We start from the raw sequence: 144,179 nt of genomic DNA on the forward strand, positions 1-144,179 counted from the left end.
CTCTCTCTTTTTTAATGTTTGGGAAATTCTAGTTGGGTCTGGAGTACTTTAATATTTGTAATAATTCGTGGTATTTTTGACCATAGTGCTTGAAAAAATGAGCTTGTCAGCATATTTATTCTTATCCCTTTGGGGGAAGAGGGCTAGAGATGCGCAGAAGGGCCATCAGAAGCCCAGCTGCCCATTTACCCCCTCACGGCACTTGCTCCTGAGCCAAGGCTGCGGTTCAGGTAATTAGAGTCAGAATCCTGATGGAGGGACTTTGTTCAAAGTTCAGTCACAGTCTGGGTTGGAGAACTCTGCATGCCCACTTCCCTTGTTAATAGCTTTGCTGACCTTCTCCAAAGAAAAAGTCATTAGAATGTTGAGTTATGATCTGTTTCTTGTAAAATTGTGCCTGTCCCCCATTTATAGCCCTGTATTTCAACCAGTTCTAATTACTTCCTAGAATATACTTCTTCCAATCCTTGGAGAATATTTCAAGCCCTTATCCAAGCAATCAAGCATACTTCTTGGTTTGCAAGCTGAGTGTGACCCAATGCATGCAAGTCCCAATGAAAGACCCCTCCCCCTCCTTCCCAGCAGCTCTACAATCCTTATGTCCAGGGCTCTCCAGGGCTCCGAAGAGCCAGTATCATTTGGTTTCCTCACCTTGGAAGATAAGATGATCCTTCATGGAGGATAGTGTGTTTGGAAGCTAATGAGGAAAAGCAAAAAATTCTTGCTTTTTTTTTTTTTGGCAAGAATTTTCTACATCTCCCCAGGGAGGGTCTTTCCTTCCCTCTCATTGCTGAACATCATTTGAAGTCACTGGCCATTCTCTTCTTCCACCTCTGGAAAGTAGGCTGGGTCAGTTTAGAATCCACTGTGGGGTCCTGGGTAATGGAGTCCTTGTATGGTTTTGCTTTATCTCTATGAAATTTCCACAAGGTTAGAAAAAAAAGAGAGAGAGAGAGAGTGAGTGTGAGAGAGAGAGAGACCCCATTGGCTTATGAAGTCAAGAGCTCCTTGGTGCATCTCAAACTTGGCTAAGTCCAGTGGAAGTTTTCCCTTACCCACCTTTTTAAATATATTAGTTAACTTCTATCTTTTCAGACAATTTAAGCAACTCAAAGATTTTGGAGGTCTCTGTTCATTTTATGCTTTGAATGGGAGTAAAATCAGCAGCAGTGCTGAGAGGAAACATTTTTATAGACTTTCTAAATCTCCCCACTGCTGAGAAGAATTTAAAAAAAAAGAAAGAAGCATTTCTCTTGTCTCTTTATTTCTAATCACTTTTTTCTTCTAACGGGACTGAAGCACCATGAGAAATGGCTCTCTTTTACGGCAAGGACTCATTTGCCCATAACGAACACTGAGTACAAAAGCAAATTAAAAAAAAAAAAAAAGAACCAACCCTATGCTTAGAGAGACCATTAGGAACGATTTGACATTTATTGAACAACAGATGGCGATTAAAAGCATAAAAGCTAGATTGCCTTGCTAGAAACAAAGGGTAGTTCTACTGAGGAAGTCTAACGTTTCAATTAAAATACCTCTCAATGTCAATTAAATCATATGAAGATAAGTCTGAAAATGGTTTCTAGCTGCACTATAATCAATAGTGCAGTTAAAATCCTCATCAAGAAGCACCCAAGTTTTTAGTTTGACAGTTTGCTAAAAGATTAGCCAAAGCTTCAGGAAACCATTTCCTTCAGTGTAGGGTTCAAAAGGTAAACATTTAACCAGGAGTGCTTCCTACGTATTAAACAGATTTATTTCAACCATGAGAAAGAAGCCTTTGCTTTGTTTCAAATCTCAACCACTTTTCAGTATGGATTAGGCGTTAGTGAGGGGTGGAAAAATAACCCCATTATTTCCACAGCAAGGATCTCACTTTAATGATGTTCATATTCATTTGGGAAACAGCAAGTTGGAGTGGAGAGAGAAGTGGCCTGGTAACGAGACAGACCTTGGTTTGAAACCTGGCTCAGTCACCTTACGGGGGTATCTTCAGTGATCAGAATTTCTTTTCTCATTTGTAAATTTCTCATTTCTCATTTATAATATTGTCACTGCCATATGACCTTTCCTGGATTGCCTGATGCAGTCTAAGTTCTCAGAGAATGGGGGCATCTACCCTTAGCTCTCTTTTGGAAGAAACTTATGATAGAGAATCTATTCTAGCAGCTCTTACCAAAACTGGGTTTGGCAAGGCAGCGGTTTTGCTAACATTACAAGTCAAAAGGTCAGTGCATGCTAGTGTTAGCGTAGGCAGTTAGGTTTAAGCAGGATATCTGGGGGCGAGCATTGTGGAAGTCATGGCTGGCTACTGGGAAGATCCGAGGCTGGTCCTGGCAGCGTTCCAGAAGAGGCTGGATCTAACCAGACTGACCCAAGATGGTGGATGCTATTATAGGAAACCTCTGACCAAATTAGGAAGAAAAGGCTTGGAAACCCTGCTTTCTGCCCCAAGTAATAAATATTTCACCCTCTAGTTAACAGCCATTAAGAAAAGATAGAAATACAACCCCCAGGGCACACAGTGTGTGCTCCTACACTCTCTCTTTCTCTCACTCAATCCTTCTTATATCTCAAGCATGTAATTTAGTTTTCAGTAAACTTTCTTGCTTGTGTGACTCAGCTGCTGTGCTGCATGTCTGTTATTAAATTCATTCTCGTGACAAGACCAAGAACCTTCAGCAACTTCTTCTGGTCTCGCTGAGTTGAGGCACCAGGACCAGGGGACTTCACAGTTCAACCAGCAACACAATGGGTTGAATTGTTTTCCCCTAAAATCTATATGTTGAAATCTATATGTTGCAGTACCTCAGAAGGTGACTCTTTGGAGATAGGGTTGTTGTAGATGTAATTAGTCAATTAAGATGAGGTCATACTGTCTTAGGGGGAACCTTCATCCTATGTGACTAGTGTTTTTATTTATTTATTTATTTTTAAGATTTTATTTATTTGTCAGAGAGAGAGAGAGAGAGGGAGAGAGAGAGCGAGCACAGGCAGACAGAATGGCAGGCAGAGGCAGAGGGAGAAGCAGACTCCCTGCCAAGCAAGGAGCCCAATGTGGGACTCGATCCCAGGACACTGGAATCATGACCTGAGCCGAAGGCAGCTGCTTAACCAACTGGACCACTCAGGCATCCCCTATGTGACTAGTGTCTTTAAAGAAAAGGAAAATAGGGAGGCAGTCACCCACACAGAGAGAATGACATGTGAACGTGAAGGCAGAAGTTAGGGTGATTCTACAAGTCAAGGAATGTCAAAGATTTCCAGCAGACCTCTAGAAGCTAGAAGAGAGGCTTGGAACAGATTCTCCCTCACAGCCTCCAAGGAACCAACCCCGTTCACATGCCTTGATTTCAGACTTATAGCTTCCAAAACCGTGAGGCAATAATTTCTGTTATTGAAACCACCAGTTTGGGGTGCCTTGTTATAACCGCCCTAGCAAACTGATACACTATGTCAAATACACTTGGTAAACACTGGTAGAGGATCCTGCTTTTGATGTTTCATAAAACAGTTTACTGAAATCAGGTCTCTGAGAAGTCCTGCTACTGGGAATTGTCTCCACTTTACTTAATCCAGTGTTTTCCAAACACGTGGCCATGGAAGACATTCCCATGGCATACATTTTTATTCACATGCTACTTACATATTTTGGCACCACTTTGACAAACAATATTCTGGAATGCTTTGCCTTGAACCCCATCTCGCAACTTACATCACCCCGTTCTTTCACTTCAGCCCCAGAGCTGGCACTCCAGGTCTTGCTACCTCACCAGCCACAACCAGTCACTTATGCAGGGGCTCAGCACCACTCCAGAATGATGCCGGCTTGTCATCAGAGTCCCTAAGCAACTCTCCCCCCTTTGCTCCACTTCTGCTCTCCACCTGTGAAGTGTTTTTTTTTTTTAATATTTTATTTATTTATTTGACAGAAAGAGAGAGATCACAAGTAGGCAGAGAGGCAGGCAGAGAGAGAAGGGGAAGCAGGCTCCCCGCTGAGCAGAGAGCCCGATGCGGGGCTCAATCCCAGGACCCTGAGATCATGACCTGAGCCAAAGGCAGCTGCTTAACCCACTGAGCCTCCCAGGTGCCCCTAGGTGTTGTTTGAGGAAGTGGTGGAATGGAGTTAAATGATGGATTTGGATCCTTGAAATGTAATACATTTCAAGCTGAGTCTCCACTGCTGCTCAGTAATCCTTATTTTCTTGTATTGTTTCTCTCGTGCTTGCATGCCTCCGTTTATGCATGCCCTCATTCATCACCTACCGAGTGTCCCACCAGGAAGCCAATGCTTGTACCAGTCACTGGGTAGGTACGCGAGTAGGGGCAGGCATTGATGAATTGCTTCCCTCAAATGTGGATGGTCTAGCAGAGGAGGTAAACGAACGCTAGAAGAGGAAAAGTATTTAGGTAACTACCATCATCTGAAGCAGCAAAGGGAATACAGAACCAACAATCGCTTGCCAGTCAGGGGTGGAAGAGTGTATTTCAGGCAGAAGGAATAGCCAGAGGATTCAGAAAACTTCAAGTCCTGGACAGCTGTTCGGTTACTCGTTGGGGGAGAAGAGGATGTGAAGCTAGGAAGGAGACAGGGCTAAGAATGTTTCCTGCTAAGGCATTTGCAGTTGATTTCATAGGGAAGGACAAGCCATTGATTTGATACGTGTAGCAATCAGATTTTCATTTAAGTAAGATCACTATGGGATTATACATGGTTTTCATTTTCTTCTTTGTCCTTTTTGGTATTTTCAGGATTCTTTGCTTCAGTTTTTGTGTTGCATGAATGTATTTTCATCAAAAGGATTAAAAAACTCAGACATATACAGACAGAATCCTGGCTTTTCTTACCACTTTCCCCACCAACTTACATTAATTTTTAAAAAAGTTTGGTTTATTCTTTCAGTCCCTTGTTTACCTTGCTATGCATTTGTGTGTATATGTGTGCGTACACACATATGTATGTGTGTATACACATATACATGTGTGTTCATATACATGCGTGTGACTCAAATTTGTTGGTTACAAGTTAGATACAACCATGCAATGCCTCTGTCTAATGACTTGTGTTTGCATACTGCAACTTTTTCCACACATGGGTTATTTCAGTCTTTATGATGATTTCATAGTATTCCATAGAATAGATGCAATTTAATAGATGTTAACCACTCCTTCATTGAAGGGAATTGCTGTAAGAAGCAGTACTTCAAGGGTATTTTGTCCATGAATTTCTGTGCACAGATGCAGGTGTTTTCTTAAGACTCTTACAAGTACAATTGTTGGGTCAAAGAGTATATAGCATTTAAAATTGTGAAAAATACTGTCAAATGACTTGCAAAATTCACTCTTTTACTTTTTTTCACTGAATGAAATTACCAGTATTTTATATTTCTTCCCATTTCTGAGACCAAAATTTCATTTAAAAATACCTGTCTTCCTTATTACTAATGAAGCTGAGGATCTTTTCTTATGTACATTTTCTATTTGTATTTCTTAGTCTGTAAATTGACAGTGTTAATCCTTTGCCCACTTAAAAAATTGGGACTCTCATTTTTATCTTATTAATTTGTGGAGTCTTTTTATGTGATGTGGATGTTAAGCCTTGGTCATTTTAATATATGATATTTAAAATTTCTTCCAATTTGGGACTTACCTTTTATCTTTGTTTATTTTCACTTTTATTATAAGGAAATTTAAAATTTATAGGAAATAAGATCTGACAACTTATTCTTCTATGACTTCTAGGTATTGTGTCTTACTTAGGAAAGATTTTTCTATACTAGACTAATTTTTAAATTATGTTTTTCTTTTGTTGCTTTTATGGTTTGCAGACTATAGTATTTTTGCACATGATATGATATTGGGATGTAAGTTTTTTGTTTTTTGTTTATTCCAAAGTCTAACCAATGTCCCAATGCCATGTATAGAATAATAAATTACTATTATAATCAGAAATAAAATATTTTAAATATGGATATTAATTTGGTGCCATTACACAGGTTTGATTAGAAGGCAGTAAGGAGATGAAAAGAAAAAGGACTTAGTTGTCAAAATATAGCTTGGACCCCCCTAAGGTTTGTTACTAGAAGGAAAATTTCCAGGTAAGGAAGTCTGGTAGCTTAAAGTGGGAAAGTGGCTTTGGTAGTAATAGAGGTGACTGAGAGAACAGGACACAAAATTGAGAGATCTTCAGGAAGAGAATAAGTAGGGATTTGTAACTGACTGACTGAAGTAGAGGAGAGGGATCCTATGTGATTCTCAGGTTTCCAATCTGTGTGACCTTGATACTAAGAAATGTCCTGGACAGGAGAATAGACTGAACACAATAAAACATGCTTCACCATCTAAATTAATAAAAATGCTGGGTAAAACATTTAAAAATTAAAAGTTAAAATGCACACTAAAAGCTACGAGGCCGTCCAATGTTAAAAATAAAAAGGGAACTCAGAGTGTGAGTAGGAAGTAAAGCCATGTTGCTCAGAGGCCTGGAGCCAACAGATGCTTGAGGGGCTATGCGGTGAACAGTATCTTGAGGATAAAGTTTAAGTCCACAGACCCCGAGTGGGGCTCGGAGGTCCCAGAAATTGAATGCCCTGTGTGAGACTTTGGTCTGGAAAAGTGCTTCAGTTCCTTATAAGGAAAAATAATAATCACTCCACAGGGGGCCACAGCCTGAGATACACTGCTGCCTCAGGCCAAGGGTGGAAGCCATCTTACTAGGTCAATGCCAAGATAGCTCCCAAAGACACAGAGCCTTGTGTGAAGCAGGATCTCTGAGACCACAAGCTCAAACACGGGTTTGGGACTTGTCAAGCTCACGGTGCCTGAGCAGAGAAACTGTAAAATTAGCCAACAGGGAGGCTAAGAAGGGAGAAAAATAGGGACAGACAGAAGCAGATAGATGGATGAGTTCCACACCTCAGCGCCCAGTAGAACAGATGCAGAACATCCAGGATAATGAGAAATCCTAAAAGTCATGGAGGGGAAGAGTAAAAAGGTAAACCACAATCTCCAATAATAAGATGGGCAGCATACTTCTTAGCAGTGATAGCTGTCATAAGGCAGTGGGATAGATTTTTGAAGTCCTAAAGGCAAATAATTGGGGATTTAAAAATTTATAATGAGGGGCGCCTGGGTGGCTCAGTGGGTTAAGCCGCTGCCTTTGGCTCAGGTCATGATCTCAGGGTCCTGGGATCGAGTCCCGCATCGGGCTCTCTGCTCATCAGGGAGCCTGCTTCCTCCTCTCTCTCTCTGCCTGCCTCTCCGCCTACTTGTGATCTCTCTCTGTCAAATAAATAAATAAAATCTTAAAAAAAATTTATAATGAGTAGGATATCTTGTGCTTTGTATTTTTTTGGGTCAGGCACTTGTTTTAATCTATTTAAAAAATTAAATAGAGGAGTGAACGCAAGAACAAAGCATTTTACACCTGTTAGCACTTAGAAAGGTTACTGTCCCCAGTAACATGGGACAGGTCACACTCACCAAAAATGATTGCTAAATGAGAGACTTTAGTTTGAAGAAAAATGTATTCAGAAGGAAGAAGCAGAATGCAAGTGGCAAAGGAAACAAATAAATTATGGTTGTAAATCTAAATGAGAATTGACATTACAATCAATGAGAATAATAACAACATTGTTCATTACATGTGCTAAAAACAAAATGATCCCTAAAAATCAAACAAACAGAGCACAACAGCAAGGGAATGATTCTGAAGAGAGTTAAATGATACAGGTCCTAGTTTAGTTTAGAAGAATGACAGCTATGTGTATGAACCTTAACCTTTAATAGAAAAACTTAAATTTACCTCTACATGTATAACTTTGTGTATATTATAATTATATGTATTAATGATATATATTTAGGAAAAATTTAGGTGTAGTGAATAAAGCAACATAGTTTAAAATGCTAAATGAGTAAAGGAAAATCAAAGAAATGAAGAAAGTGTGATTAATTCACAGAAACTAGGACAAGAACATACATGAAGGAAAGCAAAAGCACAGCAAATAGAGAACATGGGAGGAATCTGTGAGCAGAGAGACCCCAGAGAATAACTTAGGCTGGGCACTTGATTCATTCCTGAGGGGACAGCCACACCAGTGGGAGAAAGCTAATCCTACAAAGTACATGACGTTGAGACAGGTGAATTTCTTCAAGGAAAGCAAATGAGAATTTGGTCACTATTTCACACCACACACAAATTCCAGAGAAAAATGCGAAAAATGAAACTCTAGGACATCAAGGAGCAACAACAACGACAAAAAAGAAAGAGAGAAAGAAAGAAAGACAGACAGACAGACTCTAGGAAATGAGAAGAAACCACTGGGAAAACACGTTAAAAAAATAATTGAAAAAATGTGAACTCAAGATAAAAAGTTACTTTTTTAAAAGTTAAAAAAAAAAAAAACGTTTTCTATTAAGGAAAAGCTAGATAAATTTGACTCCACAGGGCAAAATGCTGTATAAATGAAGTCTAAAAAACAACCTTTGGACTAAGAGGGGCTATTTTCTGTGTACATGAGAAAGGACCAGTGTCTAGAATAAATTTAAAAATCCCTATAAATGAATAAGAAAAAGACAAACAGAATGTAGAAAAAAATGTCAAGGGATAGAAAAAGCAAGTCACAGTAGGGATATGGATGAATAATAAATACACAACATTCGAAAAGTTTTCCATTTTACTAGTTATTTGTAAAATGCAAATTAAGATTGGGAACAACATGTCTACCTTCTGCGTGGACAAAGTAAAGTCTGACACCCTCACAAATTGGTAAGCCTGTGGAAAAAAGTACCCAGTAAACCAACTGGAAGAAAAATATACCCAATGTTCAAACTGGTGCATTATTTTTCCTTTCTGTTTGTTTTGTTCACTGTGTACCAGTCCTGGCACAGGACACAGGCAATGGGCAGAGCGCATGACATGATTTTTTTGAATGAACGAATGAATCCACCCAAACAAATCAGGTATCCTCTCTCCCTCTGTTTATGGATTGAATGTTTGCGTGTCTCCCAAATTCAGAGGTTAGAACTTTATCCCTCAAATGTAATGCTTTCAGCAGGCAGGGCCATTGGGACTCATTAGGATTTGATGAGGTCATGAGAGTGGGGTCCTCCTGAGTGGAATTAGGGCCCTTCTAGGAAGAGACCTCAGAGAGTTTGCTTCCCCTCTCTGCTCTCCTCCACCTTGTGAGGATACAACAAGCAGCTGAGGGTCTACAACGTGGATGAAGGCTCTCACCAGAACACAGCCATGTTGCCACCATGATCTCAGGCTTGTTTCCTCCAGAGCTGAGAGAAAATTAATGTCTGTTGTTTGTAAGCCACCATAGTCTACCATATTCTGTTATAGAAGACTGAACAGAATAAGACACCTTCCTTGATACCTCATTTCATTTTGTTTATATCTTTTTATGGCCCTTCCATTATTTTGCCTCTGTTAGAGTCATTTGTTAATGTGTCTACTCGTCTTATTTTATTCTCTGTTTTCATCCTTCCGATGGCAAAATTTTTGAAGGCCGGCACTATTTTATTTGTGACTTTTCTATAACTCACAGCATACTACCTTGAGTGTAATGGGTACTCAATAAATATGTGTTAGGTTTAATTCAGTAAAGGTAAAAATCATGTCATCTTCTCTAGAAAAACGTGCTGGCTAGGAGAACCATAGTTTAACAGTGAATCTCCCAGAGCTTTCAAGCATCAAGTGAAAGGGCTTTGTAGCCTATGCATGAAAAAGATATTTTTAAACCCACTGCACATTTTAAGTTTTTCCTTTGGAAAGGAAAAAAAAATTATTAGATTTCTTTCTTTATTTTAGGAAGGTCATGCTTGGAGGAAGAAACGAGAGTTATGGCAACAATCCAAGTATCCTTAAGATGCTTAGGATTGCCTCAAAATTGGACTTACCTTTCCTTACACCACTAATGCTCTCCAGGCATTTTGATTACTAAAGACAATAGGATCATCAAGTGATTTTGGAGCTCCTGGAGAGTTACTTTTGGTTTAATTAGATCCCACCATATGAACTGGTTTTGGATTCACCCTGTGGGGGAGGAGGAGGTGTTCTCTTTGCTTGTCTCTTCCCCACACCTCCTCCTGCTTGTCTTCCCAAACCACACCTCCTTTCTACTGGCATCCCTCCTTCTTGTCGCTTGTCACCCTTTGCAGGCTGTTCGATCACAGCTTAGTTTCTTTTGTTAAATATGTCCCTCTTTATTCTGTACTTGTCTTGGCTTTTCCTTGTCTGCACCCACTGGTCTTTCTCAGGGATGAGGAAGGAGAGCATTTGGTATGGGTACAGACAAACATTCTGTCAGCCACCCTCGAAACAACTATCACTATTCCATGAGTGTTCTCTGGCAGTTTAGGACAAGGGGAATATTTAGCAACCCAGGATGCCTGGGCATCACTGGGCAGAAATAATTGCTAATTAGTATCCTACTAGCTTGGGAGCATTAATTGGCTTTGGGGGATCTGCTTTCTAGACCCGAAGTGTATTTTGTTCATTTTAGCTTGCTGCATAGGATGAGGGAGGAATAACAATTACTGAAATAGTTTCATTTCAGTAATTCAACCTAATGAAGACTTGTCATTTGAATGATTATTCAGTAGTTGGTCCTTGTTTTTCTGCCAAGGTTTCAGAAAAACAAGCTCAGATATTTCTCAAGCCTGAGAAAACACATCCTTTCCTTTAAAATAACTTGGAGAAGTTTATTTTATTCATGGATATAAGAAAGCTCACAAGAGAATGGCCATCCTATATGATTGTGTAAGTAGAGAGAAAGGGCAAGAAGGTGTCTTTTGAAACACAGCATTTTCATTTCAGAACACATCAAGCAATAATATAAAATAAAGTGCTTCAAACTGATATCTTTAATTTTCTCCTGGAAAGAAAATTTGTCAGCTATTTTATGATTTATTGGGGGCTAAAGGCATATGTGAGGACATTTTATGATTAATTAAATAAAATTACTTAAGCATAATACTCATAATGATATTATCTTTGAATTAAAATTCATTTGACTAAGATTGATGACATTTTCAATCAGCAGATTAATTAAACTCTTTTGTTAATTACACATAAGTCAATATGTTTGGATTGTATATCAATCAATATGCTGAAGCAACATCCACTTCCTTTGCTCTAGAAAACTGCTTTGCTGATCTTTTTCTAGCGGCCTCATTTTAGAACTTAGAGCCCTCTCATTTTCTTTATAGCAGAGATCTCAATATTTAGTAAATTTTGATGTGAAAATAATTATTACAACAAATTTTTTGCCTTTTTTTTTTGTGAAGTCTTTTTTTGGGTTTTTGATGATGGCTACAAGGACTATTCTTGTAACTGAATTTCTTGGACTGCCCTGTGCCTGTCCGATCCTGAACTCTCTAATCTGCTCCTCTGCTTCCTGCTTGCAACCCGGGTGCTGCCTCACAGGAGATGTTTTGTGTGGAGGCTTCTAGAGGACCATTAGCTATTTTGGTACCTTCCTCTTTCTTGGACAATTTAAATCCCTCACCTTCCTCAGGGTCCCCTTACTAGAGCTTTAATTCCTGAGAAGTTCCTATGTGTTTTCATAGATAGAGGCAGTGGGGGGTGGGTGGGTGGGTGCAGGGGAATGACGAGTGCCAAGCCATATGACTGGACACCAAGCCATAGAAAGATCATTTTCTTACTGTTTTAATGAGCTTGTGGACCAGTGATGAGCTCACCTACCGGTAACTTCTGGTTTTGAGTGCTTGTATGCAGTGTAATAAAACTAAATTCTGTGGATGGACAATCAACCCAGAACCCCTCCTCCTCTTACAGCTTCTGAACATTTATTTTCTGTATTTTTTATTCACTGGGCCAAATTCTTGTCTCAGTCTGGCGAGAGTTTACGTGCTGCAAATAGCTACCCTTGAATGACTGGGAGTTTTCTAGGCTCTCAGAGAATCCAATTTGGGGCTGTCATTTAGCTCCTGTCAAAGCCTAGCTGAGACAACTGATCTTTGAGAAATAGAGTTAATAGAAGTACGGTCTCCTCTGTGTGGTAAACTGTATCCTTGATTACCAGAACACTCTAAATGAGGTGCTCATTAGTTTAGCCTTACCCAGTGGAAACTCTTTCATGAATCATGTTTTAGTGCTAGGTCTTTATCTTTTTTTTTTTTTTTTTAAAGCATTTAATACCTGAAAGAGTGAAGAATATTTCTATAGCTTCTGTAAAAACTGCTTAAAAATACTGCCCATTATGTTGTTCAATGTTCCTTGCGCAAGAACTCATGTGATGAATTCCTTTGAAAATTTACTATCAGAAAATTTTGTCTCTATTGAAGAAGTGAAAGTTTTGCTTTTTTTTTTTTTTTCAGAAAACGAACACCATATCCTTTGTTGTTTCTCTTTATGCATTGGCCGTCAGGAAGCTCGGAATGAAAGTAAATGCCGTATCATTAGAAGAGAGAGTAAGAAATACAGGGCAGCTTCCAGGAGGAGCATAGGAGGGAATCTGTCTTTGTCCTCCTGAATCTGTTCATTTACTGGTACAATGGACATTTACTAAAGGAGCGTTGTTTTCGGTACCAGGCCAAAGACTGGGGAGCAGAACATGGCTCTTGCCCTGGAAGGGATTATGATCTGAGAGGGAAACAAGGTAAATATACCGATGAGTCTGTTGATGGGCTGTGTGCGGTAGATAAGGGAGCACCTAGTTCTGCCTGGAGACAGGGAAGGTCTCCTTGATGAATTACGAAGAAAATATTTCCTGGGAATATCAGGTCAGGGGAGGGCAGGGAAGGGTCAGGGCAGAGCACAAAGACCCAAAGGGAGAAGCAGCAAAGCCGCCACAGCTGTGTGTGAGGGGAGCGTTGTGAAATGTTGCTGGAGAGATGGGTAAGACCCACACGCCAGAGACCTCAGGGCCTTGCCAAGAAATCTGTAGTTTGTCCTTGGGGGGAATATAGATTGTGAGAGTATCTGAAGCCACATGATGAGATTTGCGTTTGAGAAAGCCTCCTGGCACCTGGCAGGGGACGGTTTGGGAAGGGGGCCGGATAAGAAGCCCTGGGCCCAGGCAGGAGGAGGTTGGACAAGCACAGGAGCTACTGGGGGCCCCTGGCTGAGGCTGGGGCGAGGCGGGCACGGGGAGAAGCGGCGACGGGGACCACGAGCCAGGTTTCTTCTGGCTTCGGAACCTCTGGATCCCGGGGATAGGAGGGACTGTGGGAAGACAAAGAGCCGCAGCGGCGCGGGCCTGCTGATGGCCGATTGGTCCTGGCTGGGTGTGGAGCTGCGGTGCCCGAGAGGAGGGAGAGGAAGCAGCTCTCAAGGAGCTGCGTGGAAGGCTCTGCCCCTCACGAGGCAATCCGAACCGCTGATGGAGCTCGGGCGAGAGCGGTTGCCACATTGGAGACAGGTGGAGGCCTCCAACCCACCATCCCTTAAGCAGTGTGAGTCTAGGAGAGGGCGGAGCGCGGGGGGCCCGGCGGGAACACAGGTGTCCTCCTGGGAGCCGCGAGGGGCACGGCGGCCAGGAAGGGAGGAACCCGGGGAGCCACAGCGTGGGCCGGCGCCCCCCACGTCCCTGTGGTCAGTGTCCACGCTTCGTGCACCCGCACCCAGTAAGTCAGATGCTCAGCTCAAGCTCCTCCTCCCCGCATCATCTTCTCTGTTCTGCCCTTGAAGCAGAGACCTACCCGTTTCCTAAGCCAGATCCGCGGCGTCCCCGTTGAGTCCTTAAGCCCCCAAGTCTTACAGGGAACATTCTGCTTCTCATTAAGCCCTTCCCTTGTCTCGGTCCCTGAGTCACTGCTTCGTTTAAGCCTCTGCCACTACCGGCACGGGTTGTGTCCATGGTTCCCAGAGGGGCTTGCCTCCCTCTGGTCTTGCACTCAAATTCAAATTTGCTCTCCTCACTTGCATGCTAAAAATAATAAAGTGGACTCCTGTTTCCTGCCTGACCAAGTCCAAAGCCTAGTTAGGTACAAGAGAGAAGATATTTAAACAATGCGATGTGAGGCAGGCCTTCTGCGTCATTCTTGTGCATACGCACAGTGCCAAGTGCAAAGAAGTCTCCCTCCTTGAGCCTTGTGCCATTTCTCCCTGTTGACCTTTCCTTAGCCCTGGATGAAAAGGACAGTCCACCCCTCCAGGGTCAGGAGCAGAAAACAGTGCTGTGTTTTGTGGAGTTGTGGAATCTACTGCTACCCTTCCATCTTTGGCTGATTTCCTGATCCTGAACTGCAGTATATTTTCTCTTATCACTACTTTTTTGCCCAGGCTATTTCTTTTGCCCAGAACGACTTTCCCTTCCTCATTTCGATAGGTGTATCCAGGAAAGAACCTAACTGTAGTGAATTCTGTACAATAAGGGATGTTTTGTTCGGGTTATAGTTAACCTGGAGGTGGTTTTCTTTCGCTACCCGGTCCCATCTGAGCTAGGATTTATCAAATTGCTACAGTGCAGTTCAAAGAGACAGAAAGAACGATCAGAACAAAGAACAAAAAGTCACCTCTGGGTAACTATTAGAGGCAGCCACTATTTGTAGAGAGTGCACTTTAGAGGAAACCAAATCTCCTCAGAAATAAGCTTGATGACTTAAAGATAAATTTTGAGCAATTGTTGACTGAGAAGCCAAAAGTTCTTCCGTCATTTAAAAGAAAGCCCCAACACAGTGAGGCATCCTTTGCGGAGCACAGGGGTTTCAGATAGAGAATTTTGTAAAGCACTGAAGAGGATCAGCAAATAACATAGCTCCGGGGCAAAGAAAAAAGAGCGTTTGCTCAGTATCCAGGGAGAAGCATTTCTCTTAGCAATATTTGGCTAAAAGTTTCACCAGGTCTAAGGTGAGGAGGAATGAGTAGTTTACTCTGTGTTTTCATGCCTAAATTAACTGTTGAATAATCCACATATAATCAACACCAAAGCAAGCATTGATTTAGGCACTCTCAATTGGGGAAATGAAAATTATAAACCTGAAACTCTTGGTTAAAATTTCCAGCCATCAAGTAAAGTAAAGCAAGTATCAGCCATCAAGAAAATCCTGTATGTCAAATGATTTGTAGTATGAAAGTACTTCCCCGTTGAGCTAGGGATATTTACGTTCTGTGACCACAGCTAGGGAGCTAGCAAAGAGCACAGTCAAGAGAACAGACAGGAGGGGTAGGGCAGTATTGAAATTTAAGTTTACACAGGCTTTGTCTGCTATTAAGTTTATTGGAAAAGAGCTAGAAGCTTCTGGACAGATTCTGTAACTATAAATTTTTCCCTGAGATGGTCATTTAATGTTAAGTACAGAACTGCTGCTTAATATTCATAGAGTGCAACCTTCTACTGCTGCCCATGCAAAATATTCTATTATTTCCTTAATTCGTATTTGTTTTGTAGGAAATGGAATTTGTGTACTTAATTTGTAAAGAGCTGCAACAACCTTTTGTTAATCTATGTAAAAATTGTTCTTGCATTAGTTGGAAAATCCTTTTATCTCCGAGCCTATTATTTTTCTTTGTAGGTTGCAAGTACACACATGCCTTCTGCAGGGTCAGAACCAAACAGAATGTGATTGTTGGTTTCTGTAACACACAGACTTTAATTTAATGAGCATTTACTATGTGCCAGGTGTTGCATTGAGTCTTATGCCCATTATCCCCTCATCTAGCTGTTTCAGTCACAGTCCAGTCAAGGAAGGAGGGCCATTGTGAGTGTTATGGGATGAGGGGCTCGTTCAGGGGTGAGCTGGGGCCAGCTCATGAACTTCTGAGAAAGCACTTGTGCTCTTTTCTTCACAACTCTGTGTCCAGTGACTTAATGTTAGTAGCATGTTTATTACACAACTGTGCAATGTCTGGGAAAGGGAGTTGAAGGGCTAGAGGTGTCCATTTACCAGTGTCCTGAAGCACTGGCTCAGATAGACAGTTCAGAGCTCACAGTGAGATCTGGGAACCTAAGTGTATCTGGCCGCCAAAGGTGGATTGCAAGGGGAGGTTCTTGGAGAGGACCGTGGGAAGCTACAGCCTCTGTGTGGTAGCTGCCTCTGTGGGTTTGCAGCCAAGCATCTGGGAGTGGGCTTGTGGCTGGTTTTGGTGAGCACAACCAGCTGTAGAAGTGACAAGCTAGGCGTGGAGCAGAGGGAAGTCAGTACCTTCTGGGATCCACCATCCATACTGCTGTATTGTCCTTACCATGTCTGACTGCTGGTAAAGGTCTCCTGCCCTTTCCCTCCCCTCTGCTTCACTTGCATCTCCCAAATTTGGGGCAAGTTTCTCTTTTGGCCAATCCCAACCTTGAACCATACAGGAGATCCCTGTCTAGGAAACACAGTTCCCAGCTCCACCAAGTTAACACAATCCAATATACTTCCCCAACAGTGCAGTGAAACAGATATTATGAGCTCCATTGTCCAGAAAAGAAAACCAGGGTCTGGTGAAGTTATATAAATATGTCACTAGGTCTGTTAGATTCCAAAGCTTGTCTCCTTAATTACTATAGTACACCGGGAGTATTTTTGTTTTCATTTGGTCCTTTTGGCTGTTATTAAAATAATGGCCCAAATAAAAGAATTCCTTTCCAAAGGTGCTATAGGTAAACATTTGTGGTGGATGAACCCATTTGACAAGTACTATCTATGTTCTCGTACGCAGGATGACCAGATCAGATGAGTGTTTACAAAACTGTATCTTAGCAAGGTTTACTCCAGCCTGGTATGGTAGACCTGGCCCTCGCTTCTGGGGATACAAAGATGCTACGATGGTAGGATAGGATTTCTGCCATCAAGGAACACATAATCTATTTAACAAAAATAAACATAGCAGTAATTTTGGTTCCAGACCATTTTATGTTCTTTTCCAGATTCATTCCACCCCACCTGCCCCCTTGACCTTGGATGGTTGCTCAGTGAACAGCCTGGCCAACACTGCCATAGTCTGAATCCTATCGCCACCATCTGGGCTTCAGCTTGGGCTCCATTTTGTCCACTGAAGCAGGGGCCTCAGGGCTTCTTGGCTGAGATCTGACCTGACCAAACTCATAATGCCTTTGACTTCCTCAGCACTTCTGGGCTTACAGAAAGCTATGCATTATTGGCTATGGATTGTGCTTCTCCAGCAGTTTCCTGAAGGGACTGGCGGTCATAACTCAGAAGTGAGTGGTGAGTTGACCCTTGGTGGGGTGACCTTTGAGGAACGGTAAACAGGAGTTGGAGGATCTGGCAGATGTATCCTCCTTTCCTGTCCACGCAGACTATTCCAGACATGGTTCCACACAGCTGACTATAAGGGGTGCAGAGTCATGTGCTAGAACAGCTGACTGTTCTATCCAGGAAGGTGTGGCCAGTTCAGTAATCCACCATTTTGTCTATGCTTTCCTCTTTCCCTTCCCCCTCAGTGTTACTTTCCTGGAATTGTACCACTTTCAAAGCCTGGGCCTCTCATCTTTGTCTCAGATTGATCTCTGGGGGGCCTAGGCAAAGATAATTACTTAAAGGTAAACAAATGCTGAAGATACTATAATAATGGCATGTATAAAATTCTATTGGAGAGGGTTGCTAAAAATAGGTATAATTCTTTACTTCTGTTTTGATGTTTATCCTGTGTTTCACTATTCAAAGCCTAAGCCTTTCATACCTAACACGTTAATTTACAAAAATAATTCCTAGGTGTTCACATGCCATGATGTGATAATAGATCCTGATCCTCAGGTAACATGTTTGCATTTGAAGAGAGATCTCATTAAGTCAAAAGCAGTCTGTGGACAGCATATTGCACAATGGGGAAGACATGGAGGAGGAGAGAGGCTCTCAGATTACGTCCTATTGGTGGCTGTCCACTTCATGCCAACATGATCGTCTTTACAAGTAAACTTACGAGTAAATCCTATGAGTAAACACGAAAATCTTAGGAGTAAACATAAGCAAACTTATGAGTGGAGGCATGACTTTATGTTCTAACAGTTGTTAAAACTCCTTGAATTATCTGTATTGGCAAGTAAACAATTATACAATTAATTCAATGGAGCTAATGGGTGACTGATTTCCTTCCTTCCTTCCTTCCTTCCTGTCTGCCTGCCTGGCTTGCTTGCTTGCTTCCTTCCTTCTTTGTTTTTTTCTTTTTTGGGAGAGAGAGAATCTTAAACAGGCTCCATGCCCAGCATGGAGCCAAATGCAAGATTTGATCTCCTAACACTGAGATCATGACCTGAGCCTAAATAAGGAGTCAGGTGCTTAACTGGCTGAGCCAGCCAGGCACTCTGGGTGCCTTCTTTAAAAAAAGATATACAACTATTATTATTATTATTATTATTATGACCATGAAAAAAACCCCACTTCATAAGATCTGTAGTCCAATTATATTAATCCCACTACAAAGGCACACTGAGATTCTATCGAAATTTTAGAAAATGAAGAAAATGGCAAAATAATAGACACTTTACATTAATGATTAACATATTAGGACAGTTTAAAAAGCATATTTCTGGACTTAGAGTCTATGAAATGTGTCTATGCACATGCATATGCTTATGTTTTTCAATGTGATTGTGTGGCGACTGCAGAATGGAGAAATTAGCTTCCTTTATTAAAAGAGAAGTCTCCCAAATTGACTTAGGGGACTAAATCCCAAACTGCAAATAATTGAAAATAAAGGTTAAAAATGAATACGCTGATACAGCAGTCTCCTAGAACAGAGTGCATCATCACTGTACAATTATAACTGGGTTTTCCAAGTGGCAGGTTAAAAGAGAAACTCTGTTATGACATTCTAGCCACAAGGATTTTTACAGAACCTTCTGGTAAAAATTAGGGCCAACGTAAAATGGTATATTTACTCTAAAGCATCTGAGAATCTTCACAGTAATTAGAAAAGGGGATTTTTTTTTTCCTATCAAGATTTCATCTTTTCTTTTCTTGCTTAGAGACAGAATCATCTCGATGGAAAATTAGAAGTCACAGAGCAATGTTCAATTTCACTAAATTATGGCACAATTCTGGTGCTGTGTGTTATGAGGAGCCTTTAATGCCATTGCTGCAGGACAATCAGAGATTTTTCCAGTTCTTGGTACTTGAATTGCAAAGGAGAATATTAATAAGATAAAATCCTAGGATGGAAAAATCTTTCAACTCTGAAATTCTATGCCTGGAAGAATCATAAGATAGCATTTTCTCATAAAGTACCTTTGCTTTAGAAGATCCACAATCCTGATTATTATTCAAACCTAATTTCAGTTCAGAAAACTTAAGTAAAAGACAATCTTCAAGTTCTGAGGATTATAAAAGATGACAGGACGTGTGTACTTTTGATCAAAAATGTACCGGGGGCAAAAGCTGCCCAGCAAAAGACAGCTCAGAGAGGCTGTCAGTCAGAATAACAGGGAGGCAAGTCAGAGCAAATCACCGTGTCAGACTCCCGGGCAATAAAACCATTACTCCTTAAATGCTGGGCAGTTAGGAAATGTTGCTGTACCGTGAAAATGACATTATGACATTCTCGGTTTGTTATTTCTCTTTAGTTTTCATTTAACATTTATGTACTTGAAAAGGCAACCAAATTACACATTGTCCTTGTTAGGGTTTGAAACATAGCATAATGTTCATCTCATTTTTCAACAAATATTTATCGAGTGCCTGCTATTTACCAGGCACTATACTAGGTCCTGGGGCTATAAAAATGATTGGATCTTGTTTCCTGGTGTGTAGTAGTGTAGAGTCCAGTGGGATATGAGAGTTGGAGATCATCTAATTTTATAGATAAGAGCTCTTGGTCCCCAAGAGAGGGACCTATTAAAAGCCACCAGGCTTGTTGGAAATGGCTGAAATGATTCATGGCCTCTAATTGTCACAACAGAGCTATTTAGAATTCTTTTTTTTAAAAAAAGATTTTATTTATTTATTTGACAGATAGAGATCACAAGTAGGCAGAGAGGCAGGCAGAGAGAGAGTGGGGGAAGCAGGCTCCTGCTGAGCAGAGAGCCCAATGCAGGGCTCAATCCCAGGACACTGAGATCACGACCTGAGCCAAAGGCAGAGGCTTAACCCACTGAGCCACCCAGATTCCCCTAGAATTCTTTATTCATTTATTTACTAATTAGCACCTATTCATTGAGTACCTACTCTGAGCCATTTATGTCTTTCCCCTCCTGGAGGTTACAACTTTATCAGTGAAGGTGAATATCAAAATGGTGAAGAAGGTACACATTCCTTAAGCTCTAACTTGGATGTATAAATAATGTCGCTTAATATTTTAGTAAGTAAATTTACACAGTATTTCAATCATCCCCCACTACTGATAGCAGAATGTTTAACATGATGAATCTCAGGTGAATCCTGTTCATCCTTTTTCTTTTCACTCTTTCCTTCTTCCCGTGCTTGATACTAAGTTGTCCTTGGAACTTATGGATTGTTGTGGGGCCCCATCTGGTTCTGGGTCACCAGTTACGAATGCTGGCAAGAGATGTCTCATTATCCCCATCCTTGACCCTCTTCATCAATCCCATTGACAGCTACTGAGATAGCCCCAGCAATGCCTCTGGTCTACACTGCCTGGATTCCAGTGGTGAAGTCTCTTGTTTGGAGTTCCAAGCCTTTCTGGGTCACCACTCAGACTCTCTGTCTTCTCTGCAGCAAAAACTTCTACAAAGTTGTTTTTAATATATTCTTAGACTGGAAGACTCATTCATATCTTGCCTTCTTCTGAATTTGTTGCTTAAGTCATAAATATTATGCCTCTAAGTTCTTTAGGGCTTTGTCTTTTGATAGTCAAATGCTAGGAATTTTAGATTCTAAACTTAATTCCTTTAAGCCACTGTCATAGAGATGATTCTTGAAAGCTACCTTGATACTCAAAAAATAATTGACACTTTTTTCTTTCAGCAGCCTAATTTGAGGACAATGGTAAGAATAGGGTAGTATGCTGGTTACTTATTGCTCAAAACAGAAATACTTTTACTATGTCTCCTTGTTTCTGTGGGTCTGCTATCGAGACAGGGCATGGTGAGGACAAGTTCTCTCTCTTCCCATGTCTGGGGCCTCAGCTGGAAATCATCAACACTGGGGGCTGAGATCAGCATAAAGCTGTTGGCTGGGGGCCTAGCTGGTACAGTCAGCTGGAAGACCCTCACATGGCCACACCGTGTGCTGTGGGCTTTAGTACAACATGGTGGCTGGGCTCCAGCGGCAAGTGGAGCGAGAGAAAGAAAGAGAGAGAGAGGCAGGCAGAAGCCATATTGCCTTTTATGACAAGCTTATCAATCACAGTGTCCTTTCATTGGTTGAGGAAGTTACAGAGGTTCACCTGCCTTCAAGGAGAGGGAACCCTGACCCCACCCCTGGATAGGGAGGCTTGTCCATGCTGCACTGTGAGCATGTGAACTGGGACATATATTAGTATGGTCATCTAAGGAAAATGTAATCTACCCCAAGGTGGTTAGCAGGAAGTATGGGGAAGGAAACACACACATACACACACACACACGCATAATACCTCATAATATTATTTTGTCGCATTTGGTCTATAGGCGATGGTCATCATCCAAGTGTGGCCCAAAAGAAGTAAAACGTGTACTGATGGAGAATCAAACTGTGAGTGATTGATTTTTTTTTTAAAGACTCTCTCTTCTAAAGAGTATTTGTGCGCAGCTATTTGTGTCCCACTGAGAAGCGAGCTTTGCCCTGCACATTTTCAAACCCGGTTGTGGTTATCACTCCTGTCCCTCCTCCTGTTTGTTGCCCTTTCTCTACTTTCTCCAGGAACTGAGTTTGTTTATGTTGGATATTTTCACTCCCATCCCCAATTCCTGCCCATTTCCCCTCTTTCCTTGTGCAGATCATCATCTAACGGTTCAGGCTTTTGCAGGGGAATTAATTGGGTTATCATGTCCTTAACTAATAATAGCTTTTTTTTCTCCATGAATTTTAACAGCTGCCTAATTGAAGTATCCAAATGGAATAACTAATAATGAGAAACTTAGGCTTTTATAGCCTGACTGCAGGGCTCGAGGCTGAGACCCGGGTAGAGTGGGTAGAAGCAGCTCAATAGCTCCTAATCATGCCATGCCGATGCCCATCTGTGTGGCCTGCACCCAGGGCTGACCTGCTTTCAGGACGTTTAATTAGCAGGATGAGAAGAATTGCTTCCTTGCCATGCTTGGGCGAAGATGTTGATCTAGCAGAACAGTGGAGCCTAGCTACTCTCCTCTTTATTAGTATATACATTTTAAATGAAGTAATTTTATTATTTTGCACTGGTTATAAAAGGAATTCATGCCTACTTTCAAAAATCTACACATTTCTGAAATATACAGGGAGAAAAGAAAAATTGCATGAAAACGTATCATCCAGATTTAACTGTTGTTAACATTTTAGCAAAGGTTCTTCCATATGTTTTCATATGCATAGGTACGTAGAACTATATGTATATATGACTTTCTTTGCATATTAAGCTATACATCCCTTTCTGTATCCTGTTTTGTTGTGTTTTCATTCAATAATGGTTATTTTCCCATGTCAATTAATATAGATCTGCATCATCATTTTTATTGGCTGAACAATATCCCTCTGTGAGACGTACCATAATTTATTTAACTAATTCTACTGAACAACATTTATGCCTATTGCATTTTTTTGATATTATAATCAATGCTCTGAAGAACTTTCTTGTACATCCATTTTTATGTGCTTATTAAAAAATCTCCTTGGGATAAATTCCTATACAGGGAAATTGCTAGAAAGTCTTTTTCATTGCTAAAAAAATTTTTTTTTAAAAGAAATAATAGGAAGCCATAGGGAAAAGAAATCTGAATGAGCAGCCTAATTCCAGAGAATTTGTGCAACAAATATACATATTGTTTATATTATTGTCTATATATTGTCTATATTGTATCAGGATACTGACCTAGAATCTCAGAATGCAAAGATTAAAAAAAAATCTTCAAGGAAATCTAACTTAGTGTGGGAGATAGACCCTTATACAAGTAATTACAGCAATAAGATCAAATTCCTGGAAGAGGCATGACCAAAGTACCATGGGATGGGTAAAAAAAAGGAGCTATTAAATCTGAGCAAGAGAAGTGGAAGAAGAGGGGTGCCTGGGTGGCTCAGTCATTGGATGTCTGCCTTTGGCTTGGGTCATGATCCCAGGGTCCTACAATCAAGCCCCGCATCGGGCTCTCTGCTCAGCAGGGAGCCTGCTTCCCCCTCTCCCTCTGCCTGCCTCTCTGCCTACTTGTGATCTCTCTCTGTCAAATAAATAAATAAAATCTTAAAAAAAAAAAAAAGAAGAAGAAGAAGTAGAAGAAGAATTAGCAGAGTAAGCAATACCTGAGCTGGGCCTGTGGTTGGGAAGGGGTTGGAGAGATGAATCCATTCGTTTGTGTGGGGTGCCATAACAAGTACTAGAGAAAAAGTGCCTTAAAAAACAGAAATTTGTCATTTTGTAGTTTTAGAGACTGGTGGTTCAAGGTCAAGCTACTGGCAGGGCTGGTTCCTTCTGAGGGTCATGATGGAAGATTCTGTCCCCGGGCTCTCTTTTTGGCTCTGGATGGCTATCTTCTTCCTATGTCTTCATGTCATCTTCCCTCTGTAAGGGTCTGTGATAAAATTTCCTCTTCTTATGAGGATAACAGTCATATGAGATTAGTGCCCATCTTAATGAGCTCATTTTAATTTATTTACCTCTTTAAAGGGGTTGTGTTCAACTTCTAGATTTTGGGGGTGACATAATTCAGCCCATAATAGTGAAAGAATGAAGAATACCTGTATAGAGGCCCAGAGTCAGGCAAGGTGCTGTGGCTGGTGGATACTGAGGAAACTATAAGCTGGGGGAGAAGGTCCCGGGATTGGGAATGAAAAAAGCAAAAAATGGTGGAAGATGTGTCTGTGCTGGGAGTCAGGCTTGTAAATAGTCCTGAGAAATGTGGGCTTTATTCTGCATGGGGTGGGAAATCATAGGTAATTTTAAGGAGGAGTGACATGATCAGGTTTGTCCTTTGTTTTGATGTTGCTGTCAGAATACCAAGTATTGGTATGGACGTGGAACATTTGGAACTCTTGTGCACAGCTGGTGGGGATATAAAATGGAACAACTATTTTGGAAGATAATTTGACAATTTTTTTCTTTCCTTTTTTTTTTTTTTTTAATTTGACAGTTTCTTAAAAAGTTACCCATATATCTATCTATGACCCAGTATTCCTCTCCTAGGTACCAATCCAAAAGAAAGGAAAGCATTTCTAGACAATGATTTTTTTTCAAGATTTTATTTATTTATTAGAGAGAGAACAACCACAAGCAGGGAGAGGGACAGAGGGGCAGAGAGAAGCAGACTCCCCACTGGGCAGGGAGCCTGATGTGGTGCTTGATCCAAGGACTCTGGGATCATGACCTGAGCTGAAGACAGACGTTTAACTGACTGAAACACCCAGGTGCCCCTCTAGACAATGATTTATACATGGATGTTAATAGCAGTTTTATTCATAATGGCCCCAAACTGGAAATAATCCAAATGTCTATCAATAAGTGAATGGCTAAGGAAATTGTGGTATATCCATTCGACATAATACCACTTGATAATAAAAAGGAAAGAATCATTGATATAACAATGTGGGAAAATATAAAAATAATTATGCCAAGGGAGAGAATCAAGCTCACTGACCCCCAAACAGAATATATACTGTGTAATTTCATTTATATAAAATTCTAGAAAACACAAACTAATCTGGGGTTAAGGGTTGGGGGCACATGGAGCAGGGGTAGGAAGAAGAGATTACAAGACACATGAAGAAACTTCTGGGGGTGATGTAATTGCTCATTATCCTGATTGCAGTGATAGTTTCTTGGGTGTATACAGATGTCAAAACTCATTAAATTATATATTTTAAGTACAGGCTGTTTGTATGTCCATTATACCTTAGTGAAAGACCAAGAAAACAAAAAGGAAACAAAACCAGTATCAACAAGAAAGGAAGTGTGTAGGGTATATATAAAAAGAAAAAAATTGAAACATAACCTTGAGGAAGGGAGACCAGTTAGGAGACTACTGCAGACCTGCAAGAGATTACGGGAGTCTGAATGAGGCTGGGTAAGGGTGCCCACTTGACTTTGTTCTGCTTCTGTTCTGGGACATGTGCTTTTAGGAACTGAAACTTCTGTGGGCTGCAGAAGGGCACTTTGTCCCTATATGTGAAAGACACCAGCCTTCATCTTACTCTCTACTACATTTAGGCATAATTTTAGGCATTTGTAATAGTGGTGAATAAGACAGACAAATAACCTGTTGTGCTCAAAGGGCTACTATTCTAGTAGGAGATATATATATATATATATATATATATATATATATATAGTCAGGTGATATTAACTGGTATGAAGAAAAAGCAGAGTAAGGGACCAATTAATGGATAGTCATCTTTTTTTAAGGATTTATTTATTTATTTGAGAGAAAGAGAGAAAGTCGGGGGTGGAGAGAGAGAAAGAGAATCTTCAAGCAGATTCCATGCTGAGCATGGAGCCTGAATTGGGGCTGGATCTCATGACCCATGAGATCATGACCTGAGCCAAAACCAAGAGTTGGGTGCTTAACCCCCTGAGCTACCCAGGCACCCCAGGTATGGGGACTATTTTAGTAAGATGTTTTAAGAAGGCCCCTCTAGAGAAGTGATATTTGAGCTCAGGTCTGGATGAAAGTGGTGAAAGGAGGTTGGTTGAGATCAGAGACAAATAACCTAGGCTGGGAGTCTGGCCAGTGCAAAGGTCCTGAGGAAACAATGGAAATGTCTTGTCAAGGAGAAGGCTGGAAAGAGTACAAAGCACAATAGCTGAACCTTAAGTTCCTGACTTGCCAAAAGCATGTGCACAAACAAGCTCCCTGGACATTTTCTCTTACAACAATGCTCATGCTAGAATGTTGAAAGTGTTAAGTATTGTTTGAAATACTGTTAGGTTAGCTGTAGCTTAGTCTCTCTTTCTTAGGCCCTGTCCACTCTCTTTTTGCAAGGTTGGGGTCAGTTATGGCATTTGTTTTAATGGGATTTAATCTACATTTCCTTAGGGTTCTAAGCTGTGAAAAAAGTCTCATGAAGGTGTCTTTATTTATTATGTATTTTATTGCCCAATGCTGGGTCAAATCCTACATTAGAACACATCTGAGTAGGACAGAGAAGTAGATAATCACTAGTGGTTGAAAAATTTAGATCATTGATACATCCCTATAAAACCTGCTTTAAAGATATGGTTTTAAAAGTGAGCCACAATTTTGGCCACCTGTTATGAGGTGACCGTGTCTACCTTAGTTCATTCTCTCAGCAATCCTGTTATTAACGCCATTTTGCAGCTCTAGAAAGTAAGGCTCGGAGCACTAAGTAGCTTGTCCAAGGTCACACAGCTAGTAAATGCCAGAGTTAGGATTTCCAGTCACGTCTGCTGCCTCCTGTTTGGAACTCCTGTCGCTGTACCATGTCAGTCTTTAGTGCTATGCCTCAACATACATAAAGCCATGCTGTCATGGTCTGAATAGAGAGGCAGTCCTTTTAAAAAAGCAAACAACTTCCTCGAGAAAGAAGCCTCAAAGCTTTATCTCTGACTGTCAGACCTACCTATCTGTCTGAATGTTTTAGAGGAGACTACACCCAGCTCAGGCATTCCTCCCCTTCCCACAAGAATTCCCCAAAGGGACTGGCAGCAGAAGAAGGCAGGGGGAAGGGGCTGGGTCTGCTGGGTATGATTGAACACCGTGCCAGTATCAAAGACCTGATAAAAATCTGGGGCCTCTGGGCACTCGATTTTTAAAGTAATCCTGTCAGTTCCCTAATAATAGTAATAAATTAACCAAACAGCGGATTCAGTGGTATTTTATGTCCTGAGGGTATTGCTTTCACACTTCAACTTGATAGCATGATTTATCAAGAGATAAATTACAGCTGGGAACGAATGGATTTACTGATGTCAGAGAGACGACAAGTATATTCCGAAGATGTTACCAGTGATAGGCATACACCTGACAAGCATACTTGAAAATCCCCAAACAAAAAGCTGCTCTTCAAAGGCTGAATAACTTTAATCTTCACTTTAGATGTAGGTTATTACAAGGACAGAAGGATTTTGATGGTATAATTACCCCCTTCCCAAATCATTATGACCTGAAAGTACTAATTACTTTGCTCTTTGGAGATGGGTTATATAACTACCTCCAACCTTTTCTGAAGCCCATCTGGAAGATAAGTAAATAAATGAATGTGGGGTTATGCTACTGTAAACCAATGTCTGACTACCGCCCCTCCCCCATCCTCCACTGCCAATCGGCCATTATGGTGTGTCATTCTCATAGGAGTGCCCCTGACTAAGATAGAGTTTTACTGTTGGATTCGCTTACTGGGCAAGACATCCTCATCTTTGGATGTAAGAGAAGGTGGAATTACTTCCAAGAGTTTGCTCAGAAGAAGAACCAAAAAGCAGAGCTGAGAAAGCCCAGGTGAAGGGTAGGGATGGCTTGAGCTCTCAGCTTTTGATGAGAGCTCCCTACAGATGTGTGAAGATGGCCCCTTCCATTCAGAGGCAGACCCAAAAGTGTGAGCTGAGAAAGCGTTCTGTCTTGTAAATCCATAGTTGCTTTTGGGGCTGTCTCTAGTATGTCATTTTAAGAAAAGGCATATTGGAAGACTTCTTGGTGAGGCTCAGTGTAATGAATGTGTATAGTCTTTTTTGAGTGTTTTATGAGAAGAATAAAAATGGACTTATTTTGGTGGGTGGAAATAATGAAGAGTGGGGTCAGATGTGTGCTGTTAGTCCTTAACAATAACTTGAAGGAAAAATAATTCTAAGCTTGGGGTATTTACCGTATAAAGGAACCACGTTAAGGGTATGTTAAGCTTTGGATATTTAAAACATGACTTTAAAACAAATTCCCAAGTCTGGGCAGTGTACAATTAACAAACCCACATAACGTTTTGCCCATCAAATCAAAACAAAAAATTATTAGAAAAAATAGATGTAGAAATAAGATTTAACCTCAGAAACAAGCAAGCACATAAGCTCATTAATGAACAGCCCACTCAAGAAACAAATGGGATTTAAAATGCTCCCGGCCTTTGGATGGTTTAAAGCTAGCCATAACTAGACAACTATGTACACAGATTAAAAGAGAATGGTGCAATGCAGTTTCTTGTTAAATCCCTTTAAAGTTTTCCAATAGCCCGAAGCATCTGTCAAAATCCCAGGCAGGCACTACAAAGAACTATTTTAAACCTCCAAATTCAGGGCACCTGAAGAAGTAAAGGTGCATGCCATTTTCACTCTCGGGGACAAACAGCTTTGCCATATATAAATTGTGAGAACGGTTATAAACATGTAACTCTTTCACATCACATAGTCTTTGTGGATCTCTCTAGACTTGGGTAAGTTTTTTTTTTTTATTATTGTAAAAGTATTTAAGCTGCTTCATATATCTTTTCCCACCTCCTGGCCAAATTCTGATTAGGTTTTTATGGGGGGCAGGGACCAAGTGTGAGGCAGAACTCCTGGACTCTGGGAAGACATCTGGTTTTCAGGCATACTCTCTAAGATGGAAAACCACCATCTTGGACATCCAACTTCCAGAAAGATTCTCCAATAAAGCCCTAAGCAACCTGAGAAGTCATCTTTAATATGCATTCTTTGTACCGTCTTTGAGAGTATGCATACGGGCAGACATGAGAAGCAGAGCAGAACTGGACAGAAGCCTGAATCTTTCTGAAATCCAAAATCTAACGTGAAAGTCAGAGTCATGGGTGCAGAGGTGAATTTTGATAGGTGTCCAAAGCAACTATTGGCTTAGATGCTCTCCTGATCATCCACACTTCCAGTGAACAGCCTGTGCAGTGCTAATATTGGGAAGTAGGTCAACCCAAACTAACTGTATTCAAATTAAGGTTGATCAAGAATCCAGATATGGCCATGTGCCAGCTTCCTGTACTACCCATTTCTCAACACCACATTCTATCAGAAGTAGGAAGTTGGGGCAAAGGGTAAACTCCTCCATTTCTTCTGTTATCACTCTTCCTTTAAGGCCCAATTTAGTCTCTTTTAAAAAAAGAGACACTACTGGTAATATTTATATTGTCCTACCCAGAAACATACTACCCCAGCTTTTCACCTTTTTTTTTGGACCAAATGGCTCAACTATTTTTTTTTTGTTGTTGTTTTATTTTGTTTTAAACAGTGGTTTCAGTTTTTTCTACCTTCAGTTTGTTGAAGCAAAAGTTGCTATGAGTCACAAATTTGGCCTGCTTTATATTAACACTTAAATATATTGCATTAAAAATTATACTGTAGGAATAAATGGAAAGAAATGGCACTATTTTAAGTGAAGTGTAACATGTAGATAGAAAACCATGCACATGAATGAATCTTTACAAATTACACATTGAATATGCCCATTCATGCGAACAAACCACTTGGGGGAAGAAATAAAAAAAGAAGTAAAAAATTACCAGACCCCAGAAGCTCCCCTGTGCTCCCTTCCACTTCCTATCCTGACCAGGTTAACCGTTGTTTTGATTTCTGTCATCACTAGTTTGATTGTTCAATTTTTTATGAAAAAATATACTTCAAATAAGTGGATTCCTACAGTATAGACTCTTTTTAGTCTTCTTTCATTCAACACTGAGGCTGTGGAAATCAGTGTTGTTGGTCGTAATAGTTCATTCCTTTTCATTGCTCCAGCATTTCACTGGGTGAACATGCCAGTTCATTTATCCTTCCTCTTGTGAATGAACATTTGGGTTGTTCACAGTTTTTGCCTATTATGAATAACGTTGTTATGTACAGTCTTAAAAATATTTTTTGGTGAACATATGTACCATCTCTGTTGGTTATGTACTTGGGAGCAGAATGGATGGGCCAAAGAGTATGCGTATGTTCAATTTGCACAAATACAAAACAGTTGTCCAACATTTCCATTTAATCATGGCAGTTAACACTCTGGCCTGAGCGTTCGGGTGGCTCTGCATTGTCATCATGACTTGACATTTTAGGCATTCTGGTGGCTGTGCAAATGGCACCATTTCTGAGAATATACCCTGTAAAATATAATAGTTAAGGTAGAAATAAAATGACATGTGTTTTTATGTTTTGAAGATTAAATAATGTCCTGAGACAAGTAAGTGGATGACCTCACTGGGGAACGCTGGTGACAGCTAACTTATGTATGAACAATGTTTGCAGGATAGCTGCTTTTAATTATTCATTAAAAGACGTGCAGAGTTGCTATAAAATGTAGGAGTACAGAATTAAAAAAAATAAAACACTTTTTGCTGGATTTTGTGTTTCGTGGGCATTTTCAAGAATTGTAATCAATACCTGATTGCAGGCAATGTGACCATGGGTTAATCTACATCAGCACCAAAAAGTGCAGCAAAAGGAAGTCTGTTCATATGCTAAAGACGCTGAAGCATTTTTCCCTGAAGTAATCTAGATTCTGCTGGCGTTTATTAATATACCTTACATTATTTTCATAAACTCAAAGTTGTTGAAGGAAGTCTACTTTTTTTTTATTGCATTAGAGCTGTTAAAGTTCATAACTCTAAAATCACATTCATATTCACAAAATATCTGGTGTTGTGCTAACCATGGAGCAACATCTGACCCCAACCATTGTTAGGAATGCATTTGGTGGCAATAACAAATTAATTGGCCAGAGGTCGATCAAACAAGCTCTCCTCCCTCCCTTCCTTCCTTCCTTCCATCCTTCCTTTGTATAGAAAGGGAGTGCATGTGCACAGGCAGGAAGGGAGGAGGGGCAGACGTAGAGGAAAGGGAGAGAGGGAATCCTAAGCAGGCTCCGTGCCCAGTGTAGGGCTTGATCTCATGACCCCTGAGATCATGACTGGACCCCAAACCCAGAGTCTGATGCTTAACCGACTGAGCCATCCAGGCACCTGACAAAGTGTTTATTTCCCTCACATAACGAGAGAGATATATTTGCTGGTATTAAGACTTATTTACCAGCTGGTTGTGGTTATTTATTGTTCCAGCTGCTCAGCAGTATCTTTAAGCATCCAGCTTTCTGTCATTCTGTTGCGTCAGCCTTAATGCACCAACTTTCACACAAATGCTTGTCGCTTCATGGTTTAAGATGGCTGCTATTCTTTAGGCATTACACCTACATATTTAAGGAGTAAAAACAGTGATTCCAACTTTATCTTTCTCATTTGTCTAGAAAGGTGCAGAGCCTACAGAAGACTTCTGCTTATACCTCTGTATTAGTTATCTATTGCTGTGGAGCAGATAACCTCCAAAACAGGGGCAAAACAACAAAACCAACAACAACAACAAGGCTACTGCAGGAGAAATATCAGATGAAAACAAAACCCAAATAAATATTATTTTACACTTTCTATGGATCAGAAATGCCCTGGAGGCTTAGCGAGATAGATCTGGCTCAGGGTCTCTCATGAAGTTCTAGTCATGATGCTGGTAGGGGTTACAATCATATGAAGGTGTACCTGGGCTTGAGGATCCACTTCTGAGATGGTTCAGTGCCCAGATGGCAGTTGGTCGGATGCCTCAGTTACCCACCACATGGATATCTCCATAGTATCCATGTTGTTTCCTCTCAACATGGCAGCTGGATTCCCCCTAGAACAAGCGGTTCAAGAGAGAGCAAGGCAGAAGTCAAATTTTACAAACTAGATTTGCAAGACTAACACTGTCCCTTTCACCTTTGGAAGAAAAGAGTACCAAAAAATTTGTGGATGTATTTTAAAGCCATCACTGCCTTGTTGGTTGAAACAGATTCACTTGTTTAGTGTAATTACCGTGGAAATAAATTAATCATCAGAGGCTATGCCCATTCTTCCCTTGAAAGAACAGGAGCTCCACTGGCAGGAAGAAAGGGGAGAGAAATATTGAGAATGTGACAAGTTCATGAATTTGTATGTAATAGAATTTTTGAGAACTTGACCAAATAATTCTAGATTTTATCTGAAGGAAAGAACAGCTTAGAATAGATACAGTTTGAAAAATAAGATTTAAAGGTGAGAAGGGAATGACCAGACCTATGAGACTTCAAAATAATAAACCAATAATAGGCATAGGCATAAAAACCAGTGTTTTCATAAATAGGTGCTTCATAAATAGATGCTAATTTATAGGAAATTAATATTCACAGGGTGAATTATTTCATAACTGGCACTGGAAAATATGTGTTTGAGAAAGATTCAATTACATTCTTGCTATACAACAGAGTAAATTCTAGATGAATTAGAAAGTGAAACATGAAAAATGAAAATGCTTCAAAACACTAGAAGAAACTTTAGGTAAATATTTACCTTATCCCAGATAGGGAAGGACTATCTAAGTTTATAAGCAATAGATTAAATAGCAAAGGAAGAGATTGATTTTAATATTTAAAATTACAAACTCTGTGTCAAAAACATCATAAAAATTTAAATACAAACAAGGAAATTATGTATTATTGATATTTTGATGGGATATATTTATGAACAAGAAAAATACCTTAGCTTTGCTCGAGGTCTATGGCCCTTTTCTATCAAGCAAATATTTCAGATTAAAAATAAAACAGTGGGAAAATATTAATATATAATGAGTTAATATAACTGATAATAAAACCTCTATCTTCTCAATAAAATGGGCAAAAACATAAACCTACAATTCACAGAACAAACAGAGCAAATGGATAATAAACAGGAATAAATGGCCAATGTCATTAGTAATCATAATGCTGCAAATTAAAACAAAAACAAAATTTGATGTTTTATCTATTGGATCAACAGCTAGGTCTAGCCAAAATGTGGTAAAAAGAGATTGTTAAACACTGCTTGTCTATGCAAAGCAATTTGGTAATCTTCATAAAGCCTTCAACATGATTGTACTTTTTTATCTGATAATTTTACTTGGAAGAATTCAGTTTAGTGGGTAGCTCAGTCGTTTAAGTGTCTGACTCTTGGTTTTGGCTCAGGTCATGATCTCAGGGTCCTGAGATCGAGCCCTTCATTGGGCTGTACATTCAGTGTGGAGTCTGCTTGACATTCTTTCTTCCCCTTCCTCTGCTTCTCCCAGTCATGCTCCTTCTCTCTCTAAAATAGATAAATCTTAAAAAAAAAAAAAAAGAATCCAGCCTAAGGAAATAATAGAAATGAATTTAAAAATATATGTATGAAGGGGTATATCTCAAATCATTTATAATGGAAACCAGAAAGAACCCTAAATGTCCTACGATAGGCTCATAGCTAAACAAATCATGGAATGTCCATATGATGGACATTTGGTGGTTGTTAAAATAGCTTAGTGAATTTTGATGACTTAGAAAAATGTTCATGAGATAATTTTAATTATAAAAGCAATACACAGTACCTAAAATACATGTGATAGTGTATGAGTTATGGAATATGTATTATATAAGAGGAAAAAGTTTAAAAGAAAATAGAACAAAATATTTGCAATAGTTCCTGAAAACTATTTGGGGTGAGATTTGTAAGATTATGAAAAATTTGTGTCTTATTTAGACTAATGAACTTCTGGAGTCTTCTAGAGTACATTGCTTTGTGATCTGAAAAAAGTACTCAGTAAACTCTAAATGGACTCTTTTAACCTTATTTTCTAACCTGTCTTACTGCTCTTAGTGAGTTTTAGAGTGAATGTGTGTGTTTCTCCGTGTGTGTGTGTGTGTGAGAGAGAGAGAGATACAGAGAGAGAGATACAGAGAGAAAGAGAAGGTGAGAAAATTTGTGTACTATAATTCTAGGGAACTTCTGTATAAAAAAAAATCTAAGACTCATTTTGTCAGGAAGTGGTAGATTAAACCCTACAATAGTGCATTAACTCTTTCAGGTCACTAAGGGACCAATTAGTGCATTATGCTAAGGGGTACTAAATTGTATCCCACTAGCCTGGAGGAGACCAGGCATGTCCCGCAGCTCTAACTCATATCACCACTGGGAAGTGATTCAAGTCTGGGAAGAAGCTGGTTCATTGAATATTAATTGAATGGGTGAATAAATGAAGGAAACGCAAAGAAGAAGCTAACAAGCTAACATTTATTGATTATTTTCTATGTGCCAAGGGCTTCCCACTCATTGTTTCATTTAATTCTCATGGCAGCCGTACGAGGCCTACGTTATTATTGTCATTGCCATTTTGTAGGGGAGGAAACTGAATGTATACCATGGACAAACAAACCCTTACTTGCCCATCCTGTAGGAAGATGCTGTCACTGACCTGAGATAGTCACTTACGGGCTGTGGTCAAGTGTATGAAATCCCTCTTGGCCCACCAGCGCCTTCTTTCTGGTTGACTGATTGATGACATTCTGCAGTTTAAGACATCACTCCCCTGTGATGACTGTGGCTTTTCTGAGGCTCCCATAGTCAGTAGTATCTGAGGGGAGAGTAGGTAGGGGAGAGGTCTGGGGAACGGACAGCTCTTTGGGCTCTTAGTCATTCGCTCTGGAATGGGGCTGTATTTCGTATTACTTTCCAAAGACTATTTTTAATTAAAAAAGAAAATAGTAAAATGGAGCAGAGGAGAGCGAAAGATTGCAGGGGGACCTACGGAAGACAAAAAGAAGGGCCCCAAAACATGGAAGAAAGGATCTGGAGTTATGTCTACTAACCATCAGCGTCACAGGTGTGCTTAGAAGCCATTTCTCCTTTAGTTTCTTAAATGTGAAAGGCAGGCATTTGCAAGATAGTTGTATGGGCTGCCAGTGCAGGCATAGGCTGTTTCGGTACCTTGGAACAAAGGAAATTGGTTCATAAAAAGAATGTATTCCTCACTCCTTTCATTACCAAGAAGCTGTAACTCAATAGGTTGGCCAGCACAGGCTTGGCAATGGTACTTGAAACTGACACAAGAAAACACAGTACCAGAGTTGAATCCATTTCTTCCAGGGATCTTGGGCTAGGGGAAGAGTTACTTGCTTTGAATATTTCATGTTTCTATTTAGAAGAATTTTTCCATCTGAGAAGGAGTGCTTTCCTCCTCAGGTGGTGACATACAGTTTTACATTTTAGACATTAAAGTTTTGAGTGCAAAGTTCCATATCCCTGTAATTTCACCTTTAAAGAAGAGATTTTGAGAAATAAGATGAAACTTCTAAAAGAAACCCTTTTATTCTTTGTTTGCTTCTTAGTTTGGGCACATTTATATTTAGCCTTCCAAAGAATGAAGGGGGGCAAAGCGTTTCTTTCTAGAAAGAAAATTCAAACTGGTGACATCTCTAAATAGATTTATACCTAAATTATACACTGTATGTCTACAAGCAACATTATAAAAAATCACCCACATGGCCTTTTGTACTGTGATCCATTGTATGATACCAAAACTCCTGGAGGAGGGAGAAAATAATGATTAGGCTTAAGCAAAGTGAAAAGATATTTTCTCAGCTGGAAGCTGTTAATACTTGAGCTGATAGAGACTTGGAGAATAACTCCTCTGTTGTGTGTTTAAAAAATAAATATACAAGCACTAGAATAATTCACAGGATGAGAAATCACAGGAGGGAGATAACAGCTGAGCATATCTGAGACTGATCGTTTTTCTGCTTAGGGGGATGTTGCTCTTTTGCCCTAAGTCTTAGACTGTCAGTTCTTCTGGATGTTGTCTCTGTCCTCTGGGCCTTGCTGTCTTCAAGTTAATACTATATTGCCAACTCAGCCAAAGGCTTTATGTTTTCATAGAAGACAGACAATTATTGGAAGCATAGGTAGAGAATTTAGGATGCTAAACCTCCTCCACACTTTAAATATAATTTTTTTTCTCATTGCAAAGCAATTTATGTTCATGATTTTAAAAAAACCTTAAATGCAGAGAAGCAAAAATAAGAGTCTATATGATAATCCTACTCATTAGAGAGAAGCACACACAGTCACAGAATATATCTAGTTTTCTGTCTTATTTTCAATCTGAGTATATTTTGAAAATATTTTGCAAAAAGTTTTCTTCATGTCATACCTACAATTTTTTTTTTTATCTTCTTGGTCTACTCTTCTACCCATTTCCATGAGTAATAACTAAAAGCCTACACTTTGAAGTCCAGAACCAACAATAGAATTCTGAGTCTGCTCCTGACAGCTGGGTGATGCAAGTCTCAATTTCCTCCTGTAGTAAATGAAGATAATGTTATCCAGCTTGCAGTGTGGTGGTGGTGTGGGGATAATGGGACAGAAAGTAAATATTCAGTACATTGCAGCTATTCCAATTTTTCTTTCTCTCCTTTTGTACTTTTGTCATATTGGGGCCTTACACTGTCTTTTGCTGGGCTCTGCGGCACCCATGGTCACTGCCATACTAATTTCATCTACAGCCATTCCAAAGGCCTTATTTAGTCTTTGGTGTCCTGTTTCCCAAGCCACAGCCTCTTTGAGGCTGGAGGGCAGCAATTTCGCCCAGTTACCTGTGCCATGACTGGTTTTCATTCAACCTTGAGACCGGATGTTGACTTTCACAACCATTAATGAAAATCCACTCCCTCACTGTCTCATGTTGCATAGTTTAAGTGTGATGTACTTTTCCTGATGGAATGGACACCTAGAACCTTTGGATGTCCTCTGAGTCACCTTGGCTATATAGTGTTTATCCTAATTTTCTCCTTCCTCTGTCTACTGACAAATGTCTTTTCTGTTTGACTAGAAGTAACCGCAGTCACTAACAGTGACCACACCTGTTATATATTTGTTCTTCTTCTTCCCATTCTTCTGGCCATTCCCCAATCTCCCTGATATGCTCCTTTCTGTCAGCCAGACTGATGGCCCAAGTCTTTATGACTTCTGTGCATAAACTTCAATCTCTTCTGCTACCTTGACCATTATTAGTATATATTATTATAGTTATTTATAAATCTGCTGAAAGATAAATTTTTGAGTTGCTTCCCATAATATTACTAAAATTGCATGTCATTCAAAAATACATATTTCTTTAAATTTTTCCTTGACAGATGAAGGAGTATGGTTTTCCATCAAGGTATGATTGCCTGCATAAAAAAAAAAAAAAGTACTGAAAATGTTCAGGTCTTAGTGTTGATTATGCTTTCTTCTGTAGAGTATGAATATATTAAGATTGGTGATGCTTCGGACAGGTCAGAACAACCTGGCAGTAGAATGGTTTGATTCCTAAGTTGTACTACATATAGCCATTTCTTCAAGTAAGATAAAGAATTCAGCCAATAATAATCAAGGTCTCACTTGCCTGAGAGAGGGATCTAAGGACTAGGAGAAGGAGGTCTCTACCTCTGTCATAACACCCTTTCAGGAGGGAGGAGTATGGGCAGGAAGAGGGAAGCAGCATAAGAAGTTTGAGACTCCATGAAGAACAGTGCTGCACTGGGACATTCTTCCCTTGTTTCCAGCTGGAATCTGGACTTTCTCGGGGACAAGCAAGATGGCGGTGTCTGCCTAGAAACTATTAACTCGTGAACCAAGGGCTACCATAGACAGGCACGTCTGTTGTCCAGCATCTTCACATTCAGGAAATGCTGAGTCTGAGACATGTGTTTTCTTGGGTTCAGCTGTGGGGCAATCTGTGAGGAATGGGAGTCAGGTGCGCTTCCTGTTTCTCTTCCTTAAAGGCTTACTGTGCCCAGTAAGTAGAGCGACTTCCTTATGCAAGTGCTCAGTGAAATGGAATGTTCCACTTTGTGAGTGGGCCTGGGGAGATTTTTTTTAAATTTATTATGGAACCTTTCAAACATATGCAGCTTTAGAAAGAACTGTATAGCAAAACCACATGTCTCCACACAACTTTGACACTTTTCAACATTTCCCCAGTTTTGTTTCATCTTTTGTCCTACCACTTACCTTTCTCATCCTTCTAGTAACTACAGTATTCTAAAACAAATCTCAGAGTAGAAATTCTCTAAATGCTTCACTAGATCTCTAAAAGATAAGAAGAAAAAAAAAATAACATAATCACAGTACCATTCATACCTAACAAAATTAGGAGTAATTCCTTAATGTCATCTAACATGGATTCCATCTTTAAATTTTCCCGATTGTCTACAAAGTCCATTGATTTGTTCAAATCAGACTCTAATCAAGGCCCACACACTGCATTTAATTGTTAGTTCTTGTAAAACTCTAATTACAATAGTTCTTCCTTCCCTATATCCTATTTTCATGCCATTTCACTTTTGAAGAAACTGGATCCATTTTTTCTTTGGAATCAGGGCAGAATTTGGATGAGCTATTTCTTCAGGCCTTAAGATTTGGGGGCTAACTGAGAGGCCCTGTGGAACAATCCAGGAGGGTGTCTGCAGGCATGGGGCCTGCATATCATTCAACATCGTGGGGCCTAGATGACTGAGTGACTGATGGGACAAGAGGGAGCCACTCTGGCCACAGGATATAGAAGGTTGAGAACCATCTTCTCATGCAGAGAAGCTCAAATGACAGGGAGCAGAACAGCTGCTTGCCAGTGACCTCATTGATCATCCTTCTCTTCTTTTAAGAACCTCATCTTGACCCAGAGAGCACAGGGATCTGTGAGGTTCGGCTTCACACATTTTTCTCTATACAGACTATATTCTCCCCCAGCTGCTTTGGTTGGCTGGATTCTGTTAGTAATGTCTGCTTTTTCCATGTGAGTGATTCTGGGCAGCACAATGGGAATGGTTATTCACACACCTACTGTGTGCTCTGCAGTATAGAGGTATAAGATGCCATTTGAAAAGTATCTCCTTTCAATCTCAAATTCAAACAGACTAACTGTCTTCGGTTTACGAAAGCTGCTTAGTTGACTCTTTGGGCTTTGAAGCCACATGGTACTGATGGGAACTGGAAAAGAAAAATGGATTCTTTCTTGACATGACCTCTGGGTTAATCTCGGCTATTCTGCTATCTTTGGGGCTCTCAATGGGGAGGAACGTGGTGACAGTATATCAGAGCCCTGGATTCCTCCATGGTTCATGCCCACGTGGGCTTACCAGTATTTCTTAAACATACTTTATGGTTCTCCAGTAGAGCATGCTGCTCTCTCTTTTAGAGATGTGCTCCTTTTCCACCTCCACTGAAACTTCCCTGAGGTTCAGTTAAGACAGAAACTCCATGAGGCCTTTCTTGAGCTCTCCAGCCAGATATGTGCTCCTCTCCTCTGAGCTTTCAAAGTGCTAGCATTGAGTGGATCTGTTGTAACTTGAACTTGTGCAGAGACCAGAGATCAGGACTCTCCTGCCTCTTCTTTCTTTTAAGGCCCTCTGATGGCTATGGCCAGGTGTCTGACCAAAGAAAAGGGGGCACATCTCTAACTAGCCAACAAATAAGCTGTACCAATCAGTAATGATAAGAGCTTGGAAAGTGCCTTGTCAGGGAGTGGAAACTTCAGTTCAGCTCAGTAACCAGTTTTGTTTATCTCTGTGTTTGCTACATTGAATAGTAATAGCTAATATTTACATAATGCTTATGATGGATCAGGTTCTGTTCTAAGCATTTATTAGTTATTATTCACTTAATCCTCAGAACAATGCTATGAGGTTGATACTATTACTGCTTCCATTTTATTTTCAGAAAAACAGAGACATTGTGAGGTTAAGCAAGTTCATCAATGTTCCATGAGCTTTGTAAGTGACAGAGCTGCAGTAAGAACCAAGGCAGTGTGGTTCAAAGGGAAATAAGACATAGTCCTTTGGTCTTCAAGTGTTCAGTTTGAGGGTTCTAACAAAGCAGGGGATATGATTCCCTTCCAGTCCTAGAATCCCATTGCCAACAACAGGGTGGACTGTTGGGTGACAACTGAGACCAGTGTTGAGAGTAGTTGTCCCAGAATGCATGGGGAAGAAAGGCAGCTGTAGGCAAGAGTTGAGTGGAGCTCCCTGCGAGACCATAAAGCCGCATGCAGAGGGCGTTATTGCGTATTGTCCTTCAGAAGTGATGGGGGTGGGGGGTGTGGGGTGGGAGGTGCGTGGGTGGCTCAGTGGGTTAAATCCTCTGCCTTCGGCTCGGGTCCTGGTCCCAGAGTCCTGGAATCGAGTCCTGAAGCGGGCTCTTTGCTCGGCGGGGGAGCCTGCTTGCTCTTCTTTCTGCCTGCTTCTCTGCCTGTATGTATGTATGTATGTATGTATGTATGTATAAATAAATAAATAAGTGACTGCGAAAATTCTCTATAGATGAAGACTGGTGTTTCTCTGAGGAATTCACCTTTTGCTCTCATTCATTACCATCAGAGAATCTAATTGCAGGATGCCATTTTGTGCTGTGGACTGACTGGCTATTGAGAACTGTTCTGAAGAGACCTTAATATTTAAATAACCATTCGAGTATTTGGAATTTCCTTCCAAAGCAACAGATCGTACGGCAGCAGTGAAACTCTGCTGAACCGAAGCCACGTGGAACTGTAGCCAAATGTTAGGATGGCATAGCGATCTCCACAGAATTTCTCTGGAGGTTTGGGAATGTTCAGAGTAACCCTCCATCTTAAATACTGTGTTTTTTAGCCAAATGGGTTTTCTGAGAAAGAAGAGGTTTTAAGGGCTTCTCTGGAGATAAATGAGCATATAATCATCTGCTCTAGAGGGAAATGGTTCCAAATCTTGGCATAAATCTCAGAAGTTGTTGCCTTAGAAACAACTAATGTTGTGTAACTCTCTTCCCTGGACAACCATTTAAGGTCTCTATAATTTGCTCGCTTCTACCCGTGGTTTTTAAACCTTTAACCCCAGATGAGAAATCTTAATCTCTTTCTTCAGTACAGATGATAGCAAACAACCTTTCTCATTTCCCCAGACATGAAACACTTGGTGAGGACTGATCTTCTTGAGAGGGATTCTGTTAAGATAGTGGAGAAAAGATCCACTGTGGCAGGACCGTTGCATATTTGACAACATCTGTTCTGGTTTGCTGAGGACTGAGAAATTTCCTGGGATGTAGGATTTTTGGTGTTTTGAAAGATTTTGTTTTATTGATTTGAGTGAGAGAGAGCACAAGCAGGGGGAGGGGCAGAGGGAGATGGGAAACAGACTCTATGCTGAGCAGGGAGCCTGATGCAGGGGCTCAATCCCAAGACTCTGGGATTAGGACCTGAGTCAAAGCGAAGGCAGATGCATAACAAACTGAGCCACCCAGGTGTCCCAGGATTTTTGGTGTTAAAGCCGGAATAGCTGTTCACCATAGTAGGGCCATAGGCAGTGCTCCAAGGAAGGACACCCAGCTCCGTGGCTTCTGGGCTCTGGATGGCTCCAAGTTCCTCCCCTAACATCACCAGTGGAGGGCAGTTCAGAGCATGGTCCCTACTGAATTGTCTGGTGATTGCGCTTTCAAAGATTCTCTCACAGCAGTTACATTAGAGAAACTGCTGGAAATATTACACACAGCCAGATTCAGTTCAGCTCATTCAATTTTACTCAATTTATCAAGCCTATGTGGAGTTTCTATAAATACTGTACTAGAGGCAGGGGGATACAAAGATGAATAAGGCTCAGCTCTGCTCCCTTGGGGCTCTTGGTCTAATGGGAGAGGTGAAGGTGTAAGCAAAGAGGCACCTTTCAATGTGATGGGTGCTGCAACAGAAGTGGCAGACAAGACATGGGGAGGGAGATTGTTAGAGTAGTCCACTAGAGGAGGAGGTCGAGAAAGCCTTCCCTGAGAAGATAATATTTCTGTAGAGAATTGGAGGATGAGTAGGCATTTGCTAGCTGGACAATAGGGAAGAGCATTTTAGGCAGAAACAAGAACATAGAGCCAAAGCACAGAGAAAAAAAATAATCAGTCAGGTAGAACTTTGTGGTATATTTAGGGAACAGCAGGTATGTCTGGAACACAGCATTCGAGAGAGAAGTGATGGTAGGAGAGAAGCCTGGAGGCAAGCAGGAAGAGACAGACCATGAGTGGTGTTGTAGGCAATTATAGTAATCACTGCTGGCCACCTGCCCATCTCCTTTTCCCACTTTTCTGGGACTTTTTTCAGGTGATCCATCCTCCCCCACATAGTCATTGGCTTCTTTGAACTAATCACAGTGATCTCATTTCTCTTGTGAGTGCTTTAACATTTGAACTGAGACAAAAGTCTGGCCAAAGAGATGTGAGATGTATGTCTATTGAGAGCCCTATAGAAAGAGAAGCCCTATTCCCCTACCAGAAGTTGTCATGCCTGCATGTTTGGCAGCCATCTTGTGAGCATGGGGATAGCGGGCTTGAAGACAAGCTGAATTGCTGAGGATGTTAGGTCAAAAAGATATGAAGTGCCTGGGGCCTTGGAGTCACCTTCTCAGAATATTTAGGTATATTAGATAAGTTTTACTTGTTGTTCTAACCATTTTGAATTGAGATTTCTGTTATTGGTGGCTGAAAGCACTTAATGATATGATAAAACATGCTAAAAACTTGAGACTTTCGGTGACAGGAAAAATGGTGTAATGTTATGGGTTTTGTTTTAGGACATTGGCTATTTGTCAGTAGCCATAATTCCTGCCTTTAAATCTAGATGCAGAAACACATTCATGCAACTAGCATTTTTTGAAATGTATGCCAAGTACCATTCTAGATGCTGTAGATACAGTGTCAAATAAGGTACATTATTTACTCTTAGGGGATTTGCAACCCCGAGGTGGAGACAGGGAAGTGAATCAACCTCGCAGGGTAATATGGCCAGTGCTATGGTAAAGTTACACTCAGGGAATTATAGTAGTGCTGTAGGGCTCCTAAATCAGTCCGGTCAGTCATTGAGTACTTATCAAGGAGGTGAGACTTATACTGAACCAACTGAAGACTCCTGAAGCAGGAACAAGTCATCCAGATAACTCCACTTGGGCCCAGATATACATACCCACATCTTCCCCCTTCTGTTTCTACTGTGGTCCTTCTGACTTCAGCCCATTTCTGGATATTACTCTTTGGCTTGCCCTCAATTACTCTTCTAGATTTAGTTTCTTGCTCCTGTCTCTTGAATTGGCCAGTTGATCTAGTCTAACTTGGCTTTTTGTTGGTTACATGGTTCGAGGCTCATGAGTGTTTTTCTGTGAAGTCTTGACTTCACAGATTTTGGCTTTTGCCTGTTGCTTCTGGATGTTTTCTTGCTGAAGGAGATACCTAGCTTATTTTGAGCTTGTCAGATTTTTCCGTACCCTTACTCCTCATATAGTGTCCACATGTGGGCCAAGGTATTAGCTGCCAGGACCCATGGGTTCAATGGACATATATTAATGACTGTGAGCCTCATCATGTAGTCATTTTGAGACTGATATAGAGGGTCAGATTGGTTTAGAAAACTTTAGAGTAGGTAAAAATTTGGTAAGAAATAATTTCCATTTTCCTTTTGGTATCATTTTTTTTGGGGGGGGTAGGGGTGGGTCTGAAGACTTTTCAAATATATGGAGAAGCTATATATGCACAATGGTATAATTTCCCATGTACCATGAGTATTTGTATTCTGAATGATGTTGTGTAGTGTGGGAAGAGTATTAACAATCCCTTTAACATTTGTGAAAGGCCTTTCTCTGGAGGGTGAAAACCAAAGAAGGTTTTCTGGCTTCTGCAACCTTCCTAGGAATTGATGAAGTGCATCACCCCCAGAGGGGTAGGAAAATTTGGAAAGGTAGAATGGTCTTCCTAATGGTTTCCTGTAGGTTCAAAACAGCTTAGTGTTTGCTCTCTAAGGTCACTGAGATTGAAAATCAGTAGGTAGAAAGGGTTTAAGTAAAAAGCAGAGATAGGAAGTGATATATATTCCTTTTTTAAAAATTAGAGATGCTATCTAGTTTCTTTCAAATATTATATGTATTTTTAAGGAGAACTCCATGGAACTTAGAAAAACAATATAGCTCAGTATAAAGCAATCAATCAACAAAGAAAGATACAAAGAAGAAAAAAAGTCACTCTAAATCCCACTATACAGACATAACTATTGTTATTTCATCTTTAAAAACATCATCATTGTAAACATCATCCCCAGCGTCTCCTTGGAATGAGAGCTCCCCTATTCAGAATGCATAGGTTTAAGGTTTTCTATTATTTCCATTTCCTGATTTCATTAAGGACAGAAAAGGTTTATCTTCCCCAACATTTTTAGTATTGTTTTTGGTTGCCTATGGGTTTTGCAAAGATAGAGGCAAAAAAGGACCCTTATTATGTCTTCTTTGACCAAAGTACACTTTTCTTCCAACTAGAAGAAATTCAAATGACTTTAAAATATCTTAAGTGAGAGGTGGAAGTGTGTGGCTTCAGAGTTTTGTGTTACTGATCTCCATGGTATATATTAATCAGTTCACCCCCAGAACTCCCATTTTGGGGAGCCATTTATTCATCATCAGATATTATTGAGTATTTCACAGTTGCAAGGAACCACACAAATCCTAGTAAAAGACACAACAATATGACACACTTTTTTACTTCCTAAGACATAATTTAGTGATAAAGAGAAGTCATTCTTTCATTCTTTCATTTTACTAATCAATTCTGGGGCACCTGGCATCTGGTACTGTGTCAGATGCTAGAGACATAAAGACAATAGATAAAGATGTAGTTTCTGCCCCCAGAGAAGTTCAGAGTCCAGTGGGGAAAGTAAACACATCGACAAATAGTAATCACATCGTATGACATGTGCCTCTGATATGCAAGTAAACAACAATAACAAGATATAGCACCTGTCAAGTAGTTGATGAGAAGTAAATTAGTTCATGATCATGACTTAGGAAGGAAAGAGTGATCCCATCACGAGGTCTTCAGGGATCAGAAATATTGGAGCTCGTTCTTAATGGATTTGCAGCGTTTTAATTGGCAGGGATGTCTGAGGATAGTACCCACAGAGCAGGCAAGGCCATGAGCAAAGCAGAGCACAGAGATGGGCAAGAGAGGAGAGAAGCAGGGCAATGCGAGTCCTGCAGAGATTGGAGCCGAGTGTTCTTTTCTGGTAGTTGGAAGTATACAGCTTGCAAGGTACGTTAGGGTGAGGTGGGTGATACTGAGGTCTGGGTTTTATTCTCTGCATGGTGGGAGGTGACTACACGTTGCAAAGAGGGGAGTGATGTGATCAAAGCAAGGTTTTGGTGGATTGGATGTTATCCCCAAGCAGGAGGGATTAAAAGAAGAAACCCAAAGGAGCTAAAATGTGTACGGCACCTGTTAATATGCCAAGCTCTGTGAACTTACTGCACTTCAATACTTAGGACGATGCCCACAAGGAGTCACTTTATTTCCATTTTAAGTCTATGGAAATGGGCTAAAATGGTTTATGAAACTTGACCATAGTTCCAAATATAACACGTGAAATAGTCTAGATTAGTTTCTCTGACAATCTGACTTCTAGACATGAAACATGGTTTGATCTCCTTCCTCCATGCCATGATGGGGGACTGGCATCACAGAGCTCCTAATAATTACTCTGTTTATATTGATGCGCCATGATACTAAAGTGATGCAAATGCACATTTTCAGGGTACAATCTTCACTCAGCCTTCTCAATTTGGAAAGAGTTCAGTCAACTTGGAAAAGGGTCTAAACCTTCCTTTAACCCTAAATTGCTCTATTACATCCTGGGCAAGAATAGCTAGAACAAAGACACTCACAACAGATATTCCTTGGGTAAGCTTTTATATTTTATTTCTTTTTTTTTTTTTAAGATTTTATTTTTATTCATTTGACAGAGAGAGGGATCACAAGTAGGCAGAGAGGCAGGCAGAGAGAGAGAGAGAGGGAAGCAGGCTCCCTGCTGAGCAGAGAGCCCGATGCAGGACTCGATCCCAGGACCCTGAGATCATGACCCGAGCCGAAGGCAGCGGCTTAACCCACTGAGCCACCCAGGCGCCCTTATATTTTATTTCTTTCTATCCAAATAGAGTCTCAAGCCCTTCAGGGAAGGAAAAAAGAGAGGGCAAGTCATGATTGGGGTAATGAGAATTTCCCTGCTCCAACTTGCTCAGATCATTTTAGCCGCCCACTCTACCCAAACCTCCATGCTGGCAGGTACCAGTAGAGAACAAAAAAGAGCATTTTTGGAGTTGTCTAGAACAGTGGGGCTTTTCCTTGGCCCACCTGCTGGTGTGTACCTTGTGGGCGTGTGCTCCCTGCTATACTGATGGAGCTGTTAGAATTAACCAAAAGATTTCTCATCTTACTCTCCTGTAGTGCCAGGCAAGATTTCCTAATCTTTTTTTTTTCCAATTTATTTATTTTCAGAAAAACAGTATTCATTATTTTTTCACCACACCCAGTGCTCCATGCAAGCTGTGCCCTCTATAATACCCACCACCTGGTACCCCAACCTCCCCCCCCCCCCGCCACTGCAACCTAATCTTTTTTTTTTAAAGCAGAAAAATAGTCTGGAGATATGAATATTCATTTAAATGACTTAGAAATACTTTCAAACAGATTCAGAGAAAAAAAAACAGGAGAAAGACAAATTGTTTAAAAAAAAAACACAAAACAACTAGCTTAAAAGTCTTGCAAGTGGATTTTGGAGAGAACTTTGATTTGAGTTCTTCTAAGTTTTACCTAGGAAAGAGAGAAGGAAAAGCCCTAGAAGCTATTCAGATTGGTAAATTGTGACGCTGGTCACGAATCCTGGAGCAGGACCATGATTTCCTTCTTGGACACAACCGCTCTATCACCCTTTCAGAGGTCTCTGGTCTACCAAAGACTGACGGGAGTCAGCAGTGTCCTCAGGAGGCTCTCCTGTTTCTTTGTGTTTCATCTTAGTACAAAAGAAAAAATCTCAGCAACAAGGTGCATCAGGTGGCATCAAAGACTTCCTTTTTCTAGCTGGTTCTTCAGTGTGTCTGGGCTTGACAGCATGTAACTTTGCTATGGAAGAACAATCAGCTGAGATCATTGCACGAAATATTGTTGATGGTGATTTAGACTCAATGTGAATGACAGCTGGTGGCTTTTGGTTTCCTCAATAAGAGACAGCTGTGTGACCAAACCCTGAAACAGCTGTAGGGGTTGATGGTTGGTGCAGAACTTCACATCTTCAGACAGCACCCAGGATGTTGAGTTTTATCTTGAATGCCACACTGTGGGGGTGACAGAAACCAATTTGAGCAGATTCAGAAGAGAGTAGTGAAGATCAGGAAGTATCTGGGATGGGGATCCTGAGGATGGGGAAGCAACTAAGGATGCTTCGTCTAGAAAAAAAGAGCCAGATATGGCATGCAACTTTGGGATTAGACTGGTTGTATACTGCTCCAGGCAGACAGAGACAAATGGGTGCCAGAAGTGAGTTTTATGAAACAAATAACTTTTTTTTAAAGATTTTATTTTATTTATTTGACAGACAGAGATCAAAGTAGGCAGAGAGAGAGAGAGAGAGAGAGAGGAGGAAGCAGGCTCCCCGAGGAGCAGAGAGCCCAATGCGGGGCTGGATCCCAGGACCCTGGAATCATGACCTGAGCCAAAGGCAGAGGCTATAACCCACTGAGCCACCCAGGTGCCCCAAGAAATAACTTTTCTAACAATGATAAAATGAGCTTCTGTGAGGGGTCATGGGCTCCTTAAGATCAGAAATGTGCAAGAATGTGCGTCTGATGACCTTCCAAATTAAGGAATCTGTGGTTTGATGGTTTCCAAGGGTCTCACAGGTAAACCATAAGTACGCACACAACTGTCAGCTTATAGTTGATGAGTCTTTTTCCTTTCCTTGTAGTCTCTTTTCTACCCATTTTCTACCCAGTCTCCTAGTCTACACTGGCTTCTGTCTCCACCACCCCATAGGGATTGCAGTTGTCAAGTTAGCAGTGCCTCTCAATCATCAAAGCCCATTGCCTCTGTCCTTATCTTATTTCAATTTTTGGAAGCATTTTGCACAATATCAACTCCTACTTTCTGGAAACAGATCTTCCCTTGGCTTTCATGACCTCATACTCACCCAGTGGCTTCTTCCTACCTCACTGACTTTCGTCTCACTCCCTTGCTGGTTCTTCCTCCTCTGCTCAACTTCTAAATGCTGGAATGCTCCAGAGCTCCCTTTGGGACTCCCTTCTCTTTTCTGTGTTACTCTTTGTAGTGGTTTAAAAACGTTTACCCATTCTTCGACTTTCTCTTGATGCAGTAGTGGAGCCTCTGTCTCCTCCCCTTGAATCTGGGTTGAACTACTGACTCATTTGTTATGTAGCAGAAGAGACCATTCCTAACACCAGAGGCTAGATCAGAAAAGGCCCAGAAGCTTCCCCTTGGTTCTTCTGGAACATTGCTCTTTGAAATCCTGAGCTGCCAGGACTGAGGAGGTCACACCGTGGGAAAGCCTAGGCCTCTAGAGAGTCCATGTGTAGTACTCTAGGTCCAAACCCAGCTAGGGATGCATTGGACAGCAGAGACAATCCTTCTCTGTGGTGCTCTGTCCAAATTCTTGACCCACAGAACTCGAGAATAAAAATGGCTCCTTTATGCCACTAATTTTGGTGTGGCTTGTTATACAGCAGGGTAACTGATAGACTCCCCAAGGGGCCTCATCCTGTAGCATGTCTTGAAATATTACCTATAAATGCTCATGACTTAGAAATCCACTTTCTAGCCCTAATCTCTTCCCAGAACTCCAGACTCTTTAATCTATTTATTTAAGTGTCTTCTTGATCCCTCCACTTGGGTATTCAGCAAGGATTATTTCAAACTCAATATGACTAAGACAGAAAGCTTAATATTAGCCCTTGACTCTCAAATTTGCTTCTTCCTTCTCCTTCACCTCTGCATATGTCTAGTTTTTCAAGCTAAGACTCCTTTGGTCTTGCTTCCTCCTTTTGCCCTCAAGATGGCATCCAATTCAAGAGCAAGCGCTATTCATTTTTTCTCCAAGTGTCCCTGAGATCTGTCCCCTTCCTTCTACCTCACCTACCTCTGGCCTAATCCAAATTACCATCTTCTCATCTACTGCAATATCCCCATGATTATTTCCCTGTGCCCATTCTTGTCTTCTTAAAAATCCATTTTTAATACAGAAGTCTGTATTAGTTATCTATTACTGTGTAACAAATTACCCCAAAACTTAGTGACTTAGAACAAGTTTTTGTGGGTTAGAAATCTGGGCACAGTGTAGCTGGATCCTCTGGCAATTGGTATCAAGCTCAACTGGAAAATATCTGCCTCTCAGTGCCTTCATTTTGTTGTGACAAAATCCAGTTCCTGGGAGTTGTTACACTGAGGGGTTCACTCTCTCTTGGACTGTTGGCTGGAAGCATCCCTTACTTCCTTGCCACCTGGGCCTTTCCATAGAGTATTTCTAAACATGGAGGCTGGCTTTTTCAGGGAAAGGGAGGAGGCAAAAGAGGGAGAACTAGCTAGTCTCAGGGTTTTGAAACCTAATCATGGAAGTGACATCCCATCACTTTTGCTATGGTCCATTAGTTAGAAACAATAAGTCACTAAGTCCAGCCCAATTCAAGGTAGAAGGATTTATACAGAGCATGGAAACCAGGAAGTGGGGATTGTTGGGAGTAATGTCAGAATCTGCTTACTACATTGCCCCAGAGTGATCTTTTAAAATCATAAATCACATCATGATAGTGTCCCCCTTCTTAAAATTCTCTAGTGGTGATATATGCCATTAGACATTTGTCTAAACTCACAGAATGTGCAATATCAAGAGCAAACTCTAACATAAACAATGGACTTTGAGTGACAATGATGTGTCAACGTAGGTTTATCAGTTGTAACAAGGCCCCCTCTGGTGGGGAGGTTAATCACAGGGGAGGCTGGGTGTTCTTGGGGGCAGAGGGCAATGCAAGACATTTCTGTATCTGTATCTTCCTCTTAATTTTTCTGTGAACCAAAACTGCTCTGAAAAATAAATATATATTTTTTCAATTTATTTATTTTCAGAAAAACATTATTCATTATTTTTTCACCACACCCAGTGCTCCATGCAAGCCGTGCCCTCTATAATACCCACCACCTGGTACCCCCAACCTCCCACCCCCCTGCCACTTCAAACCCCTCAGATTGTTTTTCAGAGTCCATATATATTTTTAAAACTATCCCCAAGTGGCTTTTATCGTACTTCAGAATGAATTCCCAATTTCTTATTGCTTTATGGAGCCCTACATGTCCACCCCCTACCTACTTCTCTCACTTCCTATTTTACTATAATTTCTCTCAACCACTTCACTCTAGCTGCCCTGTTTTTTCTTTCTGTTACTTCAATTCCCCAAGTATGCTCCTCCTTGGGGCCTTTGTATGAGGTGTTCTTTCCTTTGGACCACCTTCCCAGTGGTCTGTGTCAGGAAGGTTGGATCTTTTCATGCAGATATCAGCTTCGCTGTTACCTGCTCAGGGAGGCCTCCCTGACCACTCAGAGGATCTCTCATCTCTACCATGTCAGCTTCTTTGCACTCTTCTTACCACCATTTACTATTACTCTTGCTTCTGTATTTATTAATTTGTCTGTCTCTTTCTTCCCTTTCCTCCTGCAGGTAGAATGTAGGCCTCATGAGAGCAGGGAGTGTTTCTGTCTTAGATGTTGTTGCTTCCCCCAATTTCAGATCTGACTCTTGGGTCCTGGCTGACCCCTGGGCTGGGAGTGCCACCTGGCAACATTTGATTTTGCTGGCTGGGTCCATGGGTACCATCTATCATCCCCTCATATGGGTGGCCCAAATAACATCTCTGCTATTGTTAGATTTTTTTTTTAAGATTTTTATTTATTTGAGAAAGAGAGGGTGAGAGAGAGAGAAAGCATGAGCAGGGAGAGGGAGAAGAGGAAGCAGACTCTCCTGCTGAGCAGGCAGCCTGACAAATGGACCCGATCCCAGAACCCTGGGATCATGACCTGAGCCGAAGGCAGATGCTTAATGACTGAGCTATTCAGGGGCCCCAATATATTTAGCTTTTATATTTTTTTGTTTAGCTATTATATTAGCTTTTATATTTGTATTTATTACCTTGGCAGGGATTCACCTTGGAACAAATTCCTTGTCTGAAGTCCAGATACCCCATGGAACTTGCTTTAGCAGTTCAACTAATGAAGAGGTTGGTTTTAATATACTGACCAGTTCCAGCCATGGTTCATTCACACCACACCTTTAACTATACCAATCTCTGTTAATAGAATTACCAGAGATTTTCTAATACACAATTCCCATGACCAAATTTATGAAACTAGCTAACAGTTACTAGGGTACTTTAAAGGTGGCAGATACTGTGTCAAATATTTCCTGTGTTTCAACTCATTTAATCAATCAACATTCCCATTCTATAGATGAGGAAAATGAGGCCCAGAGGGGTTAAGGAAGTTGTCCAGGATCGCACAGATAATAAGTGTCGAAGCTGGAATTTAACCTCACAGTCTGAATTTAGAGTCCTTGCTCTTAACTGATGCATGTTCTTGCCACTCATGATAGATAAACTTCAAAATCCCTCCATCATCATTTCACATGGGAAGGGTCTGGTTACCAGAACCATGCAATCCCTGCTAGGTATTTTCGTCAAAATAAGGCAGAATTGCAAGTCTCTTGGTTTGTTTACTATCTTCACTGACTGTTCTTCTACATTTCAGTGACTCTGTTTAACTCCCTAGGAGAAAGAGAGAAATGTCAAAATGCAAGGTCAGATGCTGTCCAGAGTGATCACTGAAGCCATCATGTTACCCAGGGCCCAGACTGCCTCTGCACAGTCTGGGAGAGTCAGGAGTCTTTCTGAGACCTGCCCTGGCCAGTAGTCATGCAGGGGCTCTCAGAAATTTGGTTTGTTTGTGACAGGAAGAGAAGAGCTGTTAGCTTGGTTATAACCTGAAAACTACTCTCTTGTTCTAAAGATGATCTTGGCTTGGCCATACTCCCTGTGTTCCATCAGCAAACACTCCCTTTGGCAGTCCCCAGGTAGGCTTTACCATGGAGCAGCTTCACGTCTTGCACGTGACCCTTGTGGCTGCACTACCCACCTTGCTCCCCAGCAAGGTTCCCTCCACACACTTTTGGAGATTTAGCTAGTCATTTTCCAGCAAAGAAATCTCTCCTGCACTGATGATAATGATCAAACAGCAGACAACAGGGACAGCACCTGTTGCCAAGTATTGAGGTGGAAAAAAACATCATCCGACTTCCTAGTCCTTCCCTTCTGAGAAGGAACAGCTATGTCTGGAAAGACAGGAAGAAGAAAAGTGGCCCAACAAAAATGATTTATTGAGAGATATTCAGGGTCCCTCTGGGAGGACTGTCACTGGTGTTGTCTCCTCGGGGAGCCAGCCTGCCTGCCGGCTGCACACACAGAACCTGAGCATGGAGCCCGTTTTCTTTGGTGCAATGCTCTCTCTGGGTAGGAAGAATGCTATTTTTTGTTTAAGCTGAACACTCACCTGAACAAATAGCAGATGTTGATGAATATTAATTTGTGCTTGGATTAATGCTTCAAAGTGTCAATTTAATTTCTGTTTTACTATTCAGCCTCTGATTGTAATGAGCTACTTCAGGATGTGGGGAGCATACACCTGGCTTGGGGGCAGGGCTGGAGGTCTCCAAGGAGTGCAGTCGGGTTCTGGGCTTTTATCTCTCTGCAGTGGGACAATGCCAGAGGGGTCCAGGTGGCCCTCAAAAGTCACTCAACTGCTCACTGGCCCAGTGGAGAGCTGGGAACTCCTCACAGAGAGACAGACGGGCGGACAGACACACACCCCCCAAACACCCATTTGACTTCCAGGGGAGGCTCAGAGCTGAGTGCATGCTCTACCTGGGCTCCGGGCTAAGTGTACAGGCACTAGGTGAAACCTTTATGGAGTCTTTTGACCCTACCTCAGGCCTGTGGCTGGATTTTCCTTTTCCTGAGACATTGTATTCTAACTGGCATCCTTATGGTTCCATATGGTGAGGGGAACAGGGCCTGCTTTGGGAAGCAGGCAAAGCAGCGTGGAAATCCCAGCCCTGGGTCTCACTGGCTCAGGTACACTTCTGAACTTTTCTGAGCCTCAGTTTTACCACTTAAATTGGAGCCATTGAGAGTCAGAATGAGGACTTGGTGTGTTCTGTGCTTAGCAAGGGCCTGGCGTCAAGTTCCCGTCATCCCGCTGTCCTTCAGATGGATAAACCCATTCTCAAGTAACATAAACATTGAACTTCTTCCTTCCTGAGTTTTCAAGATTATCTCTGTTATAAATGTTTTTCTATGTTGCTTGATTTCCCAATTTTCTCTTTACCTCATTAGTAATTTGGTATGAACTTGGTATGTAAACTTGACACATGTTTGTATTTTGAGTTTCCTACTGGAACAATGTGAATGCTATGATTCTTATCAAGGATACAGATGGCACCATATTCCACATTTGTCATGTTTCTCGTTCATCTGTATTGCTGTTTCTCTGTCCATTGAGCAAATACAATGGATTTTTTTCCCCCTTATAAGAAATTGCCTAGTGCAGCCCCAGCCTCTGGCCTGCAGGGGACTTGCCTTTACCATTTCACCTTCTTCCTCCTACCTTGGCTGCTGTCATGTCACAGACACACAGGTTGTTGGCATATTATTAATTGTAGTTGAGAGAATCCTGAATAGTAACAATGTGCAGAATTGTGAGGCCAAGTTGTCCTGTTGTTGAAAAAATTGATGGCAGGTTTGGGAACACGGTGTGGAGTTCCTCCTCCCCACTGATATTTTTCTGAACTTAGATGTTGTGTTAGTTTTCCAGTTTCCTGCCTTAACAAAGTACCCAAACTGGATAGCTTAAAGTAACAGATGTATTGTTTCATGGTTCTAGAAACTGGAAGTCCCAAATCAAGAAGCTGGCAAGGCCATGCTCCTTTGGAAGCATGTAGGAGAGAAAGCTCCCTGACCTCTTCCGGCTTCTGCTGGTGGCCATCCACCCTCGGTGTTCTACAGTTTGTGGCAGCATAATTGCAATCTCTGCATGTCTTCACCTGGCCTTCTCGCTGCGTCTCCCCGTTGTCCTCTCTGTGTGTGTCTGTGTCCAAACTTCCCCATTTTATAAGGACACCAGTCATATTGGATTAGGTCCCAACTTAATGAGCTCATCTTAAATTGGTTAAATCTATAAAGACCCTATTTCCAAATAAGGTCACATTCTGAGGTCCTGGGGTTAGGACTTCAACATATATATAATATGTGTATATATATATATATTTTTTTTTCCTTTTTCTGGAGGGTAGGGGGAGGAACATAATTCAACCTGTAACATACATAAATTACTTCCTTTTTTGTCTTTCTTGGGGCTCTTGTCAACACTTTAGGCTTTATGTCAGTTTCAAGCCAAATAAGCAATACTTCTCACAATCTGGCCTTTATACATTTGTTCATTTGAAATAAAAATATTTCTTTAACACTTATAACATGCTTGGTCCAGAACTCTTGTATCTATCATCTCGTTGAATTTTCAAGCATCCTACAAAGGGGAAAACAAAAACTCAAATAAATTAAGACTTGCCTTTCTCCTTCCAGTGGATGTCAGAGCTCCATGTTTGCATCGGGTCAGAACTATATTGACCAGCAACAATCTTCACTCTCCTTTCAACTATATCTGTCCTGGCTGCCAGAAATCCTGTCTCTCCTTGATCACTTCTCTCCCTCAACAATCTCTGGTCACCTCCATCTTAGTCTGGCTATTATGGTGGCCTTGGCTCCTGTCTCACGGTCAGATCATCCATCCTGGCCCCTACTGGCTGCTTTCTCCCTTGCCCTTCTGTTCTCTTCCTTTCCAAGGACTTTTCTCTTCCCTGCCTCTCTCCATTCTGTCTCACTCTCTTTGTTCTCTTAATTCTTTAAACATGCCAGCATCCTGACTCCTGGTGCCATCCATTCATCGACACCTAAATTTAGCGGGCAGTCTCTATCCTTGACGTTTATATATTCTGGACATCACCGAGGTTCCTTACCACTTGACACTCCTATTTTTTTTTTTTTTTAAAGCAACATTCTTAGCTTCTGATGTATTTTAAACAGCCTGAAGACACCACTTCATACTGGCACACAGCCCAGTTCTTTCCCTGTGCTGCTTCTTCCAAACATGACATGGGTCCCCTGGGGCATATTAGGTGTTCTTTCTCAAGCACCGAGAGATGGCCTCCTGCTAATGTTATTGTTCGGTGCTTTTTCAACACAACGTACGGAGTCTAGGTGTCAGACTGCTCTTCGAATGAGCTTAGTGTTCTCCCTGGGAGAGTTACCTGAAATCATTTTAAAGATTATCCAAAAGATAGGTCTGCCTGTTAGAATGGCTATCCTAAACTACCCAGGAAGATGAAAGCCCAGCCTTTAAAAAAAAGACACCTCCAGAAGAGGAGATTTAGTTATTCCCTTGAAACCATTTTAAAAACTCCCAACTATGGAGCTCTGTATTTTCTTCTGTATTGTACATGCTCATGTCCTGAGTGATCTTGTCTTCTTTATAATTTTTGGTACTATTTATACACGGGAATGTCAAATCTAATTCTCTCATCTTGGTACCAGCCCCAAGCTCCAGATCTGTATTTTTAGCTCTCTGGTATCCACCTGAGTTTCCTGCAGGCATCCCACCTTTACTGTCCTCCATCCCAGCTAAGTCCTCTAGTTCCCTTCTAGTCTGTATTTGATGAGGCTGGTGTTCATCCTCTATCGCTCAGGCTATGCACTATCCTTCCTGATTTTGGGTCCAATCAGTTAAGGACAACCCTGCCGTTCCAGCTCAGAGGTATCTATACATTCGTCTTCTGCTGATCCTTGTTCTCAACCTTGCTCACCAAACTTGAGCCCTTAGGTGGTCTTTCTCTCCAGTCTCTCTCTGTTCCAATCCCAAGAGACATCTTTGGAGAAAGTTAACTTGACCACAGGGCTGTCTTGTTTTTGAACTTGCTGCTGGCTTCACAATGCCTAGGATACATATCTAAACTCCATAGGATGTTTTTGTGGGTCCTCACAAATCTGACTGGGACTGTCTTCTTACTCCTCAGACTCTGTCCTTCTAATCTCTCCCCACCCCAAGAATACCAAACTTCTGCCTCATGGGGCCTCTCATCCCCTCTCATTACCTTATACTCCTGCAGGTGGTGCTTCCTCTGCTGGGGATAGCCTTTCTTCCTTTTTTTTACCTGACAAATGCCTTCTCACCTTAGAGGCCAATAGCAATTCCCCTAGGGAGAGGGCTCTCTCTGCTTACATCATGACATTTTGTTCATAGGTGTGTAGTACCACTCTAAGCTCTGTAACAATTTGTATGTTCTCATCTGTCTCCTCTATTGGACTGTAAGCCCCCCAGCAGACAGTACAGTGCCTGGCATTCCATGAGATAACACAGATGTTTCTGAATGACTCAACCCTGTGTCTCTTTTTATCTCTTTCCCTTCCCTCTTCTTTTCTTTTCTTTTTTCCCTCCATAGAGATGGATCTGGTTGATTATCAAAACTCTCAATGTACAAGCTATAAATAAATATGTAAATAAAGAAACAATCTGGCATCAAAAACAAGAAAAGAAGGCAACAGGATAAAACCAAGGATAGGGTGAGCGCATCATCTGCCAGGGCTGGCGGCAGGACTAGTCCCGAGCTCTCCAACAGCCTCAACCAACAGTGCAAGATCGCTTTAGTCAATTATTCATATCTGTAATAGGAAAATATTGCTCTGGGGGAAAACAGTAACCCTAAGTCTTTAGACCTAAGAGCAATTTCTCCGAAAGGTACCATGTAAGCAGACAGGACCACCGTCCTCTCCCTCTGATAAAAACAGCCAGCACGTGGAGAGATAATTCCTGGCTGAGCTACAGGAGGGAAGTGTGATCTTTGCCCAGTGTCTACATTCATGAGTTTTCATTAGAAACTATGAATATGTTTCCTCTTAGTCTGTGTCTGATGAGCAGGAACAAGAAATTGTTGGGAGGGGAGGGTCCAGCCCTGTGACTTCAAGTCCTGACACTTCATTCACTAACTCACTAACTCACTCATTCATTCATTCTTGCATTCATCAGGCAATAATTCTTAATTGAATGTCTGTTTTATAGAAGGCTTTCTGGAGGATTTTCCCTGCAGCTCCTCCCGTGCAATCTCTCCCATCCTGAGTTTGGCTAGAAGGCATATTACCATCTATCAGCTCTTTCAATCAGAGGCCAAAGGATGCATCTGCCTAAATTGCTTCATACAGGATTCAGCACTCGAGCTGGAGGCTTTTCAGTGGCAGCTAATGGTTGTCATAGGGAGGAACAAAAAGGGCTCTTGGACATGCTTCTTTTTAAGCGTCCAGGGAACATTTTCTGGCTCTGGAAAGATTGCTTTCACAGAGCAATTTTAGCCATTATCAACTGAGAATAAAACCTACTTTACGAAATTAAATTAGCCAGTCTTCCCTCCCAGATTCATTTTTCCTCCTTTAGCGTGGTGAAACCCATCTCTATTTAGCAGGCCAAGTAACCTCTCCTACCTCGTCGTTCAAATCATTTAGTAAAATAAAAAGGCTTTAAAAAAGGAGGTTGCAAATATAAACACGAGCGCAATTAAGATCTCAACTCCATTACATTAATATAACTACTTTGCATGGAGTTCATTATGATGCACATCAGGGTTTTAATGTTTTCTCCAGTTTAGTGCCATCCTTAGTTAGAAGGAAACATCGTGCTATAGAAAACAATTGCCTCTTGGGCCGGAAAATAGTTTGCATAGGATTCCATTGTGATTAATTAAGCTCACACACGATAAAGTAGAAAGAACCAAACAGTTGTTCTTCAAATTGACAGCATATTTGGTGAACAAAAAAGATTTATAACACTAAATTTAAATTTTCCTGATGTAATAATATATTATGGAAATTACTCATCTTGTTTTCTCTGTTTTTGGTGGAAACATGGTGAGCCCTTCTTCCCCCCCACCCCCATGCAAAGAAGAGAGGCACAAATAAGAGTGGAGGGAAGAAAAGGAAAGGACATAATGAGCAAGCACAGATATGACAGTATGGGCATAAGCCTTTATTTTCTTTTCATTCTCCTCCAGTCATTTCCCACAAACATTTTATCCAAGGATTCTTCTTTGGAGTCAGCTCTGAAAGCCCCACTGCTCTCTCCCAGGGGATGAGAGCCCTCCTTCCTGGATGTCATTCTCCAAATTGAAAAGCAGCTCTCTCCCTGCTCTCTTTGGTTCATCTGCTGGCCTCACCCAGGCTCTGTTCCACTCAGCAGGTCCTTCAGGCAACCAGTACTCCCAGCCCTTAGCATCCGAGGCACGCCACATGGGTGGCGTAGAGATCGGCCCCTCACATGTCTGCAAAGAGAAACAAGAGCTCTGCTTTGAAAAATGTTGTTTCCTCTCAGTCTGTTTCGTCTCTGCTTTGTTTGTTCTGTCTGCTCTTTGTATCTGTGTCTCTGTGTGTCCCTCCCTCTTGTTTGCCTGTCCCTTTCCTTTCCCTGACCCTCCTCTCATCCTGGCCCCTCCTCTGCCAGCTCTCTCTCTCTCTCCTCCACACCCTCTTTCCTGTTCAATTCTGAGTCTCCAGGTTGCAGTCAAGATCCTTGAGGCCAAATAAGGAGTGATGGCTCCCGTCTCTGGAGAGTGTCTTCTATTAAGTGGTAAGACTAGGGAACTACAATCAATGACTAAAGGCCGCTCCCCAGGGTCGGTCCGGCCTACTCAGGCAGCATGCTCAAATACTTTTCCTTCTTGAGAAATTTGGCTGGGCCTCCAGCACTGATTCCTTGTCAGTTGGAAGGATGCGTCCAAGGCTGCAGCAGGATCAGTGTGATGCTTAAAAAGTCACCTCCCAGGGTGCCTGGGTGGCTCAGTGGGTTGAGCCACCACTGCCTTTGGCTCGGGTCATGATCTCGGGGTCCTGGGATCGAGTCCCGCATCGGGCTCTTTGCTCGGTGAGGAGCCTGCTTCCTCCTCTCTCTCTCTCTGCCTGCCTCTCTGCCTGCTTGTAATCTCTCTCTGTCAAATAAATAAATAAAATCTTAAAAAAAAAAAAAAAGTCACCTCCCAGGGGCGCCTGGGTGGCTCAGTGGTTTAAGCCTCTGCCTTCAGCTCGGGTCATGATCTCAGGGTTCTGGGATCGAGCCCCGCATCGGGCTCTCTGCTCCTCGGGGAGCCTGCTTCCCCCTCTCTCTCTGCCTGCCTCTCTGCTTACTTGTGATCTCTGTCTATCAAATAAATAAATAAAAATCTTTAAAAAAAAAAAAAGTCACCTCCCTTGGCACCGTCCTTTGTCTGTGCTGTTGTCGTGGGCCACCCCAGAGAGCTGAGCTGGTGGGAGAATAAGATGAGCCCAAGCCGGACGGGGAACCGAGGTAAACTCGCCCACAGCTTCAGGAAGGCCGGAAGAAATAATCCCCCTTAAACATCTTCTGCCTTTAGGAAGAAAACTGACTTCTCACAGGAGACTGGCAGCTTTTGGGTAAAGAGCCCAGTGGGCTAATACACCCATAATCATCCTCATTTGCTCAAGATGTGCAGGCTTGAGAAGCAGAATTACCAAATCATTCTATAAAGCCGCAGAGATGAAACGCGATAGAAACGTTATTGATTTGGCAAGCTTGCCGCCTCCTTGCTGAGCTCGTGATGAGTATCTGGAACGAGTCTAACGAACATCCATGGGGCTGCGGCTGCCCCCTGGTTCCTGACTCTCCCTCTTTCTGCAGCCTCGCAGGCCTTGTATTACAGACTTTTCAAGACGTCTAATATGATGGATTTTTTTTTTTTAATATGAAATAAAACCCAAACCCAGATTTCAGCCTGCTCTATCTAAGGAGTTAAAAACACTTTTAAGGTCAAACTATTGGCCTTCCTCCTTTGCTTTTCATTGTTTTTCAGTCCTTGATGCCATTTGTAAAATTTGTAAAAAGAAGAACCGGAATGCCTCAGGTCAGTCCTCCTAAAAAATGTATTTATTAACTATCACGTGCCAAGTACTAATGACGAGCCTGGATTTCAGGGTGAGGAGAACATTCTTCTTGACCTTAAAGAGCTTACAGTCCTCACGGACGCAGATTTTTTTTTTCAATAAATGCCACATGTCTTTCCCACTAATTACAAATACCCCAATCTCACCTTTGTGCTGATAGAAGGACTTTCTCAGAAGGGTGAGGAAACACACCGTAAAATCCTTTCTTAGCTTACATCTTTCAGTTTCTTCCCACTTCCTCTGGGTCTCGTTGGTGGAGCGGTAGCACGTCTGTGCTCTCGTAAGACTGCATATATTTTTATCTTCAAACTTGCATATATTTTTATCTTCAAACTGGGAGCAGGGGATGTTTGTTGAATGAATGAGAGCCTGGATTACTTTTCAATTATTTTGATTGGTCTATCTTCCACTTGGGGTTCTCTGAGCTCTTCCAAGAAGGGATAGCTGTGTCTCTCTCATCTCTGTGTCCCCACGTTATATGTGCTCTCAGAAAGTCTTTATGTTCAGTATCATGTCCTTTGTTTTTGGTAAGAAGGGAACATTTTTCTTCTTGCCTTCATTCCAGAAGCTCTGGGCATAGGGTTGTTATCAGGTCCCGTGAAGTGTGGGTCTCAGCAGATGTGAGTTTGGAAGGTGGGGGTTGGGAGCCCTAACCCATCCAGGATCAAACATGGCAGCGTGTTTCTGGCCTCCGTCCTCTGCTCTGAAGCTTCTCGGCAGAGGGGGATCCTTAGCAGCGACGGAGCAAGCATTTTATTCCTTCCCCTGCCAGCTGTGAGGTTGAGGGTGTTGGCAGGCGTCTGGGCTCCCCGAAAACTTCAGAGCATGCCCCTTTCCTGGTTGCCAAGATCCTTATTGGTCCTCTGTAGCTACTTGTTCTTGGCTCCGTTGAGTTTCTCCCGGGCTCTCCTCCCTTTCTTCTGCTCTGAATCTCCCTACATGGCTATTCTTCTCTCTCCAGGCCTCTCAATTTTTCTCCCTCTTCTCTTCTTGCCTGGCTTAGACATGGTAGCCAGATTTTGGAAGACTGGCTTTTTGAGCGACTTGGAAATTTTCAGGATACTACTGCTATGAACGGCCCCTGCATTTTACCTTCTGATAGTGCCCTGGGGCATCGCACCTTACCTGCATCTCTAGTCCATGGGATGCAGTAGCCTATACCCCTTGACTGTGTGTTACGTCCATGGAGAAAGCTGCAATTTCCCCAGGATAAGCTGCTTTCCAGAATGGTTCCAGTGTCCTGAGTTATGGGCGGAGATAGTACATGGATCTAAGATAAGCATCTCTTCCATCTCACCTAGAGGATGTGCAGTTAGCCCTCTCTCTCTCCAGGCACATGGGGGAAGAGGTTTGTGGGTACCGTCTGCATCTGTCTGCTAAGGAGCCAGAAAGTTCCCAGAAGTTCAAGCTGGCTCTGGGAAAGAAGATGAGGGATGTTGCAAAGAGCCTTCCTGAGATAAGGAACTAGTGAGAATGCTAGCTTCATTTAAAAAATCATTTCAGAATGGATACATCTTTTTTTAAAATAAGGTGGGAGGGGAGTGCGTGGATGGCTGCAGTCAGTTAAGGTTTGACTCTTCGTTTCAGCTCACATCATGATCTCAGAGTCATGAGATGGAGCCCTGACTTGGGCTCCAGGTTAAGCAACAGAGACTGCTTCAGACTCTCTCCCTCTGCCTCTGCCCCTCTTTTCTCTCTGTAAAATAAATAAATGAATCTTCAAAAATATTCTAGAATGGGTCAAGTATAAGGAGATGCATCTGACACTGGACCTTCACATTAAACCTTCCACCTTCAGCCATTTAACACAAGAGGACAATCTCAAGGACGAAGACAGCGAACACTAAGTTTCTATGGTCTGGCAACCCAACACTTTTCTCATTGTTGAGGTCATTCCTTAGACTTTGGGAGGCCGTCCTCGGACATGGTTCCTTCCGAAGCACTCCCCTAGCACACCATGCCACCCGCCAGCACCCAGCACCCGGTAGAGCCTCTGTGAGACCATAGGGACACTGCATATGGGGCTTCACACAGACAGACCAGGCACTGGGCAAGTCCCTGCTGAGTGAGCGGAGAAGGCAGCCCCTTTATTTTTTTTTATTGTTATTTTTAAGATTTTATTTATTTGACAGAAAGTGCAAGCGAGCGCACGTGTTGGGGCTTGGGCAGGAGATGGGGGAGCAGAAGACGGAGAAGCAGGCTTCCTGTCAAGCGGGTAACCCAATGCAGGGCTCCATCCCAGGACCCTAGGATTATGACCTGAGCCGAAGGCAGACCCTTAATCGACTAAGGGCCACTGAGGCACCCCTAGGCAGCCCCTTCAAAGGGTAGTCTGCTCTAGGAGAAGCCCTGCCTTCTTCACTTGTCTCCCAGGTAACTGGTACTCAGGACCTGACTAATCGGTGTTGATTTTGGGATTTAACATTCCCCTCAAACCACCCCCCGCCCCCCGCCCAACATTCTTAAGCACACTCCATGAATGAGCACAGTACCTTCTCTTCTTGGAGTCAAGAGGACTGCCTCTCCTAGCCCCGGGCAATTCTTCATCGAGTGTGCAGTTCCTTCTTATTCCAGACAAACAACCTTAGAAGAGGTGGCATTATATAATGTCTGACTGGAATTAGAGAGCAATTAATCTGGGGAAAACTGGGGTAAAGGTTGCTGTATTAGCACAGGGCATGGGGGGAACTAAATATTTGAAAAGCACACAGTAAGCACCACAGAAGTGTTCACTAAGGAAATGAAACAGTAACCGCTCCCACTATTATTACCAGACACTAAGACGCCATGCGGGCCAGCCAGGACATTACTTCTTAAACTACCGAAGTTCTGATTGTTTAAAGGAAAAAAAAAGGTATATATATATATATATATATATGCTTTATATTTTAGAAGCCCCCAAAATAAAACATGGAAGCACTCTCGGCTCGAGGTTTATTCTATTTAACACCTTTCAATAGGGCGACATCTGGATGTTATCATGGCTTGGCAAGACAAGATGCCGAAATTACGAATTCTGAAAATGCTGTGCATTAGGCCCTCTTGTCTTTGCCTGTAATTGCCTTAAAGATATAAAAGAGCTTGATTGTAATAACTCCCCTAGTGTAACTAGTCTTTGTGTCTATTCTGCAAGAGAAGATGGCAGGAAGTGGGATCACTCTAAGGGTGTGAGTGAGGAGAGAGGGGTGCTAATTCTTAAATACGTGTGCCCTGCATCTCAAGTAAGTACCCAACTACCGTGTGGAAAGATTACCAGTAATCAAATATATACATGTGTGTGTGTGTGTGTGTGTGTGTGTGTGTGTATATCCATGTCCCCTAACCTATTAACTGGAATAATTGTTGCACCGAGATAAGAAGCCCCTAAGTATTCCAGGCTAGGTGGCCCTAGGTCCTGCAGCACTTATTATTTATTTCCTAAAGTCCTGTTCCCCGGTGATAGGGATGGAAATTTGGTAGACCGTGTCTCCCCTTGTCAAGCAAGGGAAATGGTTGTTTCATTTTTAATCTGGGTCCTTGGCCCGGACAGATAAATCTGAAGGGGGCCGTTAAGGGTGTGATGAATTGGGCTCCTGGGGATGTCTGTGAGAAAGGGGGAGAGATATGGCAGTCCCGGGCATGGCTTTTTGTCGGGTGGCCGTAGGCATTCTGAAGTGAAGCAGAGCCAGCCATTTCTGAGAAGACTTAAACAAGGAGAAAAGTTTGTTTGCAGCATGCCTCGAATTCTTTCAGTGGACCATTGTCTGTCATTTCAGAGAGTGTGTTGAAGACCAGTGGGCTGAACTGGAGGGATGGGGGGCAACAGTACAGTTGGGACTGGGTTTGTTTCATCTGGGGGTACCCTGGAACTTAGTGGGCAGTGAATGGGTGCTTCTGGTTTGTAGTCTGACAGCTCTAGCTGGAGGTGAGCTGCGGCAAGCTGGGGGTGTGTGTGGGGGGTGTCTCAGTGACCCCTGGGTGTCACGTGGTCAAATGTCATGTCCGTGGGGCACAGAAGCAGCCAAGTTATCTTGACTGGGTTCCTCTGATCCATGGAGACAAACTGTGTGGTTATAGTTCCCAATTAGACTTTTGTTTTGGGCCCAGAGATAATTTAAATTTAATGTTACACATGATGAGAAGTCATGCAGATTTTTAGCAGGAGTTGATATGATTTGATTTATATTTAGAACAGAAATAGCGAACCAGTTAGGATTCAGCCAGGAGACTAAAAGCACAATAGCAATTTGAGCAGGGAAAATTTAATACTGCATACAAATTAGTAGCTAGTTAAAGGGTATTACCTACTAAGAAGTATAAAGAGAACTCTCAAGGATACAGGAATAAGATGTAGGGACCAATCATTTCTCACAAGGCTGAGAGAGCAGGCAAGCAAAGAACGAACTTGGAAGAGCCATCCCTGTCTACTGCCAAAGCTATGATTCATCTAGTGTGGTCCAGGAGAAGGCAGTTAGGTTCACTCAGGTGATGCAGGCTGGGCTGGCTAGCAGCAGCCACCTGTTGCCGTGCAGGCGGAACCCACAGGAGGGTTTGCGTCACTGGATCTCCCACACATCACTTGCAAGGGAGCGGTGGGTAGGCAGGGAGGAATCTACACACAAAGATTTTAGGAAGAAAAACACTGGAACTAAGAAGATGAGCCCTTTCCTCTTGCAGTCTCCTCCCAAGCCCCCCTCCCCCCCCCACACACACTCATCAGGCCTGACTCTGCGCCCCCCCGCAAAAGAGAAATGGCTACCTGGGTTCAGCTCCAGTATCTCAGAGAAGAGCAGGGAAGAGTGTGTTTGGCACTTAGAGGCAATAAATCCATAGATGTACAGGTAATGATGGGCTTGAAGAGTGGAGAGTGTGGAGGCCAGAGTGGGTGGGACAGGGGGAAAGAAGGATGAAATGGACAGACTGATGCCCTGACCTTGATCCTGAAGCAGAACTTGAGACAGTGGGATGGCAGGGAGGAGGATGAGAATTGGTACTGCTGAGGCTAAAGAGGTAGGTCTCTGTGGCTGACGAGGAGCAGTTTGCAAGAGGGAAGTCTCATGGGTATCCCCAGGTTTGATGGCCTCCATAGTTGGGAAAAAGAACAGGTTTAAGTTTGAGTGGTAGAGAATGAATTCTGTTTTGGATGCGACAGTTTATGGCACCCGTAGGATATCTGACAAGCTTCAGAATATCCTGGAAAAAGCCCCGTGGATTCACATGTGTATTGGAAGTAAGGATTTCCACAATTGGTACAAAATTCACAGGCAAAGGAAAGGAATGAAAAAACAAATTTCCACCTTAAGAAGAGTTTCAATAAAAATTCTCTTTCAGAAATCAGCTTTCCTCAAGTTCATGAACGTCTTACAAAATTTCAGACAAAGCTTGGAGCTGCATTACCTTTTCTTCAAAACATCCTGAAACTTTCTTTTAGACTAAGGGTCAGAATTCAAGTTGTGTGTGTGTGTGTGTGTGTGTGTGTTTCGATATGTTTTTGTTGTTCTTTTGCAGAGAAAGAATTCTTTTATATGTATATAATTTCCAAATGAGCAAAGTGTCTATGTTAAAGTGTCTAGGAAATATTAGTATTTTACTATCATAGCCATTTATTGCAGGTTAAAAATTGGTTAGACAAACATGCATACATTCAAAGGAAAGAGGTGAGGTTGATGGGCTGGGACGACACACGTATGAAATGCCCCCGGTCCAGCATTCATTTCTTTTCCTACATATCACGGCGCTTAGCTATGTTCTCAATCGAGTTGCTTTCTGTACACAAGTTCTGCTTCCTTTTCTGTGCTAAGTTCCTAGAGGAACAGGAAAGATACCATTTGTCATTTATTCTTCACATTTTAATAATAGGTTCTCGATAAAGACTTCTTTTTTGTTTGTTAGTGAATGTTTATTAAGCATCATGCTGAGCCAACACAGGCTTAGGTGATCCTTGAAATCAACATGAAAAACACACAGTCCATTTCTTGAGGAGTTCGTGTTTTAAATGGAGAAAACCAGAGAAAGAGCCCTTTTGATAAAATACGGATAGGTGTTTAAAGAGATGATCCTTTTTCTTAGGCACACCCTTCAATTTGGAGTGAGTCTCTGGACTAAGATGTGGAAGTACCATCTATTCTTTACACCAATGTTCTGGGAGCCAACTAGGTATCAGAAGCCATGCAGGCTACTCGGAACTCCAGCGGTGTTTGTGTGCAAACATCAAATGAATGTTCATGTATTATATGGGATTATATTGGAGGGAACATCAGAATAGTCTAAAGCTTTATAAGCTTGACAAGAATGTTGGGAAGATTAACAAGTTAATATTTCAAAAGATGCTTTGAAGATAGAAAGTGCCAACGTAAGTGCTAATTATTATTATTAGCTCTACGACCTTTTCCCTTTTCCCTTTACTGTTAGATCTATCATAAAACTTCTTAACCTCAAGGGGAATTATTTTTCTTTAGATGAGCATTTTTTATCAAGTCAAATATTAATACATGCATTTTTGGAAATACCATTTCTTCCATTATTCTTTTTATCCTCCCTAGAGGACAGAGATTGTGTCATTTGTGCATTTTGCAAGGCTTCTGGTAATGCAAAATATATTTTGTCACTCTATCAGTATCTTGGCAATGCCTGGCAAAATCTGTAAGAGGGACAAAATGTATGTTTGGAATCCTACAAACAGTGACGATAAACCAGTGAGGTTAAAAAAAAGAAAAACCCAATCAGAACTTAGGTATCTAAAGAGATTTGCATTTTAAAGTGGTCACCAGGGGAGACTGTAGAGTCTACTCGACCAGAGATGCTGACATTACTCCAAATATTTTGGTTCTCCTCATTTGGAATTGCTTTCAGAAGCACTTTAACAAACCATATTAAGAGCTAGTGTCATTACCTCATATTGCCTCTTCTATATGAAAAGAGCATGAGAGACCAAGAGTAGGAAACCTGTTCAAAGGGACTTCTCTGTATTGCTGTGTGGAAGGCCCAGATAGTTAATGAGTTAGAAACCCACTGCAATAATAGGAAACAAACCATCCTAATGCTATACACACCACAGAGCTTGAGAAAATTTCAAACACAAACATTGAAACGTTTTAGAGCATGTTATTAGGTTGTTCCGGGGAAAAAAATCAGAACTATGCTTAAAATATATTCACTGAAGAATGAAAGGCAAACAAAATGACAACACCCACACACTCACACACTCACACCCATTTACCCCTCTCCTTTCTTTTCCGGTAGCTTGATCAGGTAAGCGGGAGGAAAAACGAAACAAAACAAAACAAAACAAAACAACCCTAAGCCCCCCTCCCCCACTCAAGCGCAGAGACGCACACGCGCACATGCACGTTTCGGTCTTCCTTTCTTCCACCCCTGGAAATGATAGCCAGAAATTGTTGGTTACTTTCCACCTTTTCCTCATCAACCTGGTTTGTTGCCAGTAAAGAGGGAGAAAGAGAAACAGATAATGGGCAGCTGGGACATGGACTTGGCTGAATCGTCACGGGCTTTTATTCCTTTCCCGTCTGATGCATCTGTTCAAGGCTTGTACTGGTTGGCACTGGCTTCTGTCACAAGGCACCACAGCCTGGGCGGCTTACACAGCAGAAACGCATCCTCTCTCAGTTTTGGAGGCTGGAAGTCCATGATCAGGGTGTCAGCAGGGTTAATCCCTATTGAGGGCTGCAAAGAAGAACCTGTTCCAGGCCTCTCTCCCAGCTTCTGGAGGTTTTCTGGCAATCTTCGGCATTCCTCAGCTTGTAGGTGCACCACCCGGCTCTCCACTGTCCTGTGCACTCAGTGTTCTTCCTGCACGCATGTCTGTCTTCACAACTTCCCCTTTTATAATTTACTGGTCACGTTGGATTGGAATCCATGCTAATAACCTAATGTTAACTTGATTACCTCTATTTCTAAACTCTTGTTTAGAAACCTCGCATTCTGAGGCTAAGACTTAAACATATAAATTTGAGGGGGCACAGTTCAACCTGTAGCAAGTCGAGAGGGGGAGTGTAATGGGAATGTGGGGAAGTAGTAGCCCTAATGGTGTGAGTTTTTGCACTGGGGCACATATGGACAAGAAGTCATTCCTCTCATTTTCGTAAATTGCCGTACGCATAAGGACCTAGGCTAAGAATCTTTATCACATGCTTCACAGATAGACTTCCATGGCACTTTACCTATACCTACATATAACACTCACAATTTTTTGCTTTGTACTATAGTTCCTTATATACACAATTTATTTCTCCTATGAAATGGTGAACTCCTTGAAAGCAGTATCTAATTCATATTTTCTTATATTCTTTGACCTAGCATAGTGCTTTGTACATAACAGATATCCAATAAATTGCCATTGAATCTATGAATGACCATCTAGATTTTATAGTTATAGAGTTCTTAAATTATACATGCTCATTGTCAAGTACCGTATCAGTCAGGACAGGTTAGGTTGTACTTCTGGAGCAAGCAAGTGATTCAACACAACAAAGTTCATTTCTTGCTCAGGAAAAATCTTCTGCAGTTCCAGGCCTTTCTCCAAGGTGGTCATGTTCAATGTGGAAGCGAAGTGCTCCCAGCCTGTTGGCCTGAACTAGTTTTATGACCCTTAGTCCAACTGCAGGGGAGCTAAGAAACATTATCTTCCGTGTGCCAGGAAGGGGAGGAGGATGCGGTAGTAATTTCTACCTTACCCACTTCCCTCCCCCTAAAAAGTGTATCATATATTAGCATTATGTTTTATACAGTATTTTTTGAGCCCTTACTACGTACCAAGGAATGAACTAAATGCTGGTGGTCCAACAGAAAAAGACAGACTAAAGGTTATTTTCCAATGTGGGGCAAGAATAACAAGGGAGGGACCAAATAAATAAATGAGATATTTTCATATAGTGACAAATAGTATAAAGAAAACAGAACAAGAAAAAATGATGGAAACTAATTTCCCTAAGATTCCAGCACCAGTATGTTCAAAGAATGTTCAGCTTATTTTATCTGAAAATAAGTTAGTATTTATTTTCTCATATAATTCAAAATGTTATATAGTTAACTATATTATATTAACTGAAACCCAATTGAAGAGAATTTTTAAATTGTTGGAATTTGGAACCCTCAAACACACCTTTTGGGTATTAAAATCAAGTATTGAGAAAATTAAGTCATGTAGAATATTTATAAAAAGAAAGAATACTTTTTAAAAAAAATGAAAACATACAAAGTTTCAATTATCTTCCATATAATAGGCCACCTGAAACTTAGTGGATTAAAACAATAGCAATCATATATTGACTCATGATTCTTTAATTTGGTCAGAACTCAAGGGAGAAAGCTCATCTGTGCTCCATGTCTTCTGGGCTCGAATGGCCAAGATATCTTCTTCATTCTCTGTTAATGACTTTGTTGGATGACTGTAATTGCTGAGTTTGCTCAGATAGCTCTATCCCTTTGTGGCCTCTCCACGTGGCCAACCTGAGCTTCCTCATGGTATGATAGCTGGCCTTCAAGATGGAGCATTCCAAAAGTATAAGTCCAATATATAAGTGTTTATCAAGCTGTTCCTTGCAATGTACTTGTTAAGGTCCCATTGACCAAACTTGTCCCATGGTCAAACCCAGAGTCAGGCAGGGAGGCTACTATATATAGGCATGATTTGCTGGCAGCTAACAAATTATTTGTCTATCACTGCCAACTCACTAGACTCTAATAATTCTCATTCTGCCTATATATTCTTCCTATATAGTCTGTCTCCGAGACTCCTTAAGTCTCATTCCATGATAGAATCAGGTTCAGGTTTGAAGTCTAGAACCTAAACCTCATCTAAATCAGGTCCAGGGAGAATAAAGACTCACAGGTGCAGCTGCTTCAATCCAAGTACCTGTATAATGAACAGATAAATTCTTTTTCCCTCTTATACCCATCATTGCTATGGTGAAGAAAAGACAGAAAAACTGTAATAAAAACACCCATTCAGGGGTGCCTGGGTGGCTCAGATGGTTAAGCTTCTGCCTTTGGCTCAGGTCATGATCTCAGGGTCCTGGGATTGAGCCCCTAATCAGGCTCCCTGCTCAGTGGGGTGTCTGTTTCTCCCTCTCCCTCTGCCTCTCTCCCCATCCTCCTGCTCTCTCTCTCTCAATAAATAAAATCTTAAAAAACAAACAAACAAACAAATACCCATTCACAAAAGGGGAAGAGGGAGAAATAGAACAGTCACTAGCCTTGACTAAATCTGAAATCTAGTTGGGTCCATGTTGTCAGTCTCTTGGCTGGGGCCTAGGTCTGATATCTGGGGGTGAATTTCTAGGGCCCATGATTGCAGCTTAGCCATTTTTTCGGTCTTCATCCTGCTCATAGAAGCTTAAAACCACAGGGGTTTCTTTACATTTTGAAATTCAAATTTCATTTTGAAATGTTTCTGTCTCAGGTCAGTCTGGCAATGCTTAATACAATATAATTCTCTTAAGGACTTTGTGGGTTGCTTATAAATCTTGTTACGGGTTCACTTTATTAGACATTAGCTTTATTGTATTCATAATGTTCTTTAAGATTAACCCCTCTCTAATTTTGTCTGCAAGTCACACTGCCATGGGACAATGCCCTTAATATTTTTAGAAGGCCTTTTTTTACTCTCCTCGCTGAAAGTCTACGAGTTCTGCGGATTATTAGAAACCCTTTTGTCTAGCTGAGAGTTTAGGAAGCAGTGCCCTAAATCCTTCTGAGTTCTCATAAACAACACTCTTGATTTGATCTTTACTCTGAGACCCTGTTTTACTGATGGTGCCTCGGATGTGATATGTTTCCTGAGGCAATTTCTTACTTTGAGAGTATTTTTCCAAGATACACTGGGGATGAGAATTAGTTTTACTTTTGAACCCCCACGTCCTTTATATTTCTTACAAATACTAATGAAAGCCATCACTCATTAGCTCTTCTTACCCCTCCTGTAACTCATCTCAAACAACTACAGAATGCCAGGTGCTACTTTCCATATTCTGCATGGGGCCCTAGCCGGATCCACAAGTTAATTAGGTATCCTTTTTATTTTCCATGTTACTGTAGGTGACAGTTTTTCTAATGGATCTGCTCATACATAACTCATGGTTTCTTTTCTCTGGCTTCCAAAAGCAATTTTCCCACTGCCCTTCTCACTACCACTAAGCACGGTCTCGAGGTTTGTCAGCTCTCTGTCCACGCCACAATTCCAGACGCTGGCATGTTTCAGTTTTTCCGTAGCCACTTTCCCCTTCTGGGTACTCATATCTAATTTTCGAGTTACCTCAAGCAACTGTTTTGCTAATTGTTCCACCAGTACATAACTCAGGTCCCCTTTTCTCCAGCTTCCAATAGCTATTCCCTCACTACCTTTCCGTGTTCTCTATTAACACAGAAATACAAAAATCTCTTACAAGTTACCTCCTTAGGGCAATAAGTACACATTTAATTTGATCCCCTGTATCTTCTGAGGTGACCGTTATAGCCCCGAATAGCCATAATTGCAGTTATTAAAACTTCTCGACTGCCAAAGGGTCAGTTTTCTTAGACTTAGAAAAATGTGCAATCGACCATTTCCTTCCTCCCTCCCTTCCTCCCTCCCTTCCCCCCTTGCTTCCTTCCTTCCTTCCCTCCTTCTTTGTTTTCTTCATTCAATATTTAGTAAGTACTTCCTATGAGCCTTAGGGTAGGGAAATCAATAAAACACTTTGTTTGCTTGCATTATATTCTAGTAAGGAACTTATTTTTCAGCCTAAAATTCATATGAACCAGAAATCCCCTTCTGGTTATTGGATAACCCAAGTGAAAATTTCAAAGTGAAAGAAGGTGGTCTTTGATCCACTTCTCTTTTTCTGTTGGTTAACTCCTCTGTACCTCAAGAAATCCTGTCCCTGGGGCCCACTGTCCTTGGTGTTTTTCCTAAGAAGCCTTGTGCTCTGCTTGGTTCCCCCAAGAAAGGGCCTTGGGACCCATCCATAGTTTTCAACTGCCTTTCTTTATGCTAATACATGGATCTGGGACCTTTCTTCTGACTCCAGTTTTCCGAACTCAAGTTTCAGGAATGTGATCTTGAGTCATCATTGCTTTCTCTAATAAAGAGTAACATTTAGGTAGAGATTATCTGGAGATGTCATACCCCGATTCAAAAAATGTCTAAAATTACGCTCCAGGCTTGTGGTGGAGATATGGAGGGATGCGTTAGCTTTTCAGGTTTCCTTAAGTTGCTATGGCAACTCCACATGGCTTTTGTACCTCCTGAGAGTCTCCATGTGAGCCAGACCGTGTGCTAGAGAAGGCATGCTTTCAGGTGTGGTTAGAATCAATTAAATTTATATGTTTTTCCCTCCGAAACAGAGAGGTTTGTGATGTAGGTCTGGCTTCAAAGCTTTACCCTGGAAAACACCTTATGGGCCCTCGAGTTGTTGAAAGAATCTGATCAGTCCACTGATAAAATCTATGCTTCATGGCTACCAAAACTTTGACTCTAAGTGCAGTAACTTTGCAACTAGCATGTACTTTTTTTTTTTTTTAATTTTATTTATTTATTTGACAGAGACAGGTCACAAGGAGGCAGAGAGGCAGACAGAGAGGGGGAAGCAGGCTCCCCGCCGAGCAGAGAGCCCGATGCGGAGGGTTGATCCCAGGACCCTGAGATCATGACCTGAGCCAAAGGCAGAGGTTTAACCCACTGAGCCACGCAGGCACCCCTGTACTTTTTATTTTGCTTAAAATAAATATATCTTAATTTATCTCTTCCAAATTTCTAACACCCAAGAAAGAAGATTTTCAACCCCACCCTCTTTTTTTCTGTAGTACAATTGTCTTTTATGATTGGTTATGTCATAGTCTGTAAGAGCTGGTCTGGACATCAGCAGGGATGATAAGGCAGTGAACGTGACCCACTTGTAGGATTTATAGTTCCTAAGCCAGATTGGGATTTTTTTTTTTTTTTTGAGTTAATCCCCATTACAATCTTTTTTTTTTTCTTGTAGTTTTTTTTTTTTTCCCAATTTATTTATTTTCAGAAAAACAGTATTCATTATTTTTTCACCACACCCAGTGCTCCATGCAAGCTGTGCCCTCTATAATACCCACCACCTGGTACCCCAACCTCCCACCCCCCCGCCACTTCAAACCCCTCAGACTGTTTTTCAGAGTCCATAGTCTCTCATGGTTCACCTCCCCTTCCAATTTACCCAAATTCCCTACTCCTAACGCCCCTTGTCCTCCATGCTATTGGTTATGCTCCACATAACCAATAGCATGGAGGACAAGGGGCGTTAGGAGTATAAAAAGATTGGGATTTTTATCGACGAGGATCAAATAGAGGTATCTGAACCCAACAAAGGCAATTTGGCTAGGGAAGTTGGTCCAGAGCCTGGCTCCCAGGAGGGAGTTAGAGGACAGAAATTGCTGGAGTCCTGCCCTGCCTCTTGATACCTGTGGGATCTGTCAGGCTTGGAAAATGCTTCATTTCTATAAACACCAAATGTTCTCAAGTGAAGAGAATAATGGCAAAGACTCACTTATCCTCTTCAAATGATAGTTTCTCAATGTATAAAATGTAGATAATAACATCTGCTCAGCCTCCCCAAATATAAGTTATATTTATGGTTTCAGCAATCCTGGGAATGGAGGTGTTCATAAATTTCTGAAAGAGTTTCTGCAAACCTAAACCAAAGATATATTCTTGCAGGGAGGGTCAGGTCTAGCTGACTTTCTGACTCAGCTTGAGTTGCTTTTGGTAGTGAAGTCGAGTTACTTTTCTGTGCTTCTTTGAGAGCAAGTTGAGATGCAGAGACCAAGAAGGACATTCTTTTGTACTTACATGGCCACCTGGAAGAATTTTGTTTCTCTTTTTTTCATAGGAACAAAAATAGAATCTAAAAATGTTCCCTTTCTCTGGGGGTAGTTAGGTGTGAAACAGCTTAAAACCATCATCTAAACAGTTATGACAGAGCTACTTCTCTTTTCTGGGAGGGAAGATATAATCCTATTATCTTTGTGTGGTTATCAGCGCCACTCGAAATTCCAATTAGTGCTTCTTAATCACTGTGGGCTCCTCTGGTACTTAGCTGGCAAACAGCTAAGTCTAATTAATACTTTGGAATGGTGGGTAAATGGCATTTATTTTACTCCTCTAGACACATTTTCTAAGTAAAATTCTGATTTGGGGCTTGTTTCATTGGAAATGAACAGTTTATAAAAAGAAACCAAAATTCTGTATGAAGCTAAGAAATAAGATCCTTAAGTGATGTCAAATTGGACAACTTAGTGGCCCAGGGAAAAAGGGAGGCTATCCAATGGCCAAAGGCATATTTCCCATCCATTTATAGGTAAAATAATAATAATAATAAATCTATAAAATAGGAGAGGGATTACTCAAACTCAGACTTGTAAAGAGAGTCATTACCGTTTGACTCATTAACAATGATTCTTTGCTTAGAAACAGGATAAAGTATTAATAACCCAGGTCTCTAGGCTTTTAATTCAAATGGCTTAGAGCCAGTGGTCTCTGGCAGGTCCATTATAATTATCTGGGTGGTCTCCAGGCAAAATAATAATTTCCCTGTGACCAGTCGGCATTTTGAGGGAATTAGGGTCTGGCAACCTCAATTCCTTTGGGCAGAAAATCTCTATTAGCACAGCCTACCCCAATTCAGAGTCCCACCAGCTCCTGGGCTAGTGAGGTCCTGGAGCTGATTTGGATGTGGGTCAAATTCTCACCGGGAAGCCAGGCTTGACCCCATGCCAAAGGGTGACCAACCCGGTATCCTTGAGTCTTGGAGGAAGAGGCCAACATGCTCACAGCCGAGTCAAACCCAGTGAAATCCATCCTGGTGATTATTGTCTTCTCCATGCCTGAGGACAAGCATCACAATATTAACATTAACCCAAAGAGTGCAGGATATGATTTTCTCTTAAGGATGTCTCCTTCCACAGGCCTGGTAGATTTTTATGCTCATGTTCCAGAGTAACTTGTTTATAATGAAACAATTGCTCTGTTCTCCTCCCTTGAAAAAAAAAAAATATCCAGTATTTGAGAGACTACCAGAGTTTCTAAACCAGAAAAGGCTGTAGAGAAGAAGAATAAGCCTCAAAGAGCTGCAAATTTCTTTGGTTTGGAGCTCCAGTCTTTGATTGGGCACTGGTCTGGGAAAAGGGACGCTTATTTTTTAAGACAAGAATTCTGTGTTTAATTTTTAGGAATATGAAAGAGCTGAATGTTTACTTGAGAAGGGATTTGAAACCTTTTGTAGGCTTTTTGAGTTTTTCAGATAAAGGCAATCCGCATCGCCGTTCTTAGGCAAAATAGTTCTGCAAGTAGCTCTCATAGGAAAGAAGAGCTGCTCCCCAACGTGTAAGCATTATTCTGTATAATTATGGGTATTTTCTTTCCAAAAAAATTTTTTTTTTCTGGAAGCTGCTATTTCAAAGGCTTTCAATTCTGTGTGTCATTATCAAATAATCTTTTTTGTACTCGGGTGTTTATTATTGGATTGCAACAACGATAAAGCTCTAGGGGTTTTTGTCTCCTTTGGTATGCTAATTAGCCAGTTTCCTTTTGATCTTTTTTCTTACTAAAAAGAGTGAAAAGCTATCTCGGTAGGAAATCTTGGTGCTGTACATTCATCCCCTCATCTCCATAATCTGAGGATCAGAGGAAGACAACAATTTCACTGCTGAATGAGAGCTTCTAGAAGCTTTAGTTAGCTCACTGCTGCCAAATAATTCTGCCAGTACTCACAGGTGGGCTCAGAGGAGGAAGACACAGGAGGAAAAAGGCACAAATATTTCAGGCGGCCCCAGTGAGCTCAGTCACTTTTATTTCTTCTCCAAACATTCAATCCATGCCAATCCGTGTCATTCCGCCTAATTTTTAACTTTTAGATTTCTTTCTCCTATGGATATGTTTTTAGTGATGAGTGAGTACCCAGTTTAAGGAAAATGGCTTGAAGCATAGGAAAAAGTACACCGCTGATAAAACCTGTCAGACTGTGAAGCCATCTTTCAAGAGACGCAGAAAACTCACACACGCAGCGTATTTGGGGGAAATGCTGCAGCTCGTAGGGGTCTGTTACACATATTTGTATGTTACCTTTGGGAATGGATGGAAAAAAGAACTTATTAGATTTTTAGTTTGGTTACTGACTGGTCTACTGTAGCTGTGAATATTTACCTTTTTATTAAGATCTAAGGATTTAGGACAAAGTCTGGGAACTTGAGTGGGGAATTCCATTGTCAATTTCATCACCGAACATCTACTGGGGATGTTCCAAGAGCGACAGTGCGGTATGAGGACAAAGTAAGTTGATATTTAAGTATCTAGTCAGAGGGACCATGCCCAGCTCATACAGACAGACAGACACACACACACACACTAGGTCGAACCATGTGAACTCATTGTTTTTATAAGTCAAATGCGATTTCACATGCTCAGCCCAATACAGTTTGAGAAGCATGGTTGATTCTAAGGTACAAGCTTTATTTGAAAGAACAAAAACCAAAAAGCTCATCCATCCCAAGAGTGTTGACTTCTTTAAAATCATCCTAAATGCAGCCATGGCTCAGGGCAGTTTTAGACTAGTCCTAAACCTGAGGGTTTTCATGGCCTTGACATTTAGACAGCAAACTTTACCCTTTGGAGATGACCTTGAGTTCTGGAAGTAAAGTCATTCAAAATCACCTCTGTGAGCAGAATAGTTTATATTGAATAAAGCTACTTTGAATTTTCTTTTAAATAAGCAACATTTGAGCATAAATAATGCAACAATTTCCTTGGGTGCCGTAGGAGCCCTCAGAGCCAGATAATTTTCGATTTAAAGGGCTAGTCCAGCATTCTTTAGACTTCATTGAACCTAAAAATCCTCAGGGGAATTATTAATAATGCAATTTTAAACACCTTGCTGTAGACAGTCTGATTTATTAGATTTAAGAAGAGGCTCAGAAATCTACATTTTAAATGAGCTCATCAGATGATTCTGATACAGGAGGTTGCAAGTCATCCTTGGACCTACCACTCTTGTCTGTAGAGATAGATCTTGAAGTTCAGGGAAATGCTGCCGGTTACTCTGCTCCACAGAAACTGGCTCAGAAGCAGACCTCCAGTCTCCTGGACTCCCGGGAGAGCTTCAAGAAGGGACTTCTGGGGTCTGAATCACAGACCGAATTTGGTACTTATAGACTGAGTGGCATTCACCTGTAAAACCCTTATTTTAAGCCCATTTTCTCATTTGTAGAAGGGGTTAATACTGATAGCAAGTTCAGTGTTGTGTCTACCTAAGTTGCTTACTATGGTCCTTGGCAGATAGTAATTGCTCAATAAGCATTAGTTTCTCTGTTTTTATTCCCAGGTCTCCATTATGGTTCTTTGTATTTCTTTTTCTGTACTTGCCCCTTTTCATGGGCCTTTTATTATTAATGAATTAATATTTTTTTTAGAGAGAGATGGAAAGAGAGAATCTTAAGCAGGCTCCACGCTAACTGTGGAACCTGACATGGGGCTCGAATTCACAACCCTGAGATCATGACATGAGCTGAAATCAAAAGGTGGACGTTTAACCAACTGAGTCCCCATCTGCCCCTTCATGGACCTTTTTTAAAATAGACGTTTCTGTTTGGCATTTCTTCCCCATGACTTTGGTCATGTCTTGGTTCTGGTACTGTCATTGGACTACAGAGTTCTTGTTGAAAGGTAGCAATCAGTTACACAACCCCTCTGGAATCCTCCCTGAGAGGAACAGCTGGGTTTTTGCACATTTTGTCTTTATGCCCAATTAACCCCTAACCATAGCCCTACTGGCTTGTTACTGTTGCATAGAAACCAAAAAAACCAAAACCAAAAAACCCCAAAGACAAAACAAAACAAAAAAATCCTCAACTGTGAAACCAGAGTGTGTAGGCAGCACAGAACAGCCTTTGTCACACCAGATGAGAGGAGGGCAAGGAAGAAGCTGGGGGGAAGGGCAGCCAGAACAGCGGGTGGCATCTGCACTTGCCCACGGGCTCTCAGACTTGGCTCAGAAGCCAGAGGCTCTAATGATGGTGCTGGAGGGAGAAAGACAGCATGAAGCATCCATGCAAGGTGCCAATGAAGTACTCGTATCTTTTCCCCATCTGTTCCTGTCACCCCTACACCCTCCCATTTGCTCACAGATAAATAGGCAATGGGTGACCAAATGTTGCCCGAACTACCTGATGCTGCTAATTACTGTGACTGCTCAGTGCCAATTAGCTCCCCAAAAGCAAAACATCTTCATGTAGCATTTCAAACGGACACTGTTTCGTCTGGGGCAGAGACAAATTGAACACTGTGCCTTAGTTGAAGCTAAAAGGGCTCCATTTTGGCATAGTTTTCAAAGACCCATTAGAATATTTTTGTTTTCTTTTAATTGTTTTCTTTTAATTTCTTTTAGTTTAATTTCTTTTAATTCTTTGCAGATGCTACAATTACTAAAAATGCAGGAAGCATGATTGGGGTGGGATAATTCTGTATGATACATTTGTATGTATCTTTTCACCTATGTAAAAAAATTACATATAGATCTGAATAGAAACATAAATATAAATACATATATGAGAGAGAGAGAACCAGTTAAGAGGTATCATGTACATGTACCACTTCAGATCTCCCTGTAACGCAATCATGCCTATATTTATTAATACTTTTGTTGGGACTCTAGGACCTCGTTTATTTAGTAAAAGTGGTTGGAAAAAACCTCTAGGTTAATTCTCTTATCGTTAGTATAAATGAAATGATGCTTACAGAAGACAAATGAGGTGTAAATCCAAAATAATTATCTGATGTTCTGGTCAGAACATCTCGAACTGAAGGAAAAGGTAGGCTTCAGGCTGTTAATAATGCATATTTTCTGCTGCTCTGATTAGTGTCTTTGGACAATGACTCAGCTCTTCCCTCTGTTCGTAGGTACAGGCTGAGTCACCGCTTTCCAGGGCCACGATGGAAAGGAACAAGAATAATGTATATGAAAAGTACATGCGTGATTTTAGTCTCTTCCCTAAACAAAGGAAGCTTCCATTGTGAAGCCAAGTGCCTGGGGAGGAGGGATGCTGAGAAATGCGTATCTGAGATGTGGAAACAGCCGGGGAAGGCCGAGTCCTGGCGAACAGGCTTCTCATTTCCCACCACCCCTGGTTTCTCTGGAGAGGAGGGCCATAGTATGTCAGGACAGATGTCCACATATTAGCCACAGTTAGTGTTAAGGAGAGAGTTTGCCACACCCGCCCAGTCCTCTTTCCTTCACTATGTGCTAACCATGGGCACTCACTGGTAAGCAGGACACAAAATAACCTGTCCTGATAGGGTTTTGAGTACAACTAAGGTGACTCGAGTGGGAAAAACAGGGACAGCTCGCTTACTAACTGGAGTTAGAGAAGCAACACCAAGACACGCGAAGGTCTAAGAAATGCTGTTTTTATTAGCCCTCATTCTGGGATCGCAACTTATTTTTCTGAGATTTAAAAATAACAAGACTATTTCTGATACTGTCACGACCCACCAGCTGTCCTTAATATTCAGAAGACGCTTGCATGTATGTGGTAGTACATACTAGTAACAAACGAGACGTAAATTGTGGGGCTGTGGCTTGCTGCTGTGAGCTAGCAGAAAGTCCAGCTGGTGACTCACCTGAAACTGAAGAGGTATCCCCTTTGCATAATAGCTGTTCTGAAAACCATCGTGCCCCTTCCCTGGTTTAATTGGGAGTGCATGGGTGTGAGGGGGCGTGAGGGGAGAGAAATGGGTCTCATGCTTGCACACGATGAGCGTGAACGTGCACATGTCTGAGTGTGTGTGTCTGCATGTGTAAATGTGTGTCTCCATCCTATAGATTTCTTTGCTCTCCGCAGAGAATTTATGAGAGTCTTTTGGAGAAAGTCATTTATTTAAATTATATAGCTATTGAGTAACTCTAGAAAGTCAGTACATACCTAAATATATTTTTATGAAGAAGAATATTGAAAAGAAGTAGACCTTTTTTTCAATAACCTTGGGTTCCTCTCGTGCTATGAGGCAACATTTGGACAGTGTCCATGGTAATCTGTGTGGTGGTCCATGCAGTGTGCATTTTAAATTGGTGCTTTTAAGTATATTGTTAAGTGGCTGCTCATAAACAGGCCTGAGCAATTTCTGAGTGGGAGGAGAGACTTCTAATCCGCACCCATGTGACCTGTAACACTGATGTGGGTGTAAAACATTTCTGCCCAGGATCTAATTATGTAGCACATGGGGATACTTCAGGGTAAATTTTTTTTTTTCCTGATTAAAAAATGCACCGATTTGCTAACATTCCCTGGGAAAATGAACCAAGAATAATAGAAATTTATTTTATATTAGCTTTTCTTATAAAAATTCTTTTCACCTACACTTACTGAGAGCTGATTTGCTAACTGGGTGTGTTCTGACACGCTCCCCATATTTCAGGCTGGGTCTTCTTGACATATGGTAAGAGGGGCTCTATTAGTTGTCTAATTTCAGTGTCTGGGGTCTTGGCTTTTTTAATATTGGCTATTTGGATTTATTCAACATGTATTTATTAAGCAATTTTTTGGCATCTCCTGTAATGTTAAGCCCCAGGGAGAAAATGATGACAAACCCACGCCTGCAAGGTGCTCTTAAAATGGAAGGGGAGACCTTCTCTAAAAAGGAGACTGATTAAGTGAGATGGGAGGGCAAAAGAGAGAAAAGAATTCTTTCTGTGGTGTTAAGGGAGCTCTACAGAAGAAATGATGTGCGAGCTGAGGCTTGAGTAAATGTATATGAATTTGTCGTGTGGTAGACTATAGTGGGGGTAGGGAGCAAACATGCCAGACAAAGGTCTGAGTTTATAAAAATAAACCCAACTGCATGTATTGCATAGAGCATGGGGTGTGGTGCATAAACAGTGAATCTTGGAACACTGAAAAAATAAAATTAAATTTTAAAAAAGAAGTTATTCAACAGAATTAAAATCAGAAAGTTCTAGATCCAAAGCCCCCCTCCCTCAAGAAATAAATAAATAGACCCAACTGTTGAATTTCTAGCCTCCGGAGGGAGTTGTCACAACTAGAGACCTGTTTATAATTTTTTTCCCTTCCTTGCTGACTATTCTAGTCTTGACATTTTCCCTCTTTGTCTTGTACCTGATTTTCTTCCATAGTCTTCTGAATCAAGCACTTTGCCTGGTAGAAACATACAAGACACCCAGCCTGACAAAGAGAGAACTCTAGTCTGTGTTGTTTATTATGCTGCTTTCTTTGTCTGGGACAAACTGATTACTTGGTTTAGAAAAAAAATTTTTTTTCAGTTAGAGACCAAAACTACTTTATATTCCCTAGAGCCACCTCAGCCTCTAGGCAATAATCTTGCAAGAGGAACCAGCCCTGCATTCCCATAGAAAAGACAAATAGTATAGGCAACCCATAGGTCTAGCCAGGGCTTCTTTGAGTCTAGGTATTCAAGAGGCTCACATGAAGTAAAAACTAGTTGGAGATTGGTCTCCCTCTGTGGTTTTTTTTTTTTTTTTTTGAAGATTTTGTTCATAGAGAGAGACACAGCGAGAGAGGGAACACAAGCAGGGGGAGTGGGAAAGGGAGAAACAGGCTTCCCGCAGAGCAGGGAGCCCGATTTGGGGCTTGATCCCAGGACTCTGGGATCATGACCTGAGCCAAAGGCAGACACTTAATGACTGAGCCACCCAGGCGCCCCTCCCTCTGTAGTTTTTTATTGTATTTAATATTTTTGAACTGTGAGGCTTGTGGGGCTCAAGTGCCCTTCAGATAGTTCAAGGTGGACAAACCTATAAAACCAAACCAAAATAAAACCCAAACAAACCAGAAAGCAAAAAACCACCTTGTCTAATATTGCAATAAACTTAGACCTTTTGTGTGTAGGAATGGGTGAAAAAAGTGCCCTGTGTGTAAACATAAAGTGAAGATTTATTGGAGTAAGGTAATGAAGGCATCAACAAGGGGCTAGAGCAAATATTCTTCTGAAAACATCAATGACATTCTGCTCCGTTTCATAGTAGGTAGGACAGTAAACCTGCAAAGGTCAAAAAATGGCTTCCCTTCAGGCTCATATGAAATGTTTAAAAACATTGGTTTGCACCAATCTTAGTTACAATGTTACACAGCAAACAAGGCTAAATTGTGATTTAATTCTCCCACGTGTGTTCTTGATTTCTCTTTTGATTTATGTGGAGAAAGGATTCCATTTATGACCCCTGAGATTATCTATTCTTGTACTAACACCTGTTTTCTCCTTTGCTTTGCATAAATGATAGTTTCTCTTTGTCTAGGAGATAGTTTTTATATGGTATGAAGAGAGAATTCTATCTTTTGCCTCTGGGAACTTACATCCCCCACCCCACCCCCATTTTCTCTAATTCCACGCCATACAGTGTAATACAAGCATGGCAAATGTGACGAGGAGACCCTGGGATGATTAATATTATTTACTGTTGATACTTCTTCTGGTCAATTGTTGCAGAAATGAGAGGCATCAGACCTTACCTGGAAAGGGGTAATTGGAGCCTCTGGTTTCCATTATCTTCCATATATCTGATTTCTGCTTTGCTAGTGTTAGAAAATTCTGTGATTGGGCTGACAATGCTAGTTAGTTCCACAAATAGTTATCAAATAAATGTGTAAGACTTCGTATTAGGTATGTGTTGGAGGGGAGCTGGCGGAGTGGGGGGAAGAGCATCATGGGCAAAGAGAAATAAGAATTAGTCCTTTTCTACAAAGACCCTAAAAGTTTGAGGGGGGAAAGTTGACATGTGAACAAGAAGGAATGAAATGAGTTTTATAGTAGAAGCATAAGCACAGTATTCTGGCAACCTAGGGAAGGCGAAAGCTATAGAAAAGCCAATTTCTCTTGAGCTGTAAAAATCCTTACAAACTGGAACTCATTACTTCTAGCTTGATATATTCTCTGGAGCTGTGATATGAATAGATCCAACTCCATTTCACGTGTATATTTCAAAATTGCCTCTGGTTTTGGATTTTTGTGGCAATGTATTTTATAGACTGAACTGGTTCCAAAGGCAGGTAGTACATAGTTAAATAGCCATAAAATTCCAAGTATTTAGTTTGAGAAACCCAACTTTTTTGAGTCTCCTTTGTCTGGGCAGCTTTATCTTCCATGCTGTCTTGAACATCAACATCAGTACTTTTTGTTGTGGTTCAGGAAGTTTCGATAATCAATTCACTTTCCTTCTTTATTACACATTATGTTTTCTTAGTCATAAATGAGCTTCAGGGAATCTGTGTCTCCACGTGAGTGTATACAAAAATGTCTTTATGGACTTTTTCTTGGAACAGAGTCCATTGTTTTCATCAGATTCTCAAAAAGAGACATAAACCAGACAACACAAAACTACTATATGTTTTCTCTTCATGATTTTACCTACTGTCAATATTTCAATGTCAACTAAATGCTGATGACTCTAAAATCTGTGTTTCTTAGCCTAAATATCCTTTGAGTTTTATTCTTATATGGCCAAAAGTTTACTATTTATCTCTGCTTATTTGGGCCAATAGTACAAACACATCAATTCCAAGATTAAATTTATGATTTTTCATTCTAAATCATGCCTACATATTTTTCATCTTTACTGATGTCCCTGACATTCACTCAGTGACCCAGCATTAAAAAAAAAAAATGAGAATCACTTGGCTAATTTTTCTCATCTGTTAAGAGAACTTCCAGAAGCCCCTCTTGACCACCCAGGACTGGCTGGTTGCTCTTAATTATTGCTCAGCTGTATATTAAGGATCTGTTTATTTTTTCTGGTTTCCTCATTAGTCTGCAGGTTCTTGAGGGAAGTGACCATTTCATACTTGGTTTTGTGATTCAGCACTGAGGGCAGAGTCAAATCCTCAGTAAATGCTCAGAAATCAATTAAGGGGAGTAATTAGGACTCTTCAAAGAATATATGTTATACCTGGCTTCCTGAAATTCAGACACAGTGACAGTGGCTTGAAATACTCTAATTTCATGGCCCATGAAAGTGCAGAGGAAAGAGAGCTCTGTCTAATGCAGTCTGCTAAAATGAAATTATTTTTAAAGTCAGATCTTAATGCCGATTCTATGTCACTCAGTGGGGAGGAGATGCCAACTGTGTAGTAATAGCCTATTTTCTATATGTTCTTTCTAAACTTGACAATCCTCCTCTCCAGAGGAAAAAAATCTATTAAGTTAAACATTCAGGTTTTAAAAATAATGTTCTAGAATCAAGTAATTAATAATTCATGCATCTGTGGCAAATCGTGTTAGATACAAGTACAAAATTTCTGAGGCTCCATGAATTCTGGTAGAAGCAGAAAAGGACAAGCATACCAATACTTTGCTCACTGCAGTTAGGATAGAAATACTTTCAAAATGTGGACTTCTCGAAAAGGACTTAGAGAGTGCCCCTTAGTCCCTCACCTACCAAACATCTTTTTAGTCCTTGTAGTTCAGTTCTATACTTTTCAAATGAATCGGAATTTTGTTTCCCTTCCTCTCCTCATAGGTTAAGGGTGAGGGAATACCTCCCTCTACTCTATGCCATGTAGGAGGGACATAAGAGAAAGTGGTGTTTTCCAGATAAAGAGCCTGACATCTTATCCGCAGTGACTGGTGGCCGAACTGCTGAAAGAAACTTATCCATCCCCATGTCACCATGGGAACACAGCTGAGTGCAGAGAAGGGTCTAGGGAGAGGTTAACATGCATCCTCTGGAGTCTGGCGCCAGAGACTGGGCCCTGACTCTGGCTTCGAAAATCCTAAAGACAAGAGGCTATGTGGAGGTACCCCTGAAGATTAGACCCATGGAAGAAGGCGATAGGAGGAGCATCCTGAACATCTAGATTTTGGAAAGACAGAGAGTCAAGCTTTCTCATGGCTTAATTGGATACTTGGTGAAGTAGCAAGTTCAGGGGAATCTTGAAAGGACTCTGCCTAAGTGGTCTGCTTATCAGGACAAGTGTTCCCAATAAAATGGCTGTGTGGGGTATATCACTGGGGCAGCAGGGAGTGCTCTAGGAATGGTGTTGCAGGTACTGTGTGCTTGTGTGTGTGTGTGTGGGGGGGGGGGGCGGGTTCTATTCTCCTAATTCCATTCTTCCTCTCTACTACCCCAATTGTTGAGGGGCCAGGAAAAAAAAAGATGTTAGTAATGGGGAAGATAGGAGAATAGGAAAGACCTTGATAAAAAACTGAAAAAGTAAAGAAAAAAAATTGTATTATCGAAGTGATCAGGATATCTATTGTATCAGTGCTATTGATGCCCTCCCAGGTCTCTGTTCTGCCTGACACATCAGTCTGCCAGCTGCTGTGGATGCTAGCTGCTAATAGCTCACAACTGTTCTGTGCTGCTGAGACTTGCCTTTGGCCAAACAGGAGACACCTCACCCTGGAAGCTCATGAGTTTCCCCTTAGCTTAACCTAAGACAACTAGTATTTTATAGAAATGGTCAAATTTCTGCTACTGATAGGATGGTGTTAAAAATATATTAGAAGTATTTTTGGGGGGGCTAGAAGGGGTATCTATTTCTGGTGATAGTGAACTAAAAAATCTAGAAAAGAATGCATCTTACAGAAAGTCTGTTGGAAGCACTGGAAAACTACCAAAGCAACCACAACTTGAGGGGCCAACATCTTGGCGAGAAAAATGCAGAGAGGTAAATTTTGATTGCCAGGGATGCTGTTCTCTTCAGGCACTGGCCAGTTCTAAAGAAGCAGCAGAAAGGCTGAGAAATTGAGTACACATTGATGGCTGAAAGGTGGAGAAGTCCGACTAAGCTTTTGGTGTTCTCATGAGTTAGGGGACAAAAACTGGAATTCAGAGCCAGCTCAAGGAGGAAGACCTTGGCAAAACTTCCAGGGTCTTAATTAGGCCCCTGGACAGACTATCCCCTAGGAATGAGGATGGACCAGAAATAGAGCAGCCCCACAAAGCAGATTATTCTCTGATCAGATTAAGATGGTCTTTCTCTATTCTATCAGAGGCAAAAGTAAATTCTATTTTGAACAAGATGAGATTACCTACAGTTTCAAACTATTTCTTCAAATTTTGATATCTAGAATTCAGTAAAAACTTACTGGTGACTCCAGAAGATAAGCATATGTTTCTGAAAACCAGGAGGAAAAAGCACAACAGAAACAGACTTGGAGGAGATCCAGATACTAAAGTTATCCGACAGAAACTTAATAAACATGATAAAAATAAAGGGTAAGATGGAGAATTTAAACAGATAATAACTTCTAAAAATAATCAAATGTAAAGTTTAGAAGTGAAAAATAACAACTGAAATCAATAACTCAATAGATATATGGTTAATAGCAGATAAAAAACACTTGGGAGAACTAGTGAATTAGAAGATAAACCAGAAAAAAAAATCTCAACATAAAAGAAATGTAGGGCCTAATTAAATAGACCAAACATATTTTGAACATGTTTTTCATTGAGGGGTACATTTAGAGCCCTTCAATGAAAAAAGAAAGACTTTGGAATAGAAGGCATATCTGAAGGGATGATGGCCAAGAATGCTTCAAAAACAATGAAAGATACCAAGGGTCAAGGAGCACTACAAGCATCCAGTAGGATAACATAAAAAATACCATACTAGGCATATCATAGTAAAACTACTTCAAGCAAAAGAAGAGAGAGTCTTAAAAGCAGACAAAAACCAAAATAAGAAGTCATATGACTTCCCCAAAGAAACAACAGAGGTTAGCTAACAATGAAATTATCTATTCGAAATTTTGATAAATTGATCTGAGTTATTTACCCAAAATTGTCAAAAAATAAACTGACCTAGAATTCTACCCCAGTAAAAAGATGCCCTTTAAAAAAATAAATCAAGGGCGCCTGGGTGGCTCAGTGGGGTAAAGCCTCTGCCTTCAGCTCAGGTCATGATCTCAGGGTCCTGAGATCGAGCCCCTCATTGGGCTCTCTGCTCAGCAGGGCGCCTGTTTCCTTCTCTCTCTCTCTGCCTGCCCCTCTGCCTGCTTGTGATCTTTCTCTGTCAAATAAATAAATAAAAACCTTAAAAAAAATCAAAAGACATAATTTTAGACTCCCCCAATGCCCCCCTCCCCAAAAGTAAGATGATTTTGTCATTAGTCGACCTGTGTTATAGCAAATACTGGAGTGAGTGCTTCTGAGATGATTCCAGGAGCATGGAGAGACAAGAAAGAATGAAAAGCCTGTGAAGGGTAAATATACGGGTAGATCTAGATGAATATTGAAAGTATAACACAATAACAACAACAACAACATAATAAGTAAAATTTAAATACCTAGGGGGTGGGTACATGACAAAAATCGAACAAAAGGCTGGAAAATGGATGAATAGAACTATATTGATCTATGATCCTTGCATTTTGTTGTGATCAACGTCAAGGATGCGTGTTTTAACCTACAGTAACCCTTAAGGGAATAGTAAAATTTTAATAAGCAAGGTAATAAAAAGGGAGTGTGGAATAGTAAAAATATTTAATTAGAAAACAAAATAAGGCAAGAAATGAGAGCAAAAGGAGCATGGAATGTACGGGAGAAAGAAAAAATGTATAGCAAGATAGTAGATTTAAACCCATATATATCAGTAAGTACTTTAAATGAAAGACTAAATATTCCAGTTAAAAGATTAATACTGTCAAATTGGATTTAAAAAACCTTTTTGCTGCTTATAGTAAACAACATAGAAACAAAAGTGCAGAAAGGTAGACAGTGAAAAATGACAAAGATATTCCTTATGAACATTAGCCAAAAGAAAGCTGTTTTGCTACATGGATTAACAGACCAAGCAGACATCAAGGCTAGAAGAACAACTAGAGGGATATTGCACAATGATGAAGTGGCTCATTTGCCAGGAAGTAACATGGACAAATTTGCATGGATATAATAAGAAAATCTCGAAGTTCATAAAGCAAACACTGATAGAACCAAACGGAGTAAATGCAAATCTACAATAGTTTTAGGTCATTCTGACATACCTCTTTCAGTGACCAATAGGATAAGCAGAGGAAAATAATTAGGAAGGATCTCGAAAAGCGGAACATGTTTAACACACCTGACCCGAAGAACAAACCGGGACACTGTATCCAACAACCGCAGTGTGATCTGAAAGGAATCTCAGCAAATTTCCAAGCATTAAATTCATGCAGAGAATGTTCCGTGATCACAGTAGAAAGGAGCTAAAAATCAATCGTGAAAAGATAATGAGAAAAACCCATAACCATTTGGAAATTAAGCAATAGGCTTCTAAATAAACTGTGGGTCAAAGAAGAAATTACAATGGCAATTAGAACTTATTTCGGCTTTAGAAAGAGAACTGGTATCCTTGTGCTAAAGTCCTAACTGCAGCAGTCAAGGAGCCAGAGTAGAATCTTCCTCATTCTCTTTCTGTAAAAGTTTCAAGGAATTTTGTACCTGTGACATGGAAATGTCATGGTAGGGTTTTTAGGTGCTAATTCTATAGTTTGCTGTATTCATCTTATGGGTAATATGGTCAACGAAGAGTGGATTTCTGGGATAATCATGATAATAATATGAGAAATACTGAAGACTGTGTCCAGGCATAGAAGAGCTATTTCTATCAGTCAAAAGATCTGTCTGATGACCTGAGTTATTTCTTTTTCTTACGTGTGTAAAGTGTTACTCTTTCCCGGGAAAGATCTGGTAGATGTTTGGGAGCCCGGCGAAGCACTTCACACCATTATTTAAGCAAGCATACTGTGAGAAGTAATTAATATTTCTGGTATCTGTTTGCCCACATGTGAAAGAAAGGGATATATAAACAAAATGAGACAAGTTAGATATTTTTGTGTTCAGAATAAGGACAAAGATGGACCTTTAATACTGTTTTTACGTGCACACTTTCAAATGAAAGTTGTTCCTTCCAAGGGAAGATTACATTATTAAATAATAATAATTATATCCATAAGCTAAGAAATGGAAGATGATGCCACACGTTGCTCCTTCTGTCCCTCTGATGAAGACCATAGGCTTCCAGTGCCAAAAGTATTCAGGGTGTGACACATGAGAGCCTTCTAGAAGCCTATGAGGCCAGAAGCTGTGCTGAGTTTTGCTAAAGTTAGCTCCTATTCTCTGAGGGCCTGAGTCTTCCATTGGAGATTTTCACAAATTAAGCATCACAGTTTCATCACTGGAGCTAGATTTGGGGGGTTAAGGAGTTTGTTGGTTCTCTCCTAGCCCTCCCATAGCTTTAACCTTCAAGCCACCAGCCCGTCAGCTGCAGAACACTGTTGGCTTCTATCAGAAATGCAAAATTCTTCCTTGATGTTCAGATGAAGGGGCTGTGTTTGTAATATTGTGCTCATAAAACAAACTTCATTCTTTCCCCAGTAATTGGCTTCCTGCTGACAGGCACGCTAAAGAGATGTCTGACAAGAGTTTGAATTGGTGTGTTAGTACCTTTCTTATGTACTTCTCTCCATATGCTGTTTATATTTTCTCCTGTTAGCACACCCTTCACTTGCTAAAGATGAATTTGAATTTTCAGTGTCTTCTTGTACAGTCTTATTAGGGATTTGTAGTTGTTTCGAGTGCTCATGATTTTGTAACTGTAAAAAAAATTTCATGGTTAGGCTAGACTGCATAAAATCATAAGGTCCTGGAAGTCTGAGTAGCCCCAGACGGCCCAGGTGGGTTGGTTTGTTTCTTTATCTTTTCCTGTTCTGTGCCCTTTTGTTTGTCCAGAAAGACTCACTTGGATTTTCTAAGATGTAAAAGATCTATTTCCAGTGTCTTGTCCTTTTGTCTGCTGTGGAATACAACTGGACTCCACTTTCAGAGGACAGTTCAAATCCACTTTAAATGATAACTTTTGGGGGACAAACATCCCGGATCCTTCAGTGCTGAGACCGAAGTAGTTCTGGGGCGTATATGTTAGGTGACTAAATCAGAATGGAAGCATTTCTGAGGATGAGAGCTATGTTAAAGCAGTAACAGAGGTGCTGAATTTTCTTGTGTCAGGGCTTAGTGAGGCTTTTGCTGAGATAATAGGTGAGAGAATTCAGAAAGAAGGTTTTGCATCCGTGCTTATAATAACACTCCTTCCTCGTTCCCATCCTCCCCTAAAACCACGAAATGGAATTGCAGTGATGAAACGTGTTCCTGTTAAACTCTATAAAGAACACAGAGTAGGAAATTCCAAATGTCTTCTGTCTTCTCTTTATCAATTAAGAAAGTTTACATTTAAAATCTGGGACTGGAATGCAGATCTTAAATACATAAGCCAAGGCAGCAGTTTAAGAGACTGTCGTCCACAAAGGCAGAACTAAATCTCATGAAAATCAGTTGTGATACTGCTTAATGAAGAGCACATTGGTGAAACTATGGAAAGACTTGGATTCTGAGCTTAGTTCTCCTATCTGCTTCTTGTGTGACCTAATTAGAACTAAAGTCCCTTTGATCCTTCGGGGTCACAGTCTCTCCAAGTATAACCTGAATGGTTTGGGCAAATGCTAAGGAACTTGTGAGCCTGCGAATTATACGTAGGATACTTATCAGACTTGGATTAGTGTTTTGCAAGTAACTGACATATGCAGCAGGGTTGATATTCTCCTCTCTCTTTTTTTTTTTTTTTGAATTTATTTATTTATTTATTTGACAGAGATCACAAGTAGAAAGAGAGGTGGGCAGAGAGAGAGATGAGGAAGCAGTCTCCCCGATGAGCAGAGAGCCCAACTTGGGGCTCAATCCCAGGAACCTGGGATTATGACCCAAGCCGAAGGCAGAGACTTAACCCACTGAACCACCCAGGCACCCCTGATATTCTAGATATTTACCAGCCCCACATAAGTACTTACTGGTTAAAATGGAGGTTTGATATAAACAACCAGTGGCACTGTACCTGTGCACGCCACCTACAACTGCACTTGTGAGATGGAAGCCCAGGCTATTTGTGCCGAATTACTAAGATAAAAAAGTCTTAGGAATCACCAGTATCTCTTCCTGTCTTTCCAAGTTGTTGCATCTTCTGTCAGAAGCAGAACATTGTGATAATGAAGAATTGCTGCAGAAAGATGACACACATGCCCCAGGGCATAGGCACATGACTGGAGATCTCAATAAGGTGGTGGATTGTTAGAGTAATGGCACCTGTGAATCATACCTCCCTGTATCCACACCCTCTATTAATCTTTTCCTACACTGACTCTGACTATGTGACTTGCTTTGGCTATAGGGCATTAACAAATGTGACCCAAGCAGAGACATAGGAAATGCTTTCTCATTAGGGTTTGCCCCATCTCTTGCCGCTTTTGGAACAAAGCCACTCTGTGAAGAAGTCTTCTGGCGACCCATGGTGCAGCTGACAGCTGACACCATTCGCCAGATGTATGAGTGAGGCTTGGACTAAAGAGCCCTCTATGCGCTGACAGATGATGATAGAAACATGAGCAGCCCCAGGGGAAGCCAGAAAACGAACCACCTAAATGAATTCCACCCCATCTGCCTACCACGAAATCAGAGCAAATAAAACAGTGGTTATTTAGGCCACTAAGTATTGGATTGGTTCGACATACGGCGAGAGGTAGTTGGTACAACAAGAAAGGAATCTCCACATCAGGTGGAGAGGAGGGGCACTGGTGGAAGGAAAGAGAGTCAAGGTCTCCTTCATTATTTTCTTCCTTGAAGTTGGGGTCAAGGATTTGTGTCTAGTTCCTGTAAACAGATCCTTGCTTCCTAGATGGGCCAGGAAGCTCCTTCTTACCTATCTGGTCAAGCACACTTGGTTTCAGGAAAAACATAAGTAGTTTTTCCCATTCCCTCTTAATGAAGCACACAGGTAGATTTTTTCCTCTTGTACTTTTCCTCAGGCACAATTTTTTCCCTTTCAGAATACAACAAGGGATCAGTTGGTCTGACCTTTTCTTGTTGACCCAGTGGGTGGCCATTATCAAGAAATTTCATGGAATATTAGGAGAACGAAAGGGTTTTGGGAAGGAGTTGAGAAGATAAGCTTTTAAAATGACTGGGAAATAGGATATTTTTCAAATGCCTCTCTCTATGTAGCCTGCAACCATCTTGCCTTCAGCACATCTTTGAGACAATAAAAAAATCCATTTTATCTTTGTCCTTCTGTTTCTGATATCTTCCCTCTGGCAGCAATGAGTCAAAGAGTGGATATAAAACAAAGCCCTGAGGACTTCTGCTTTTTGTCATAAATGACTCTAAAATTCGACAAATACATAAAGGTGACTATTTTCAGGTATTGAAAAACAAGCAGCACAATCCCCCAAGAAGGGAAACTCTCTCCCTCTGTCCATTCAGTTCACTGCCCAAGTTTCCAACTGTGGTACAGAAAGCTGAAGTCCATGCAGAGTCTGATGGTCCCTTTGATCTAAAGGGGCAGAGAAAGGAGTTCGGGGCTACTCAAGTGGATAGAAACTGCATATCAGGGCCCTTGGGAGGAGGGAGCTATGGATGGTGAGAGAGGGAGTGAGAAATCTACATGGGAGTTCCCATGAATTCTTCACTGAGGAATGGGACACAGCTTCCAGGGCAAGGTCACACAGAGCTTACTATGGCATGAGAGTGAACACCACTGGAAGATATTGGAGTTCTGACCCAGCCTAAGGAGAGAGTATTGTTAACACCTCAGACATTTATCCTAGACACCAGAAAGGTCTACTCTAGAAACAAGGACCATGTTTTATAGTAAGGCCTATTTTAGACCCACCCTATGAAAGCCTAAAAATCCAAGCTTTGCCAGGTTCTTTAGGAGACAGAGAGTTTGGAATTTGAGCCCACTAACTTTTAAGGAATGAGGAAATATTAGAGCTTTCCTTAGCAGGAAACCTAGGCTAACAAGTTCAAATGTACTAGCCAATAATTAATTTGCCTGTCAAAGACATTACAAGAAAAAAATTTATAAACTAATGTCCATCATTAACATGGGAGGAAAAATAAAAATTTTAGCAAATCAAATCCAGCAATAGTTAGGAAAAAGGTAATACCGCATGACCATGGAGAGTTGATCCTAGAAATACAAGGTTGGTTTAACATTTGAAAACCAACAAATGTAATCCACCACCCCAACAAAATGAAGGAGAAATAAATAGTCTCAGTAGATAAAGAGATAATATTTGATGAAATTCTTACAACCACATATGAAATCTCTCAGCAAATTAGGAATAGAAGGAAAATTTCTAACATTGATAATGAACATATTAACTATGTTTGCAACAAACACCGTAGTCACTGATGCAACACTAAATGATATTCTCTAAGACCGAGAATGTGGCAAAAATATTTGCTCTCACCACCTCTATTCAACATTTTGCTGGAGGTCCTAGCTAGTGATATAAAGGAAAAATGGAATAGAAGGAACAAAGATTCAGGAAGACTGTTTTTATTCATAAATAACATGACAGAAAAACCTGAGCCTATAAAAAACAAATAAAGAAAGAAACAATTAGAATTAATAGATGAATTTAGTAATGTTTTAGGATGTATCCAAGTTAAGAAAAATCAACTGAATTCTCCATATTAGCAACAAACAACTATATAAAATAAATATTAAAAAAATTAGGATAGGGGTGCCTGGGTGGCTCAGTGGGTTAAGCCACTGCCTTCGGCTCAGGTCATGATCTCAGGGTCCTGGGATTGAGTCCCGCATGGGGTTCTCTGCTCGGCAGGGAGCCTGCTTCCCTCTCTCTCTCTCTCTGCCTGCCTCTCCGTCTACTTGTGATCTCTCTCTGTCAAATAAATAAATAAAATCTTAAAAAAAATTTAGGATAGTATCAAAAACAAAATACTTTTAAATAAATGCAACAAAAGACATCAAAGATTTGTGTATAGAAAACAATGAACATTCCTGAGAGAAAATTTTAAAATTCTAAATAAAGAGCTATACCATGTTTGTGGATTAGCAGACTCAATATGGTTAAGATGTTAATTTTCCCCAAATTGAAAAATAAATTCAGTGTCATGCCAACCAAAACTGCAGAAGTCATTTTTGTAAAAATTGAGAAGCTCATTTTAACATTTACACAGAAATGCAAAAGCATAGTAAAGCAACAAGAATAGTAAAAACAGTTTTGAAAAAAACAAACAAAATTGGAGAAATTGTTTTACCTGGTTTCATGACCTTCTATAGATGCTACAGCAATCAAGACAATATGGAAGAGTTGAAGGGTAGACACAGTCAATGGAACAAAAGAGAGAATTCAGAATTAGATCCACAGGTATGTGATCAATTCATTCTGACAAAAGTGACAAGGTAATTCAGTGAGAAAGGGATAGGCTTTTCAACAAATGGTAGGGTAACAACTAGACATTCATACTAGAGAAAATAAACCTTGGCTCATGGTCCATAACACACAGAGAAGCTAACTCAAAATAAATCACACATCTAAATATCACAAATCAACTATGAAACATCTAGAAGATAAGGTGGAAAAATATTCATAATCTTCAGATAAGCAAATATTCCTAGATAGGACACAAAAAGCACCAATCCTCAAATTTAAAAATAGTAATTTGAACTTCATCAAAACTGTAAACTTCTCCAAGATATACCATTAAGAAAATGAAAAGCAATTTATTGGCTGAAAAAATATTCTTGCATATACATACATCTGGGAAAGAACTTACAATCAGAATATACATAAAATTCTTATAATTCAATAATAAGAATGCAAATAACCTATTAAAAATGAGAAAAAGACTTAACACTCTACAAAATGAAACATACAAAGAATATACACACCTTAATAATAAGGAAGACAATCCATTAAAACAAGAAAAAGACTTGAACAAACACTGTACCCCAAAAATATGGAAACTGGCAATAAGGATTATCAGAAGATGTCCAACATCATTATTCATCAGGGAAATGCAAATTAAACCACAGTGAGATACCACTTCACATATACCTGAATGCAAAAATCTAAAAAGACTGTGACTATCAAATGTAGGTAAGTACGTGGAACAATAGGAAATCTCACACACTGCTGGTGAAATGCAGCAGCGCAACCATTATAAAAGATGGTTTGTCGGTTGCATATAAAATTAGACATGCACTTACTACATTCCCTAGCAATTGTGCTCGTACGTATTTATCCCCCATTCTTTCAAAATAAAATCATGTCCACCAAAGATTTGTATATTGTTGTTCACAGTAGCATTATTCACAAAAATCCTATGTGGTAAACAACTCAAATGTCCACACAGGTGAATGATAAAAGAGTAGTATAGTCATACAGTAGAGGAATACTCAGCAAAAAAACAAACAAAAAGAAATATGTGGCACAACATGGATGCATCTCAAAAATATACTGAGTGAAAGAAGACATTTACAAATGAGTACACATTGTATGATTCCTTTTATGTGACATTTAAAAATAGGGGTTGCCTGGATTGTAACTAACTGCAAAGTAACACTCAGGGAACTTTCTGGGGCTGGTGGAAATATTCTACATTGATTTCATAGTGCATATACTTGTCAAAACTCATTGAGCCGGACACTTAAAATGAGTGCATTTTACTGTATCTAAATGATGCTTTAATAAAATTAATTTTAAAATTGAAATCCTTTAGTGATAAAAATAACAAAAAACAATAGCAAAAACAATAAAAAGCCTTGAGGAAAGTCTTATTCAATTTTCTTTTTATTGAAGAAAAATAATTTATTATTCATCTCCATTCAGTTATGAAGGATATAAAATATCGAATTGTAGCATCATAAAATTTAAGGAGAGTGCCAGTTTCGATTCAAATATAACTATTATCAAACCTTTTCACACTGACAAATTTAAACTTTACAAAGGAGAGAGAGGCATCATTTGACCTATTTTTATAATAAAATGAGCTAAGAGAGGTTAAATGGCTCACCGAGAGTCATAATAAAGTAGAAGTTGGGATTCAAATTCAGGTCTTCTGGCACTAAATTCAGTGCTCTTTACACTACATTATGTTGTTTATCTTCTTCTGCATCCCTTTTAAAATACATTCAATAACCTAAGCCAATAATATCTTTTCCATTGCTAGGTCTTAAATTGCATTTCCTCTGATGTTACTAGATAGAAAAAGGCTTTTTCACTTGGCACTAAGTTGTTTTGTTTTGTTTTTTCCTTTTCTTTCCAGAAATCTTCTCAATCACTACCTTTCTAGAGATGCAAGGAAAATTGCCTTTCTCGCAGGAGGTATGGAATCTTTGAACAGTCAAATTAAATTGAATCTTATAAAGCATTTTTCTCTCCCCAACCTACATTGCTGATGAGAGTAGAAATTGGTATAGTAGTTCTGGAGAGCAATTTGGGAATAGGTATCAAAACCCTTAAAATCTGGCAATTACCCTTTTAGGAGTTTATCCCAAGGAAATTAGAGATGTGTGTGTGTGTTTATGTGCAAGGATATTCATCACAGTATTATTAACAATAGGAAAAAAAAATTGGGAACAAGCTCCATGTCTGTGTCAGAGACTTGTTTTTTTTTTCTTCCATTGTCACATCTCTTCCTCCTTAGCAATGACCCTGGTTTGTAGATGGGCAGATTGCTACTCAGTAAAGTATTATATACATTGGCCCTCTCTTATGGCTAACCTATGGCCATTGGCAGTGTGGTGTGTGTGAACACGAAGTAAGAACTCAGTCTCCATTATTTGGCCATTTCCCTTCGACTTACTGGACTGTGGGTGTAATGGTTGGATCTGGACCATTTTGGAACATGAGGCCATCCTCTAAAGATGGCAGAATAGCAAGACAGAAGGAGCCTGGGTACTGGCACAGTAGGAATCCCTATACACGCCTTAAGATGTAATTTGCATGAAAGAAAATAAACTCCGGTTTCATTTAAGCACTGTATTTAAAATTCCTATACAAATAGCCAAACTTAATCTAACAAACATTATGCTCGACAACAAAGGGATAGTTAAATTATGATATATACATCAGGCACAATAACAAGCAACTAATTAAGTAACATCATACAAGACTCTATTAACATGAAATAATTTTCACAATGTAAGACTAAGAGAAAAAAATAGGCTACATTCAAAAGCAGGGTATGGATATTTATAGATATCATTTTGTTATATAAACATGTGTATATTTATATATAGATATGTATTTCTATGTGCATGGTGTGCATACATATATCTTTTGTATGTCTCTATATAGAGAAAATAGTATATATAAATATACACAAATATAATAAAATAAATATAAAATAATAATAATAATAATAAACATAAAATGTTGCCAGCTGTTTGAATAGTGGAATTACAAATTTTTTTAAAAAGATCTTATTATTTATTTGAGAGGGAGGGAGAGATCACAAGCAGGGGGGAGAAGCAGAGGGAAGGGGAGAAGCAGGGTCCCTGAGGAGCAAGGAGCCTGTTGTGGGGCTTGACCTCAGAAACCTGATATCATGACCTGAGCTGAAGGCAGTCGCTTAACCCACTGAGTCACCCAGGTGCCCCAGATTTTTTTTGTAATGTGAGGTTTCCTTGTGTTTTTCACATTGGGTATGGACTACATTGGCTAAACGAGAGGAATAGCTGTCAAAATAAAATAATCTTGTTCCTAAAACAAAGCAAGTTAAAGTGTGATTCACCAATTTTAAAGAAAAAGGCTATATATTGTAAGATTAACAAAAGAACTAGAAATTAAATATTGAGGAAGTCTTGTTACAGTGTGCATTTTAAAATATGTGCTGCTATTGCATATCTTGTTATATTGATGCATGAATGATTATGATTACTTTATAAAACTGTGTGAACCAATTATTTAGTAGATGAGTGAATGTGTGTACATCATAGCTCCTACTCAAATAGGATGTGAAGCAGAGGGACATTCTAAAGATGACATCTAGCGGTTGCTGTGGTAACCTTATGGCTACAGTTTAGTGATCTTTTATGTCAATTTCTAGAGTTGGATATTCTTAGCTTTAACATGACAAAGGAGATAGCGATTGGTGGTTATTAACCCTTACAGACTGTATTTGTGATTGCTACTCAGCTTTAAAGAAAGTAGTGGAATCACAGTAGAGGTATAGAAGAACAGCCCTAAAATGATTAAAGGAATCTAAAACCTATCTTAGAATTTTCATAGCAACTTTAAAGAACTTTATTTCTAGGCCATAATATTCATGATTATTATAGAACACTTACAATGCAACAAGCACAGTGCTTCGTGCTTTATAAACACCATCTCATTTACCTCTATTCCCTGACTTAAACCTTAGGAATGTCCAGCAAAGTGGTATTATCACTGTTATTTCATAAGACAAGATAAAACTGAGACTTAGAGAGTCTTGATGAGCTGTTCAAAGCCACATGGTTAGGATACGGTGGAGCCAGGATTCGCATCCAAGTCATCTGCCCACACACGTACCGCCCGCTCTATGCAGTGTTCAGGTGGTTGTCCATGGTACCTGATCTGGGTGTCCATGGTACCTGATCTGGGTGTATTATAAATATTCCCTTTAAGGGAGACACTGCCGCAATGCTAGCTTATGCAGTCTACTCTTAATCAGCTACACTTATTAAACAACAACCACTCTGAGCATGATACTGTTGCTATTTATAAAAGTATGATGGGCCCTCCTTATGACAGGAAGTATACAACCAAGCTTACAAAAAACCTGTGCCATATCATAATTTGATTTGGAGTCTAGCTCTATGGTAAGGCAGAATGGAAGTGGGGAAAGTCTAATTATGCTTGAAAAATGCTGCTTTAAAGAATGTATAGCATTGTAACAGCACAGGCAGGAAGGACCACCCTATAGGCACAGGAACAGTGTGAGCAAAGGGGTGGCAGTGGGAATAAATAAAGCAGTTCTAGAGAAATCTCGTCTCTGGTTGAGCTGTAGTATAAACAGTGGAGTGCGAGACATCCAGTAGGAGAAAGGGCTGGATTCAGAGGGTCCAAGAGTTCTGTCTTGTTCTAGAGGTAGTGGGGATAATGAAATGTTTTTGATCGAGAAATGATCATTTTTATTTAATAGCCTCTTTAAATTTATAGAGTGTTTAAGTTTTGTGAAAAATTTAGAACTTGAGCTTTGTGTAATATGTAATTCTTTCATATATTTCCTTTCATCTTCACACTACAAAACAAATGTGTTATTAATAGGTGTAAGTTAAGGATGTTATTAAAAGACAGTGGAGTAAATCCTGAAGGCAAACAGGAACACTTGAGAATTCTATAGCCGTCATCCGTTCGCTGTGAAGGGTTGGAGGTTAAATTGACCTGGGAGATTTAAGAGTCCACCCCACGCTGTCCTTCAGGAACAGGTGAAGCAAGCAGATGAAGTACTGTGCTACTGTATTTTGCCTTGGTCAGGCTCTCTGCTCTCAGTCTGAGAAGGGACCTCAACTCCCTTCCCCCTGCCTCCTTTGATGAGGTTTCCAGGAGAGACAGGAGCTATTTTGTAAAGCTGTCAGCTGTCCTGAATAAGGGAAATAGATAAAGCAACCAGGAACAAGAGAAATAGATAAGATATGAGTTCTCAGGAATGAGGGGGAGCCTTGTCGGCCTTGGATTAAAAGGAGAGGGGAAGATTTTGGAAGGGTGGGGTGTGAGTCCACGGATGGAATCTTCAGCTGCTGTTTGATAGCAGGGTTCTAGAGACAAAATGAGTCAACAAAGACATCCAGTGGCTCACTGAGAGACAAAGGACAGGGCAGAGGTAGGTGCAGCTGGATGCAGGACGCTTCGTATGGGGATGGCTGCATTTATCAGAGTGGGTGAATTGGAGGGAAAAGGTGAAGAATAAATCAAGCTTTCTGCTCCTACATGTTGGGTCCTGTTAACTTGGACATTCTTTGTTCCCGCCAGTTGGTGACTTAATCAGTTCCCCTGGGGAAGCTTAAAGACTGATATGGGATCTCGGAAAGGTTTGCGTTGCTCCCAGTCAGTGTTGGGTATAACTGCTCATGATCTGACAACCTATCTGATACACTTGACCCCCCCCCCCCGAAACATATAATGATAAAGAATTGCAATTAAAAAACCCCATCTGGAAAGGGGAAAACCACACACAGTGGTCATTGCCCATAGCACATAAGCATATCCTGTTGGCCAGAAGATGCAAAGACTCTCTCCTCTCATTGAGGTGTGAGTTTCTAGTTCTGCTAAGATGGCCTCCCCAGATTCTGGTCACAAGGAGGATCTTTCTTAGACTTTGTCCTTTGTGATCTGAGCTGGGCATTGGGAATATATTCCAGGGGCTTTTCAAAGGTCACATGCCATTTTTTTTTTTTAATTGGGGGTTCAGGAATTTCAGTCCCTCATTTGCCAGGCAATAGTTTAGTGTTTTTTGCATCTGATCCAATCTGCAATCAAAGCTGGAGAGAGTGCTCAAATTCACTCATCATCTAGGGATCTCCATCTCCCAGCAACCACTCTAGATGCTCTGTTCATGCCCTTGGCCCTCAGCTTAAATGACTTCCACTGGGGCCTCTACAAGGCCATTCAGAACAATTTCTTGGGGTAGGAGTCACAGCTAATGTATGCCCCTGTGCTCTCAGGCTGCATCCCCCAAATGGATTTTTGTTCTGGGGAGACTGTCATTTTTCTTAACTAAGATATTCCAGACTTACAGGGAGTTTGAGAGGTATAGGAGGGCTCAAGGCTCTCTTAGACCTTGGTGTTACCTTCCTCATTATTTTTTGCCTGTGGTTTTTAAATCTTATTTTCTTTTTTGCACTAGCTTTAGTTTGGTGGAGACAATTTTGTTTTCTCTATCCTTAGAACTTGCCAAGATTGCCAACTTTCAGCCCGCTTAGATTACTGGTCTCAGTTAGAAAGGGATGGTTTAATGGCATTATATTTTTTTTTCTCTTTCTGCTCTCAGAGGGACTAATGTTTAATTGGAGACTATCCTTTTATTATAAATGTAGCCAAGCCCTTCCAATCCCTGGCACCCTATTCTCTAGCTTTAATAGACCCATGATCTGAACCCCAAAATATAAGTAATAGTTTACCAGTGGTTAGGCAAATATGTAAGAAGAACGTAGAACAACCTCTTAGTATGGTAGGTCTCCATGGACCTCAGCTAATTATAGTTTTAGAGTCTGTTACTAACAATTCCTTTCCCAATTTTAGAATTTGTTATGATTGTTTGTGGAACAAGTAGCAGAAATCCAACTGCTAATTGTATCTTGAACATAAAAGGGGGACTTGCTGTTACACTTAAATAAAAAGTTTAGTGGGAGATCAGGCACGGTTGCATCTAGGTGCTCAGTGCCATCTCAGCATTTCTTTGAAAAACGTTAGCTTTATATTCAGGCAAACACTCCCAGCCTGATGGTTCACATGCCAACTTAAATCTTTCTAGCTCAGCAACTCCAACAGAAAAAGAAAAAGAAATATTCCCTTCTAAGTGATTGAAGAAATAATCCTGGACTTGTTGCCCAATAGCTTTGGTTGATCTGGGTTGGGAATAAATATACCTACCTGAAGCAATCACTGAGAGGATAGACTAGTTTGGCTAAGCCTGCATCATGGGGCCATCCTAGCACCAAGGGTGGAGGCATCTATCATACCTTTCTCACATGGATCAATTGGTGAAGAGGTAATTTCTCAAAAAAAATTTTTTTTAATAAGTAAATAAATAAATAAAATTTAAAAAATTGGCTGCTTGAGCAGACAAAATCGGCAAATATCTTACATGCCCTGATAGGCCAGTTTTGAAATGGACTCAAGAAACCAGTTTTGTTAAATGTGGCTGCACCAAGTTTTGCATATTACTCAGAGTCTCATTACAGGTGTCTCACATAATATCCAAGTTCCATATACAAGCTTTAGAAAGTTTTCTAATTTAGAGTTCAGATGATATAACAGGGTTAAGAATTATGCAGAAGGGGCCCCTGGGTGGCTCAGTTGTTAAGCATCTGTCTTTGGCTCAGGTCATGATCCCAGTGTCCAGGTATTGAGCCCCACATCCGCCTCCCTTCTCAGTGGGGAGCCTGCTTCTCCCTCTCCCTCTGCTTCTCTGCCTGCTTGTGCTCTCTCGCTTTCTCTGTCAAATAAATAAATAAAATCTTAAAAAAAAGAATTATGCAGAAATGGCATATAGTGGCGAGACCCTCACAAATATTCCACAGATATTAATGAACTCCTTTCATGTGGTAAGTAATGACCTGGACAGTGGGATACACATTTGATAAAGACATGGTTAATACATAAAAGGGCTCATAATGGGGGTAGGAAGAATACCTTTGAACAAATAAATCACAACATGATAGGCAAATGCATATAACAAAGGATACAGTTGTCTTTTAATAACCACAAAGTGCTAGACACTGGGCTTTTTGCTCTCCCCACATTTTCTCACTTAAACCTCAAAGCAACCCCTCAAAGTAGGCATTATTCCCTAAAACCATTGAGATTTGTAGAGATAAATTTTTCTGTGTTTGGTCCTTTCAGCTGGTGAGTAGCAGGGCCCTTGGAGAAATCCTATTTGGGAACTGTATATCTGTTTTTGGCAATACTGGGAAAGCATAATCATTCTGTAAGCCATCCAATAACTTTAGAATAATTTGTTTTTTTTTCCGTCTTCTCCATCCCTTAGAGCTTATCTGTCAGTAAGTCCTACCAATTCTTCCTTTGTGATGTTGCTCAGGTTTTCACCCTCTGCTCCTTCCAACTCATTGTTCAGGTCTTTAATATCTTGTACCTGGGTTGCAGGGGCCCTATAACTGGTATTCTTGTTTCCAGTCTCCCTTTAATTCGTTCTGCTACAGGTGGTTTTGAGGTGGGCAAAGGTTGTAAACCACACTGCCTCAATCACTTATTTGGCAAACATTTATGATAAGTAAGTCATAGTGTGGGATCATAGTTTAAATCTTCAATTAAAACACAGTCATTTTTGAGGATTTACCAAAGTTCAGGGAAGGCAAACGTCTCCCTTATTTGTCATAATGGAATACACATCACCAACTCCTTGCTCCACAAACCTCAACACTATCTTACTGATGCCTTAAAAGTGTTTAAATTCTTATGTCTCCTCGGGCAAGGAAAACAAAAGCAACATTAGACTAGTGGGGCTACACCAAAATAAAAAGCTTTTCACAGTGAAGGAAACCATTAACAAAATGACAAGGCACTCTAGTGAATGGGAGAAGATATTTTCAAGTGATATATCTGATAAAGGTCTAATATCCAAAATATATAAAGAACTTATATAACTCAACACCCCCCCCAACCCCAAATAATCTGATTAAAAATAAGCAGAGGACCTGAGTAGAGATTTTTCCAAGGAAGGCATACAAATGACCAATAGATGCATGAAAAGATGCTTGACATCACTGATCATCAGGGGAATGCAAATCAAAACCACAGTGAAATATCATCTTATACCTGTCAGAATGGCTAAAATAAAAAATACAAGAAGTAAGTGTTGGTTAAAATGTGGAGAAAAAGGAACACTTGTGCATTGTTGGTGGGAATGCAAACTGGGGCAGCCACTGTGAAAAAACAGTATGGAGTTTCCTCAAAATATTAAAAATAGAATTACTATGTGATCCAGTAATTCTACTACTAGAATTTACCAAATTCTACTACTAATTCTAATACTACTAATTCTACTACTAGAATTTACCAAAGAAAATGAAAATACCAATTTGAAAAGATATGTGTGCCCCCATATTTATTGCTGCATTTAATACTGTAGCCAAGTTATGGAAGCAACCCAAATATCCACTGAAAGATGAATACATAAATAAGTTATATATATATATATATATATATATGAGATCTTACCATTTGCAACAACATGGATGGACCTTGGAGTTATAATGCTTAATGAAATAAGTTAGTCAGAGAAAGAAAAATGCCATATGATATCACTCATATGGGGAAATTAAGAAACAAAGCAAATGAACAGAGAAAAACAAGAGGAAGGAAGGAAGGAAAGAAGGAAGAAAACAAACCAGATTCCTAAATACAGAGAACAAATTGGTGATTACCGGGGTGGGGGGGTAGCATTGCGGGGAGGAAGGGTGAAATAGATAAAGAAAATTAAAGAGTTCATGAATCATGATGAGCACTGAGTAATCTAGAACTGTTGAATCATTACATTGTACACCTATAACTAATATGACTGTACATTAATTAAAAATATATTCAAGAGTTGAGATTTAATAAAAATAATAATTTTTACCCCTTCAAAAAATTATTTGAACTCTTTAGCTTAGTATCCAACTCTTCAACTAAGCCATCCATTCAAACTCATTCCTGTAGTGTCCTCAGATCACCTCCTCTAACCAACTCTACTAGGTCTCTGAAGAAGGCTCTGGTTCTGTCCTCCTGCACAGCTTGTTCACACTACCCCCAGGCTTTATCTGTCCTTGGCAGTTCTGGCCGCTTGTGATTTTACCTGGAAACTTTGAGATTACTTATTTGTACTTAATACACGTTTCTCCATGATATTTGGCACTTGTGACCTCTGAACTCTGATTTTAAAAAAATTTTTTAAATTTATTTGACACAGAGAGAGAGATCACAAGTAGGCAGAGAGGTAAGCAGAGGGAGAGAAGGAAACTGGCTCCCTGCTGAGCAGAGAGCCTGATGCAGGGCTCCATCCTAGGACCCCGAGACCATGACCGGAGCTGAAGGCAGGGTTAATCCACTAAGCCCCTGGTTTTTTTTTTTTTTTTTTTTTTGTTTGTTTTGTTTTTGTTTTTGTTTTTTAACGTTTAAGTATTTTCTTCTACAGGGCTGTGTGCTTTATTGTATCACCAATACTTGATCAAATATTTGTTGATCAAGGCCCTGAAAACACTGTGACTAATGGGGGACCTGAGCTTCTCTGTAGAGTAGGAATAGAAAGGATCAGTTAAGAGGATAAGAGATGAAGATAAAATAAGGCACAGATAAAAAGTTGCTTCTCAGTCTTTATTTTTTTATTCTTCTCTTGCTTTACTATAGTCTCTGGTGGGGGAGTGAGTTTCTTCTCTATCCGGTGGCAAGGATACAAAGTATGATCCTTGAGCCAAAGACTGAAGTCAAGTACAAAAGTCAATTTTACTGGCTCACTTGGGGTTTGAGGCATCCCAGAGACAAAAAGGTAAGATATTTTTCATTATTCATTGATTTACTGTCCTTCATACTGCTAGACTAATAAAATCAGCAGTTTAAAAATTAGTTTTAGGTAGTATCTTAAGATTATACAATTCTGACAGTATCTTTATTAACCATAATGATCCTAGGGGAAACTTTTTTCTAAATAAAGATTATATCATTTAAATCCTTGTTTTATGTTAAGGGGAATTTGTGATTAGTGTTGATACTCTATTGTGGTTCTCTCTGATTTTCTCTAGGTTAAAGCACTTAAGTAGTTGATAAAATATTATTTTGTTCTTATTCTCTGCCTGTAGACAGTATTTTGGTTGACTTCAGGGCTGAATTATTTTCCCTGAAATAATTTTACAAAAAGGACTAGCAATTTGCCGATGACTTTGACTATAAATGACTGTACAGCCAAGGCATAGTAACACATTGATTACATAACAGAGTAACAGGAATGAGATCATGGTATTTCTTATATGATATCTTAAAACAATTTCTCCGTTTTAGGGGTTCATACTGCTGAAGATTAATTATTGTATTTTTAAGGTATGATTTTTAAAAAGAGAAAAAAAGAACTGTTAAGTTGATTTGTTTCCTTTCAAACAGTCACGATAGCTTCAATTTCTGGAACTTAACTCCTTGAAGACAGCAAACCTGTACTGGATAATATTTTGCTCATTCGTTTATAGGATGTTTGTTCAGTGGAGAAATGAAGACAGGTGTCAGTATATGACATAGAGTGATTTGTTCTAAATGGCACAAAAACTGTTTCTGAGCCAGGACAGTATTAGTTCAAGGTCCTGTGAGAGTTGCTGCTTGTTCTGATGCCTGGATACCATGCTCTAATGAAATCTGCACATTAGGGACTTTCCTGGGGCTTCATTCCCCCCCCCAACATGCATTATTAGTTTTGTGTAATAGGAAAGAGGAAATATGCAAAGGCACATACACCATTCTGAATTAGGGGACCAATTTTTTTCCTTGTGTTTATGATGAAAATGACTTTAGTTTATGTACAGTGTGCTTTTGTGGGTAAAGGGACACACTGAGGTGTTGCGTACTCAGCAAAACAGAAAATCTTTTCTTGAAATGATTAGAATGCAAATACTATTTTACAGTTCTGGTGTCCTGGCATTGTGGGGAGCACACTAGTATATTGGTGTTTTTGTTAGAAACAGAAGTGAAATGTAGGGAGTTCACCCAAATCCTTCCCCCTCACCCCTTTTAAAACCAAACTGAGCAAGGACCAAATTGCTGTTTTATTCACAATTTGGTCTTCCTGTGGTGGCGGTAGTCCTCTGCTCCCATTGTTTGTTTTGCTTTATGTTGGACACCAACAGAGATCAAAACTCCATTTTATGGACTTCTAGTTTGGCAATATCCTGGCAAATGGGAAAACAAGAAACATAAACCAAATTTCTGCCACAATGCTTTTAATATTGAGACAGATTTTTATCTACCAGAGCCAACAGAATGGAACATGAGAGCACCAGCAGCTCCGGGCTGTAAACACAGCTTCCCGATGACACATCCCTAGGGGGACAGATCAGACAGTTTCTATATTATTCAGCTTGTCACTCTGCTGGCAAAGAACTGATTTTTGCCTCAGAAAATGTCTCTTTCCTGAAACTCCAGCTGTCCTTCCTTCATAAAGCAGCGTTTTAATAAGGTGGTTGTTTACTAGGAAAACAATGTTAATGTTAATAATGAATCACTAACAATATAGCATATTCCTTATCGTGGATGGTCTGCGTGCTGCCAAACAGCTGGAGGAAAAGTGAGGGAAAATGCAATCAAGCATTTAAACATCATAGCTGGATGTTTCCAAACATAAAGTGTCCAGATGTTTAGCATTGTGGAGGTAATGTGTTTGATTGCTTGCCTTTTTCATATTTTATCTGGATCTTTTGATGTTCTGTAGATAGAGTCAAGACTATTCTTCATTTTCAGTGTGCTGAGCAGTTTTGCTTGTCATGAATAGCAACAATAATGCTGAAGACTGGCAGAGGCCAAGCCTGGCAGGGATTGCTCGAGATGAGGGAGAAGAGGAAGAAATGAGACTCGGACTATGGTTAAATGGGTCCCTCTCCTGGCTGATATGCGTGGAAGCATGTGCCTTTTAAAAGACAACGGCTGAATCCGTTTTCATGCTTCAGTTAAGGGGACAATTAGGAATTCAGAAGTTGGATGGAGGGTCAGTTCCTCTTGTTTTCCTTGAGTCTCAGAGGCTGAATAACTAGGTCCTTCTTCAGGATAGTCACTTCCAAGGAAGAAAGCTAACTGTCTTTATGCCAGTGAGGATACTGGCTTCAAAGGAATGTGATCTAGCTGAACTGTATAGTAGAGTTGTTCCCTCCCTTAGACAGATGCCTCTTCAGGCAAAATGACAAATCCAAAGTAAACAATATGAATCACTTTCTCCTTTTAGGATCTCAAAGTACCTAACCCAAATCAATTCATGCTTCCTTCTGCAAGCTTCTCTGACATCGGGTTATTGGTACTTATAATTAGAGTCACTGTGGAATGTTCCACTAAATTAAAACCACTGCTAATTAATTATCTCATCAGAGGTGGCTCAATTTCAGAACTGGATTCATAGATTCTGGTGCTAAAATAGATGCAAATCCCTCCTAAGAGTGAAAGCAAAAATAGTCATTTACTGACATGTCCCTGTAGGAATCAATAACATTACAGATCATGGAGGAGCCAAGAATAGCTGGGGCATATTAATAACTCAGTTTGCTCACTGATTTTATTCAAGACGACTAGTTAAAGTACACTGCACTGATGATGACTCCATGGCATGAGGAACAATGTCATCATTAACATGGGGGACCGTTTAGCATTTAGAACATTTCACACATAAAGAGAACTTAACACAAGACTATTTATTGTGCTTTAGACAGATGGTTTAATGTTTCTTTAGCCTTCAGCCTATCAGGCCACCCATGGTTTTCTTCAGCCAAGGGCTTTTTAAAAATAAATGGTGTATAGCAATTTTCTAACAAGACTGACTGCAGCATGTTTCGCTAAATCTTTTTCCTACCCTTAACTCTCCCTTACAGTGGTTTGTAGTTGACAAACCTCCCTGACTCCAGTTCCTCACATATAAGTAATTACTGACATAAAAGGAGATGAAGGGGCTGAAATTTCGTCATTAATGGTTTCTTTGCTACAGAAAAGCTATTTAGAAATGATTACTTTGGAAAACAGTTCTTCCCTGATTAGACACTGACTGACTCTGGAGAAGCTGTTCCCCCAGAATCTTTCAATTCAGGAAATGATACCCCAACATAGATGGATAACTGTGGGTGGCAAAATATGCATATAAAAGTTGGTTTAAAAATGGTAGAGAAGAGTAATGTATCTATGTCTGAGGAATATGTAAATGTGTTTAAGAAGGGACACAGAAGCTGCAGATTCCCTGCTCCTACCATCAAAGTGTAAATCAAGCACAGTGGAAAAGCAAGCGCGATGCATTCTTACAGTGGAAACTTCTATAGGGACCTTAATGACTTCCTGAACTCCTTTGGCCCCTGTTCAGCTCCCCAGGCAAAATGGGGAGCTCTTCTGTGAACTCTTTTAGGAGAACAACATGGTCCAAGACCCAGAGACTCTGCGGATTGGCCCGGATGGATGCTTATTTGCACATTCTTCTCTATGTAACTTCTCCGATAGGGTTTAGAAGAAGCAAGCTTAGGCCTGGAGCTCAGAAAAGCGACTTACACAGCACAGAGGGTTTAGAGATCAGATGTATTTAGGAGGGCAAGTGTCTCCTGTCTGCCTACTCAGGAGGGCATGAGAGTCTTGAAGTCTTGGGTGGCGCAGAGCCTCTGATTGGCTTTTTTTCTCTCTGAGGAACAAAGATGTCTTGCTGGAGGCTCAGATTTCCCTCTGGCACATTATGCTGGGCCAGACTGGAATTCTTGCAAGCTCTATGGCTGCAGCTGGTGCCCTGGTCTTGCACCAAAACCATCAATTTCCACACCTATGAGGAGGAAGCCTATGGCTCCAATATTGGTGTTCTGTCTGACGGTGTCCTGTGTAATTACCAGATCGAGATACCACACCGGTTCCACCTGATGAAGTTCAACAGCTCACTTTTTGCAGTGTGCGAGGGGGATGGGGAGCTGACCCTCGGGGGGGATGTGGGCCCGGACCATGCACCGCAATGTGGCCAAGGAACACAGTGCGTGCTGGCCTTTGACCTGATCAGCTTCTCACAGGAGCAGTTCCAGCTGGTGCACGTGGAAGTGGAGGTGAGGAACATCAATGATCATGCGCCATGCTTACCCCTGACCCAGATCCCCATGGAGGTGTGCGAGGGCGTGGCCGTGGGCATGCGCACCCCCTTGGAAGTGCCTGTGGACAAGGACTTGGGGGCCAACGGGCTGCAGAGTGTGCGCCTGGCGGAGCCTCACAACCTTTTCCGCGTGGAACTGCAGACGCGCGCGGATGGTGCCCAGTGCGTTGACCTGGTGCTGCTCCAGGAGCTGGACCACGAGGGCCAGGCCGCCTACAGCTTGGAGCTGGTGGCCCAGGACAGGCGGCCGCCCGCAGCGCTGCACCACGGCCGCCTTCAGTGTGTGAGTGCTGGACGCCAACGACCACAGCCGGGCCTTCCTGCAGGGCGCCGTGGCCGAAGTGGAGCTGGCAGAGGACACTCCTGTGGGCTCTCTACTGCTCGACCTAGACGCAGCTGACTCCGACGAGGTCTCTCACGGACGCAGCCGACCCCCACCTGGACACAGCAGACCCCGACGAGGGCCCCAACGACGACGTGGTGTTAGCCTTCGGTGCCCACACCCCACCCAAGGCGCGCCGCCTCTTCCATCTGGAGCTGCGCTCGGGCCACCTCACGCTAGCAAAACCGGTGGACTACGAGTGCCAGGACACCTATGAGCTGGACGTGCGGGCCCAGGACCGCGGTCCCGGGCCCCAGGCCTCCACCTGCAAGGTCATCGTGCGCATCCGCGACGTCAGTGACAACGCTCCGGACATCACCATCACCCCGCTGGCCGCCTCTCCCTTCGCAGCCGTCGCCGCCGCTCTTGGGGGGTGCGGATGCGACCTCGCCGACCCGGCCCGTGACGTCCAAGGCCGGCGCGGTCTCCCTGGTGCCAGAGGGGACGCCGCGCGAGAGCCTGGTGGCGCTGGTCAGCACCTCGGACAGAGACTCGGGTGCCAAGGTGCGCTGCGCCCTCTACCGGCACGAGCACTTCCGGCTGCAGCCAGCCTACGTGGGCAGCTACCTGGTGGTGACTGCGGCCTCGCTGGACCGCGAGCGCATCGCAGAGTACAACCTGACGCTGGTGGTCGAGGACCGCGGCGCGCCCCTGCTACGCACCGTGAGGCCCTACACTGTTCGCGTGAGTGACGAGAACGACGACGCACCACTCTTCACACGGCCGATCTACGAGGTGTCGGTGCGAGAGAACAACTCTCCCGGCGCTTACTTGGACGGTGGCCGCCCGGGACCCCGACCTGGGCCGCAACGGGCAGGTCACCTACCAGTTGCTGGAGGCAGAAGTAGATTGCGCCCTTTGTCTCGGTGGACCCCTCCACTGGGGAGCTGCGCGCATGATGGTGCTTTGACCGCGGTGAGCTGGCTGAGCTGTTGCCGGGGCTGGAAGCACTCGACGGCGGCTCTCCGCCGCCCCGGGGCCGGGCCGTGGTGTGGCTGCCTGTGGAGGACCAGAACGACCACGTACCTGGACTGGTCACACTACCACTCTTCGGTGGCTCAGCCCAGCCTCCTCTGCCCCAGGACGCGCCCCTGGGCTACCTGGTGATCCGACTGCAGACGAAGGTCCCAACGCCGAGCTAACCTGCACACTTCTCAGCAGCGACTGCGACCTCAGGATGCTAGAGCTGCGCCCGGCGACGGGTGAGCTGTCTCTTCAGCGCCTGTTGTCCCCACAGCTCACCGGCGGTCCTCGTGGTGCTGGACTAAGGCCCACAGGCCCTGTTCTGCACCACCACTTCGCTCCTAGCGCCGACGAACTCGGCGCCACCTGGCGGAAAAGTGGTGCCGGTGCCGCCGCCGCCGCCGCCGCCGCCACCTCGGTCGCTGCCAAAGGAGTGAACAGAGGGACCCTCCTGGTGGCATATAGTGCAGAAAGCAGGGCGGCTGCCTGGCTTCCCCATCGTGTTGATGGGTTTTTTGGCCAGTGGCTGTGACCTTACGCTCGTGGCCATTGCCACCGTAACTTGTTCCAGCTAAGGCGAGGCTAGGACTCGAAGGAAGAAGCTTTGTGAGCCTAGTGGGAGCAGGTCCCACGCGACGAGTGGCCAGGCCGGCGCAAGTCGCAGAGCGGCGGGGGCTGCTTCCTAGGACCTCCAGCTGAGGTTCTTGCCGAAGACACAGACCCTTTCCATTCATGCAGAGGCCCAGGAGGGTGAGGCTGCGGAGATTTCCCAGACCGGGAGAGCGGGATGTTCTTGTCTCCTTGCTTAGGGAGACGAGCGATCCTGTGGGCCCACGTAGACCACCCAAGCAGGTTTAGTGTCATTGTTAACATTTAGTAGATTTTCATGCCGAGAGTGCTATGAAAACTCAGCAGCTGCTCAGGTTGGGACTTCAAAGGACTAGTTTTTTCAGGACTTTTTAATTTTTTGCTTGAGAAGAAAATTTCTTCACAGATGGAGGCAGAAGGAAGTATGATGGTTGTTTGTTCATGGAGGCTGGAGTCTGTCTCTGCTGGCCTCACCCCTGGTAACTTACTTGTGGGTCCAGTTAGAACATCTTGGTCCCTCAGGGTTTAAATGCTGTCTTCCTGAAGCACTCCCCAGGAGGGATGTTGTGCCTGCTCTGTCAGTTTTGATATCTGAGTGTCAAATACTAACTGCTACTCTTACACATCCTTTTTTAAAAATTTAATTTAATTTTTTCAGTTTTCCAAGATTCATTGTTTATGCACCACTCCCCGTGCTCCATGCAATACGTGCCCTCCTTAATACCCACTACCAGTCTCACCCAACCCCCCTCCCTTCCAAAACCCTGTTTCTTTCTCAGAGTCCACAGTCTCTCATGGGTTGTCTCCCCCTCAAATTTCCCCCAACTCACTTTTCCTTCCCTTCTCCTAATGTCCTCAGTGATATTTCTTATGCTCCACAAGTAAGTGAAACCGTATGAGAATTGACACTATCTGCTTGACATATTTCACTCAGGATAATCTCCTCTATTCCTGTCTATGTTGATATGAAAGTTGGGTATTCATCCTTTCTGTTGGAGGCATAATACTTCATTGAATATATGGACCATATCTTCTTTATCCATTCATCAGTTGAAGGGCATCTTGGTTCTTTCCACTGTGGCCATTGCTGCTATGAACGCTGGGGTACAGATGGCCCTTCTTTTCACTACATCTGTATCTCTGAGGTAAAAACCGAGTAGTGCAGTTGTAGGGTCATAAGGTAGCTCTAATTTTAACTTCTTAAGGAATCTCCACAGTTTTCCAAAGTGGCTGCACCAACTTGCATTCCCACCAGCAGTGTAAGAGAGTTCCCCTTCACATCTTCTCCAACACTTGTTTAGTGTCTTGTTAATTTTGGCCATTCTAATTGGTGTAAGGTGATATCTCAATGTGGTTTTGATTTGAATCTCCCTGATGGCTAATGATGATGAACATTTTTCATGTGTCTGTTAGCTATTTGTATGTCTTCTTTGGAGAAGTGTCTGTTCATGTCTTCTGCCCATTTTTTGACATGATAATCTGTTTTGTGTGTGTTGAGTTTGAGGGATTCTTTATAGATCTTTCACCCTTCTTTTTAAATAGGATTCAGGCTCAGGTCCTCTCCATCCCCCATCCCTGTGTATAGAGAGGATAAATCTGCAAGTTTAAGGTAATTCAGAGTATGTACCATTCTCTCTGAGCAGTGTTTGACATTTTGTACATTTTTATGGATAACAGAGTGAGTCTGTCCTTTTTACTTCCAGGACACATTCAAATCCAGATGAATTTCATGTGAAAGTTAACAGAAGAGGAGACAATGAGTTGAGTGACAGAACTTCTGACATCAGTGGAGAGGGAGCTTCAAGAAAGCATCTTTGCAGTGATTGCAAAGCCAGAGGGTAAGTTCAGAGCTGCCACTTTGAAGCTCTTCCTCACAAAGTCACCATAATTCGATATGCCTAAATGAATTTTAAAAAACTAAACAAGTGATCCCAAATGGGCATTCACAGAGGGGAGTATGCTGAGTGCTGCTGAACAGAGCTAACAGATTTTTGGGACTACTTCTTATTTAGCTGGTTCTATGTATTTTAAATACTTTACACTTACTGACTTATTTATTCCTCATAAGAAATCCAAGGAGGCAGGAGACGGAGGCACAGAGTTTAAATAATTTACCGAGGTATTGGAGTTAAGATCTTAGCCAGGTAATTCCAGCTGTAGATTTCCTCCTCTTAATCTTATCTTAATCCTATCCTTAATCTTATCCTCTTAATCTTATGAAGCTGCCTCTATTAATGCAAAAATATTAAAACACTAAAAAATCAAAATATGGTGGTTAATAATACTAAAATAATTTTGTACCACAAGCACTAAGGTGAAATTCCCTTACTTGGGGATTTTGGAAGTGGACAGCATCTAAACAGGTAAGGTTTTTATAGGCTAGGATGCAGTATGCTGGGAGCACATGAATGTGTGGTCTCATTCTGCTGTGCTTTGTATCGAGAATCTTGTACCCACACAACATCATGCTATTCAACTTAGCCTCCTGTCACGTTTGGGGGTTTTGTTTTAGGTCAAACCTCGGTAACGGTATCTAGTTCTATGGGGATGATCAGTTATGGACTTTGTGTTCGTTTTCATGAAAGTGGGCACTGGATCTTTGGTCCCTCAAAGAAGATACCTTATTCTCCAAGGTGAGTGCTAATGCTATGTCCTAGTGATTCAGATATCTTTTCACATTATGGATATTTTTGTCCAATCTGTGTTTAGTTCCTTCAACTTTTTTTTTTTTTAATAAGATGACTTCTAGAAGCATCTGCATCCTGGTCCCTTTCTGAATATTCTCTAGTTTGTAAATATCTTTCCTAAAATTAGACTCTTATACAGCACTGCAGAACTGGCCTGTCTCCTGAGTTCCAAACTAATATTCCAGTTGCCTACTCAGCATCTCCATTTGGGTATCTAATAGACATGCTGCTACGTGTTCAAAACTGAACTCTTGATTTCTAGTCTACAAACCTGTTCTTTCTATAATGTTTGTATCTCCGTAATGACACAGGGAGTTGCTGCCATGGCCAAATCCCTGGGCCATTCTTGGTTTGTGTCTTCCCACACTTAGTTACCAATCCATTAGCAATCCGATTGGATTTACTTTGAAAATATATTCCCAATCAGTGCTCTTCTCACTACCATCTTTGCCGCTGTCCTCTCCCAGGCACTGTTAGCTCTTGCCTGCATAACTCCAGACTGGACTCTGCTTCCATACTTGCCCTCCTACAGTCTGTTTTCCAGATCAGGTCACATAATTCAACTCTTTAAAGAGTTCTCACTTAAAGTGAAATCCAAAAATCCTCGTCATGGTGTCCCAGTTACTACTGCTCTGTGTAACAAAATGTGACTCAAAATGTAGCCGTTTAAAACAACTGTTTTATTTTGCTATGGATCCTGTGGGTCATTTCAGACATGACATAGCAGGGAATGTCTTGTTTCTGCTCTAAAGTCTTTGAGGCCTTAGCTGAGGAGACATAATGGTTGGGGGCTGGAATCATCTGGAAGGCTTACACACATGTCTCATTTGTGAATTAGGATTATTTGAAGTCTAGGATTGCTCATAGGGGGTGGGAATGAAGGTTATGTGTGCCCTTTGTAGGAATGTCAGACTTAGGAAAGTCATGTGGGGGCTCAAGGTTGCAGGCATCAGTGTTCCACTAAATAAAATAAGATAGAAGTCACATCATCTTTTATGATCCAATCTCAGAAATGATATACTCATTCATGTTTTACTGGTCTGAGCAGTCTTTTTTTTTTAATATTTTATTTATTTATTTGACAGAGAGAGAGAGAGATCACAAGTAGGCAGAGAGGCAGGCAGAGAAAGAGGGGGAAGCAGGCTCCCTGCTGAGCAGAGAGCCCGATGCAGGACTCGATCCCAGGACCCCAAGATCATGACCTGAGCCAAAGGCAGAGGCTTAACCCACTGAGCCACCCAGGCGCCCCTGGTCTGAGCAGTCTTATTTAAGCCTACCCACTTTCAAAGGGAGGGGATGGAAGACACCTTCCCTCCATTGAAAAATTATTAGAGACTTTTGAGGCCATGTTTGTAAATATCTTTCCTAAAATTAGACTTGGCCCACATTTGGCCCACAAAATCTTGTATTATCTGGCCCCTTGTTGCTTCTCCCAGATGACTTCTTATTACTCTTCCTCTTGATAATTTAGAAACTGAGTTAAGACAAGAATAAGCTGGTCATTCTCTAAACAGAGAATAAACAGTAAGAGTCTCAGGAATTTGATCTTTTTTGGAAAAGATAATTTAACATTAAATGATCTGAAAAGATAAATTTACTGCAAAATCTTCAAGTTTTGAGATGACACTAAAATCTTATAGAAAGTAACACAGCACAATGAACTTCTGAAAAACACCAGGACAAATTTACCCTAATCTAAAATGCAATATGATCCTAAGAAGTAGTCATACAGTTGTGATGTATAAGCTGGCTGGACTATACCTTTCATTCATTCCTTTATTCAGTCATTCATTTTTTAGTACATATTTGATGTTTGGTGATTGAACAGGGGACAGGGAACAAATGATAAATGTGTAAAGTAATGTCAGGCAGGGATAAAGGATATGAAGGAAAATGAAGCAGGGTAGAGAGTAACAGCTGGGGGGAACAGCTTGAGGTATGGGTATGGAAGATATCTTTGAGAGAGTAGACATTTGAACAAAGGCATAAATGAAGGCAGAAGCAGACAATATGGATATCTTGAGAAAAAGCATGCCAAGCAGAGAGAACAGTTCCACAAATATTAACTCAGCTTGATCCTCCCAATAATGCTATGAAGTAGGTACTATCCTTTAATCATGCTTCACAGAAGGGGAAACTGAAGCAAGAGTTGTTAAGAGGGTTTTGCTCAAGACCACCCAGCTACAGGGGCAGAGCTGGGTTTTCAATTCCAGAAATCTGGCTCCAGAGTTCATGCGTTTAATGTTCTGTTGTAGTGCATTTTCAGTGGGGTTTTAAACACTTATTTTATGGGTCTTCTAAAGGTTTAGGAGCGATTTACATTCCTGAGGATGTTTCTGTCTTTGACTTTAAATGAGATGTTCTGATTTATGGTTTAGTTTATGCTCCAGCTCTCTGCTACATTTTCTTGTAAAATTTTTAGTGGCATTATTGGAAGGATGACACACGGGTGATGGCAAGATAATTGAATTAGATGTTGATAGCTGGAGTTAAGAAGTTTAGTGAAGTTATTTTAGTATTTCTTATCTCACTTTTAATAGTTAACACAGAGAATAAATGGATTAATAAACACACTGATATTCTTCTAAACCTTCATTTTAATCATTTATTTACTTTCCTTCCAAGTTTTTATTTAAATTCCAGTTCATTAACATACAGTGTAATATTAGTTTCACATGTAGGACTTAGTGATTTGTCAATTAACATACAATACCCAGGGCTCATCACAACTGCCTTCCTTAATGCCCATCACCTGTTTAACCCATCCCCCTGCCCATCTCCCCTCCAGCAACCCTCAACTTGTCCTCTATAGTTAGGAATCTGCTTTATGGTTTGCCTCTCTCTCTTTCCAACCATGTGTTTATCTGTTTTGCTTCTTAAATTCTACATATGAGTAAAATCATATGGTGTTTGTCTTTCTCTGAGTAACTTATTTTGTTTAGCATAATACTCTCTAGCTCCATCTATATTATGCAAATGGCAAGATCTTATTCTTTTACACTGGCTAGTAATATTCCATTATATACGTATGCCACATCTTCTTTATCCATTAATCAGTCGATGGACATCTGGGCTGTTTCTGTAATTTGGCTATTGTTGATAATGCTGCTATAAACATCAGGCTGCATGTATCCCCTTGAATCAGTATATTTGTATCCTTTGGGTAAATACCCAGTAGTATAATTGCTGGATTGTAGGGTAGTTCTATTTTTAACTTTTTTTTTTTTTTAAGAATTTATTTAGTTATTTGACAGAGAGAGATCACAAGTAGGCAGAGCAGCAGGCAGAGAGAGAGAGAGGAGGAAGCAGGCTCCCTGCTGAGCAGAGAGCCCAATGCGGGACTCGATCCCAGGACCCTGGGATCATGACCTGAGCCGAAGGGTTTGAGGAACCTCCATACTGTTCTCCAGAGTGACCGCACTAGTTTCCATTCCCACCAATGGTGCAAGAGGGTTCCCATTTCTCTGCATTCTGACCAACATCTGTTGAGAAATCTCATTTTAGGTTGTAATTTTTACCTTTCCTCTCACAAATCTATATCAGAGATTCCAGTAAATTATTTAATTTAGTTGCTTGAATTTTATTACCATTTTATTTCATCAGTGTACCAGCAGGTGGAGGTACAAGTCATTGGCAGAAAATCCAAAGGAAGAAAAACAAAACAAAAAAATAAACAGCTAAAAAACTAGTCCCTGAACAACTGAATGTTGTTTGCATTTTTAAGTATATTGCTACATAGCATTCTGACTTTTTAAATATTTTACACTCTTCCATTTTATTTCCAAGTTCCTTCAGATCATTCAGAATGAACACTTAAGAATCCTGAAAGATTAATCAAGGCATCACAAATAGCTAGGCTCTTTCATCACATCATGAAAATAGGCACAGGATTGCACTTTCTTCAAGTATCCTTTACCCTCACATTTCCCAGCTGAGAAATATGAATTTCCAACTAGTACACTCAGAACTCAAAGGATGTTATTTTCAAGTCTGAAGTCCCAAAGTGAAAGGCTGCCAAGTGTATATGACAGAGTTCAAAACTGCAGGGCAGCAATGTCACCTCCCCCTCTTCTCAGACAGAATGATGAATTAAATCATCCTTCAGTGGATGGATCACCTTCACATACTTCAGAAATAGCCACTTCATTCTGAAATGCTGCAGCTCATATGGACAGTTATATTTGGGGAATATACACACTTATGTGTCTTTGAAGTATTTATAAGCCAAGTTGCATACAGGAGCCTCCTAGCTTTGATTGACATTTCCCTAAATTATGTCAACAGTCAATGTCAAAGCACGTGATGATTTTACACAATCCAGGACATTTTACCAAAAAAAAGTCTTAGATGTCGCCTTTATTGCCACAAGAATAATAAATGAACCTCTATTTTATATTCTAGGATCGTTTGTGAATTTAAATGAAATATTCGATCTCGCTGTACATTGATGTTTGGCTATTTGTAATTCTACTGGGGACGCAATTTAACTCTGATTAACTTTAGGTGGCGTTACGAATCAGGACCCCAGCTGGGGGCTCCTGGGCGGCTCAGTCAGTTAAGCATCCAACTCTTGATTTTTTGGCTCAGGGCGTAATCTCAGGATCGATTTATTTATTTGTTTATTTGAGAGAGAGAGCGAGAGAGAGAGAGAGCGAGCATGCGTAGGAGGGAGGGGCCAGGACCCTGGGATCATGACCTGGGCTGAAGGCAGAGGCTTAACAGGCTGAGCCACCCCCGTGCCCCTCAACCCACTCATAATAGTAACTCATTCGGGGGTGGAGGGGCAGGGAGCAGCAGTGGGAAGAGCTAGAGAGTCTGAAGGCCTCAGCCCCCTGGGCTAGTATTCCCAGCAGAACTCCACTCCAGCCCTGAACAAGAGGCTAGGTGGAACCTGGGGTAGAAGATCAGGGGCAAAGGAGGGATTGGACCCAACCGCCGTGACTGACAGGCTCTGTGTGCAGCTGGACCTCCTCTGTGGCTGACCCGATTCTAGGGGCAGACAAGCTGGGTGATGGGATGAAAGCAGCTGGACTGTATCGTCTTTTCTCTGAGATTGGCTCAAACTGTGGGAAGAGTTGAGTCTGCAAGCACAGGACACTAATGGGTCCCCAGCTAGAAGTGTCTTGTCTTATCAAGGTCCAATGGACAAGAACTGTCTTCCCAACCCAAAGCCACTAGCCACATGTGGCTGTTTGCATTTAAATGAATTCAGGGGGCGCCTGGGTGGCTCAGTGGGTTAAAGCCTCTGCCTTCAGCTCGGGTCATGATCCCAGGGTCCTGGGATCGAGCCCCGCATCGGGCTCTCTGCTCAGCAGGGGAGCCTGCTTCCTCCTCTCTCTCTGCCTGCCTCTCTGCCTACTTGTGACCTCTGTCTGTCAAATAAATAATAAAATAAATCTTAAAAAAAAATAAATGAATTCATATTAAATACAATGAAAAATTCAGTTCCTTGATCACATTAGCCACATCTCAGCTGCTCAGTAGCCACGCATGGCTAGTGGCTACAATATTGGACAGAGCAGTATAAAACATCCCATCATCACCATTCTAGGGAGCGGCACTGATCTGGAAGAAGGGGCAGGCCAGAGGACCACCTCCATGGGCTGGGGCTGTTGAGGGCAGTCCCTGACCCGCCCTTCTTGCTCAGCATATATACAGCGGACTGTGTGTTCTCTTTTCTCTGCACTCTACATTTCTCTGGTCAAAGACAGTCTTTTATTGGTTCATATAAGTATTTCAAAATGGATGGGCACATTGTATTATGTTTTGTAAAATATTTGAAAGATGTCTCAACACAAGAATTCCCAACAGTACAGCTTTTCTGCATGCCTGGGTTATTTCTGAAGACTCTTCTGCTAGTCTCGCTAGCACCTCAAATTTATTGCCCTTATATTCAGTCCTATAACCTTAGCGATTTTGCAGCAATATTCATAATAAAACCAACCCACTCTTACTCCTGAGCTCTCCCAAGAAATAATGACAGCAGTTTTTAAGACCAGTAATTCATTCCTTAGCTATGTTCAGGCAAGAAGCTAATAAGTACTTTAAACTCCTTGGGTCACAATGTCCTCCAATAGAAAATCACTGCTGTGGAAACTGGTTTCCAGGTCCAGTGGTGTCTTCAGAGTCAGAATGCTTTTCCAAGCATTGTCTTCCCAGAATGGGTAGTCTAGGTCCCAGAGAGACTGCAGCAAACAAGAACGTGCCCACCTTTACATGAGACATGCCTTAAAAATAAAATATACACCTGTCTTTTGGGCTATGTTGAATAATATTTCAACTCCATTAGAGTAATTTGTTATGTAAGCAAATTCTGTGGGAAATGTTGTTTATAGAAACCAAGCATCTAGGACTTTCCCTCAAGTTTCCAAACCTAGATGTATTTATTTTTCTTAAAACCGGGTTCACATGTTTTTGTCATGGTCGCTTCTACCTTAATTATGATTCCTCAAGCAATTTATAACTCTGGAATCCTGCCTGTGGATGACTGCATTGTCAGGGAGAAATAATAACTGGTTACATTTACCAAACACGTACTGCAAACAAGGCTCCTTGGTAAAGACTTTACGTGAGTTACTATCTTTATACCTCCTAACCATCCTAGAAAGTTGTTGTATTATCATTCCCATTTCATAGATGAGGAAATGGGGGTTTAGAGAGGATAATTTTTCTGAGGTCCTAGAGTAAGTGAAAGAATTGTAACATTAAAGTACCCGAATTTTAGGTTGAAAGCTGGAGAAATTGTATATGCCTATGTTCGTGGGACCACCACCTGGATCAAAGTCTAGAACATTTCCAGCTCCCCAGAAGATTCCTTTGTGCACCTGCCCAGGCAATAACTTTTCTCAGAGTAGCTACTACTCAAGTCTCTTTTGCCATCGATTCCCTTTCCTTGTCCCTGAACTTCATATAAATAGAATCATACCGTATATCCTCATTGGTGCCTAACTCAACATTATGTGTACGAGCTTCCGTTACACACAGCCATGCTGCATGGACCAGTAGTTGGTTCCTTCTCAGGGCTCTATGGTATTTCATTTATGAACTTGCCATAATTTATTTCATTTATGAACTTGCCACAATTTATTTCGTTTATGAATTTGCCGCTTACTCCAAGTTTTTAGCTTTTGTGAATGGTGAATTAATTTGTACATTCTTTGGTAGACATAAACACTTATTTCAACAGAAAGAAGGCCTTATAACCAGGGTTAAAGGATGATGGATATAGGATTTGAACCCTGGGTTTTCTGAGTCCACTGGTTCCCATTGTGCAATTCCTACTACCTCATTAACAGCTAACCTTGACCGAGAACTCTCTATGTGCCAGATACTCTGATAAAGCTCTATTTTTCTAAGCAGCCTCTTGATCAATTGAGAACTTCTATAAGCTTAACTAATAACAGCAGGGGAAGTTTTATATTTGCTCAACAAATAAGACAGTCTTTTAAATTATCATTAAATAGCTGATGTATTACCGTGTACGTGGAATGCTTAGCTTCTCTTTGAAAAGACCGTAATAATATCTATCTTTGACAGACTTGTTTTGCTCATTGAAACGCATACAGTAGGAGTAGAGTTAGCAATTGATTGTTCATTTGCTTGTATACTATAATTAGCTAAGGAAGAAACAAATCAATTTAAAACCAATTTCCATAGTCTGCACATGCACAGGAATTGATTGCAGACTCGAATTTGCTGAATAAAAAGTGAAGCTAGCTAATCTCAATTTGTTTTCATCGAGTAAATGTCAGCTATTGATTTCCGTGGTTTACAACCGGTGAGGCCCTACGTCTGTCATTCGTTAAAGGTAGCACTGCACAATCGCTGTGCAGTTTAATTAGGTGTGGGATAGTCATTTCACTCGTGTGAGGAAGATGAAATACTTAGCCATAGTGGAGGAGAAACCTCAGCCAGCTGCCTGTTCTCTCACTCTCTCTCAGACGCTTACTTATCTTAATTTAATGTCCATTGATCCTTATTGTTGGATGTGGTACAGAGGAGCCCTTTTGTAATAGGATGCTGGAAGGCTGGGCGGAAACTGCCTTTACAGCTTAACTGAATTCTCTCAAGCTTTCTCAAACTCTTGACAGTGCAGCATCACATTTTAGGGGAGTGGCTTGGCCCATTCTAGAACAAGCTTCCACAGTGTTTTGGTTTTCGAAAGTAAACCATGCTGTCTTGGTCGCACAGGATTCGTGTACATTTTAATAAGTTGTGATGCCTTCTGGCCTGGCATAACACAGGATGTATAATCTTACGTTGGACTTAAATCTAACTGTTCATTTAAAACATGGCCTGATATACAGCCAAAATAATGTCTCAATACCATAATCTCTTTGTTTTTTGTTTCCTCACCTATGGTGGGGATATTAGTACCTACTTCATAGGGATTTGGAGATAACTAAGTGAGATAGTACGTATAAAATGCTTAGAACGATGCTTTGCACAGAGAAATCACTTAATAAATATATTTTTTCTTATCATCAGAAACATTTCTTATTTTCCAGTGCCATGTTTAAAGTCATGTAGTTTGTTATTATAAATATTCCTGAATGTTTCTCTTTTTTTCTTTTATCTTGGCTTGATCAGTATTTTTTTTTCCCCATCTTTTTTTGGTCAGCCATGATTTTTTAAGCTAACTTTTCAAATAGGTGAACAATAATAGTTAAAGTCCCCTAGGGATTATAGTTATAGTATTTTTGACAGTGGTATGAGCATCTGATTTAAAAAAGAAGACCCTTCTTAGAAACATTTTTTACAGTAGTTCTTGTAAAGTTGGACCATTTGGTCATTTTGTCTTGTGGCTATATTTTAAGCCAGCAGTGAACTTGACAGTTACGTGAGGATATTTAAATGGAAATGTGGGAGTCTGTTATAATAAATGCACTGGTTCTTTAGTGTAAGAATTCTTGGGAAAACTCACAAAAACTTGGTTTCCCACTTCTACCAGCTTTGGTGAATGTTAATCTGCCACTTAATCGAGCCTGTAGACCATCTGCTCTGCTCCCTGTATGTTACCATCAGCCCATGCTGCTGTTGTAATATCCCACAAGTGGTATGAAGTAATAAAATGGTAATTGATCAGCTTCTAGCTCAGGCGACTGTAGCTGGAGAGATGATTGATAGGCATTTCTAAGTAATGGGAAAAGGACACAAACCTGAAATGTATTTTCTTCCCAGCCTGAAGCCAGAAAAACCAATAGGACATCTCCCACTTAAGGACCAGAAGGCATTCACATTCATAAATATTTTGGTAGATGTTTTTAATAAAAAGCATATGCTCTACTGCATGCTTACTTTTCAGTTCTATCTCCTGCCACCTTTCCACCTGCATTCCCTACCCCAGTGCCAATGGTCTGACTCCCTGAAATGGAGAAGGGACATCCACATAGACTATAAGCCCAAACCCTGATCGCAGGCTGTCCTACCTCTCCGATAATCCTGAGGCCAGAATGCACCTGAGGGCCATTACAGAGTTGACCCCTAAAATATGCCAGATACCTACTCACCTGAGTCCTTGTCCACAAGCAGCCTTCCTCCTTCTGCCTGTGAACTGGTTTTCTATGTAGGTCTGTTTTCAGGGAGAAAATAAATTGGATAGAATAGAAGCATGCATTCTGTTCCTGTGCAGTTTAGAATTTTCATTGTAAATCACTTAAATTGGGATTAAAAAAAAAAAACATGGTAAGTGTGCTCTTTAATCCCCATCCTCTAGTTCCCCCATCCCTTCCCCCGCACCGCCTGGTGACCATCAGTTTGTTCTCTATAGTTAAGAGTATATTTCTTGGTTTGTCTCTCTTTCTTTTTTCCTTCGCTCATTTGTTTCTTAAATTCTATATATGAGTGAGATCATATGGTATTTGCCTCTCTCTGATTGACTTATTTCACTTAGCATAATCCATGTTCACTTAGCATATCCATGTTGTTGCAAATGGCAAGATTTTATTCTTTTTATGGCTGAATAATATTCCAGTGTGTGTGTGTGTGTGTGTGTGTGTGTGTGTATCACACTTTCTTTAGCCATTCATCTATTGATGGATAGCTGGGCAGCTTCCATAAGTTAACTACTATAAATAATGCTACAATAAACATAGGGGTGCATATGCCTTTTTGAATTAGTGTTTTCATATTCTTCATGTAAATACCCAGTAGTGGAATTACTGGATTGTATAGTAGTTCTATTGTTAATTTTTTGAGGAACTTTATGCTGTTTCCCAAGTGGCTGCACTGGTTTGCATTCCTACCAACCATGCACAAGGGTTCTTTTTTGTCTACATCTGCACCAACACATGATGATTCTTGTATTTTTGATTTTATCCCTTCTCATATATGTGAGGTGGTATCTCATTTTGGATTTGATTTGCATTTCCCTGATGATGAGTGATGTTGAGCATCTTAGCATGTGTCTGTTGGCCATCTGTTGGGCATGTCTTCTTTGGAGAAATGTCTGTTTATGTCTTCTGCCCATTTTTTAGTTGGATTATTCATTTTTTGGATATTGAGTTGTATCAGTCATTTATATATTTTGGATAGTAATGCTTTATTGGATGTCATTTGCAAATATTGTCTCCCATTCAGTACATTGCTTTTTAGATTTGTTGACTGTTTCCTTAGCTTCACAGAAACTCTATCTTGAGGCAGTCCCCACACTATATTTTTTGCTTTCATTTCCCTTGCCTCAGGAGACATACCTAGAAAAATGTTGCTGTGGATGATGTCAGAGACCCTAATGCCTGAACTCTCTTTCAGGATTTTTATTTATTTAATTTTATTTTTATTTAGATCTTTAACCCACTTTCACTTTAGTTCTGTGTATGGTGAAAGAAAGTGGTCCAGTTTCATTCTTTTGTATGTGGCTGTCCAGTTTTTCCAATTGTTGAAGGGAGGGATTTTGGATTTATATATCGCTACCAGGAAGTTGGTTGAAATGATCCTGCTATTCAGGAAAATATCTTTTTTTCAGAGTTCTAAAAAAATCAGGGATCTGAGTCTGCCTAGCTGAGGACTGGCCCCTATAATATAATCGACTGACAAAGACAATGGACACAGGTCCCTGAGGTCTCCTAGGGGACAACCTTCTAGTCCGCCCCCCTCCGCCCCCGACCCCCTCCAGGTTCTAATGTCAGTCCAGCTCTTCATGAGCTGCAATTCTGCAAAGCAGGTAGCATTATTATCTCTCATCTGCACATAAGAGAAGCAAGGTTAAATTTCTTAGGCAAGTCACAGAAGAGTTAGCGGTGAAGCTTCGTGCCAGACTGGGTTCAGTGCGTGTTACTCCCTGCCTTACTGCCCTTCCTTTAGCTTGTTAATTCTTCATTTTATAGGGTCTATGGGTCTAGAAATCAAAGTACTTAAAAACCCATTTGGTAATTTCTTTGCTCGAGTCACCAGGAACATATGAACAATCTAATTCATGTTCAACCACTCAAAGACGTGCTCTGTTCTCTGGCTGAGCGTCCTCATCCATCATGCATGTTCCTACTATACCTGGCAGGTCTTGCACAAAGGGGAGCTTTTCTTCTACTCTCAGTGGTGCTTCCTTTGAGGCATGCTACTGTTCAGGGCCCTGTTGAGATTTTGATTAAAAAAGACAGATATTGTGCAACTTCCATTAATGTTCTATTTCTCCCGTAGCAAAATGTAGGCTCTTGCAACTTTCTCAGGGGAATTTAATTTTCCATGTCTGTGGGCAAATTCAATTTTGAGTTTTACATAAAACACTGGAAAACAGTTAGTGGCCTGGTCAGGAGCTGTGCTTGTAATTCAGTGATTCGTGGAGGTGACGTTAAGCCTTTTGCAACCCGTTCTCCTCTTCTGGCTGTTCTAATTCTTCTTTAAAAAATTTTAAATTTTATTTTATTTTCATTCAATTAGCCAACATATTGGCTAATGATGTATTCATCGTTAGTTTCAGTAGTAGAGTTTAGTTATTCATCAGGGCAACTAGCTTGCTAATACAAAAGATGCCTTTTTAAAAAATATAAAGCACCTGGGGTGCATGGGTGGCTCAGTGGGTTAAGCCTCTGCCTTCAGCTCAGGTCGTGATCTCAGGGTCCTGGGATCGAGTCCCACATCAGGCTCTCTGCTTGGCGGGAAGCCTGCTTCCCCCTCTCTCTCTGCCTGCCTTCCTCTCTGCCTACTTGTGATCTCTCTCTCTCTGTCAAATAAATACATAAAAAAGAATCTTTAAAAAAAAAATAAAGCACCTGGAGTGTTCAGCATTTCCTTGCCCTCCTCCCTCTGGTTATAACAATGCCATCTGACTTATTTTTATAATGTTCCCTAAAGGTAAAAAAAACTTCTAGAAGCAAAGAAACTATGAAAATACATTTTGAAAATGTTCAGCACACAATAACTTATGTTAAGATAGTGTATTATATACCTGAGCAGCTTTATAATATGATACTGTATCTATATCTATCACCTATCTGTCTATACATCCATATCTCTATATATCCTATTGACCCAGTCTTCAGCTAGCTCAGTGTATATATAATTTACATTCATTTATATTCTGGGACTTATTTCAGTTTTGTGGATTGTCTGAATCTCTTCCTTACCACACAACGCCCTTTCTTTGCCACGTGAATGTGGTTCACGTTTCTCCTCGCTAACACTTTTCTGGTATTGCAAAAACTTAGACGTAAGTTCACTTCTGTGGAGAAGACCTTGTTCTGAAGGCTGCAGAGTTTGTGTTAGGAGTTGATTGGATGTGCTTGAATTTAGATGGGATGAACTTGACCCAGAAACTTTGAGATCTTGTACAAGGAGAAATAACTTTGGGAGGTGAATGCCAGTGTGTGGGCCAGGCTCAGGCTTGATGATTTATGTTCCTTATCTCAAATCCTTGAAGATATCTGAAAGGGGATATTATTCCCCATTTAAGACAGGAAACATACTCAGTGAAGGTAAGTGATTTACCCCAGGATACAAGTTATAAAATGGTCAATTGGGATTTTAATCCATGTATATTTGGTTGGATGTTTTTCACTACAACTTTCTGCCTTTTTGATAAAGCCAATAGCTACACTCGTTGGATCTGGTAGTGTTTCCAACATATATCAATAAACACAGTAGCAGATGTACCACACACCATTAAACAAAGTGCTTCACACATATATCACTGAACACAGTTATGATCAGCTGTGAGCCGCTAACCACAGTTTCTCACATAAATATTACTGAATGCAGTATGCCCCCAGGGACTAAAGGTCTCTTCTTGGCTCATGGCCAGTTATGTTTCAAATGGTCAGATAAAAAAACAAAAACAAAATAAAAACCCCCCCAAAACTCAGCAACAGAAAAGAAACCTTCTATGGGAATAGGCTCTTGGCAGGCTGGATGTGATTCATTTTAAGATTTACTTCTCTCCTTTTAGAGGATTTTGGTTATCTGATGGATATGCAAGCTGTTCATTCTTCTAGATACCCTAAAAAGTATCTATAAACCATCTATAGTTATAGTATCTATAAGCCACTATTGATCTGCATACCTGAAATTAATTACTCTGTCCTCCTACGCACTTCTTTTTACAGAACTAGGCGTTGGGTTTATTCCAGAGGCCACGTTGCGGGGAACAATGTAAGAGGAAGAGTTGGGAAATTCAGTTGTGTTTATTATGAGGGTGCCTTTGTCTATTTCTCCTATTAATTCTTTCAGTTTCTGAGTTATATGTTTTGAGGCTATGCTTTGTAAATGCAAATTTAAGATTAATTTATTTTCCCTGTGGATTGACCCATTTATCACAAAATCCTGATTTATCTCTAGCAACACTGCTTTCTCTTTTTAAAAATTTTTACAATTTTTAACTGTGGGTTTAAAAAAACCCATAACACAAAATTTACTGTCATAACCATTTTTTAAGAAGATTTTAAAAATTTATTTCAGGGAAAGAAAGAGAGAGAGGGAGGGTGCAAGTATGAGGAGGGAGAGGGGCAGAGGGAGAAACAGACTCCCTGCTGACCAGGCAGCCTCTTGTGGGATTCAATCCCAGGACCCTGGGATTAGGACCTGAGCCAAAGGCAGGGGCTTAACTGACTGAACTATCCAAGTGCCCCACCAGGGCATAACCGTTTTTAAGTGTACAGTGCAGTACTGTTATGCTGATTCTTTTTTTTTTTCCCCAATTTATTTATTTTCAGAAAAACAGTATTCATTATTTTTTCACCACACCCAGTGCTCCATGCAAGCTGTGCCCTCTATAATACCCACCACCTGGTACCCCAACCTCCCACCCCCCCGCCACTTCAAACCCCTCAGACTGTTTTTCAGAGTCCATAGTCTCTCATGGTTCACCTCCCCTTCCAATTTACCCAAATTCCCTACTCCTCTCTAACGCCCCTTGTCCTCCATGCTATTGGTTATGCTCCACAAATGAGTGAAACCATATGATAATTGACTCTCTCTGCTTGACTGATTTCACTCAGCATAATCTCTTCCAGTCCCGTCCATGTTGCTACAAAAGTTGGATATTCGTCCTTTCTGATGGAGGCATAATTCTTAAAACATCTTCTACTTTGTCTAACGTTAGTATAGCACATAGATTTCTTTTGGTTAGCGTGTGTGTGGCATATCTGTTTTCCTTTTTTTATTTTCAATATTTTTGTGTCCATACATTACAAGTATGTCTGTTACAAGCAGCACAGTTTTGTTTTCTTTAAATTTAGTCTGAAAATTTTAGTCTTAGATGACTTAATTCATTTATACTGATGAAATTGCTATTTTCATGTACTTATTCCTATTATTTTACTATTTCTTTCCTTTGTTCCTCTTTCTTCTTTCATGCCTTCTTTTGAACTAATCAAGTTTTTAATTTATCGCTATTTCATTTTCCTCATTTTATTTATTTGCTTTTGGTTATGTTATTTTATTGTTCTTCTGGTGTTTGCTTTAGGGATTACGATGTATACACTGCACTTATAATAATCTATTATAAATTACTACTTTTTATCATTTCCTGAAAATGGAAGAATGTAGAACAGCTTGCCTTGTTATCTTTTGTGTTATTGTTACATATTTTAATTCTGCATATACCCTATACATCGTAAGATAATACTCCTATTGTTTTATATAGTTGCTGCTCATTTAGCTTGACATTCCTAGTTCTCGTCTAAACTTCTTCAAACTTTCTTTTATTTCCATGCTTTCACCTGGGTCCATTTTCTTCTGCATAAAAAGCTCATAATAATAATTTTTTTTTACTCTCAATCTGCTGGTTATGAATTTTCTGTATTTAATTTATCTGAAAACATCTTTTTTGATTAAAAAGAACTTTATCAAAGTATTACATACTTACAGAAAAATATGCACATAGTAAAAATACAGCACAATGAATTTTCACAAACAGAATGCACCTGTGTAAGCAGTGCCCAGCCCAAGAAACAGAAGGTGACCAGCCTTCCAGAAGCCCCTCTTGCTCCTTTCCATCACTGTCCCATCAAAGGCTGTCCACTCTCCTGACCCCTAACAGTCATAGATTACATTAGACTATTTTTTCACTTTCTGTATTTGGAATCCTGTGTTCTGTGCTATTTTTATGGCTGACTTCTTTTACTCAGTATACTTGGGACAGTCGCTCATGTCGTCGCATGGGGTTACCGACACTGGGTGCTCTCCTGCCTAGTATTGCGTCGTGTGGAGATACCAACATTCATTTATCCTTTTACTATTGATAGATGTTTGGGTCGTTGCCAATTTTGGTTGATTACATACAGTGCAGTTATGAATATTTTAACACATCTCACATACAGAGTATGTTCACCCCATCCCCACAACTCCAGGAGTCTTAACCCATTCCAGCATCCACTCTTCCAAAGTATCATCTAAATATCACCTACATCAGGTTTGGGTGACTGTAGAAATGGGATTCATCCCAGGACAAAATTCCTTGATAGCTGTGGACCTGTGAAACCAGGCAAGTTATGTGCTTCCTAAGTAAATGATGGGATAGGCACGAGGTAGACACATTTCCATTCCAAGAGGGAGAAATCAGTAAGAAGAAAGGGATAATGGATCCTAAATAAGTCGAAAACCTAGCAAGGCACATTCCATTAGACCTCAGGGATCAACAATAATCATCTTTGGTTTGATGCTCTGCCCTCTGGGTCCCTTGGGGCAGCAGCATCCCCTCACGGCCCTCCAAGGTTCTTGGTAGCGGGCTTCTCTCTGAGAAACTAGGTGGCAGCAGCCTGGGCCTCCAAAGACGAGGAGAAGACAGCCTTGTCCCCAAGGCATGGTGTCCTCTGAGTTTCTGATGACAGAGACAGGTCTGCCTACCTCTGAATCACCCCCAGGGTCATTCATCCCTTTTCTTGAAAGATAATCTATGTTTACAGCCAAATAGCTCTATTGGCCCATCTTGTAAACTCCCAGGAGGCTGAAGTCATCCCTTCATTTTGTGTGAAATCTGTCCCCTTTAGTTCAAGCTGGCAGTGTTTCTTCTGGTATAATCTCATCTTGCTCCTGGCTTCTATTGAAATGGCTGCTTAGCTCCGTGGATAATCTCGATAGGGTGATTGTCTAGCCAGGGCCTCAGTGGTCTCTTCAGAATGTGCTTTCTCATTTTTTGAAATGTGGATAGCCTGAGAATTTCCCAAATCTTCACTTCCTGTTCCATTTTGATGAGCAGTTCCTTCCATCTACTTTAACAGCCCTCTGTCCTCTCACATTTTACCATAAGCAGTAAAGAGACACCAGACCCCACCTGCAGCACTTCGCTTAGGAAATTCCTCAGCTAAATATCCAACGTCATCCTCTCAAGTTTACACAAGACACCAAGAACACAATCCAGCCAAGTCCTTTGCTGCTTTGTGACAGGGATCCATTACATGTCCCTTATTTCTCTCTGGCGCCTCACCAGAACTACCCTGAGTGTTCACAGTCCTACCAGCAGTCACCAGGGTTCTCCTAACTCATGCCTCCAAACTTTTCCAGCCTCTACCCAGTACCCACTTCCAAAGCCACTTCCACATATTTCGGTATTTGTTTCAGTAGCATCCACTGCATGGAATCAAAGTCCATACTCGTCTGCCAGGGCCGCCATTATAAATGCCACAGACCGGCTGGCGGAAATAACAGAATGTGTTCTCTCACAGTTCTGGAGGCTGGAAGACTGAGATCAAGGTGCCAGCAGGCTGGGTTTCTCCTGAGGTCTCTCAGATGGACAGATGGCTGTCTTCTCGCTGTGTCCTCACAGGGCCTTTCCTCTGTGCACATGCCCTCCTGGTGTCTCTTCCTCTTCTTCTGAAGATACTAATCCTATGGATTAGGGTCTCATCCTTGTCACCTCATTTAATCTTAATTATCTCCATAAGGGCCCTGTTTCCAAATACAGTCGCATTAGGGGTTAGAACTTCAATAGAGGAATTGGGGGGAAAGCTATTCAGTCAACAACAGGGCTCAAGTCATATATATTTTTTCCCATATAGACATCCAATGCATCTGGCACCATTTGTTGAAAAAATAAATCGTTTCCTGCTGCATTTGCAGTGTTGCAGTTGTTATTAACTAGGTGGCCATGTGTGGGGGGTTCATTTCTGCTGTCTCTCTTAAGTTGCCTAGGTCAGTTTGTGTATTCTTGTATCATTACTGCCCTGGCCCTATTAATAGGAGTTGGTATATGGTTGGATAAGACCCCAGCTGTATTCCTTAGATTACTCTATGTATTTTGGGCTCTTTTCATTTCCTTAAGAAGAATCTGTGAATTTTATCAAGTATTGGCTTGAATTTTCAGTTTGATTGCTCTGAATCTATAAGCCCTTTAAAATGCCTCTTATTCAGTGTTGAAGTCCTGCACATATTTCTTTAGATTTAATTCTAGGAATCTGATGTGCTTTGATGCTATTGTAAAATATATCTTTTTACATTTTTCATTTTTGTAAGACATTTTTGTTAGAAATATAACTCCAGGCTGGCAGTTACTTTCTTTCAGCACTTATAAATGCAATCCCATTATCTTCTGGAGGCCATCATTTCATTTTTGAAAAGTCAGCGTCAGTTGTATTGTTGCTCCTTTGAAGGTAATATGTCATATTTTATTTGACTGCTTTTCTCAGTTTTCTCTTTGTTTTTTAATAGTTTTGCTATATGAGTTAGTCTCCAAAGATGTCCCTCTAATGAATTGTGCCCCTGGCATTTTTGCCCTTATATTAGTCCCTCCCCTTTAATCTAAGATAGCCCTGTGACTCACTTCTCACTGATAGACAGATCATCTCTGACACAATTTGGCTTCTGAAGCTGAGTATAAGTCTTGCTGTTTGCTTGGCCTCTTGGAGTGCTCACTCTTGGGGTGTTCCCTGGGAGAATCTTGCAAGTACTCTGAGACCACCATGCTCTAAGACAATCAAGCCACATGGAGGGCCCTAAACGGTGTGGGAAGGTGAGTTTCCATTGGAGAGAGGGCAAGAATGAGAGAAAGAAAGAGATAATCTGGGATGTGGATAAAAGAGTGAATAAGCCGTTGGAAATCTAGCCCAGTCAAACTGTCAGATGCCTGCAGCTCTGCCACTGTCTGATTGTAACCATATGAGACCCCAAGCAAGAACTGTGTAGCTGGTTGGTCAATCCATTGAACTATGAGGGTTGAGAATAAATTGTTTTAGGATGTAAATAAATGTAAAAAAAGAAAAGTAATACTTCAAATTAGGGTATGTGAAACAAAACCCTTAAAGTGTGTGGCATCGGCTTTGGGCTAGGATGAGGGAAGACACTAGAAGATTCTCGTGGGAATTATTATTTTTTTTTTTAAAGATTTTTATTTATTTATTTGAGAGAGACAGTGAGAGAGAGCATGAGCGAGGAGAAGGTCAGAGAGCGAAGCAGACTCCCCATGGAGCTGGGAGCCTGATGTGGGACTCGATCCCGGGACTCCAGGATCACGCCCTGAGCCGAAGGCAGTCGTCCAACCAACTGCGCCACCCAGGCGTCCCTCTCGTGGGAATTATTGATGGACTGGGAAGGATAGTGAGGAAGCTATTACAGGAGGCTAGAGGAAGGGCAACCCATGTAATGTGGCAGAAAATATAGGAAACTACTGCCTGAGGTAACATGGACAACAGAAAATGTACTTAATGAAATAGTGAACCTGTGTAAGGAGATTTCTAGGAAGAATGTCAAAAGTGCTAATTGGAAAAAAAGAAAGTGCTAATGGTTATTTTTAGGCATGTATGATAAAGTTTTATACAAGAGAGAAAAAGAGAGAGATGCTAAGGAGGAAATTTTCTAGTTTCAAGCAGAAATTAGAGAAAATGTAGTCTCTAGCTCTTAGTTAGTATAAAAATAAAGCCATATCTTATTCCTATTCTCCCCATATTGCAAAAGCTCCTAATACAAGACCTGGTCTCAGGGTAAAGATTATCTCAAGGATGCAGCTATAAGACACATTCTTAAGATTTCAGAAAGAATCAAGGGTGTGTGTTAGAACTAAACAAGGGTGACTGTTAGAAGTGGACAAAAATTTTCTGAGAATCTTAAGGGTGTTATTCCTCAGCACCCTGACTTTCAACACAAGACAGACTGGGGTCTATATCAGAAAGACCTGGGGGTAGGCCTTTTGTCTAGTGGAGTGAATCCTACTATGATTCATAGGAAGTCCAAGGTTCTTTAAGAGAATTGTGTTGATAGAACATCATGAGCTTGGGCTAAAAGGGATGGAGGTAGTTCAAGATGAAAAGAGCCTTTGGGCCGTTAACCTTCTATAGGTAGGAAACAGACTGAGACAGCTACTGAGCTGCAAGGGGCCATTTCTTATGGAAAAGAAAGTTTTGAATCAATACCCAAGAGGGAGGAGACAAAATTCCAGAAGGTGGAACCAAGAGCCTTGGAAAACAACTCTTAGAACTGAGCTGTTATCAAGGAACTGGCAACATATGCCCAAATGGATTTCAGAATTGCTTTGGACCAGTGGCTGTTAGGTACTCTTGTCTCCTTATGTCTCCCACCCTGACCCTCTGGCTTTTGAATTTCAGTGTCCATTGTAGTTATAGTACGTTGGTACTACAGTGTATGTGGAGGGGGTGGGAGCAGATAATTTGTGTCTTTAGTTCACAGGTTGTCAGTCAGACTGAGATGAGCTGTACTCAGGTTGCTGACCCTGAAGATCTGAACTTGCCCATGCTTACCTATATCTGGGTCTGATTTAAATACTGCTGTATGCTTGGCTTCTCATCATGAGAAATTTAGAAATCAGCAAACAATTTAGGGGGAATGTGGCAAAATGTTGGCTTCTTTCCTTATACATCTTTTTTTGTCCAAGATCCTGCTGTGGCTGCTCCAATTGCTTTTGATGCCAATAAGCAGATGTTTTTGCATTTCATCCATTTTATAAAAGTTCTCAGTAGGAAGGCGGGTCTGGTGAAAGCTTCTCTATCATAGTCCAAGAAGTCCGAATCTTTCACGAGGGTGTTTTTCGAGAATATGGTTCCACTTACACAATGCTGTCTTTTAAAATATCCCCTAAAGAATTTCTTTCTAGCCTCAGTTCCAAGAAGAGTGCTTCTTCTAACCAGCTAGTACATTTTTATCAAACAGACAAAATGAATTATGTCACTGATTATGTTTCCTTTTTTTCTATTTTACTTCTAACAGATATATGGGATTTTATTAGATACATTTGTTTTCCTTGGGGGATGGGGGATGCCTTTCCATATGGCCTTGTTCTCATTGCTCACTCACTGTATTTTTGTAATCTTTTAAACATTTATTTGGGAATAAGGTAGTGTGTGAATTAAGATGTAATGATAAATTTTTCAATGTGAAAGTTGGAAAGTCCATAGAAGCTTAGCAGTTACAGAGGGCTGTCTTTTTTTTTTTTATTATTGAAATATAATTGACATATAATGTTATATTAGTTTCAGGTGTACAACATAAGGATTTGACAATTCTATACATTACTCAGTGCTCACCATCATAAGTGTGGTCACTGTTACTGCACAGTGTTATTTTTACAATGTTATTTGCAGTATTCTCTGTGCTATACTTTTAATCTCTGTGACTTATTTATTTTATAACTGGAAGTTTGTCCCTTTAAATCCCCTTTATCTATTTCACCCATCCACCTCCCCACCCCTCTGGCAACAGAGGACTCTTTCTTACAGATTATTCAATGTGTCAAAGTTGATGTTTTACATAATCATGAGAAATCTTTTAAACAAAATGAAAGTAATTTTGGTCAGATCTTTTGATGAACGACCTACACTACTTCCTAAATGCAAAAATCATCATCTGTGGGAGGTAAATAAATCTGGATTTCTAGGTAATAAATTACTCCTTCCCAGACACCAAAGGGTTCACCAGTGCCCTACAAAATGCTGTTTAAATATCAGGGACAAACAGTTCACTGACAGAAGGGAGGTTGATGCTATTCCAAGCACTCTGCTGTGGAGGTTTTTTGACAACCAGGCCGTGCTAGTTCAAATACAATAAACTATAGTGTAAACAGAATGAGAACAGGGGATTATTTAATTCCATTTATTTGTCTAGGGAATAGAGCCCTGTGCGTAGCAGCTTACAAAGCATGTTCATTTGAAAATTGAATTCCTAGAATCTATATGTGATAAGTGTGAAATGGCAAGTGTGCCAGCAGTATTCTTCTTATGCCTCCCTTCTGTTTTCCTGCCTCATTTCCTTGACTCCTCATGTATCACTCTGTTACTTATTCCAAATAAACAAGTCAGCAGCCACAGCATTTCTATTGCTGAGTTACGGGCAGGGGCAGTAATGCAATATTTAACAGCTGTATGGCCTGGGTACTAATCAATCTGAACAGCCGTGCGATCACACAGGACTGGTGGCCCAATCATGGAACAGGGGCCAGCCGTGAACATGAACGACTGCACCTCGGTGGAGCTGCTGAATACCAGCTCAGTAGCTCTGGTTATGACCACTCTGTTTTGTTATTTTGTTTTATTTTATTTCATTTGATTTGATTTCATTTCATTTTATTTCATAGGGAAAAAGTAAGAAACTAAAAAGCTGAAACTCCATTCTCCTACTCCTATAGTCTGTGGGCTCATAGATCTTATTATTATTGGAACAGACTACATTTTCCTATGTCTTAAAAGTTTTATTTTATTTTATTTTTTCTATTGCAAGATGTTTAAAACAGAGACCATAAGTGAAATGCTTTCTTAGTACAATTTATTTCCTTTCAAGTTACAAAAGAATTTAGAAAGAAAACATTTCCTCTTATCAGCCTCCTTGGTTCTTCTTGAAGAAGTCTTCGGGGTAATGAAACATTTGGTGACTTTTGAGGTTGAGGAATAGGAGCAAGGAAGTAATTTGTTTTTTTCTTTTATCACTTAAATGAAAACAAAGTATGTGGTTGTATTAATGAAAAGAATGGGTCCCCCCCACCCCCAAAATGCACCCATCACAATGTAGAAAAATATTTTCCATTTAGTAAGACAGTTTGCTTGAGGAAACTTGAAATATTGAAAGGAAGAAAGATAAGTCAAATTATATTTTGGGTCAGGGGTGAGCTTGTTGGGTGGGGGAGGGGACTGAAATTGGGTGATTTGGCTTAGAATCGGGGTTTTTTGGCTGCAGAAAAATGAGACTCCCACATGTCCTGTTCCCTCCTATTTTACATAAAGAAATGAAGTTCCAGAGAGGTTAGGTGGCTTGCTCGGGATCACACATCTAGTTATTTACTGAGAAGAATGGAAAAGTAGAAAGAAAACCTAGCCTGAACCAATTAACTTTGTTTAGATTTCATGTGCAAGGTACTGAAGTAACTGATTAAATTCTAAATTAAAAAAAAAAAAAAAGAACCCACAAAACACACAGGGGAAAATTGTGTCCCTTCTCCCTGAGTCCTTCTTGCTGCTTCTGCATTTGCCTGGACTCATCTTGTGAAGATCTGTCCCAGTCAGAACTCACCCGCCCCTGATCCAGGCCCTCACAATGAAGTTAGCTGCTAAATAGATGACTGGAATTTTGGAGGCAGTTTTTAATCATCCTTCTTTTTTTTTTTTTTCATTGGTATACTTTTAAAAAAATACATTTTTAGTTGTAAAATATACATTTACCATTTTTTCCACTTCTAAGTGTATAGCTCAGTAGTGTTAAGTACATTCACATTATTGCACCACCATCACCAGCATCCATCTCCAGAACTCTGCATTGGCAAATCTGCAGCTCTGTGTGCCTCAAATGACAACTCTCCATTCCCTTCTCCCCCCAGCCTCTGGCAACAGCCATTTCTACTTTCTGTCTTCATGGATCTGACTACTTGGGGTATCTCATACAAGTAGAACCATATCTTCTTTGTCTTTATGTGACTAGTTTATTTCACTTAGCATAATATCCTCTAAGTTCGTCTACATCGTAGCCTGTGACAGGATTTCCTTCCTTTTAAAGCTGAGAAAAATTCCATTTTTGTTTATCCATTCATCTGTCAGTGGACACTTGGAGTGCTTCCATCCATTCTCATTTTAGTTAGTCATTTTGGATGTGCACAGGTCATTCTAAAGTGCACGTTCAGAGTACGATTGGAAACATTACCACTCCATGTGTGACCCCAGTGTTACAAAGGAGTAAACTTCATACTCTTACAAACATAATGAAATATGACGCCTTTTCTCTGCAAACTTAGATAGCCGTGGAGTGAGAAAAGAGACTCAGAGCTGGTCTGGCGTATGATGTTTAAGGCCACCGACATTTCTTAACATGATAGAATTGATGAAATTTGGAAATGGAAGGCATCTTAAAAGAGGTAGGGGAAGGCCTTGAGCATTTGGGTTCTGGCATTGGGCACACCTAGGCTGAGATTTCCAGAGTTCTGTGACCTTGAAAAAATTATTTACATTATCAAACGTAAAATGTAGTGTGGACCTCATGGGCCTACTGAGGATTAAATGAGACGATGCAATTGAAGTGGTTAACGTGGTTCCTTGTACATAGAGAGGGCACTATAAACTCAAGCCAACAGCCCACTGTCCTCCGTTTGTAGGTAAGAAAGGTGAACCTTAGAAGGTAAAGTGACTTACCTAAGATCACACAGACAAAGCCATAACACTAGAATTCGATTTCTATTTAAAAAAGAATGTGAGGGATTTAATATTTTTTTTAATCAACTTTCTCTCATTGAAACGTTACTAGTCCTTTAGGAATGTTTGCAGAAACTTATGCTAAGGAGAAACATGGCGAATATGCATAGAAAAATGATTTGTTCTACCATTTAGTCATTCAGTGAGTTCATTCCTGTGGTGAATAGTCATTCAGTGTCTGTCAGGTGACTACCACTTGTGGGCCCTTGGGGACATGCAGTTATGTGGATGAGATGGGCAAGCATGGTGAGTGTGCCAGTGATGATAAACCAACAGAGAGCACAGGAGCCAACAGGAGAGGTGCCGAACCCTGGCCTGTGGGGCCAGGAATATGGAACACTGCGGACAGTATGTGGCCGGACTCCAGGTAGCCATTTGTTAGCATAAAACTGAATAAGCCTGGCCTCTGCCTTCTATTCCAGGGCCAGGATTGCCACATAAACAGCGACCGAGAATATAATTGGAAAATGTAGTGTGTGTACCAGTGGTAGGGACACCAGTAGAGAGTGATTGATTCTGTCTGGAGGGTTTGGGAGGAGGTGATGAAGTAGGGAGAAGGGAGGACTTTAATGGAAGAGCTGACAAATGAGGTAAGCCGTGGAGCATGAGTGGGCTATCACAACCCAGGGAAGGGAGCAAATGGTATTCTAGGAGAAAGCCTGTGAGCACAGGGCACCAGGTACTGGGGACACAGGTTATCTACGAGGGCCTGGGGAAGGAGTATAGAGGGAGACCAGCCTGCCATGGGAATGTTCCAGACCTTTCCTGCTGGTGAGTACAATGGGGTCGTGTTAGCATTTAACGTCCTGATTCTGATAACTTTTTATTGTTATCCAGTCCTTCCGGGTACGTGTAAAGTCTCTCCCAGGTGTTTCTGGGCACCCCGCCCTCTCCTCCAGCATGGCATCTGCCTCCTGTGGGTTCGGGATCAATGGCTTCTATTCTTCTGCTCTGGTGTCTTCATCTAGGCTCTTTAAGCTTGCTACTGCTGACTGTGCCTTCCACCAGAATATTTGGTGCTTAGCCAAGACACCTTGGCTGGTAGTTCACCCTCAACTCTTAGGGTGCCAAATTTATCCTAGGATCTGTGACTGGGAATGGGGCAGTGTGGATAGCTCAGGCTTTCTTTTTTATGGCATTTCTTCATTCTACTCCATGTGGGTATGTGTGTGTGCATGAGAGAGACCAGAATTTTACGGACTCCTCCGAACACGGTTCAGTTTATATCCTAAACTCTTTCCTCGTTAGGCCTCAGTGTTATCCCCGAGGCCCCAAAGGAAGACATTTGTCATCCCTTCCTCTTCCCTGACTTTATCTTCCACTATGACACAGGCCCATTACTATGCTCCATTTTCTTCCCCTTTCTTTTGTCAATTAAAAAAAAAAAACAAAACAATACCCACTCCCCCTTGCTTGAATTCCCTCTCTTGCTGTGTCTTTCTGTGTCAAATAAATAAAATATTTTTTTTTAAATCCCTGAATACATATACATTAATGGGAAGTGTTGCTTGATTGGAGGGTTTCTTCCCTCCCAGTGCCTGTGCATCTGATTCTCAAAGTTGATTCTCAACTTTGGTCTAGCCAGTAGCTTTTGAAGGTCTTTCATTGTCTAGCATTGTGGCATTTGAGATATTCAAAAAGTAGTTATTGAATTGAATGGACCCTCCTGTGAGGAAGGAAGCCACTAAGGGTGGGTTGGTTTGTTTGTTTTGTTGGCAAGTGAATGGTATGATCAGATGTGAGTCAGAGGAACCTATGGGTTTTAGGAGAAGGAGCCCATGATGTAGGAAGCTATAGCCACCATCAGGGTGATAGGGGCTTGAAAAGAAAGGGACCATAGGGATGAAATAATGGGGACAGAACTGAAAAACAGACAGGGGAAGTTGAAGACACATGAGATGTAGGAGAATACAGAGTAGATGAAGACCCCTGAGGTTCATCTTAAAGATGGCGATGAGATGAACATCACCTGACCCATTTTACACAGAGGTTAAGTGATTTGCCCAAGGCCAGAAAACACACTGATAGCAGCATTATGTGTCCTTATTGTGCTAAAAACTCCAAACCAGAATAGTTTCTACTTCATTACCCCCATGGCCTTTTCCCATTACATAAAAACTTCTTCGCACGGAACACACTCAAATAATTTTCTGAAATGTCATTAAAATTAAGAAGATACTTAAAAGGACATATGAGGAGCCACATTCAACAAGTATAGAAATAAATTAGAGATGAGAAAATATTAAAATACCTGACCTGCGTGGGTATCTGCATAATATTTAAAATGATCTCATCCATTTAGTTCTAGTGTTTGGTGTCCTAATCTGAAATATGAAAAATGTTCTCATGGAAAGGCAGGCGAACTGAAGGAGGATATCTTAATATACAGTGAAATATAAATTAAAAAGCTCTCTAAAGCTATTAGTAAAAGTACTGAAATACATTAGCAGGTGCATGGGTTCAACTTTGGATGAATGTTCTTTGAAATCGGATTCATCACCAAAATTAATCTGAGAGGCGTCAAATCTGTGCTGGGTTAAAGAGGTGACAAATGGGAAGATTTTATTGAAGTTCCAAATTGTAAAGGGATCAGAATTAATAATCCTCTGTCATGACTAACCCGAGCACACAGGAGTTTAAGAAATTCACATCTTGGAAAAGGTTGGGGAAAAAAGCCTCCTGAAATGTTGCTGGAAAGGAACAGTCTGGTCATCACTTGGATTGATTTGTGTTTATAAATAACTTCAAGTCCACCATAGATAACCACAAAGATAAGTGCCCGTGACCTTCATGTTCGTGGGGTTTATGCATGTCAACAGGCTGGTCAAATCGTTCTCCTTGAATGGAGTTAAGTATAGTATTTTCCCCCTCCCCATGTATTTAATTCAGAGCTTCATGGAGCTGAGGCAGTTGAGAAACACTAATCTTCATCCATCAGTAGTTTCTACTATGGGCTCTTCATTCATATGGACTTACGTCATGAAAATACGCATAAGGAGAAAGGGGACATGGGGAATACTTCAACATGCCAACTACATTTCTCTCTCCAAATACCTAAATGTAACAAATAATCAAAAAGACATATCCCTTGGCTAGTTACAGGTGGGTTTTCGTGTTCTGAGAGACAAGTTCAGGTTTACCTATTAAGGGCGCATGTGCATCTCTGCATCATAATCCCATGGGTTAGGCAGGCAGTCCCCTGGCCCACTGAGTATACGTAGGTAGCAACGGGAAGGAATATGGCTGATGAACCTTCAGAACTGTGCTTTCTACCCTTTTCTTTGGAGAGCAAAGCTCTGGCTGATATTTGAGCCTGCTACCAATTTTGCCTCATGGCTTCATAGGATGAGTGACTGCCACAGTAGGTGGTTGCCTGCGGTTTAGCAGTCTTGGGATTGACACCTTCCTCCCAAATGTGAACCTCTGAAGAATGGAAGAGCTGTAGGAGGACACGGCAACTTCCAGTCTTCAACTAGGCATTCAGCGCATCTCCTGTTAGTGCCCGTGTGTAAAGGAATAGTTTTTTATTATGGTGCCAGAGTATCTTTAAGAGTCACTTGGTATATGGGTCCTTAGTTTTAGCCCCTATCTAAAGATGATGGCCTTTGGAGGATGGCTTCTAAGTAGGTTGAAATAAAGAGACAGGGGGGAGGGAGGGAAGGAGGGGGGAAGAAAGGAAGGAAAGAAGGAGAGAGGGAAAGAGAGAGAGAAAGAGAGAGGGAAGGAGAAAAGAAATTTCTTGCCCTTTTCTTCCCTTATTCTTCCCATATAGTGTATCATTTATGCTTTTGGGTGTCTGGTAGATGTCTGATCTTTTATATTTGTAACATAGAATTCTTGATCTCTTCTCCATTGAACTATTAGTTTTTCCCCTCTCAATAATGGAACTTCCTGGTTCCTTCCTGGTTACTGAAGCCCAAAATCTCGGTGTTAACCTTAGTTTAAATGATTTCAAGCCCCCACACATTCGGATTCAGAGACCCCGAGAGTCCTGTATCCACGCTTATTCTTACCTTGTGGGTTTTACACATCCACCCCTGGCTGGTATTGCTCAGTCAGTACTCTGGGCCTGGAACATTCCCTTATATGGAAACTAGGTTCCAAGCTGTCACTTAGCTCCAGACTCTTCTTTCCTATTAGGGGAAACGTTCCCTGTTCTGGGTTTGCATTGAACTTCCTTGTATTGCTCAGGTGTGTGCTTCCTGTGGCCCGTGGCAGCCCCACGAGCATATCAGCTCTCTCTGCCTGTGAGAAGGGAAGGAGGTCTTCCTCTACAGCATGAGAGGGGTGCGTGCCGTCCATTACCCTGTGTCAGCTGTAAGGAAGGACCCACTGACCAAGGTTGATGGGGCACACTGCAGATGCAGGTCTTGCTGTGATTCCTCTTTCTGTGACCCAGCCAATGCCTTGTATGTTGAGTCCTTCTTGGCAACTTGGAACCCACAGACGTTGTGGCAGGCCAGGGTTTGTGGCATCCCCGTGGTGGAATCCTGACTGGTAATTGGTGAACGGGTCTTCCTGCTTCACATGCCAGCTATTAACTCTGTTGGCATTAAGCTGCCTCACGAAGTTTGCACAGCTGGCATCCTTTCAGTTGTTCACACGTCAGCTCCTCCCAGAGGCCTTCCATCACCACCTGATTTAAAGTCCTCAAATGGAAGTATTCACACAGTCCCTGTTAGTACATAAGATTGTTCGGTTTCTCTGCCTCTTCCTCACAAGAAAGCCTCATGAGGGCAGGGGTCTTATTCTTCATCCCTGTCATAACTCTAGTGCTCGGACTAGAACCGGGCTCAGAGGAGACACTCATTACAGTATTTACTGAGCTAGCAAATCAACAGATTCCATCTCTAGTAACCCTTCAGTTCTCATGTTTGAATCTGGTAGTGTTTGTCTACAACAATGTTTGCCCAATCACTTTTAAGTTGTGGCGATCATGGAAATGGGCTACTTGGATGTCCCTTCAAGAACAAACTTGCTCTTGGGCTGAAGGCATGCAGTTACCTGACCAGTTTCCATTGTGAGTGCCATTAGGGTCTCCTCGGCTTGGAAATGTGAGGCTGACCTTTCTGAGAAGCCCCTGACCAAGGGCTAAGTATGGTGGGAAAACCAGGTCATATCTATGAGGAAATCCTCACTTTGGAGTTGATGTGTGCCAAGATTTTGCTAGGAATGTACCATGTTCTGGGGCTTTCCCTTCCCAGTCCTGCTGCTTCTGCCCTTTCCTCTCAGAGGTCAGATCTGCATCATAAACTGGAAGCTTACCCTGCCCTACCCTGCTTTTTTCCCCTTTCACCTTTCATAGGTGCAATTGCCTAATTATACCTCTGCCCTTCCTATTCCAGAGGGTCCATGATCTTTCTAAAAATAATGGGGGACGTTTTGCCATTAAAAAAAAAGGGGGGTGGTTACTTGAAGTCTTCTTGTTGCCAAAAGATCTTGGTCTTTGGGTGTTTGTTGTGGACATAAGGGATTGGTTTTTAGTCAGAGACACATTCAGTTGGGAAGAGGTTTAATTCAGGTATCATTCCGTAAGGAATACCACTTATTAGCTTGGTTTATGTGGGGCCCCCCAGAGCTTTTATACAACTGTTAGTCAGAAGTTCTTTGGTTAATTAATAAGAACAAGGGTGGGGAAAACATCAAACATTTACTGAGAACCTGCTCTGTCCCAGACATTTTTAAAAACTCTTGACCATGTCTCAATTAGTTACCACCATGACAACGAAGGTAGACTACAACATCTTCATTTTTACAGAGGAGAAAATAGAACTTTCTACAGAGTTAGTAACAAACTGACTTTAGGTTATAGAAGTGCTGATGAAGAACTCAGAATTTGGGCTTTCTGACTCCAAAGGCCTTCTCTTTCCAAACTCGCCATGCTGCCTCCGTCCTCAGGATCTCATAATGGCAGCAAAAGGACCAGATAAGAATCAATAAAGCTACATTCTAGAGCAAAATACTTGTAGTTCATGCTCAAAATTGGAGCAAGCATGCATAATATAGCAAATGGGATATAGTCCAAGCTATGACTTTGTGTTAATTCCAGTCCCTTTTCAGTAACTGACAACTGAAACTCTTAGTGAAAATTGGTGAAGAAAATTGTTTTTCAGTCCTTGCCCAGATCCTTTTTGTTTGGATTTTTGTTTTGGTTCAGTGGAGCATACTATGGTCTCTCTATTCACTCCAAACCCTTTCTAAAAGTACCTTCTTGTCTTTAAGAGAATCGAACACTAATGGTCACTCTCTTGCAGCTGGGGCTCTGTGTATGCTGATGTTCCATTAATTAGATGCACACATGCGAGGCTTTCATTTGGAATTGATCCATTTTACTGTCACTGATCATGGCAGAGGCTTCGTGTTTCAGGAGTGGGTTGCTGTCACAGCAGCTGCCTTGGTGGTCCTGTTCTGGGCTATGAATTTTGAGAATAGATCCTGAAAGCTAAGCCCAGAATTATCTGTTTACCTGTTTCTTTAGCCTTCCAGTGATTCTGAGAAGAATATGAAATTTATTGTTGTTTAATCTTACTAGATTATGTGGTGCAATTATGAGCTTTTTTGCTTCCGAGAC

The 144,179-nt window shown here is 41.0% G+C and overlaps 1 pseudogene; it reads left to right on the forward strand.

Annotated features, from left to right (window-relative positions):
* The first annotated feature begins 108,507 nt into the window (after positions 1-108,507).
* LOC122907447 lies at positions 108,508-110,225 on the forward strand (annotated as a pseudogene).
* Positions 110,226-144,179: the final 33,954 nt, after the last annotated feature.

Source organism: Neovison vison, chromosome 5 (genome assembly GCF_020171115.1).
Source record: "Neovison vison isolate M4711 chromosome 5, ASM_NN_V1, whole genome shotgun sequence".
NCBI classification, from domain to species: Eukaryota; Metazoa; Chordata; class Mammalia; order Carnivora; family Mustelidae; genus Neogale; species Neogale vison.